Source organism: Telopea speciosissima, chromosome 6 (assembly GCF_018873765.1).
Source record: "Telopea speciosissima isolate NSW1024214 ecotype Mountain lineage chromosome 6, Tspe_v1, whole genome shotgun sequence".
Classification (NCBI taxonomy): Eukaryota; Viridiplantae; Streptophyta; class Magnoliopsida; order Proteales; family Proteaceae; genus Telopea; species Telopea speciosissima.
In genome coordinates this window covers 5,391,309-5,535,487 of record NC_057921.1, presented here as the reverse complement: position 1 = coordinate 5,535,487, position 144,179 = coordinate 5,391,309, and the positions used below count along the sequence as shown (strand labels likewise).

The 144,179-nt window shown below is 42.7% G+C and overlaps 1 protein-coding gene across 2 annotated transcripts; it reads right to left on the bottom strand.

Annotated features, from left to right (window-relative positions):
* Positions 1-34,453: 34,453 nt before the first annotated feature.
* On the bottom strand, positions 34,454-98,582 carry LOC122663585. Of its 2 annotated transcripts, none has more exons than XM_043859175.1 (3): positions 98,402-98,582; positions 96,928-97,116; positions 34,454-34,846 (listed from the first exon to the last, which is right to left on the bottom strand). In XM_043859175.1, the coding sequence occupies exons 1-3, from the start codon at positions 98,462-98,464 to the stop codon at positions 34,640-34,642; spliced, it is 459 nt and encodes a 152-aa protein (XP_043715110.1). In that variant the 5' UTR covers positions 98,465-98,582; the 3' UTR covers positions 34,454-34,639. The 2 variants fall into 2 exon arrangements, with proteins under 2 accessions (XP_043715110.1, XP_043715111.1); XM_043859176.1 differs by having other exon boundaries at positions 98,373-98,509.
* Between the last annotated feature and the right edge of the window lie 45,597 nt (positions 98,583-144,179).

The window sequence follows — 144,179 nt, the reverse complement described above, 5'->3', positions numbered from 1 at the left end:
GAGGAGGGTACGACCCTTCCTGAGGAAGGCGTGGCTCTCCCGCTTGGGGCTGACATGGCTTCTCCCCCTAAGGAGGTTGAGATTCCTCCAGAGGAGGGCGCGGTTCTTCCTTGACTCTGTACATTTTTGTTTATTGAATGTTGAACTTGGAACTTGGAAATTGGCTTTGTAATTATTGTTGCTTCCTTCGCGTTATCTACTTTCGATTTTTATGGTTGAGTCCTTGCCTCCCTTGTGTATTGTTGTTCGTCGTTTGTGTATATGGCCGGTAGGCCCTGATGGTCGTTAGACCTTGGTGGCTTTGTGCCTTGGTGATCATTAGACGTTGGTGGTCTTGCACCTCTGTGGTCCTTAGACCTTGGTGTCTTTCTGCCTTGGTGGTCATTAGACCTTGATGGTCTTACGCCCTTAGTGATCATTAGACCTCAGTGCTCTTGCACCTCGGTGGTCCTTAGACCTTGGTGGCTTTACACCTTGGTAGCTTTCTGCCTTGGTGGTCATTAGACCTTGGTGGCCTTACGCCTTGGTGGTCATTAGACCTCGGTGGCCTTGCGCCTCAGTGGTCCTTAGACCTTGGTGGCTTTATGCCTTGGTGGTCATTAGGCCATTCTTACGCCTTGGTGGTCATTCAACCTTAGTGGCCTTACTCCTTGGTGGCCATTGTTAGGAAAATGGTCCTACACTCTACTTCCTCCAAGTCATCCCTATGATGATGTTTTGATAATAACAAATAAGACTTGGACTAATGCTTGTGTTCTAAGTGTTTTAGAGTCAAAGCATAGCATCAAGTGAGGGGGAGCATATACAAGTGCTCAAAGACCACTTTCAAAGAAGATTGAAGCTTGAAAGTCAAAGACATATGTTTAGAAGCTTAAAGCATTGAAGAATTGAAGACTTTTGATTGAAGACTTTGTCTATTTACAAATATGTAATTTCTATTGTTTCTTGAGTCACATTCGATGTAATGCACACACACACGCATGCATCCATCTAGAATGACCTTAGGAGGTTATTCGAACTCCTGATCATGTGACCAATTGGGTTTGAAATACCCAAAATAACCCTGAGGAAATTAGACTAAAATTACACTATAATTGCCCAATCCGGCATACCGGATTAATGGGTGTCTCAGAGAAACACCTCCAGTAACCCCTTTACCCATGCTGGATAAGGATCCAGCATACCGGATAATCTTTTGGGTGTATTTTGCCCTGATCCGGTATACCAGATCCCAATCCAGCATACCGGATCCCAATCCAGCATACCGGATCAGTGCTTGACTAATTAATTATGACCGTTATTCTCCTATCTCTTAAGGAAAGTAGGTAATCCGACGTACCAGATTCCCATCCAGCATACCGGATCACTTATAGAATGTGGGATTCTCTTCTTAATTGGATTCCTAATTGGTTCTAAGCCTCTAGCCTATAAATACCCTCTTGATTAATGTTCTAAACACTACAACAATCATCAATCAAGAGCTCTAAGCAATCAAGCACTCCCTTGTGAGATTATTCTTTCAAGATCAAAGAAGATCGAAGAAAATTCAATCTCATTCTTGCTCCCTCATTGCATACTTGCATCCAAGCTACATTGACTAAGAGGTAGCACTCATTCTACTAAGTTATAAGGTAATCTTAAACTACTTAGTACTTTACTTAAAATTGTTGTTGAGTCCTCTTGCTCCAAATCAAGAGGAATCCTCTTGCTCATTTCTTAAGAGTAGTCATTTAAGTCCTCTTGCTCATATTTTCAAGAGTAGTTGTACGAGTTCTCTTGCTCACTCAAGATTCGTTATAGTGAATTCTCTCTAAGGTAAGAGGAGTGGACGTAGGCACATTTTGGCCGAACCACTATAAATTGTTTGTGTCTTTTTATATTGCTTGTCTTTACTCTTCTCTATCTTTATTGTTTGATTTTATTTCCGCATAGTTATTTTAATTTTCGAACCTACACCTATTCACCCCCCCTCTAGGTGAATTCACATTTGGTATCAGAGCGGGAGCTCAAGACCGTGATTATCTTTAATCCAACTAACAGTTAAAGACTATGGAAACTTCTGTTAACCGTAAGTTCGAAGGTTATAACATTACCTGACCTCCCTTCTTTGAAGGTGAAGGATTCTCCTATTGGAAGAATCGCTTCAAGAACTTCGTATGCGCCAATAACATTGATGCATGAGAAGTTATAGAGAACGGACCCAATACTATAGACAAGCCCAAAGAAGAATGGACTCCAGTTGAGAAAGCTAAGATGCAACTCAACTATATTGCTATAAGTTATCTTCAATGTGCATTAGGAGAAAAAGAATATAATAGGACATGCATGTGTGACTCCGCTAAGGAGATGTTTGATAAGCTTATAGTGACCTATGAAGGTACTTCTGAAGTTAAGCAATCTAAGATTGACATGTTAGTGAATGAATATGAATTGTTTAAAATGAAAAATGATGAAGATATATATGCCATGTTTACTCGATTTACTAACTTCGTGAACAAGTTGAAAGGATTAGGTAAGGTTTACTCCAATGGTGAGAACGTTCGAAAGATTCTGAGATCCCTCTCAAAGAAATGGAGACCCAAGACTACAGCCATAAGAGAATCAAAATACATTGATAAGCTAAGTCTAGATGAGCTATTGGGATTACTTCAAACACATGAGATGGAGCTAAAGCAAGACACCAAGGAGGACGAGCTTAAGGAACCTACGAAGAAGGTTGTCGCATTCAAAACCTATGATATCAGCGACGATGATGAAGAACTTTCAGATGATGAAATTGCCTATTTGTCAAAGAAATTTTCAAGGTTTTTGAAGAACAAAGGAAAACCTTCATTCAACAGAAGAAATTTCTCAAAAGACCAAAAAGGTAAAAATGTCTCTAAGGATAATTCTGACTCTTCTTCAAAGGAAATCTTGTGTTATGAGTGTAGAAAACCTGGACATTTTAGAGGAGATTGCCCTAAAATGAAGAAGTATAAGAAGGCCTACAAAGCCGAACACACCTTCGACTCAAGTGATGAAGACGAAGATAATGAATAATCACAAGAAGAAGAGGAACAATCCAACCTCGCTTTAATGGCTACTGAAGAAGAAGAAGAAACTCAAAATGAGGTAACTCCTATTTCTTCTTCTAAAGATAAAGATTATTTAGAATTGGACGAAGCTTTTGAAGATTTATATCAAAGTAGCATAGAATTGGCTACAACTAAGAAAGATCTCTTAAAGGAGATAAACACCCTCAAAGACCAAAACACATCTCTAACTTCTCAAGTAGAGACTTTAGAAGAAGAAAAAGAGAAACTGTGTAAAGCATTAGAGTCATTTACAAATGACAAAAAGACTCTTGATATTTTATTCGGAAATACCTCCAAAGCACCCTTTAACAAGGAAGGAGTAGGTTATGATGTGAACAAGAGTTCAAATCATACCAATGAGGCAAGTTCAAGTAAAATAACAAGTAAGAAAGTGAAGAAGAAGTTTTGCAATTATTATAAAAAAAAAAGACATTTGATTGAGGAATGTTATGTTAGAAAGAAAACTCCTCAGTTAAACAAATCAAATCCCAAAGGGAAGACCCTAAGCCCAAATATTCCTCAAACTGTTGTATGCAACAATTGCAATAAAAAGGGACACACTATTTAGGAATGTTATTATATGAAGCAACCTTTTCGACCTCCTAGAAGACCCTTCAATGGTCAACATAAGAAAAATCTACCAAAGGTGCAAAGACCACCTAACAACCAAGGGTCATATAGAATGTCTCAAAACCAAAGACCTTGAAACCCTCATCCATATACAAACTGGTATGGGAATCAAAAGGCAAGTGGCCACCAAATGGTGTGAAGACCAAGAGGAATGTATAGTACTAACAATAATGGACCCAACACCCAATGGGGACCAAAGTTTTATTAAGCATTCTTGTTTTATAGGTACGTCTAAGCAAAGATGAATGGTATATTGATAGCGGTTGCTCAAAACATATGACATCCAACCCAAAGCTTTTTTCAGAACTCAAAAAGTAAAAAGGGGGATGGGTATCTTTTGGAGACAATAGTAAAGGAAGAATCATCGGTAACGGTTCAATAAAGTTTGGAGGTACGACAATCTCTAATGTTAGTCTAGTTAAAAATTTAAAGTACAACTTGCTTAGTGTAAGTCAGCTTTGTAACAATGGCTATTTCGTTAACTTTAATGCCTCCAAGTGTGAGATTAAAGATTCTCATAATAACCTAATACTTGAAGGATCAAGAAAGAATAATGTTTATATTTGAACCTTTAACATGAACTCTCATGATGCTTGTCTCTTATCTAAGTTTGATGATGTAACCTTGTGGCATAGAAAATTGGGACATATAAATCCTAAGATTATAAAATCCCTTTATTCTAAGAATCTAGTGAGAAATCTACCTAAGCTGAATTTTGATAAGCAACACACATGTAGAGCCTGTCAAAGAAGTAAGCTTCCTAAAGCTTCTCATAAGGCTATTAATTTTGTTGCCACTTCTAGACTTTTACAATTACTTCATTTAGAATTATTTGGACCCATACAAATCACTAGCTTGGGAGGAAAGAAATACACTTTCGTTATTATAGATGACTACTCCCTGTTCACTTGGACCCTCTTTCTCAAGCATAAGAATGATGCATTCAAGGAATTGGTAGCTCTTTGCAAAAGAATACAAAATCAAAAGGGTTACATGATCACTTCCATAAAAAGTGACCATGGTGGTGAATTTGATGAGTTTTGTCGAAAGCAAGGTATAACACATAACTTCTCAACCCCTAGAACACCACAATCCAATGGTGTGGTTGAAAGAAAGAATAGAACAATCCAAGAAATGGTTAGGACAATGCTCAATGAGTATTCTTTACCTAAATATTTTTGGGTTGAAGCTGTACACACGGCTTGCTATGTGTTAAACCGAGTTTTGATAAGACCCATCTTGTTAAAAACTCCCTATGAATTGTTTCATAACAAATTGCCTAAAGTAGACTATTTTAAAGTTTTTGGATGTGCTTGTTTCATTCTTAATACTAAAGATAATCTAGGCAAATTTGAAGAAAAGGCTGATGATGGTATATTCCTAGGCTACTCCACAAACAGTAGAGCATATAGAGTGTTTAATAAGAGAACACTAGTTGTGGAAGAGTCTATGAATGTTAGATTTGATGAATCTATGGCAAAAGAAAAGTATAAAGACCTAGAAGATGATGATGAAGATGAAGTACTTGAAATTAGGAAGAGAGTTGAAAAAATCACTTTAGATGAGCCTGATGTTCAAGTACATCAACTTCCTGAAGAAGTTATAACTGTTAAAGATCATCCCCTTGACCTTGTCATTGGAGACCTAAATAAAGGAATACAAACTAGGAGTAAAATCCAAAATGTTTGTTCTAATGTAGCCTTTATATCTACCATCGAACCCAAGAATATTAAAGAAGCTATTTTGGATAGTGATTTGATAGTCACTATGCAAGAAGAACTTAACCAATTTGAAAGGAATCAAGTTTGGGACTTAGTGCCAAAACCCTCTAACACCAAGATTATTGGGACTAGATGGGTATTTAGGAATAAACTTGATGAAGATGGTAATATTACTAGAAACAAAGCTAGACTAGTTGCTCAAGGATATAACCAACATGAAGGAGTTGATTTCGATGAATCATATGCACCTATAGCTAGACTTGAGTCAATTAGAATGTTGCTTGCTTTTGCGTGTCATAAGAATTTCAGGTTATACCAAATGGACGTCAAAAGCGCTTTCTTGAATGGTTACATAAATGAAGAAGTCTACGTATCTCAACCGCCTGGCTTTGAAGACTTAAAATTTCCGGACCATATATACAAATTGAAGAAGGCCCTGTATGGTTTAAAACAGGCCCCAAGAGCATGGTACGACAGATTGAGTAAGTTTTTAGTCAATTCTGGTTTTTCAATGGATAAAATAGATACCACTTTATTTGTCAAGCATGATATAAATGATGTGATTATAGTCCAGATTTATGTAGATGACATAATCTTTGGATCTACAAATGAATCTTTTTGTTCTGACTTTGGCAAATGCATGAGTAATGAATTTGAGATGAGTCTCATGGGTGAACTAAATTTCTTTTTAGGACTGCAAATTAAATAAACTTCTAATGGGATATTCATCAGTCAAACAAAGTATCTTAAAGAATTATTAAAGAAGTTTGACATCAATGGACAAAAGTCATCTAGTACTCCAATGAGTACATCTGTAACTCTGTCCAAAGATGAAGATGGCATCCCTATTGATCCAACTAAGTATAAAGGCATGATAGGTAGCTTACTCTACCTAACGGCTAGTAGACCTGATATTATGTTTAGTGTCTGTGCTTGTGCTAGGTTCCAAGCCAAACCTATGCAATCTCATTTGAGTACTGTAAAGAGAATCTTTAAGTACTTGAAGGGAACTCCAAGCATTGGACTATGGTACCCTATGAACAATGACTTTGATCTTGTTAGCTTCTCCGACGCCGATTTTGCCGGATGTCATGTTGATCGTAAGAGTACAAGTGGAACTTGTCACTTCTTGGGATCGTGTTTAGTGTCGTGGTTTAGTAAGAAGCAAAATTCAGTTGCTCTTTCTACCACTGAGGCTGAATACATTGCAGCCGGACGGTGTTGTGCACAAGTGCTTTGGATGAGGCAAACTCTCTAAGACTATGGAGTGAAGTTTGACACCTCCTCAATCCAATGTGATAACACAAGTGCAATTAATCTTAGCAAGAATCCGATTTTACACTCTTGAGCTAAGCATATTGATATTCGTCATCACTTTCTTCGTGATACAGCTTAAAGAGGTGAAATCCGACTTGACTATATTGAAACCGAGAAGCAACTTGCGGACATCTTCACAAAACCTTTGAGTGAAGAACGTTTCTGCTCTCTTAGAAGAGATCTTGGGTTGTGTGACCCTTTTATCTAAGCTAAAAGTGTTTTCTCAAAGTTATTTCTTTCAAAATTGCTGTTTTTCCTACTGTTCCTGCTTGAAACGGTATACCGGTTTGCCAAACGGTATACCGGATTAGCTTCTCTGGCAGTTTTTTAGTCGTTATTGTTTGAAACGGTATACTGGATTGGGAAACGGTATACCGGATGTTTGAATTTCTGCCCGTTTTATAACTGTTGGACCTCTTTTCAAGCCTATTTAAACCCCATTTCTTTGTCCTTTTCTGATTCACTGTTTATCATATCATCTTCCCTCTATCTAATTTCTTTCTATTACTTTAAAAATCTTTTTCTCTTCTCAAAACCTCTCTCCACCATGAGTAGAAAAGGGAAGGACCCTATGCCGGAGAGACAACAACCCTCCAAAAGAGGAAGAGGAAGTGGATCAAGACAACCATATGCTGAAGGAGAAGATCGTTTGTTTCGGTCTAGGGAATGCCTAGCAAATTGGCATCTCTACCTTGCAAGAAAGATTGAAGAAGGATATGAAGTGGATGTTTTTTCTTTCAATAGCATTCGTCTCGAAGACCGCTTTAAGGACATCGGTTGGGAACCCATTCTCAACATGGATGACCCTTGCTATCCAAACCTTATCAAGTATTTCTACACCAACCTCTACTTCAGCGGAGCGGAACAAGACTTGAAACTTCATTCTTATGTGAAGGGAACTCACATAGACCTTTCTCTTGATGATCTTGCTCGCATCCTTCACATTCCAAATGATGGTCCTTGCATCTTTTGGACTCCAAAGAATACCAATTTCGGTGATTTGATCAACCATGAAGAGATATACTCCTCCATCCTAAAACAGTTTGATCCAAATGCCGGAACTCTTGTTGTTGGTCGCCTTCGTCTTATATCTCATGTCATCTCTTACATAGTCCAACACAACATTATTCCTAGGGGTGGTGATAGAAACAAGTGTCTTACGCTACAAGCTTATATCACTTATTGTATCTACACCAATAACCCTACCAATCTTCCTTACTTCATCATGCGATACATGGAATCTTGTACTCATCCTCATAGGAGCACTAACCTTCCCTATGGTAGGCTCCTCACTCGTGTTTTTCAGGAGTACAACTTAGATCTTGATCGTGAGGAAGTGGCCCCTGTTTCCTCCCAATACATCACTCAGAATAGTTTTCATGCAATATCTATTCCTCCTCCTTCCGATGTGTTCGTCGAAGAAGAATTGGGAGACCAAGTGCCTCCTCCTCCTATTGCTCGAGAAGGGATACCGGCATCTCTACACGATTGGGTGTCAAGCATTGATGAATACATGGATGAAGCCAACACTCGTATCATGGAACTTGAACTTGGACAACAACGGATTCAAGATGATGTCACATCTCTCCGTGATGATGTGAAGACCGGCTTTAACAACATGTATCTGCGCCAAGATAAGATTCTTAACTCTATTCAAACTCTTGCTCTCAATCGTGGACATCTTTCTCTTGATACACCAGGAGCCACTCCACACGGAGTTCCATCACCGTTCGCCAGTGCATCCAGTTCTATTTCACCCCTTCCACCCTTTGATCCTCCTGTTTGATATGTTTTGACTTTCTTTTGATAATGCCAAAGGGGGAGAAGTATATTATATTGTGTTTGAAAGCTATAATGGATAATGATTATGGTCTTATAAATAAATTTGCTTGGGTTAAAGAATTATTATTATTCTTGTCTCTTATTCCTTGCATACATTATTGCTCTCCATTATTTATATCTTTTGTGGATTATTTGTCATCATCAAAAAGGGGGAGATTGTTAGGAAAATGGTCCTACACTCTACTTCCTCTAAGTCATCCCTATGATGATGTTTTGATGATAACAAATAAGACTTGGACTAATGCTTGTGTTCTAAGTATTTTAGAGTCAAAGCATAGCATCAAGTGAGGGGGAGCATATACAAGTGCTCAAAGACCACTTTCAAAGAAGATTGAAGCTTGGAAGTCAAAGACATATGTTTAGAAGCTTAAAGCATTGAAGAATTGAAGACTTTTGATTGAAGACTTTGTCTATTTACAAATATGTAATTTCTATTGTTTCTTGAGTCACATTCGATGTAATGCACACACACACGCATGCATCCATCTAGAATGACCTTAGGAGGTTATTCAAACTCCTGATCATGTGACCAATTGGATTTGAAATACCCAAAATAACCCCTGAGAAATTAGACTAAAATTACACTGTAATTGCCCAATCCGGCATACCGGATCCCAATCCGGCATACCGGATTAATGGGTGTCTCAGAGAAACACCTCCAGTAACCCCTTTACCCATGCTGGATAAGGATCCAGCATACTGGATCCTCTCTTGGGTGTATTTTGCCCTGATCCGGCATACCGGATCCCAATCCAGCATACCGGATCAGTGCTTGACTAATTAATTATGACCATTATTCTCCTATCTCTTAAGGAAAGTAGGTAATCTGGCATACCGGATTCCCATCCAGCATACCAGATCACTTATAGAATGTGAGATTCTCTTCTTAATTGGATTCCTAATTGGTTCTAAGCCTCTAGCCTATAAATACCCTCTTGATTAGTGTTCTAAACACTACAACAATCATCAATCAAGAGCTCTAAGCAAACAAGCACTCCCTTGTGAGATTATTCTTTCAAGATCAAAGAAGATCGAAGAAAATTCAATCTCATTCTTGCTCCCTCATTGCATACTTGCATCCAAGCTACATTGACTAAGAGGTAGCACTCATTCTACTAAGTTTTAAGGTAATCCTAAACTACTTAGTACTTTACTTAAAATTGTTGTTGAGTCCTCTTGCTCCACATCAAGAGAAGGAGTCCTCTTGCTCATTTCTCAAGAGTAGTCATTTGAGTCCTCTTGCTCATATTTTTAAGAGTAGTTGTATGAGTTCTCTTGCTCACTCAAGATTCGTTATAGTGAATTCTCTCTAAGGTGAGAGGAGTGGACGTAGGCACATTTTGGTTGAACCACTATAAATTATTTGTGTCTTTTTACATTGCTTGTCTTTACTCTTCTCTATCTTTATTGTTTGATTTTATTTCCACATAGTTATTTTAATTTTTGAACCTACACCTATTCACCCCCCCTCTAGGTGAATTCATAGTCATTGGACCTCGATGGCTTTGCGCCTCGGTGGTCCTTAGACCTTGGTGGCTTTATGCCTTGGTGGTCATTAAACCTTGGTGGCCTTACGCCTTGGTGGTCATTAGACCTTGGTGGTCTTATGCCTTGGTGGTCGTTAGACCTCGGTGGCCTTACGCCTCGGTGGTCATTAGACCTCAGTGGCCTTATGCCTTGGTGGTCATTGGACCTTGGTTCTTGAAAGTGTTCAACTATCGACCGAGAGGTAGACGGATGTAGCTCAGAACAAAATATTTACTTCAAATTTTAAAAAATTTCAAATAATCCTTGAAAATGGAATACTGCTACTGTAATGCGAATTACTGTGGCTGAAAGCCTACTACTGCTACTCGACTGATAGTAGTTCTTCAATTGCTCTGAGTTCCAGGCATGATCTATCTTCTTGCCCTCTGGAGTTTTCAAGCGGTAGGTCCCTGGCCGTATCTGCTTGAAAATTATGTAGGGTCCTTCCCAGTTGGCCAATAGCTTCCCCTCCTTCCTGGGTTGTGATGCTCTAGCCCTTCTTAGAACTAGGTCTCCCTGGTGGAAAAGCCTCTCTCTAACTCTGGCATTGTAGTACTTGGCCATTCGTTGTTGGTATGTCACGTTCCTGAGCAGTGCCTTCTCGCGGACCTCATTTAGGAAATCCAAGTTTTCTCGGAGCCCATCGTCGTATGTACGTTCGTTGAAGTGCAGTACTCTGTGGGACATGGCAAGGACTTCTACTGGTGCCAAGGCCTCGGTACCATATGCCAATCGGAATGGGCTCTCTCCTGTGGGCGTCCTTACTGTTGTTCGGTACGCCCACAGGACACTCGGAAGTTCCTCGACCCATTTGCCTTTGGCTCCCTCTAACCTCTTTTAGACTCCCTCAAGTAGTGTACTGTTAGTCACCTCCACCTGACAATTGGCCTGTGGGTAGGCTGTCAAACCCTACTCCTGAATGGCTGGAATTTTGATTGAAGGACAGGAACCCCTGACCAGGCAACCAAGAACACTGTGGAGTATCACTCCAGTGATTTGGATTGATGAAGAAACCCTGTGCATGTCTTCCTACATACCTGTCAAAAGATGGACAACTGACCCCTGCAACTGCACATCTCACAGCATTATGTATGGCCTGGACTCCAGGTAATCTCTCTCCTCTCCATAACTATGGGACCCACCCCTAGAAAAGTGTGTAAAAAATTGTAATTGGCATGTGGGGACAATGCCCTAACCATGGGTCAAACCCCTGTGCAAACCCCACCGAGATTCAGCCTTGCTGAAATCTCTGGGCGATGCACTGGGCAATGCAGACAAGGCCCAGAGACATCACCCAGAGTGCATAACAACATATTAAATTGATTTTAAATTAGGGGGACCACTCATATTGGATATGGGCACCCTCTATAGGTAGAGGGGAGTCTGAAGGACCACCTCATACCCTTGGTTCACTGTGGACCCCACCAGTGTGCCCAGAATGGCTGAGAATGCAGTCCAAAATGCATTTTCAAAAGGGGCCTTAACCAACCAAACAGGCCTTAGTCAGCCTGGGTCTATAAATAGCAGTGCCATGGGTTCATTTAAACCCCTTGGCTACTGTTCAAATCATAGGAAGGGAGAAGAAAGAAAAGAGAGGAAAAGAGAGGGAGAAGAAGAAGAAAGAGAAGAAGGAAGGATTGGGAGGTAGCCTTGCATCCAAAGCTTGGATTCGAGCAACTCTACACCTATGCAGGTATATAATCACTGCCTCTACCTGCTGCTCCCTTTAATGCCTGTGTTTTGGATTATTTTCAGCTCTCTGGCAGCCCAGAACAGCTGGGAACTGCCTAGAATTGCTCCAGATCTGCCATGCAAGCATGAAGCATGGAAGATCTGGGAATTTTAAGTAATTTTACAGATCTGTTCTATTGGTCTTGGAGCCGAAATCTGGCTGTGCATGGCTGCATTGCCAGATGCACTGTTATTTGGCTGTTTGGAGGCCTGGACACAAACCCTGGCTGCATGGGACCTAGCCCTAGGTGGTAGCAGCCTTGAATCATCATTTTACATCTGTTTCCAGCCTTGCATGTGGCCAAAATCCTGATCTGTTATTGAAGAAATCCCTATGACACTATTCATTGGGCTGTCTGGGCAGCCGCTGGCAGCTAAGTGGTGGGCCCATTGGAGAATCCACATGGACCAAAATGAAGATCACCCCTGGGGGTACCTAATACCCTAACATGCATGGGGAGATGATTTGGTCACTGCCCATGGCCAGCATCATAGGAATCTTAGCCAGATCTCGTTTTGAAGACTCTGGGCAATGCACTGGGCGATGCACCCAACGCCCAGAGCCATCGCCCAGTGAATAAATTGCTGCTGTTTTGATGTTTTGTCTTGGGGGACCTCACCCGTTGGCCATGGTACTGTGTGGGAAGGAGGAAATGACCTAAATGCCCCTCCCTACATCTGTCTATATGGGGGAATGCTTGGGAACCCAAGTGGGCCCCGGAAGACTTGGAAACCCTACCTGTGCTTGGTCCTACAGCACTGTCAAGCTGGGGACAACACTGTAAGTCTATTATGACCTAGGGTCAGGTACTAATATTGTAAATGACCATTTTACCCCTAGGGCACCATCTCTGGATGATGTACCAGGACATAGACCTAAGGCCCAGTGCAAGGCCTAGAGAAGTCCAAGTGAAAACCAACTGAACATCGGGTTAACCCAGTGAGCTTAGGTTAACCCTAGGACCACCAGAGATAGATTGGAATATTAAAATGACAATTTCTGATTTATATCTAGGATTTGATCCCGCGCTCGAGGCCTACAACCAGACTACAGTTGGAACTGATATTGCAACCGAGTTCTTAGAACCAGACGCAGGTGAGTGAAGTGTTATCATATATGTATGTGTAACTGTGATGCTATGCCGGCAATTAAGAATCTTAAATTATAAATGTTGTGTTATTTAATTTTGTTCAATTACTCAAATTACTACATAATGATTGTCTGTTGATCAACACACTGTGAATTTTATCTGATGATTGTGAATGTTAGACTAGATGACGTAGTCGGCTTGAAAATGAGGCATGTGGTAGCCCTTAGTATGGGATACGGTTGACACCACCTGACTCATACGATGCCATATAGACATGGGGTTAGAGTTTCATCACCCGTGCTACGCACCCTTGCCAACAGGGGTTAAGGTGTTGGATGCCTATGAGGGTGACCATATGTGTATATGAGAAAAGAAATGAAATGAAATGAAAAGAAATGTGTTTGCACCGGAATGGTGATTATGGGCTATAAGCCAGAAAAGAAAAGAAAAGAGAAAAGGAATGGATTGCCCTACAGGTTAATCACAGAGGGCTGGTCGGGCTGACCTTGATGAACGAATGCGGGAGCTGACTGGTTCTCTCCGACAACTCAATGGGTGTATCGCAGGAAGGGGTAACCAAGCTCGCACTAGGGATACATGTATTGGGGATTGTAGTAGCACTGACCTGACTTAGTTGTATTGCTAGGTGGCTAATAATTAATCTGGACTTGCATATCATGTAGGATCATGTGAATGATGGTTGCATGTGCATGCATGATGATATGTTTTGCTCACGAGCTCAGTGGGGCTCACACTCTGTTATATATGTTTTTTTTTTAGATGATTTTGTAAATCGATGCCGCTGTGGCATGGAGGCTCATTACGAGGAGGAGACCCCTGGTTATTATGATGATATTGGTGTGGACCCCGACGGAGGTCGTGCCGATGAGGCATGCATTCTCAATGGTCATTGATGAAGACCGTTGAAGAGTGCACTTGATGCTTTTTGTCTTGGGGACTCCTTTTTGTTTTGTTAGGAGTTTATCCCCATCTTGCTTGTGGTTTTGCTGTAGTTTTCTTACTTTCTTTTTGGGGTTGAGACAGCTCACCATGTATATTTATATGTATGTATTTTCTTTGGCTCATGTTCTTGTCAGCTTTACTTCTCAGTTTGTGGGTAGTTTGGGGAATGTATCTGGACAAACATATGTATGTATATATTATCATCATTTCCCGTATCGCTACGCTTTTCTTTGTTATTGTAATTGTAGTATATCTGCAGCACTCTGATCTTACTTATGGTAAAGTGATGAATGTGGATCTGTGAATGTAATAATTGCTTCTAGATCCGTGGGATTTGGTGGATTGCCGTTACGTAATTCGGGTCACCTACCTAATCGTCCCAGGGGGTGGTTTGGGGTGTGATAGAGCTTGGTATCAGAGCGTGAGGCTCTTCTTACATTCACGGGATGCAGACTAGGACTAATCAACTACCAATATTAAAACATGTAATAATTAAAAAGCTACAGGGGAGGTGGATGTAAATAAACAAAATATGCATAATTTCCATTAAATTTAAAAGACAACTGTGGCTGAGCCACTACATAAGTTTTGGCTGATAGTACTACTTTCAGATATTTACATAAGCTAAAAAAAAAAAAAAAACTAAATACATCTCGAACAAAAGAAAAGTACATAAGCTAAGAAAAAAAATAGATAAGTCAGAACCACGTAGCATAGACACCAATGCTGGTCAGAAGAACTACTCCGGAGGAGGGAAGTCGCCCGATGGAGGTTGTGACTGGCACGAGTCAACACAATAGAACCTGTCCCAAAAGTCCAAGCACTACTCGACAGATCCCAGCCTGCTCTTCAATGATGTGAAGCCCCGATCCATCCTGGTCGCCATATCAAAAAGCTGAGTGCTAAGACCCTGAAACTATGACATCATCTGTGCCCCACTCAGAAGGCCCTGGAACCTGAGAACTGGCAGAACCCGTTGCCTCATAAGCTGGCAAGTCTGTAAACTGTGCACCAATGCCCTCAATGTCATCATGCCCATCACCTTGCTCCTCTCCATGCTCGCCCTGGATGTCACCCTGCTCATCACCACCCTGCACCTCATCATCTCCTCATCCTCTGGTGGATCACCTTCTGGTACCTTCATCTTCAGGATTGAGGTCTTGTTGATAGGTTTAGACCTATCCTTCTCCATGTACTCACCCGCCAAAGGAACCTCGAAGTGCCAGAAGACTAAAGTAAGGAACTTCCCATATGGAAGGTTCCCATCAGATGGGTTCTGTGCATGATATAGCATAACCTGGAGTAATAGGTATGGGAGGTTTATGACTGGACCCCCTCTGCCTGCTCCAAATAGGCAGTATGTGATATACACTCTCCTCATAGAAATGCTACCCCTATTACCGCCTTTGGGGTAGATGTTGTAAGTTATACACCTACTAATCACTCGAGCACTAGGCTTGTAGGAAGCCTCAGATTTAGGTTTGTCCTGTGACCCTGTCAATGCTTTGAAGACCCTCCTCTTGGTCTCCAAAGAGAACATCTCAGATATGTCAACGTGAGGCTTGTAGTAACACCTCTCTCCAGTATTGGGCAGTCCTAATATCCCTGCTAGTGAGGTAGTGGTCAATCTAATATCCCCTCCCTTCACTCTACTCACTAACCCAAACTCTTGTGCCCCAGGTGGCACCAAGTTGCAGTAGAAGTACCGAACCAAGTTGGGATAACAAGGTTCTGTAGGTGTCAACATAGGGGTCCAACCCCTAGTAAAGAGACTGTATTGGTGAAAGTCAATCCACCTAGACCACCCAACCATTGACTATCTTGAGGGACTTAAACTTGTCCCAATCCTTAAAATGCTCATACCTAGAGAAGAGGAATCGGTCAAACTCGGGCTCCTCCGAAGATGAATCGTCCCTAGGTGAAGAGGGAGGCACCGTAGATGATGATGAAGAAGAATGATCACTCTCAACCCAGAGCCTCTTCTGGGCTACTGACTTCCTAGCCATACGGTGACTAGTAGATATTTTGCTGCAAAAAGAAAAGGAAAAGAAGTAGTTAGGGCAAGGAAATTTAACAAAACCCTAGCTAAAGTAAGGAGAAACAAAGAAAAATCTAATCTAGTGAAAGTAACCAAGAAATCTTACCAAGGCTTGTGTGGTTTCGCGGAAAACCCAAGGAAATGTGAGGCCTTGGTGTGGAAATGGTCACACTATCCGCCAAAGAGCTTCTCCAGGTGTTTAGGGAAGTTTAGAAAAAATTTGAAGTGAAATGGGCCCCTCTTGGACTCATATACTTGTGCCCCGATTCTCTGGGCGATGCATCCAACGCCCAGAGACATCGCCCAATGAATGCATTTTTGCTGATTATGTGTTTTAACACATGGGCACTGTGGTGTTACCCAAAATAACCTTAATAAACTTGGGAAAAGTGAGTATTTATAAAAAAAATATAATCATATTTGGATTATAAAAGAAAATATATAAAATAATAAAATATAATTGGTTAAAACTAATTAATTAAATAAATACAAATGCATAAAATTAAGGGAATACAACTCCTACATGGGGATTATGGTAAGACTCATTGAAAGTTGAAATCTTTTGTTTTGTTGCTAAGGTAGGTACCTTATAATAGGTAAATATACATATACATACTCTTATGAGGATTGTTGTGTGTGTAAGATATTAATATTATGTGCTTGATATTGTGATGTACAAAATGAGTGGAGTGATGCTATGCAAAACCAAACATAGATATGTAGGTATGTTGTAATAACGTATTTATGACGTGTAGGGAGCATAGATCTTACCATATCCATAACCTAGGATAGCCAAGTTTAGGATCTAATAGGTTGTTTAGCCAATCAAAACTCTTTAGACGCTAAGGTACCTCGAGCCAACCCAAGTATGTTCACATTATTTATAGTCATCTGAATTTTAGTAGACATGTACTTAATTCCTTTAATTAAGTATAACTTGATGCTTAGAACCATTTTCTATGACAAGACCCATTACCTCAGCCAAGCCTGGAGACCCCAGCATCATGATTTATATTAGACAACTAAGAAGAAGACTGGTCAAAATACTTGAAATACGAGCTCGTGCTGAAAACCAACTAGTAGTCTACTTAGCTCTTGCAGACGTCAGTGAACCTGTGGAACGGGCTGTCTATTTATCCTTAGCAGACGAGGTTAGAGGCGATATAGCTTATTTATACGTGCAGAGTGTCATCACTAGTTGGAAGTTACAGAGGCTTGCCTATTAGACCAGGTAAATGATTAAAAGTCTTTTACTTAAAAATTTGAAGTCTCTCATATAGTGTCATGCATAGCATATCATTACATAAAATGTATAAGAAAGATAACATAATAAATGAAAGAAGCACTTCAAAACAAACAAAGAAGATGTATCTAACAATCCACCTTACTGGTGCGACTCATGAAGTTCACTGGAACTATGGACTAGGTTTGTACCTGCACTAACTAGGGAATAATTGTTGACCCCAAAGGGCAATATTGGAATATTGAACATGCTCCTCTTTTCAGAGAAGTAGCGATGGTCAACAAAAGAAGAGGTTCCCGTGGTGGTCGCAAAGGAAAACAACCTCGTGTTATACCAGAGGTTGAACTGCCAAATGGGATTGAGGCTTAAAATTCTGAGGCATCGACTGCTTCGTCAGAGGCACCAGCGGCTGCACAAGCCACTGCTGTAGCACCTCAGCCAAATGTGGCAGCCGGCGACGTAACTGCATTCATGACCACTATGATGCGGACCATGCAACAACAACAAGAATTGTTTGGTCAGATGTCCACACAGTTTGCAACCATGATGCATGAGCGTGCGACACCACCACCACTACTCAATCGGCCAGTACTATTTCCACCACCTGTGCCTCAACACTTAGCGAAGAACTCTACTGCCAAAGTTATGGAGAGATTTAAGAAATTCCAACCGCCTGCATTTTCCAAAATAACTTCAGAGGCAATGCAGCCGGAATGGTGGATCAGTGCCCTAGAGAAGGCATTTGAAGTACTTGAGTGCACGGATGCAAAGAAGCTGATATGTGCGAGTTATCAGTTGCAGAATGAAGCCAAAGCTTGGTGGAAAGTTACTAAGCCTAACTTGGAAGCTACCTACCCGAATCTCACGTGGGAGCAATTTAAAGAAGTTTTCTTCAAGAACTACTTCCCAGAGAGTTTCAGGGATAGGAAAGAAGCTGAATTCACCGCATTGGTGCAAGGGACCAAGTCAGTGTTGGATAACCAACAGCAGTTTGAAGACCTATTCCATTTTGCTCCAAAACACCTGAAAGGGGAAGTTAGTAAGGCAAAGAAATTCAAGAAAGGACTCAAGACTGAGATCGGATCAGTATTGTCAATCATGGACATCCGGGATTATGCTCAGATGGTCGACAAGGTGAAGATGATGGAAGATAGATTTAAAGAGAAAGAGAAAGAGAAGGCTACGACGTCACCTGGGTTGAACAAATGGCCAAATAATTTTCAAACTTTGGGATGGCCAAATAAAGCTTATTAAGGAACAAGTTCAAGCCCTAATCCGACTTCGTATCGTAGGCCGAACGTGGGTCAGAACCCTTTCCGCCCCACTTTCAATCGACCTGCTCAACCGACTACGAGTCAAGCGACAACAGCAGCTTCGCCAGCCCGGCCAGCAACAAGTTAAGTGAGCCAAGCCTCAACACCTACTGTTCCACCCTATAAGTGCTATGTGTACAATAAAGAAGGGCACATGGCTAGAGATTGCAGATCGCGTGGGTATGGCAACAACTCGCCGAATCAGCCCTACGCTAGACCTTTTCAGCCACGGGACAATCGAACGCGAGGAAAGGTGTTTGCGATGACGAATGAAGAAGCTGAGGTGAACCCCGATGTATTGACAGGTAAGTCTGCTGAATACTACTAAATTATAGGGAAGAACTGGCTTACTACATGTAACCTAAATTATGTACGAACCCTAGGTACCCTGAGTGTCTCAACCATACTTGCACGAGTATTATTCGACTCGGGAGCATCCCACTCTTTCGTTTCTACCACTTTTGCGAGTAGGATGAAAGATCAACCGAGAGACATCGGGCACGAACTAGTAGTCAGCACACCGACGGGTAGTGTCGTGAGTTTGAAGGAGGTCTACGACCCTTGCCAGATTGATAAAGTTGGATATGAAGGATTTTGACGTGATACTAGGCATGGATTGGTTATCCGCCTACGGTGCAAACGTCTTGTGTGTGGAGAAGAAGATAGTGTTTAAAATGGATGATGGGTCAATCCTCACCTATCAAAGTGAACCAAGAGGAAACCCAGGAGGATAACTTTATCAGCCCTCCAGGCGCGTAAATTGTTAGATGAAGGATGTCAAGGCTTTTTGGCCACCATGATAGACACGGAGGTAAAGATAAAACCCTTAGAAGAACTGAATGTCGTCAAAGAATTTCTTGATGTTTTTCCAGAAGATCTGACACAGCTACCGCCTGACCGCGATATAGAGTTCGCAATTGATCTAATTCCTGGTGCAGCACCGGTATCCAAGGCACCATATCGGATGGCGCCAATCAAACTGAAGGAGTTACAGGTTCAACTTCAAGACCTGCTGAAGAAGGGATTCATACGACCTAGCGTATCACCTTGGGGAGCACCCGTGCTGTTTGTTAAGAAAAAGGATGGTAGTATGTGGATGTGTATAGACTACCGCGAGCTGAATAAGCTGACTATCAAGAATCGATATCCGTTGCCGTGCATCGATGACCTGTTTGATCAGCTACAAGGAGCAAGATTTTTCTCCAAAATTGATCTTAGGTCGGGATACCATCAATTGAAGATCAAGAGCGCCGATATTCACAAAACGGCATTCCGAACTTGATACGGATATTATGAATTCCTGGTTTTATCGTTCGGATTAACCAATGCCCCGGCAGCATTCATGGACATGATGAACAGAGTATTCCATGACGTGTTGGATAAGTTCGTCATTGTGTTTATTGACGACATTTTGGTGTACTCCAAGAATGAGGAAGAACACGCTCGACACCTTACTTTTGTGTTGCAGTGATTGTGGGAGCACCAACTTTAGGCCAAGTTTAGTAAATGTGAATTCTAGCTTCACTAGATTGGATTCTTGGGACACACCGTCACTGAGGACGGCATCAAAGTGGATCCAGGAAAGGTGAAAGCGGTTCTCGAGTGGGAGACTCCGAAGAGTGCCACTAAGATTCGAAGTTTCTTAGGATTGGCCGGATATTACCGACGGTTTATTGAGAATTTCTTGCGCATCTCGGCACCCATGACAAAACTTACAAAGAAGGGAGCCAAATTTGAATGGAATGAAGCATGTGAGAAAAGTTTTTAGGAATCGAGAAACCGATTGGTGACAGCTCCAGTCTTGACCATTCCGGACGGCACTGGAGGAATGGTAGTATATACTGACGCATCCAGGATAGGATTGGGTGGCGTCCTGATGCAAAAGGGTAAAGTAGTTGCCTACGCCTCTAGACAATTAAAGGAACACGAAAAGAACTACCCCACTCATGACTTAGAGCTGCCAGCGGTAGTCTTCGCATTAAAGATATGGCGACATTACCTATATGGTGAAAAGAGTGAAATCTTCAGTGATCATAAAAGTCTGAAGTATTTCTTCACCCAGAAGGAGCTGAACATGAGACAGAGGCAGTGGTTAGAACTGGTAAAAGATTATGACTGTGAAATCCAATACCACCCTAGTAAGGGTAACGTTGTAGCTGATGCATTAAGCAGAAAATATCAGACTGCATCTCTTGCTTCCTTAGTCGTAAGCAAGCAGTTGGTAGAAGAAGCTCGAAAGTTTGATATGGAACTCGTGATTGAAGGAACGGCTAGACAATTAGCGGCCATGGATCTACAGCCGTCTATACAAGAAGAGGTAATTGCGAATCAACCATTGGACCCCGAGCTGGCCAAGATCATTTGAGAAGTACAACAAGGTGTCCATAAGGACCCATACTTTTCTTTGGCCCATAATGGCACACTGAAGTTTTGAGACAGATTGTGCGTGCCTGATGATTATGATGTCCAAGACCGAATCCTTAAAGAGGCGCACAACTCACCCTATACAATCCATCCCGGAAGTACAAAGATGTACAAGGATTTGAAGAAGTATTACTGGTGGATGGGAATGAAATAGACCATAGCAATATACGTGTCCAAGTGCCTCATCTGTCAACAAATAAAAGCAGAGAGACACCGACCGTATGGGTTATTGCAGCCACTTCCCATACCTAAATGGAAGTGGGAAAAGATCACTATGGATTTCGCGATAAATTTGCCCAACACCAGAAATGGCATGAATGCGATTTGGGTGATCGTAGACGGACTGACAAAGGCAGCTCACTTTATACCAATCAAGATAAGCTATTCTATGGAGAAGCTCGCCCAATTATATATAGAAAATATAGTCTGCTTACACGGCGTGCCTGTTAGTATTGTGTCTGACAAAGATCCTCGGTTTACCTCAAGGTTTTGGAGAAGTTTACAAAAGGCATTGGGATCTCAACTGAATCTTAATACAGCTTTCCATCCACAGACGGACGGACAGTCAACTATTTAGACTCTGGAGGATATGCTCCGGGCCTGTGTTTTGGAAATGAACAATAGTTGGGATGCTCACATACCTCTGGTGGAATTTGCATACAATAATAGTTATCACTCCACCATTGGCATGGCACCATTCGAAGCTCTTTATGGACGGAAATGTCAAACTCCGCTATATTGGGATGAAGTTGGTGAACGAAAATATCTCAGGCCTGAGATGATACAAGCGACCTATGACAAGGTGGATGTTATAAGAGAGAAAATCAAGGCAGCCCAGTCAAGACAGAAAAGTTATGCGGATAATCGAAGGAAGGACATTGAATTTGAAGTCGAAGAAAAAGTGTTCCTTCGACTGTCTCCAACTAAGGGATTGCTACGTTTCAACAAGAAGGGCAAGTTAAGCCCAAGATTCATCGGTCCATATGAAATCCTTAACAAAGTGGGACCCGTAGCATACCGATTGGCATTACCACCATCTTTGTCTGGCGTCCACAATGTTTTCCATGTGTCAATGCTGAGAAAGTACATTAACAACCCGACACATGTACTATCAACTGAACCTGAACAATTGGACGTGGACATGACCTACGAAGAGCAACCTACGGAGATATTGGACAGAAAGGAGCATAACCTCCGTAACCGCACGGTCGCTTTTGTGAAGGTTCGATGGGGAAACAACCCGATAGAAGAAGCTTCATGGGAACGTGAAGAGGAAATGAAAGAAAGGTATCCTCAACTCTTCGAATTGCAAGGTAAGCAAATTTTGAGGACAAAATTTTTGTAAGGTGGGGAGAAATGTCCAACACTGCTCCTGACTGGCTGGAATTTTGATTGAAGGACAGGAACCCCTGACCAGGCAACCAAGAACACTGTGGAGTATCACTCCAGTGATTTGGATTAATGAAGAAACCCTGTGCATGTCTTCCTACATAGCTGTCAGAAGATGGACAGCTGACCCCTGCAACTGCATAGCTCACAGCATTATGTATGGCCTGGACTCCAGGTAATCTCTCTCCTCTCCATAACTATGGGACTCACCCCTGGAAAAGTGTGTAAAAAACTCTAATTGGCATGTGGGGACAATGCCCTAACCATGGGTCAAACCCCTCTGCAAACCCCACTGAGATTCAGCCTTGCTGAAATCTCTAGGCATTGCACTGGGCGATGCAGACAAGGCCCAGAGACATCGCCCAGAGTGCAGAACAGCATATTAAACTGATTTTAAATTATGAGGACCACTCATATTGGACATGGGAACCCTCCATAGGTAGAGGGGAGTCTGAGGGACCACCTCATACCCTTGGTTCACTGTGGACCCCACCAGTGTGCCCAGAATCGCTGAGAATGTAGTCAAAAATGCATTTTCAAAAGGGCCCTTAACCAGACAAACAGGCCTTAGTCAGCCTGGGCCTATAAATAGCAGTGCCATGGGTTCATTTAAACCCCTTGGCTACTATTCAAATCGTGGGAAGGGAGAAGAAAGAAAAGAGAGGAAAAGAGAGGGAGAAGAAGAAGAAAGAGAAGAAGGAAGGATTGGGAGGCAGCCTTGCATCCAAAGCTTGGATTCGAGCAGCTCTACACCTGTGCAGGTATATAATCACTGCCCCTACCTGCTGCTCCCTTTAATGCTTGTGTTTTGGATGATTTTCAGCTCTCTAGCAGCCCAGAACAGCTGCGAACTGCCTAGAACTGCTCCAGATCTGCCACACAAGCATGAAGCATGGAAGATCTGGGAATTTTAAGTAATTTTATAGATCTGTTCTACTGGTCTTGGAGCTGAAATCTAGCTATGCATGGGTGCACTATTATTTGGTTGTTTGGAGCCCTAGATGCCAACCTTGGCTGCATGGGACCTAGCCCTAGGTGGTAGCAGCCTTGAATCATCATTTTACATCTGTTTCTCGCCTTGCATGTGGCCAAAATCCTGATCTGTTACTGAAGAAAACCCTATGATACTATTCACTGGGCTTTCTGGGCAGCCTCTGGTAGCCAAGTGGTGGGCCCAGTGGAGAATCCACATGGACCAAAATGAAGATCACCCCTGGGGGTACCTAATACCCTAACATGCATGGGGAGATGATTTGGTCACTGCCCATGGCCAGCAACATAGGAATCTCAACCAGATCTCGTTTTGAAGACTCTGGGCGATGCACCAAACGCCCAGAGCCATCGCCCAGTGAATGAATTGTTGCTGTTTTGATGTTTTGTCTTGGGGGACCTCACCCGTTGGCCATGGTACTGTGTGGGAAGGTGGAAAATGACCTAAATGCCCCTCCCTACATCTGTCCATATGGGGGAATGCTTGGGAACCCAAGTGGGCCCCACAGGACTTGGAAACCCTGCCTGTGCTTGGTCCTACAGCACTGTCAAGCTGGGGATAGCACTATAAGTCTATTATGACCTAGGGTCAGGTACTAATACTGTAAATGATCATTTTACCCCTAGGCCACCATCTCTGGATGATGCATCGGGACATAAACCTAAGGCCCAGTGCAAGGCCCAGAGAATTCCAAGTGAAAACCAACTGAACACCGGGTCAACCCAGTGAGGTTAGGTTAACCCTAGGACCACCAGAGATAGATTGGAATATTAAAATGACAATTTCTGATTTATATCTAGGATTTGATCCCACGCTCGAGGCCTACAACCAAACTGCAGTTGGAACTGAAATTGCAACCGAGTTCTTAGAACCAGACTCGGGTGAGTGAAGTGTTATCATATATGTATGTGTAACTGTGATGCTATGCTGGCAATTAAGAATCTTAAATTATAAATGTTGTGTTATTTAATTTTGTTCAATTACTCAAATTACTACATAATGATTGTCTGTTGATCAACACTGTAAATTTTATTTGATGATTGTGAATGTTAGACTAGATGTCGTAGTCGGCTTGGAAATGAGGCATGTGGTAGCCCGTAGTATGGGATACGGTTGACACCGCCTGACTCATACGATGCCATATAGACATGGGGTTAGAGTTTCATCACCCATGCTACGCACCCTTGCCAACAGGGGCTAAGGTGTTGGATGGCTGTGAGGGTGACCATATGTGTATATGAGAAAAGAAATGAAATGAAATGAAAAGAAATGTGTTTGCACTGGAATGGTGATTATGGGCTATAAGCTAGAAAAGAAAAGAAAAGAGAAAAGGAATGGATTGCCCTACAGGTTAATCATAGAGGGCTGGTCAGGTTGACCTTGGTGAACGAATGCGGGAGCTGACTGGTTCTCTCCGATAACTCAATGGGTGTATCGCGGAAAGGGGTAACCAAGCCCGCACCAGGGACACATGTATTGGGGATTGTAGTAGCACTGACCTGACTTAGTTGTAATGCTAGGTGGCTAATAATTAATCTGGACTTGCATATCATGTAGGATCATGTGAATGATGGTTGCATGTGCATGCATGATGATATGTTTTGCTCACGAGCTCAGTGGGGCTCACACTCTGTTATATATGGTTTTTTTTTAGATGATTTTGCAGATCGATGCCGCTGTGGCATGGAGGCTCATTACGAGGAGGAGAGCCCTGGTTATTATGATGATATTGGTGTGGACCCCGACGGAGGTCGTGCTGATGATGCGTGCATTCTTGGTGGTCATTGATGAAGACTGTTGAAGAGTGCACTTGATGCTTTTTGTCTTGGGGACTCCTTTTTGTTTTGTTAGGAGTTTATCCCCATCTTGCTCTTGGTTTTGCCGTAGTTTTCTTACTTTCTTTTTGGGGTTGAGACAGCTCACCCTGTATATATATATATATATGTATTTTCTTTGGCTTATGTTCTTGTCAGCTTTACTTCTCAGTTTGTGGGTAGTTTGGGGAATGTATCTGGACAAACTTATGTATGTATATATTATCATCATTTCTCGTATCGCTACGCTTCTCTTTGTTATTGTAACTGTAGTTTATCTGCAGCACTCTGATCTTGCTTATGGTAAAGTGATGAATGTGGATCCGTGAATGTAATAATTACTTCTAGATCCGTGGGATTTGGCGGATTGCCGTTACGCAATTTGGGTCACCTACCTAATCCTCCCAAGGGGTGGTTTGGGGTGTGAGATAGGCTACTGAGACAGGCCGATAGTCAATGTTGTAGGATTGGCAGAAAGCTTTGAACTTTGGGTTGTTGAATTGCTTCCTATTGTCTGAGACTAGGATTCTTGGTACCTTGAACCTGTAGATCACCTCGTTGTGAACAAACCTCTCCATCTCGTTTTCTATTATCTTTGCCAGTGGCTTAGCCTCGACCCATTTGGTGAAGTAGTCGATGGCAACTACCAGGTACTTTCTGTTCCCATACGTTGTCGTGAAGTCACCTAGGATGTCCATCCCCCACATGGTGAACGGGATGGGGTTAAGGATGGAGGTCAATTTTGTGGCGGGCAGATGGGGTACCGGGGCGAGCAATTGACATTGTTCACAAGTTTTGGCATATTGTATAGCCTCTTCCTTCATCTGTGGCCAATAGAACCCCTGGCGAAGGACTTTGTAGGCTAGTGCTCGCCCTCCCATGTGGCTTCTGCATATCCCCTCGTGGACCACTGCCAGGACATACTTGGCTCCCTTGGGTCCTAGGCACCTGAGTAATGGTGCAGTGACCGCCCTCTTGTATAGTACCCCGTCAATGACTGTGTACTTTGTTGCGTGCATTCTTATCTTTCTGGCCTCCACCTTGTCTCCTGGTAGTACGTCGTTCTGTAGGTAATTGACTATGGGGTCCATCCAGCTTGGCCCCTCCTCGATCTTATTGACTTGCTTCTCCCGATACGTTGGCTCATGCAGCTTTTAGACGTATACAACACTGGCCAAGTTTCGGAGCTCATTGTTTGCTAGCCTAGATAGGGTGTCGGCTGCGGCGTTCTTGACCCTCAGTACTCGAACCATCTCGAACTTCACGAAATCCCCGATCATCTCTCAAGCATGTGCTAGGTATGCTGCCATGCACTCATCTTTTGCCTCGTACTCCCCATTCACTAGACTTACTACGAGCTGGGAATCACTCTGGATGGCTAGGTGAGTGACTTGGATGGCTTTGGCTACTAAGAGTCTAGCTAGTAGTGTCTCGTACTCTGCTTCGTTGTTGGATGCCTGGATGGTGAATCGGAGGGCGTATTGGATTCGAAAACCCTCGGGGCTGGTGAGTATGAAGCTAGCCCCACTTCTTGCTGCGCTACTCGAACCGTCCACAAACATCTCCCACGACCCACGGTCATGCTCCTCTGGTTCCTCTGCTTCTGGCTCGACCTCTGATAGGGTGCACTTGGCGACAAAGTCCGCTAGGGCCTGACCTTTGATGGCTGTCTGAGGTTGGAATTTGATGTCATGCTCACTTACCTCTACTGCCCAGGTGATCAATCGTTTAGAGACGTCTGGTTTGTGCAGTACCTTCTTCAGTGGTAGGTCGGTGAGTACCACGACCATGTGTGCCTGGAAGTATGGCCTTAGCTTCCTTGCTGTGATCACGAGTGCATAGGCTACCTTCTCGATTTTTGTGTACCTAGTCTCTGCATCCATCAAGACATGACTGACGTAGTAGACAGGCCTCTGCAGTTTGCCTTCTTCCTTCAGCAGCACCGCGCTTACCGCAACTAGGGTGGCGGCCAAGTAGAGTTATACTTCTTCGTTGGGCTCTGGCCGTCCAAGTAGTGGTGGACTCTCTAGGTACTTCTTCAGCTCCTCGAATGCTCTTTGGCACTCCTCCGTCCATGTAAAGTCTTTAGGACTTCGGAGGTTCTTCAATGTCTTGAAAAATGGTAGGCACTTGTCTCCCGCCCGTGACACGAATCTTGATAGGGCCGCGACCCTTCCATTTAGTCTCTGTACTTCCCTGACAGTCCGAGGTGGTGCCATCTCCTGGATGGCCTTGATCTTTGATGGGTTGACCTCTATTCCGTGTACTGAGACCATGAAGCCCAGAAACTTTCCTGATTTCAGGCCAAAGGTGCATTTTGCGGGGTTTAGCCTCATCTAGTTCTTTCTCAATACTGTGAATGCTTCCTCCAGGTCGGTCAGGTGTTGTTGGGCTTGGATGCTTTTCACGAGCATGTCGTCCACGTACACCTCCATGTTGAGCCTGATCTGTTCTTTGAACATCTTATTGACCATCCTCTGGTAGGTGACTCATGCGTTCTTTAGCCCGAACAGTATGACGAGGTAGCAGTAGTTCTCCTTGTCCGTCCGGAATACTGTATAGGACTCACCATCCTCATTCATAAGGATCTGGTTGTACCCAGAGTAGGCGTCCATGAAGCTTAACATCTCATGGCCGGCGATAGCGTCGATCAACAGGTGGATCCTTGGTAGTGGGTATTCATCCTTTGGATGCCTTGTTCAGAACTGTGTAGTCGACGCACATTCTCCACTTTCCATTTGGTTTTGGTACCATGACCACGTTTGCGAGCCAGGTTGGGAACTTCTCCTCTCTGATGAACCCTGAGTGGCTCAGCTTCTCGACCTCTTCTTTGATTGCTGCATGTTGGTCAAGGGTGAAGTTTCGTCGTTTTTGTTGCACGGGCTTCCTGGTTGGACCTATGTGTAGCCTGTGCTCGGCTATGCACCGAGGTACGCCTGGCATGTCGGAGGTCGACCATGCAAAGACATCCATGTTCTCCTGGAGGATACGCCCAAGCTTGTCCTTCTGTTCCTTGCTCAACAGCGAGCCAACCTGCACTACCCTAGAGGGATCATCCTTGCTAAGGGGATATGGGACGAGGTCCTCCACTGGCCTTCCTCTTTGCTCTATCAGTTCGTCTCTCTGGTCGCTGACGAGGCTCTCTACGAACAGCGCCATCCCGCAGGTATTGCCATTATTCTTTTTGACGAACGTCGCATAGCACTCCCTGGCTTTCTTTTGGTCTCCTCGGATCTCGCCCACCCCATTCTCTGTTGGGAACTTCATCTTCAGGTGGATGGGTGACACGACTCCCTTAAGGGCCATTAGGGATGGTCGCCCCAGGAGGCCGTTGAAGGATACCACGAACTTTACAACCATGAAGTTCACCATGATTGTGATCTACTGAGGATACTCTCCAAAGGTGACGGGCAACTCTATTGTTCCTCTGATGGAGGCGGTAGCGCCCGAGAACCCGTGGAGGTAGGTGAGCTCTGTTTTGAGTTGGTCGTCGCCAAACCTAAACTGCCTGTAACCTTTTAGTGAGAGCACGTCCACGGACGCCCCAGTGTCTACCAACATCCTGTGCACGGGTCGGTTGGCTATCTCTGCCTGTACTACTAGGGCGTCCTCATGTGGAAAGCTCAGTCCTTCCAGGTCTGCGTCCGAGAAGGAGATTATATTCTCGATCTTGGCTACCTTGCTTGGGTTCTCCGCTACTCCCACAAACCTGGCATGGGCTTTGGCCTTCCTGGTAGACTCCTGCCCAGGTCCTCCCAGTATGGTGAGGATGGGGGCTCCCTTGGTGCCGCTTGGTTCTGCTCCATCTTTCCTCTCTTCCGAGCAGTCTCTCTCCCTATCTCAGTCTGTTCTTCTTTCTTCGAGCCGCGGCTCTTCTCTTTCTTGGTCACGGCCTCTGCCTCCTTGGCCCGTCACGTCCTCCCTTCACATACTTGTTCAAGCTCCCCGCCTTCACAAGTTGCTTTATCTCCCTCTTCAGTTGGATGCAGTCTTCTGTTTCATGACCAATGTCCTTGTGAAAGAGACAGTACTTGTTGGGGTTGCGCTTCTCAAGTCCTACTAGCATTGGTCGTGGCCAATGGAGTAGGTCACGTTCTTGGATCTGCATGAGGATCTGGGACCTGGTGGTATTCAGGGGGTGTGAACTCGGGGTTGCTTGCTCGGTCATTCCTCTCTGGGTAACGGTCTGTCCTTTCTGACAGACGGTCGCCTTTCTCCTGTCGACGCTTGGTCCTTGATCTCTTGCTTTCTTTACGATCATCTGGCACCGACCTCTTGTTGTCCTGAGGCTTGGCCTCGATCACTTTCTTTCGAGCATGTAGTACCTCGGCTATATTGGCGAACTCGTTGCACCGCACCGCTCCAGAAGCTCCTTCATTGTCTTGGTCTCATGTCGCGCCAGGTCTTTAATCAAGTCTAGGTCCCTGATGCCCCCAGCCAAGGCTGCATGCTGGGTCTGGTCGTCTAGGTCTCGGACCTCTAAGGACTCCTTCGTGAACCTGGTGACGTACTCCCTGAGGGACTCCCCAGGGTTCTGTACCACGTTCAACAAATTGATCGTGGTCTTCTTCTGCTTGACGCTGCTCTAGAAGCGGGTGACAAATTGCTCGCAGAGTTTCACGAACGAACCTATCGATCAAGGTCGAAGCCTAGAAAACCATGAAGTGGTTGCACCCTTAAGGGATGCAGGGAATGCTCAGCAGGAGGCCACGTCTGATCCCCCATAGAGGGTCATCATCCCATTGAAGTAATTGATATGGTCATTAGGGTCCGTGGTACCACTGTAGAGTTCAAAGGTGGGTAGCCTAAACCGGGAGGGGAGTGTGGCTGCCATGATCTCCACCGAGAATGGGTGTTGTCCCGGTACCAAATGTGTTTCACCCTTCGTCTACTTCTTTATCCCTTCCAGCTTCTCGTCCAAATCTCGGAGTCTTTTGTCTAACTCCTCTTCTCGTGACGATCCGTCACGCCTAGCGGGACGTTCGCTGCGACCTCGCTCTCGACCTCTCCTTGAAAGTTCCCTCCCGCCGTGAGTTTTGACATGATGGTGAGTGGTCACGACGCGATGAACCTTGGCGCGAATGCGAGGGACTTTCTTCTCGATAGGTCCGGCTTTAGCTTGGTGTGTGACTTCCTCCTAGTCGCCCTTGGAATACTGATCTTCTAATCGAACCATCTGGACTAGGTACCATCGACCTGTGCGTCGGTGACACCCCACGTCCCGATCGAATTGGAAGGTCCCCCGTTCTCTTGGGATGATGCGAAGGATCTCCCTACTGGTGAGTGGGACTTGCACGCCTTGCGAGTCTCTTTAATCTTTCACCCCTAGGAGGCATGGTTCAAAATCTCGCGATATTTCGGCGAAATATCGCTTAATTTCGTATATCTCGAGCTTACCGAGATGCGAAATCAGGTCGAAATGAAAACATACCATATTTCGTCGATATCTCACGAGATATAGACGAAATATGGTATTTTGGCTTAAAGTGTCACGTGAAGGGGGGCTTTAATACAATATTTTGTAGATTTCGGTCCATATTTCGACCGAGAGCTGCATTTGCTAAGGAATTTCAGTCTTTTGCCTATTCTTCCACTCTTCCAAGCTCTCATCCAACACTCTAGCCATTGTTCAAGCACATTGTTGTCGGATTTTCGCCGGTAAACTCATCGGATGGTCATCTAAGCTCATCATCCAAGCCTTTTTGAGATTGGTGCTGATGTGGAGGGAGGTAGGCCCGACCCCATGATAGCTTCTGAGATTGGTGCTGATGTGGACGAGTATATGGCTGACGAGGGTAAGATACATGCAAGGGAAGCCTCACCCATACCATTCCAGCCCACTGGTGGCAATGTTGCTGATGATGAAGACTGGTCTAAGTCCTCAAATGATGATGATGGTGATGATGGTGATGCTGATGGTGGTGATGGTGATGCTGGTGGTGGTAATGCTGGTGGTGGTGATGTTGGTGGTGGTGATGCTGGTGAAGAATTTGACGGCATGCGAGAGCGTTATGTGGTAGACCAGGAGGCCCAGGATACGAAACCTGTAGAGCAACTCCGATTCACTGGAGAGACACAGTTTGATCATGCCACACAAGATACGGACCACGGAGCACGTGCCCCCGCACCCCCACCCTCGAGAGGCCCCCTACATACATACAGCAGGAAGCGTAGGGGTCGACAAACACAGTTGCAACCTGATCACATGGACATTGATAATCTATCTAGCTCTGTTGGTGGTTTGAGTATGGGTGATAGGGAGGGAGGACCGACTGGACATTGGCATGCCCCATCTTTTGACGCACATATCACTCCATTGGCATCGGATTATGGTGCATCATAACCTTACAGTGGATATGGATATGGATCATCATCATATGGGCAGTTTAGTGGGGTAGGGGACTATGACTACCAGTCCCAGTCCCAGGGACATACTGGATCATCTTTTGTAGATAACATCTTTGCATACCCTAGCGGACCTAGCTACCAACCTCACCAGCCATACATGCAGCCAATGCCAACATCATATCACAGTGGATCATCTTCTTCACGGACTGGATCGATTGGTAACCCTAGTTTATATCCTAGGATAGGTTACCTACAGTATGTTGATGATTCCATTTATGTGACACTTGTGGATGACTACACTCGTTTCTTCTCCGATTCTATACCGTGGTCCACATATGTCCTTCAAACAGAGAGCAATGGACGTCGACTCCAGCGAGGCATGAGTGGGATTGATTTAGGGAGGCACAGCAACTGCTATTAGCAGTTTAGCACTTGTAATTTGTAACTTAAGTTGTGATTTCATTGATCTATGAACTTGTGAGTTGTGACTTGCGAGTTGCGAGTCTTGTGACTTACTAACTTTGACACTTAGTGTATTGCCTTCAAGGCTTCAAGCGAGTTATTGAATATTATGGAGTTTATGAGAATCATGGTACTCATCAATGTGTATTGGCTTTAACTTGATATGTGATGAAGTTAAATACTATTATTAAATATTAACTGCCTAATCTATGTGTATTTAACTATTTATACATTAGGGTCGGCGACCGTATGTCAATCAAGGGTGCAAGCCCAAAACACCAATTTGAATTCACATTGTTACAATTATATGGTTTAAATGTGTTTATTAAGCTTAAATAAGGCTGTCCATGAAGTTTCAGGCCTAGATATGGCCAAATACCCCCCGAGATGGACCCCCGAAATATTACGGAAAAAATGCAATATTTTGGTCATATTTCGCGATATCTCGGATATTTCGGATATCTCGGTAGGCCCGAGATACCGATATATCGCGAGATATAGTACTATGCTAGGAGGTGACCTGGCTCTTGTCGAGGTATGGGCTCGGTCCTTGTGATGAGTGGTCACGACGCGATGAACCTTGGCGCGAACGCGAGAGACTTTCTTCTCGATAGGTCCAGCTCTGGCTTGGTGTGTGACTTCCTCCTAGTCGCCCTTGGAATATTGATCTTCTAATCGAACCATCTGGACTAGGTACCATCGACCTGTGCATCGATGACACCCCACGTCCCGATCGAATTGGAAGGTCCCCCGTTCTTTTGGGATGATGCGAAGGATCTCCCTGCTGGTGAGTGGGATTTGCACGCCTTGCGAGTCTCTTTAATCTTTCACCCCTAGGAGGTGACCTGGCTCTTGTCGAGGTATGGGCTCGGTCCTTGGTGGTGGCAATGCCCTACGGCGGTGGGACGTCGCCCACTGCCTCAAATAGTCTCGAAAGAGTTTTTGGTCATTGAGGATCTGTCGCTGCAAGTCATTGAGGTCGACTACCTCAACATGGTGGTTCTCAAGGTTCTCCCTCTCCTGGGAGTCATGGTCATTGGCTCTGCGACGAGAGCTCTCTTGGTGGAGGTGACCCATTCCTCTCCCTCGCAGCATTGGTGGAGGGAGCTGCCTTCTTACCCTGTGGTGCCATTGAGTAGTTAAGGAATCGAGCTAGTAGGTACGTTGGTTAGCGTCGTTCCCACAAATGACACCAATCTGTTGCATCAAGAAATCGCTTGGTGGTCCCTTCGAGTGCCGTAACTAGTAAAAGGACCTGCGTGACAAGGGAGAACTGGTGAGGTTCCGGCCTAGGACTCTCCGATGCCTAAGTTAGATTTCTTTGAGCAAACAGATGAATAGTTAGAATTCAAAATGGGTTAATGGGGGTAGAGTACCTTGGAATTTATAGTGGAGTGAGGAGGCGGTGTGGAGAGTCCCGGTTGGTAACAAGTAGTCCTTATAGTAGATAGACGTTCCTAGTTGGTAGGATTCATCTCTTGGTTGGTAGCTCTCCCATGGGAGGTAGAGTCTCAGTAGAGAGGATGTTCTTGGTAGATAGACATGCATGCACCCTTGTATATTGGATAAGGTCCTTGGTGCATGAGGCTGTCTGGAATTGTACCTCTGGTAGGTGGTACCCTCAACTGATGAGGTAATGCACATCTTGTAGGTGACGGTAGTAGCTTGAGTGTAGTACTTGGTCTTGGTTCTTGGACGTCCTTGTTGGTTCTTTGCCTTCCGGGCTAATCAAGTGAGACGTATGGTGGCTGGGCTTAGGATGGTCTTCCCACTTGGGCTAGGACACATGGCGGCTCCCAATTGGCCGGTATAATTTTGGTTTATCAGCTTTACTTTCCTATCTTGAGTTTTGTTAGTTTAGGAAATAAGAAAGTCACAAGAGTATTCTACTTTGAATTGCAAGTGTATGTGTGAAGGATCCCTCCCCCCCTCCCCCCCCCCCCCTTCTCCCAAAACAGATCTCTCTCTATCTGGTTTCTTGATCCCCTCCTATTTCTTCCCCTCTTCTCTCTACCTCCCCCATTGCTTGTCACTCTGTTCACTTTTGGACAGCTTTGTACTCTCCTCTCCCTATCAGCCAACCATTCTTCCGTCTCTCCTCTTTCTTTTCCCCATCAGCCATTACAGGCTGCTGGAATATCAAAACCAGTAAGTTCTTTAACCCCTGGCTTGTCAGGAAAATAACCTAGACCTGGAGCCATGATGTAATCAATCAAATCCTTGGTTCCTAATCTTGGATTAGGGTTCACTAGTTGCATCAATGACGGATTCCCTAACCCAGTTTCACAGTATCGTCACTGCACTCAAAGAGTCAAAAACAGATGAGTGCAAAAGATTCCAGTTTAACTATTTCCATCCTAGTATAATTGAAAAAGAATCAATTAAGCAATAGCTTGCGTATAGAATCAAATCTCTTTACAAAATATAATAAAGCAACCTTAAAGATGAAAACATTCTCTAAGACATAAGTTGCTACTTCCTGTCATTCAATCATTAAATACAAATACATAAATTGTGACTATTCCAATGAGTTAAGATTACAAATGCTCTTCTTTCTCTTTCAATAACATTTTACAAATCTACTTACTAATCCCAAACAAGAATATGAAACAAAAGCGAAAGGGAACGAAGGGTGAGGAAAGAAAAATATATAGAAAGCATTTCTATTACGATATTAAAGTGAAAACAAATGTCAAGGATGACCAGCTGTTAACAGTCATTTTAGACCACTGATGCATTACATTCTTCCAGCAGATTGATGATATTGTGCTCTGGGGCACTAAGGGAAGGAAGAATCAAGCGATTGGATGAAGCTGGACGTGGCTTTGTTCCACAAACTTCAGATTCAAGGTTGGCCCCTTCCTTCATAACCGGCAAGTTACCCCTCCGTGCATTTGCTGACATCCGCTCCTTCCATATTCTCCCATCCTGAATGATCAAAGCACTTAAGATCAGAACTTCAAGAAGACTTTGCTTCCTTATGGCAAAAGTTTCTTAGCACTGATTTCCTAGCATTTCCATGCATTTATACCACAGATGTCAACATATAAAGAATCCGTTAAGATCTTAACCAACCTGGTAAATATATAGATAGAACCTCCTAATGAACCCTGTGAAAATGGATCAATGACCTCTAGTAGATAAAAAATAGACAGAACTTCATAGACACATTACAAATAATGAAAAATGAAATGCCCTAGCAGAGAAACACCCTAACCAATGTGCAAAGATTCTCTTGGATAGAGGGCCCATCAAGAAATCTGGATTAACCGATAACATTTAGCAGGCATCTATCACTACAGGCAAAGCCAAAATGTCTCCCCAATGAATTAAGAAAAAATCTTTTCCTATTCACCTTTCATTCAAATACTGTCATAGCATTGTTTGGTTGTGTAAAGTGTAAACATAAAGAAGTACAGGTCGGCAACTTAATATAGAATTTTCACTCAGGGTAGGCTGAGCAAGTCTTCATAAAGAGAAATTTTCTCAGAAATGTTACTATGATTTGTAAAGCTTTTCTAAAACAAGGTGATTGATAAAGCAAATGGACTAAACAGTCCTATAACATATCATGCAAGTGGAACACATGAAACATGACAACCAAAATTAAAGAAATAAAACCAAGGTATGTCCAACGTATCGTATGCAGCTTCACTTGTTTTTATTTTTCCAATTGAGCAACACCACATGTTCCATTTGGATTGCCATGTGAGTGTTGGCCCCCAAGTGTTTTGCAATAGCTTTGAACTTGCAGAGCTTACAACAGTAATTACATTTAATTACCATAGAGATGACACTAGATGGAAGGAAAGAAGGTAAAAGATTTTCTTCTCTCTAAGAGGGAGGAGGGAGGGGAGAATGAACCCTTGAGTCCCTGATGCAGTAGCACTCAACTGGTTGGACCAGCATGACCGGGAAAACCCAAGCACAGACGGAACCGGCCCAATCCATCTTTTCGGTCTAATAAGGGCTGGTAGAAGTTAAGTTAGTCTTTATGTCTATTATTTTATGTTTTACTTTGGCTAGGCTACTAGTAGTAGAGTTTTATTTTTTATTTTAAGGATATGATTAGGATTCTTTGTTTTTTCGCTTGATATAATTACATGTACCCAACGGAAGAAACAGATTTGGAAAAAGAGGAAGTGCTGAGTTGTTGGATACCGTGTGCTTGTGCATGGTGAGTTGCAGACCTGGTCGACAGGTCTCTTTCCCCTTCTCTCATTGGGCTCTCAACCAATTTGGCATCAGAGCCGAAACTCATAGCCATCCTCCTCCCCCATCAATCTCTCTCTTCCCTCTCACCAAAACTAGGGTGATCCTAAGTCCTAGGTTTCCAACCCCAAAACCCCTCCTTGCTGTGACATTGATCGATTTCCCTTCTAGTGTTACTGCCATTAAAAAAATAGAGTTTCATAGGTAGGAAGTCGATGCGATCGTACCTAGTTTTTGTTGTCGTAGTTCGAATCCTTGCACTCCGGCATACTAGATTTCTGGAGTTGGAAGTTCTTTGTCGACCTCCAATGCTGTCCCCGTCCACCGTTGTTTCTACCTTTAGAGGTCGAAGACGAACCAATTTATCGATTCATGATTCTTCTAATTGGTCCAAGGACCAATTCCCCCCCCCCCCTTACTATTTATCGTACACACAGTGCAGGTGGTGCATGTGTGTTGGTTGTCATTGTTGTCAATACAATGTCTGTGTTGGTTGTTGTCAACAATGTGCATCTTGGTGTAGTAAGGTCAACAGAGTAGTAGCACACATGGCAGATTTGAGTACACAAGCATGTACAGTAGTGTACTGGTGTAGCAGGACATCTACAGTGATAGAAGCAGTGTACTAGTGTAACAGGATATCTCTACAGTGATAAGAGGTAGTGTACTGAGTGGCAGTAAACTGTACAGTGGCAGTTACAGTGGTCAGTATAGTACAGGCAACATTCTAGATGAGTTGGCAGACATCTGGTAGTGTAGAAAGCGACTGGACAGTGTCCCCAGCATCCCCAGTCGTGATTACAGTGGTCACAGTGGCAATGACAACATTACAGGGGTTTGGCAATGTACACAAAGGTCCCACAGTGATTGGGAGTCACCCAGGGGCAATTCTGTCATGTACAGACATGACAGTGCGTGTACAGGGCATAGTATGACATGACAGTGACATGGTAGTGTTCACAGGCTCTAATGATGGTGTACATGGACATGTATGGAGATGATGATTTCATGCATGGGTGCATGTGAGTTGATTTGTGTATGTGAAATGCTATGCAGGGCCCACATATTGATGGTAATAATATGCACATTTTAATGTCATGAGGATCTATATACTTTCATCAACTGATATGGTGATGCACATTTGTAGGTGCTGAGAAAGCACGGTGATGACTTGGCAAACCAGGTGTCAACGTACAAGGGTGGCATGGCAAGTCAGTAGGGTCAAGAGGCAAAAAATGGCCAAGGCATGAAGAACCCGACATGTGCTCGACATATTGCCTGGAAAAAGAGGATAGAGAAAATTGGTGGGCCCCACAGGTGACACATGTCAGTTGAGCTGTCACACCTGTTACAGACGTGACATTGGTCTAAGTGGAGGTCTGATGTGGCAGCCAAATGGGAAGATGGAGCTGATATGGCAGGGTGTTGCAACGACACCCACAACAGATGTAGCCATGCCCGCAGTTGATGTGGCCACAGCTACAAGCCATGTGGATGCGCCTACAACAGGTGAGCGCGCAAGGGGCAGCAAGGGCCCAAGATGGGCTTGGGCCCCCAGCCAAGGCATTAGGCCTCAGGCCTTTGGTCGAACAGATGGTTGGCATATAAGGAGTAAGCCGATTTTTTTTAAAAAAAAGTAGAACACTGCCCTCTGTGAGCATTTTTGAGTTTCAGGGGTTGCGAATGCAATTTCGAATTGTCGGCGGGGCGGGGTAAGGTAGAAAATGGAAGAGTGGCGCGAGGGGGTGGGGGGCTCGATGTAATAAACGAAAGTTCATTTGATAAACGTGTCTGGGTATTGCGCTGGTGCACGGTACATGAGTCAAAGATTCCGTTTCGAGATTGCTTGTTGGTGGCGCAGGTAAGTCAAACTGCATGGTGCTGCACTAAAGATAGTGTGTGAGCCCGTGCACTATGAACGATCAACTCAGATTCCGTTGCGTCATCTGTCATTCTGCGGTTCTCGTCATCCATCGTGGGATTCAAATCTGAAGGCCGAGATCAGTTCTGGCCTAGAGCTATCAATCAGACAGTCATCTGTAAGTCGCGCCATACAAACCAATAGGTGGTTGATACGAAGCCTGGCATATTGACCTGTGACGAGCTGGTCTTCACGAGGCAGATATTACCTGCAGCGTGGTCTTCATACTCCTCTTAATTCCAGATGTCCCGTCCAGATTTTATCATCTGTGCCAAGCAACAGACCTGATCCGAAAAAATGCGCTGATGCATCAGAAGCCGATCTGACATACAGTAAATTCCTCGTCAATCGCGATCCAAATCCAAAGGTTAGCAGCTCTTCTAATCTCGACACCCTGTAGTCCGCAGACTACGGTATATCACACATATGGTGTGGCATCCTCCGAGATACCAAGTGCCTTACTCTCAATCGCCGCATGCCTAATGACGGACAGAAGCCGATCCAGAATTTATGGCTTCGTTGAAGACTCATTGAAGGGTAGGAAAGCTATATTGAAGAAATTATGAGGTGTATGCCATATAAGAAGAAGAAAGAGGAAGGAAGGAGAAGGAACGAGAGAAGGAAGAAGAAGGAAAGAAAAACGGCGAAAATATTACAAAGAAAAGAGAAGAAAGAGGAAGAAGAAGAGGAGATATCACTACCAGGGCATCTCCAACAAAGCTCCACAACCTCTTAGGAGCTTCTCTAAATACCAGGAACAGTAACATACATGTGAGCATTTCTATCACTCACCCTTGTCATTTGTTTTTCTGTATCCATTTATAGGTTGAACTACTGCAAAAGACCTAGGGTAGAAGGGGTTTTATTGTAGGGCATTGTTATAAGCCGAAACTTTGTATTTGGATAACTAGTGCATACTGGGTAGCATTGGGGGTAACACACTTGCTCTTGTGTCACCAAGGGTTGAAGCAGGCTAGGTATCCTATAATATTGCATGATAGAATCATTGTTGGGTAGCTTGCCCTTGCCTTTGATTACCAAGGGTTGAAGCAGGTGTAGGACATGAATTGTTGATTGCAGTTGAAGTCCAGTGTTGAGTAGATGCTAAAGTTAGTGTGACCATGTTGGATTACATAGGCTAGAATACCCCTGGGGGGTATTCTGGACTTTTTTACTGTTTTATTCTTGTTTCTATTATGTGGGTTTAGTCCCACATTGCTTACTAGTAATTCTATTATCTATTCTCAATAATATAAATTAGGAGCTTGGGGTGATCATTAATCATCCAAGCCTTATTCTCAAATTCAGATCTGTTAACATGGTATCAGAGCAGGTTTTGAATTAGGGTAACTTTTCTTTCTTCCATTCTCGATTTCTTCTTCTTCTCTCTTTCTTTCTCAAGTTTTTCTTCCACCCTTCTCCTCTTATTCTTCATTCTCCCATTAGGGCAGCACTGATGAGGTGATCTACAGATCCAGTTGCTGCCCTCCATCACCTCATTCATGTTCTAAAAAATTTCAGAATCGATAAAAGCTTGTGTAACCTGCCTGCGAAATTTGAAGCCTTCAGATTTTGGGACTGATTCAACTTTATCTACCAAGGGATCTCTCCACATTATTGAAGCTCGGGAACTATAGTAGATTTATTGGACAAGGTTCTATCTCCAGCCGTACTGAAGACTCTCTTTCCCCATTGATTTTTGCTTTCATCAGGGTTTTTTTCTAAAACCCTGCAAATATCGATCTTAGGGTTACTGTTCTCTGTTGATGCTGATTTTTGGAAGGATGATTCAGCACTACTAGAAGGCCACTCGATCGAAGTTTCAGCCCATTCCAGTGTGTTTTTGCCCCCATTCTATCCTACATCGATCTCACCATATTCAGAGTTTTTTTCAAAACCCTAAAAAAGTCGATCTAGGGGATTGCACTAGCTGTTATTGCTGATTTTTGGAGACAAGTATTACTATATTTCCAGCAGTCTCTCCTCCAATTTTCAGCCTTTATCTTGGAGTATTTGTTGGAGTTCTCTGCACAACAGCCCCTCTTTGCGATTTGGGTTTCTCTGCTACAAGTATGGGTGACTCAATCACTTCCACTGCTACTTCTGATCAAAGTAGCCAAGGCAAATCAGAATTTCATACCTTTCCTACTAATCCAATCAAACTGGATGGTTCTAATTATTTGCTTTGGTCTCGGTCTGCTTCCTTTGCCATTGCTGGCCGTGGCCTTACTGGTCACATTAATGGCACCACTGTTATGCCAACTGAGACTGGTCCTGCTTAAGAAAGATGGCTTGCCAACAATGGTGTTCTCATGTCCTACCTGATTGGTTCTATGATTTCAGATCTGCAACATAATTTTCTTCTCCTTGATACAGCCTCTTAAATTTGAGCTGCTTGCAAGGAAACTTACGGGGGTTTGGCAATGATGCCCAAGTATATGAACTCAGGCAGAAGGTCCTCCACACTACTTAGGGAGAATTTTCAGTTTCGAAATACCATGCTACTCTATGCAGTTTGTGGCAACAATTGGACCACTTCTCTGATTTCCACCCTACTACAGTTACTAACATTGTTGCTTCATATAAGAAGCGTGTGGACAATAACAGGATATATAGTTTTTGGCTGGTTTAAATATGGAGTATGACCAGATTCGTGTTCAAGTATTGGGCCATAAGTCTTTTCCCACACTTAAACAATCCTATGCCTTGGTGTCCTCTGAGAAAAACCGTAGGACTACTATGCTACACCCACCTATTACTGACAGATCAGCCCTCAAGGCTGCTGCCCCGGCTACTCTTCCACCTGTTGGCACTGCTTCTCTTGGTGATTCTACTACAGGGACTGTTGTTTATGAGCACTGTCACAAACCCTACATCCCAAGCCAGAAATCTGACTTCCATAGTTTCCCCCAACCGGATTCCCGCTTATGTCATATGACATCACCCTTATGGCTTAAGTATAGTTAATTAAATACTTATCCTATATTAAATTAGTTTAAAGAAATACATTTATAAAACTGATTTTAATTCAAGCCATACCAAACATGCCTTAGTAGGGCATTACTATATAAAGTATACTTAGCATTTCATTTCATTTCCTACCAACCTAAACTAAGAAACGATTTCAGCAAGGGAGAAAAGAAGGCTAGGGCTTAGGATTTGGAGTCCATTTGGAGCTTAGCATTTGGGGATTCTACTACAAACTTGGAAATCTGGGGCTGCCTTACCATCTCTATTCTAAATTCAAGTAGGAACCCAACCCCAACTTCTGAATTGCTTAAATTTTCTCCTTCTCCTTCATTCTTTTGAGTGTACAACTTAATTCAGCCCAGAGCCTAGGAAATCCAAGTAGTTGTTGGGTAAACCTCTAAATTTCAACATGCAATTGGGTTAAAATAACCTAATTTGTTGTTTCCTACTTCCTTTAGCCTAGTTTCTTCAAATTGAGACTTTGCATGGCAAGATCCATGTAATCCCAGCCAAAACCCCCTTTCTGGTTCATCCACCGGATGGAGTTACAGGTGACCCTACGGTCGACCGGTTCAGGGACAAGTCTGAATCCGGTCCCTCCTTGCTGTCCATGCTTTGTTTTGGTTTGTTAGGGCTTTAACCTAAGGTTTCTTCTATACTTAATATATGTTATTTAATTGATTATTAGGACTGCAAGACCATTATTGCTAGGGTAGTTTGTGTATGTTGGAGTTTCATTTGGCTAGGATAGTTCTCCAATACCGGTAAGGAAAATTTGACTTAATTTAAGTGTGTTTATTGTTTTAATTTCTATTTATTATTGGCTGCCATGTCATACATCATAATAGCAAGTTATTACATATAGTTTTATAGCTTTCTTTTTTTTATGCATTAGATGTTTGCATGATACTAGGGTGCATTCCATCTTGCATATGCATAAAATTATCTTGATACTCATTGAAATTGATTGGAATGTGTTGCTGGAAATTCTCTCTTATTATCTAATACTGGAACATATGCCATCATAATAGTATGCATTGGGCTAGGGATATCATGAACCCAATGCTACGGCCCTTACCAACAGGGAAGAGGTGTTGGATAACCCGTGGTAGGTTCGAAGGGATGATTCGGGATGCCATTCACTATCCCATATCCGAAGAACACTACAGGAATGGGAACAAACAGTAGGGTTAACATTTGGGGGGTTCGTTGGTGTCAGATGTGTAATACCTGAGCTGGCGGGTCCCCACCGTGGTAGAGTGGTATCGCTCGGGTGACTGACGTCTGGTTTGTGTCTCCGGGACCGAGGATATCATACCTACTATAGTAGCATTTATACCCCATGAGACCTAGTATCAATGTTAGGAGCATACTTAACTTCAGATCATTCATCATGGACTATCTGCATTTGATTGTGTGTTTCTTTGAGAGCTGCCTCCGCTTTGGATTCTCCTACTGGTGTTGGAGTTGAGGCTCCGCTGTATGAGGTGCACAATGCCTTGTGTAATGACTGCGCCTTCTCTTGACTGTGGCCTGACAGCTAGACTATGTCTTCTTCTTTTTTGTGTTATATACTCCACTTTTGTATAAAGATGATATGTTAGTTTGTAAACTTGTCTAGAGTTACTTCTGGGAATGTACAGTTGTAGCTCAAGCTTCAGATATTATATATATATAAATGAATTATCACATAGTTCTCTTTATTATTGATCATATTCTTACTATTTAAACTCTTCCACTGCGTTTAAATTACTGTATTGTGATAATTGTTGTGAATAGAGTATTGCTCTTGTGATCCTTAGGATTGGTTAGATGTCGGATGGCATCCAGTCACACTAGGCCCTTATTAACTAGGTCAAGGTGTGACACCAAGACCACTATCAACAACCAAATCTATATTCACATCCACATCCACAGCTCTATGCTTTCCAATGTCAAGCATAAAGGGAGAGATAGGTAGAGGATAATGAAGGAAATCAATAGCCTATTCACTTCCACAATTCTCCCCCTAAAGAGGATGCTGAGATGGTGTAAAGAAAGGGACAAACTCAAGGAAAGTCACATCTTTGGAGGTGAGGCACCTGCAAGAGGATGGGTGATAGCACTTGTAACCTCGGAAGTAAAAGAGTACCCAAGAAAGAGACACTTGAGAGCTTTAGGATCAAGTTTAGTACGATGTGATTTGTTAACATGCACATAACAAACATAGCCAAAGACTTTAGGAGGAAGAGAAAAAGCAGAAACCTGTGGAGATAAGATTTATAAGGGAGATTTGAAATCAAGAAGTTTGGTAGGTATGCGATTAATGAGAAAGGAAGTAGTGAGAAGTGCTGCAGACCAGAAGGTCTTAGGAACATGCATACTAAACAGAGAGACTACGGGTGACCTCCAATAAATGACGATTTTTCCTCTCAGCAACCCCATTTTGTTGGGGTGTGTCAACACACGCGAGCTGATGGATAATGCCATTATTAGTGAAGAAGGTTTGGAGGCCACCAAACATGTATTTTCCTCCTTTATCAGACCGAACAATTTTGATACGAGTATCAAATTGAGTAAGAATCATCTGATAAAAATTCTGAAATGCATCACAAACCTCACTTTTATGTTTCCTAAGAACAGTCCAAGTAGCACGGGAAAAATCATCAATAAATGACACGAGTAACGATAGCCAGATAAAGAGGTAGTAGGGGAAGGTCCCCAAACATCAGTATGCACAATATGGAAAAGAGCAGCAGTTCTATTACAATGATATGGATAATGCTATTATTAGTGAAGAAGGTTTGGAGGCCACCAAGCATGTATTTTCCTCCTTTATCAGACCGAACAATTTTGATACGAGTATCAAATTGAGTAAGAATCATCTGATAAAAATTCTGAAATGCATCACAAACCTCACTTTTATGTTTCCTAAGAACAGTCCAAGTAGCACGAGAAAAATCATCAATAAATGACACAAGTAACGATAGCCAGATAAAGAGGTAGTAGGGGAAGGTCCCCAAACATCAGTATGCACAATATGGAAAAGAGCAGCAGTTCTATTACCATGATATGGATAAGAAGAACAACATTGTTTGGCAAACATACATGGTTCACATTGAAAAACATAAGAAGAAGCAATAGAAGAAAATAAGTGAGGCAAATGTTTCCTCATTACAACAAAAGAAGGATGGCTAAGACAACGATGCCATAACATAACAGACTCCACAGAACTACAACCATTACGTCCACAGACATAGTATTGAGCTGTGGGCAAAAAAGGGTAAAAAAGGTAAAGGCCTTGCTCCTCACGTCCACTGCCAATAATCCTCTTTATCACCAAATCCTGAAAAAGACAGTGAGAAGGAAAAAATGTGACACAACAGTTAAGAGATTTAGTCAAGTGACTCACAGATAAAAGATTAAGTGTAAGGTTAGGGACATAATGAACGGAAGTAAGGGAAATAGATGATGTAACAGGGATACTACCCTTACCAGATATAGAGGAAAGGGAGCCGTCAGCTACCCTAACCTTATCCTTACCAAAGCAAATGGTATAGGAATCATAATAATGGTACGTACTAGTCATGTGGTCAGTGGCACCAGAGTCAATGACTCAAGACTGGGCTACAGTAGAAGCGGAGGTGGAGACCTGTAAAGCTGAGGATGAAGAAGAGCTGGGCATTGTGGGTGTAGGAGATATGCTCAGCTGTGACATGACCCTGCGAAACACTGCATCTGCCCAAGTGGAGTCATCCTGTGTAGCATCTGCCTCAGTCATCACAGAGTGTGCTTTAGCTCCCCCTCTACAGCTACCACGACCTCGTGTGCCAGGAGGACGACCATGAAGAGACCAACACCTATCCTTGGTGTGTCCAGTTATCACATTTAAACCTATCTCTCCCAACTCCACTGGCACCAACTGTCTCCACAGCTCTGTCTTCCTCACGGTTAGGCCCTTAGCCTCTACCACCTCCACGGGTGTCTAGGAAAAAACTAGAATTGAGAGCTGACCTCTCAAGAGATGATGTTGGTGTTGGTTCCATAGCAATACGCCGAGTCTCCTCACTCTGTAAGTAACTACAGACCTCACTAAGAGATGGAAGGGGAGACCGACCTAAAATCTGGAGCCTGATTAGCTCATCGTCAGGGTTCAGACCACCAAGTAAAGTGAAGACACGCTCCTTTTCAAGAGTCTGATATACCTTTGCTTCATCCTCTGGGTTGGTCAAGTGAAGGTCCATGAGTTAGCTTTTAGGTTAGAAGAGTAAGTTAGAATAGGAGAATAAGATGAGGGAGAAAGTAGAAGATAAGATAGGAAGGAGACAAGGAGAAAGAAGGGAGAATATTTCAATTGTAGAATATTTCAATTGTAATGTTTGTGTTGGAGAGTATTCTCTCAACACCTATATTACTCAAATAACAACTTACATATTACATCCAACCTCCCTAGGGAGGTAAAAGGTAAAAAGAAGAAATTACATAATAAGGGAACTAGATAAGATCCAGTTCCTAAAGTACCCCTAGGACATAAACTCTAATAACTTTAACACTCCCCCTCAAGCTGGAGAATAAATGCCATGCATTCCCAGCTTGCATAGGGGAGGACTAAATTGAAGAGAGGCAAGAGCCTTGGTGAAGATGTCTGCCAGTTGACCACCAATCCTTACAAAAGGAGTACAAATGCAGCCAGAGTCTATCTTCTCCTTGATGAAGTGTCGATCAACTTCAATGTGTTTGGTTCTGTCATGTTGTACTGGATTGTGGGAAATACTAATGGCAGCCTTGTTGTCACAGTAGAGTCTTATAGGGCCTTCAGTGTCAAACCCCAGTTCCTGAACTAGTCTTTTCAACCATATGAGTTCACACACTCCATGAGCCATAGCTCTAAATTTTGCCTTGGCACTAGATCTAGCTACAAGCGGTTTTTTTTGTTTCTCCATGTGACTAAGTTACCTCCCAAAAAGGTACAATAGCCGAAGGTAGACCTCCTATCTGTGATGGATCCAGCCCAATCAGCATTAGTAAAACCTTCCACTCTTAAGTGGTTGTGCCTAACATACAACAGTTCTTTCCATGGGCACGATTTCAAATATCTAAGGATACGATACACAGCATCTAAATGGCCACTCTTGGTTCCACTGCATAGGAAATATTTGGGCGTGTCATAAAAAGGTATATAAGCTTCCCAACTAGACTCTGGTACTTTCCCGCATCAACAAGAGAAGGGCCACAATCTTCTCCTAGTTTGTGATTCTGCTCAATAGGAGAACTTGCTAGTCTATATGTATATACATCCCTCTCTCTGTCAGCAAATCAAGCAAAAACTTTCGTTGACATATGTTGATTCCTCTCTTGGTCCTTGATACTTCAATGCCTAAGAAATACTTCAAGAGACCTAGATCTTTGATTTCAAACTGTTTAGCCAAGTAGATTTTCAGTTTATCTATCTCAGCCATATCATCTCCAGTGACTACAATATCATCAACATAGACAATGAGGGCTGTGATGGTACCATTGCCCCTCTTAGTAAAGAGAGTGTGGTCAGCTTGACTCTGGGAATATCCATTCTTTAGAATAGCCTGTCGGAAGCACTCAAACCATGCATTTGTTGACTGTTTGAGTCCATATAGTGCCTTCTTGAGAAGACACACCTTCCCTTCAGCTGAAGGTATTTTGAAGCCTAGTGGGGGTTGCATGTACACTTCCTCTTCCAAGTCACCATGAAGAAAGGCATTCTTTACATCTAACTGATATAATGGCCAATCTTTACTGGTAGCCAATGATAAAAGAACTCTTATACCCAGGTGGCCTGAGTTTTGAAGGAATGGTCTTCCATGGTGGCCTGAGTTGGAAGAGATTTATTAGGAACATCGTGCCCGGGGAGATAGAGGAATGAGTTAAATTATAGTCGACATTCCTCCTAGGGTCATCAATGAGCCTGAGGATGAGTTACCTCATACCCAGGGATCCCCCCATTATGTAGGTTTGGATGATATAGAAGAAACTGATGGAGATGAAGTGACTCCTACTGCAGACAAATGGAGGAGGCTAGATAGAACACCTCAAGCTCGTAGGAAGAAGGGTACTGGAAAAGCATTGGCTGCTTCAGCGTCAGAATTAAGCAGGTATTTAATTGGAAAATGGACCGAGCGGGCAGTATCACTCCCACTTCGTCCAACCAACCAGTAGCATGTACTAGTACTGTCATTCCTACTGACCCTCTAGTAGATGGACCCTACAATAAGAAGAATTGTCAAGCTATGTTGGACTCACTACCAGACATTACAGAAGAGATGTATGTGAAGGCTCAGAAGAAAATTCACACTGACCCTGGTTGGAGATTGTCATTTGTAGAAGTGATTCCTGAACGAAGGACATGGATGTAGCGGGCGTTGCTTAGGGAGTAACAAAACTTGTAGTCTTTTCAACTGTTTGTGTGTGATTTTATGAACTATTTTGGAAGTGTGTGATTTTAAGAACTATTTTGGATGTTTGAATGAACCATTACAATATGTGGGATACTTTTGGAAATATGTGATTTTATGAACTATTTTAATTGGTGTAATATTTGGTTGAAATTGCTTTTTTAACCTTATATTATGCATGTGACAACTTCTACTTTGATTAAATAGTCTTTTGCTAAATGGATTTTTATGAATATTGATATCTATATGTATATACAGATATGTCAATGAACAATGATAACTATGATGATTCATCAACTGATGAGGATATAATGATGATACTAGAACTTCAAAGTCAAATAGATCATTACCGAATTAGAGAACCATTAATGGATGGTAGTTACACAGGAGCTGTTAGGGTAGCAGAGATATTGAATGGTCATTCAAATCACTGCTACACTCATTTCAGGATGGAAAGATAGGTTTTTCTCAACATACGTGATAAGATGGTACGTAATGGTTGGTTGGCAGATAGTTGAAGTCATTTCTTCCAACATTGCTGCCTTCCACTTTCCATCTGTAGATGCTTCCTGCCAATCTTTAGGAATGGAAACAGAAGAAAGAGAAGATACAAATGCACGAAAAGAAGGAGAAAGAGAACTATAAGAAACAAAACGAGATATGGGATGCAGAGTGCAAGTCCTAGTACCTTTGCGATGAGTAATAGGTAGGTCGGAGGAAGAGGGCCACCAGGAGAGGAAGAATCTGGATCTTGAGCCGGCAAACTGGATGGGTATTGGTGCTACAGTGGATTGAAGCTGTCCCCTTTTGGTGCTTCCCTTTTTATAGGTGATCATATAAGAGTAGTCAATCTTCTTCTGAAACTCACCAATAGTTCTCTAGACAGGAGTCCGCTCCCCCTGAATAAGAACATCAACAATACTCTTTCCCATGGTCTCCCCCTGTAAAGGACTCCCTTCGGATGAGGGGGGAACAGCCAGAGGGGGTTGGGCAGCAGTCAAAGGAGGCTGGGCAGCAGCCGTAGGTGGCTGGACGGCAGTCGTAGGAGTTAGAAAAGGAGGAACCTCAAAGGACAGCACATCTTCACTAGAACTCTCCCCCTGAAGAGGTGGTGAAGAATAATAGGAAACGGTCTCATGAAAAATAACATCCATAATGATCAAAGTACGGCGGGAAGGGGAGTGGTAGCACTTGTAACCCTTCTAGGTTGGAGAATAACCTAAGAAAATACAACGTAACCCCCTAGGTTTCTAGCAAACACACACAACCAAACACCTTGGGAGTAACAATAAAGGAGGAATTCCCCATTAAAACCACAGCTGGAGTACGGGAGTCAAGGACCCGAGAAGGTAGCCTATTGATGAGATAGGCAGCAGTGAGGACAACATCTCCCCAATACTGAGATGGGACATGTCTAACAAACATCAAATCCCTGGCCACCTCTAACAAGTGGCGGTTTTTCCTTTCTGCCACACCATTCTGGGTAGAGGTATCAACACAACTAATCCAGTGAACAATACCATGGTCAGCTAGATAGTTTTGAAATTGAGATTCATTATACTCGGTTTCATTATCACTTCTCAATATTTTGAGAGTAGCCTAGAACTGAGTTTGGACCATTTTATGAAAATGTTGAAAACACTCAAAAACATGATTTTTTGTGTGTAAAAGATACACCCATGTGTGCCTAGAGTGACAGTCAATAAAAGAAACAAACCATCGGTGACCAGAAAGAGATGTTTTACGATTAGGACCCCAAACATCAGAATCCACCAATTGAAAATAAGAGAACTCCATTTATTTGATAAAGAATAAGCTGAGCGTGTCTGTTTGGCTAGAACATAGGCCTCACAAAAAAAGTCATCCCTAGTACAAGGGGTGACCAAACTAGGAAATAAATGTGCTAAAATTCCTAATGGAGGGTGACCTAATCTAGAGTGCCATTGGTAAAGTTCAAAAGAGACTAAGGAATTCTGAGGTAGCGGAGAAGGTAATGGTGGTAGAGAGGGGCGACCATCTTCAGCCAGGTACAATCCACCATGTACTTTACCTAATCCAATCGTCTTCCCAGAGCCCAGATCCTGAAAAACACAATGGGAAGGAAAAAATGTTATTTTACAATTAAGATCACGAGTAATACTACTAATAGAAAGAAGGTTAGTAGTAAAATTAGGAATATGTAAAACTGAGGACAAAAGAAGAGAAGAATTACAATTGATGATTCCTTTTCCAGATATGGAGGAAAGGAACCATCAGCTACTTTGACCTTGTCTTTCCCAGAAGTGGGAGAATAACGATGGAACATGCTAGAGGAACCGGTCATGTGATCTGTAGCTCCAGAATTTATGATCCAAGGATGGGAAGCTACAGAAGCACAGTGACCACCAAATGGAATACCTGACCGGGCAAAGTGTGAACATGAAGGAGCAGCAGAGTTGGCAATATCAACAGATGTAGTAGAGGCAGCAGCAGTGGAAGTCCTTAACACACGCACGAATGCCTGTAGATCATCCTGGGATAGACCAATGTCAGTAGTAGGGGTTGTAGACTGTAGTAACAGTCTTAGTGTGATGAGCCTTGTTTTTTGGCTTTGTCTTTATCTTGGCAGCCCTTTTTGCTTCAAAGTCAACCGATTTCCCATGAACCTTCCAGCACTTCTCTTTGGTGTGGTAGGGTTTGTGACAGTGCTCACAAACAACAGTCCCTGTAGTTGAACCACCAAGAGAAGCAGTGCCAACAAGTGCAAGAGTATCCGAGGCAGCCGCCTTGAGGGCTGATCTGTCAGTAATAGGTGGGCGCAGAATAGCAGCCCTACTGTTTTCCTCAGAGGACACCAAGGCATAGGATTGTTCAAGTGTGGGAAAAGGCTTATGGCCCAATACTTGAACCCGAATCTGGTCATACTCCACATTTAAACCAGCCAAAAAATCATACACCCTGATCTTGTCCACATGCTTCTTATATGAAGCAATGTCAGCAATAGTAGTAGGGTGGAAATCAAAGAAGTGGTCCAGTTGTTGCCACAGACTACGTAGAGTAGCATAGTATTTGGAGACCGAAAATTCTCCTTGAGCAGTGTGAAGGACCTTCTACCTGAGTTCATATACTTGGGCATCATTGCCAAACTGCCCATAAGTTTCCTTTCAAGTAGCCCAAATCTAAGAGGCTGTATCAAGGTGAAGAAAATTATGTTGCAAATCTGAAGTCATAGAACCAATCAGGTAGGACATAAGAACACCATTGTTGGCAAGCCATCTTTTTTTAGCATGACCAGTCTCAGTTGGCATAACAGTGGTGCCATTAATGTGACCAGTAAGGCCACGGCCAGCAATGGCAAAGGAAGTAGACCTAGACCAAAGCAAATAATTAGAACCATCCAGTTTGATTGGATTAGTAGGAAAGGTATAAAATTCTGATTTGCCTTGGCCATCACCACAGAAGTTGCAGTAGAATTAGCTGAGTCACCCATGATCACAGAGAAGTTGGAGTGATGAGAAACCCAAGAATCCCTTCAAGATAAAGGCTGAAATTTGGTGGAGAACCCTCTTTTAATGTAGGGAGAGGTGTCTCAAAAAACCAGCAGCATCTGACAGAGAAATCCTTGAGATCGACTTTTTCAAGGTTTTGAAAAAAACCTTGATTTTGCTGAAATCGAAGGAGGGCTGATTGTTGACAAAGAAACACCAAATAGAGCTGAAACTTGGATCGAGTATGCTTCTAATAGGACTGAAGTACTCCTCCAAAAACCAGCCCCAATGGAAACCTGAAACTCCTAGATCGATATTTGTCAGGGTTTTGGAGAAAACCCTAATTTGATGAAAAGAAATCGATCTAGGTCTACAGTATTGTTGGAGTAGGAACTAAGCCAAAGAAATAAATACTGCCGCAGTTCTTGTGTCTTCAATGATGTAGATTGGTCCCTTGGCAAGGTGTGGAAGCAATCCAAAAAAAAGCTGAAGAAGCAAATATCGCAGGCAGCAAGAGCTCTTCCCTATCGATCCAAAACCTGAATCATAGGATGAGGTAAAAAGGGGGGCAGCAACTGGATCTGTCGATCACCTCATTAGTGCTGCCCTAGTGGGAGCATGATGCAGAGAGAAGATCAAAACAGAAGAGGGGGGTGGGAAGAAGAGATTGAGATTGAAAGGGAGGAGGGGTGGAAATCGAGAATGGAATGAAATTCCCTAATTCAAACCTGCTCTGATGCCATGTTGAGAGATTTATAATTAAGAGTGAATGTTTGGATAATTAATGATTACCCCAAGCTTCTAATTTATATTATTGAGAATAGAGAATAGACTTACAAGTAAGCAATGTGGGACTAAACCCACATAATAGAAACAAGAATAAAACAGTAAAAAGGTCCAGAATACCCCCCACGGTATTCTGGCCATATAATCCAACACCAATAAAAGTTTGAAGTCTTCAAATTTCGCAACAAAGATCAAGCCCCTATCGATCAGAATTTGATATCATGTAATGAGGTAAGAGAGAGGGCAGCAACTGGATCTATAGATCACCTCATTAGTGCTGCCCTATGGAAGAAGAGAGAACAAAGCAAAGGAGAGGAGAGTGAGATCGAGAAAGGAGAGAAGAGAAGAGAAAGAGGAGACCGAGAATGGGAGAGGAGGAGCCCTAATTCACAACCTGCTCTGATACCATGTTGAGAGGATCAAAATTAGGACTTAATGCTTGTATAGTCTAAGGCAGACCCCAAGCCATATATTTATAATCAATAGAAACTATTACATGGACAGAACTGTCCCTTACAAAGCTGACATGGCTGTACATATCATAAAATAGGTAAAAAATCCAGAATACCCCCACAGTATTTTGGCCCATACAATCCAACAATATGAGTACAAGACATAAATACCCTTGTACCCCATTTTACAACACTCCCCCTCAAGTTGGTGCATAAATGTCACATATGCCCAACTGGCCAAGAATAAGGTTAAAGACCTTAGTACTAAGACCTTTCGTAAAGACATCAGCTAGTTGTTCGTTGCTAGGAACAAAAGGCACACAAATGAGACCCAAACCTAGCTTTTCCTTGATGAAGTGGCAATCAATTTCCACGTGTTTTGTTCTGTCATGCAGAAATGGGTTGTGAGCAATGCTGATAGCAGATATGCTGTCACAGTAAAGCCGCATAGGAGGAATGACAGGCACAGCCAAATCATTGAAAAGACGTTGAAGCCAAAGAAGCTCGCAAATACCATGTGCCATTGCCCTGAACTCTGCTTCAGCACTAGACCTTACAACAACCGATTACTTCTTGCTCCTCCAAGTGACAAGGTTACCAATGGAGGATGTCCTAATTTGCGATGCCAATGAAGAAATTCAGAAGCTAGAGGAGATGGAGAGGAAGTCTGAAGTGTCTAACCAGAGACTGATGACGACTCAATATCAAGCAGGTATAGACCACGATGCACTCTACCAGAACCAATCGTTGCCCCTGTGACCAAATCCTGAAAAACACAATGAGAGGGAAAAAAAAGTGACTGTGCAATCCAGTTTGGAGGTAGGTCTACTTATAGACAATAGATTATTAGGAAAAGAAGGGACATGCAACACAGATGAAAGGGAAAAATTGAACGAACAAGAAACGGAACCAATACTAGATACAGAGGAAAAAGTGCCATTAGCTAAACGAACCCTGCCTTTACCAGAGCAAGGAGAGTACTGAGAAAAAAAGTTATAGGAACCTGTCATGTGATCCGTAGCCCCAGAGTCGATGATCCATGGGGAGGAGAGAACAGATGTACTAAGGCCACAAAATGGAATACTTGAATTACCAAGAAGGGGTTCAGTAATGGCAGAGGCCGATGAGGCAGATGTAGAGGGCTGGTCCATTTTAGACAGAAGACGTCGGAAGGCCATGAGTTCATCTGAAGATAGGGCTAAACCGGGGGAGGCGGTGTTAGAAAACTCAGTATGGTTGGCCTGGCTAGAAGGAGCCTGGTTGGAATAGCCACGGCCACGACCACGACCAGACGAACCAGAGGCATCAGCAGGACGACCATGCAGCTTCCATCAATAATCTTTGGTGTGACACTCCTTACACAGTAATCACATTTGATAGGTGCTTTGGTTTAGGAGCTACCAGACCGAGCAGTATCATTACTGGACTGCGAGCTAGACACAAGAGCGGATCTCTCAGGAGGTGCAGGAACAGGTGTGGGCAACATAGTACTACAATGCCTATCCTGAAGCTGAATCATGGCATATGATTGCTCCAAGGTAGGGAAAGGATCACGGCTTAACACGTGCCTGAAGCTGATCATATTCGACATTCAGCCCGGCTAAAAAATCATAGACACGGATCTTATCTTCCCGCTTCTTGAACTTGGTACCATCTGCAGCAGTAGTTGGAACAAACTCCTCATAAAAATCAAGCTCCTGCCATATAGAGTAGAGCTCATTATAGTTGTTGGAATATGTAATCCAGAATACTGTGGGCGTATTCTGATCCTTTTGGGGTAGTTTAATTCCTATGTTACTTGGTTTAAGTCACTGCTCTTATACAGACGGTTAGTTAGGGGTAATTATGTCTATAGTCGGCTATGTGGGTTTTGGTCCCACATCGCCTATTTCAGTCCCTTTGTATTTTCCCCTCTATTATAAATAGAGGGGCTTACCTATCAATGAATATAAGATATAATTTTCTCTCATTGTCTCTTTTCTAACCCACGGTTCTTCCAACATGGTATCAGAGCTGGTCTGATCTAGGTTAGAAAGAAAGAACAAGACCACCTTCAATCAATCGACTTCTCCCTTCTTCTCTCTTTCTCGGCTTCTCCTTCCTCTAGTTTTCTTCTTCTTATCCTTGTAAGGGGGCAGCACTAATGAGGTAAAAACTTTAACCAATGATTTAGTTGCTGCCCTCCTCCATTCTATCGATTTTTTTCATTAAAAATCTGCTGGAACCATCTTTGTGATTTGGGGCTTTCCAGAATTTTTTGGAGATCTGATTTCTATCACTAAAGATGGCTGATTCTCCCTTGTTGGAGACTCCTATGCACCCTTTTCCAGCCCCTTTCTACCCTATTCCATTGTCCTCCTTCCCTTTTTTCTTTTTCTCCATCTTTCATTAACCTATCCAGCCTCCATACCCAAATTGATCCCAACTTGTCAGGGTTTTGAAAAAAACCCCAACTCCAATCGATTTTGGGGTTTTCCTTTTCAGATGCATCTGATTTTTTAGGGGTGATTCCTTACTACTATATGCCCCACTCGACCTAAGTTTGTACCTTTTCTGATGGCTGGATTAGTTTTTATAGCAAAGCCTCCTTAACCTTCTAATTTGGTTGCCTGCCAAAAAATCCTGCCAAAACCCTAAATCCAATCGAATTGAAGGTTACAGGTTTCAGCTTTTGCTGATTTTTGGAGGGCTGATTACTTCCACTTCAAGGACAAATCAACCTCAATATTGCACCTATCCAACTTTTTGAAGACCCCTACCCCAATCGATCTCAGCTTTTCAGGATTTTCCAAAACCCTGATAAAAATAGACTTGGGATAAGGATATTTGCTGCTGTTGAAGTGCTTTAGAGATGGTTCTAACATTAAAAGAGAACTCTTCTACATCCATATAAGGCTTGAAGGTGGTCTATTTTTGTTAACAAAACAGGTTTGTGGAATAATGCTTGAATGATCAATGAGATCAGTCAAGCTCTCTATTTATAATAATAAAAGAGATTACAAGGGGACAATCCTATTCACGATACTGTTCACGTGAACAGTGTCACAGCCCTAATTACATTTCTACCCTTGCTCATAAATACATAAATACAGAATAAATAAAACACCCGAAGACCAGAATACCCCCATGGTATTCTGGTGTACATAATTTAACATCCCCCTCAAGTTGGTGCAAATATATCAATCATGCCCAACTTGACTAGAATGGGATGGAACAATTTCCCAGATAATCCCTTAGTGAAGATATCAGCAACCTTATCAGCAGACTTCACAAAGGGAACACAAATCAACCCTTCTTCCAACTTTTCCTTGATGAAATGTCTATCCACTTCAACATGTTTAGTGCGATCATGCTGTACCGGGTTGTGTGCAATGCTGATTGCAGTTTTGTTATCACAGTACAACATCATGGGAAGATGAATAGGAACACCAAGATCTTGTAGCAAGCCTTTCAACCAAAGTAACTCACAAATGCCCTGTACCATAGCCCGAAACTCGGCTTCAGCACTAGAACGAGCCACCACATTCTGCTTCTTGGCTACGCCAAGTGACCAAATTGCCTCCTACAAAAGAACAGTACCCAGAGATAGACTTCCGATCTGCAGAACCAGCCCAGTCAGCATCGGTATATGCCTCTACCCGTAGGTTACCATTAGGAGATAGAAGAATGCCTTTTCTAGGAGTTGACTTTTAAGTAGTGGAGAATCCGAAGAACAGCCTCCATGTGAGAAGAATAGGGATCAGGCATAAACTGACTCACAGTACTCACAGCAACAGCAATATCTGGACGAGTGTGTGAGAGATAAATCAGCTTTCCCACTAGGCGTTGGTACCGGCCATTATCAACAGGTTCACCCTCCTTTTCTTTGAGACGAACAGTAGCCTCCATAGGAGTATCTAAAGGGTGACATCCTAACAGACCAGTTTCAGCCAACAAGTCTAGGACATATTTCCTTTGGGAGAGAAAGATGCCTTTAGAAGATCTGGCAACCTCAATCCCAAGAAAGTACCTGATGCAGGACAATTTCGATGGATTGACCCGAACCTGTTTGTGCATCCAGACCAAGATGAACCAGACCAGATTTGGGTCTTTTAGATTTAGTAGTATTTTAAGAATTTATTTTTTTTAGCAAGATAATAACTTTTATTTTATTTTATCTTATTTTAGGAGATTGGGTGGATCACGTATTATCTTTTTTGGGTAATTTTAGATTTGATATATTTCCTAGGATATTTAGTTTTCCATTTTTAGTTGGGTTGCTATTTTCATGTAAGGAGTTTTCTTCTTTATAAGCATGTAATACAAGAGAGATTTGAATTAATGAATGCAAGAATGAACAAGGTTCGAAAACTCGCGAGATCTCGGGGGCCGAGTTTCTCGGTTTTGGGCAATACCAAGTCGAGTTACTAGTCGGTTCCTAAGAGTGCAATTTCTCGGCCGAGATCTCGGCGACTCGAAGCTCAAAATCAAGATCTTTTCAATACAAAAAAACCAATATCTCGCCGAGATCTCGGCGATATCTCGATTGGGCCCAAAAGTGCTATTTACTTGTATTCAGCCCAATTTTCACCCAAAAACCCATTTCCAACATAAGAGAGAGCAGGGACAGAACTCGATAGGCTCTAAACCAAGGGGAAAAACACCTCTCCTTCAAATTTCTTCTTCTTTCTTTCGATTGTTGGCTGGAATGCACTGTTTGGAGTTAGATTGAAGTGCCAAAGTGAAGATTCAAGTGCCAATTTGGAGCATCATCACCTATTTGCAAGATTTCAAAGGTGTTTTCTATTTCTTCCCCAAATCTATTTTTTCCAAAAAAATTTACTATGTTTTCCTTGTTAGATTCATGTGGTTTTAATATATGTTGAACATCTTTGCCCGATCTATCACTTGATGGAGTCGGATTTTTTTTTCAGTTAATAAATTATTTATTATAATTTCTGAAAAAATAAATGATTTATTTGAAAAATGAAAATGAAAAAAATAGGATGAATAGTCATTGTTTGAAAATGATTTTGATATATGTTAAAACTACTTGGGATGCTCTACAGCCCCATGGATTAATTTTTTATTTTCACCCATTAAAAAAATTATTTTATTTTTCAGATTTAATAAATATATTATAAAAATTAAAAATATATATATAATATTAAGGAAAAATACTTATTGCTTATGGAAAATTATGTACAACATATGTACATAATATTCAACTTCAAATGGTGTCAAATTCATCATTACATTATATTTTTCTTATACTTTAAGGTATAAATAGTTTTTAAAAAAATTCAAAATATTATTTTTAATTAACAAATAAATACTAGGGTTGGGGGATAAATAAGAGATAGTTATTTCATAGTTCTAGTAGCTTGACATTACGTTTAAGAGTTATGAATAGCATACTTCAAGTCTTGAATACCTTACTTTAAGTGATCCATGGTTATTAATACATGCTTTTTTATGTAACAGTGTAAAATATAAGACATTTTGTATACAATGTCTGATATAGCATGGCAACATGGAGTTCCCATGTCCGCAGACAAAAAGAAGTCCAAATGCAATTATTGTGGGAAGTTGCTATCTGGAGGAGCCATCAGGTTAAAGCAACACTTGTCTGGTACAGGCAAGGATGTTTCATCATGCCCAAATGTTCCTATCCAAGTGAAAGTGGCAATGGCACAACATTTGAAAGGAGGAAGATTAAAAAAATCTGAGAGGGAAAGAATGCAACAAGAGTTTAATGAGGCAATACTAGAGAGGGCTGGTGCAGAGGTCCGTGGCGGATATGATACTGACATTGGGCCTCCACCTGGTGAGTTTCAATCAAAGGCTGAATGGAGAATTTACCAGCAGACTTTGGCTGAGAGTAGACAAAGTTTTCATTTTGATAATATAAGAGCATATGAGCAAGCAAGAGGAGCTGGTGGATCTGGCTCAGCTGCACCAATGCAAGAAGATGAGAGGAGGAGAAGCACTGGGACAAGAAATATACCACGACCCCAAACCCGACCACGAGTACAAGGTCCAGAACCCATTTTTGAGCAGGATCCCACCACTTTTAGGCAACAAGATGCCTACCAGCCAACCATCCCACAAGTATTTGGTGGTAAACAAGAGGAAACACGAAAAGCCTTCAGCAAGTTCATGCTTTACCATGGCATTCCAGCCAATATAGCACAGGGAACATACTATAATGCATTCCTTGATGCTGCAGGGAGGGCTGGTGCAGGATGGAAGGGACCTTCACCATTTGAATTATACAATGTATATTTGCCTCAAGAGGTAGAGGAGCTAAAAGAATACATTGATGGCTTGAAACCAATGTGGGAGACATATGGGGTTACTCTTATGGCTGATGGTTGGACTGGACCTACTAGGCTGTCCATCATAAATTTCATGGTAAGTTGCAATGGAAAGACTATATTCTTGAAGTCTATCGATGCATCAAAGCATATAAAGGATGCATCATACTTGTATAAGGAGTTGAAGCAAGTGGTGGAGGAGGTAGAACCAAGGAACGTTATCCAAATTGTGACGGATAACGGTTCCAACTATAAAAAGGCTGGAGAGAAGTTGATGAATAAGAAGAGTAAGAGGATCCGGCTCTTTTGGACCCCATGTGCAGCCCATTCTATTGATTTAATGCTGAAGGACATGGGGAAAAAGACTTTGGTGGCGGGTGTGGTAAATAGGGCAAGACAAGTGACAACTTTTGTGTACAACCACTCTTATGCTTTAGCCTTGATGAGGGAGAAATGCAATGGAGATTTAGTGAGGCCTGGTGTCACTTGATTTGCCACCAATTACATTGCATTGAAGAGCTTTCAGAGTAAGGCGATAGGTCTAAGGTGTATGTTTGCAAGTCATGAATGGTTTGGTTGGCAAGGTTCTAAGTCAGAAGAAGCAAAGGTAGCACAACAGACCATTGCAAATGATGGATTTTGGAAGGACTTGGGGAAAGTAGTTGGCATATTAGAGCCAGTGGTGGCAGTACTGAGGATGGTTGATACAAAGAAGAAGCCTACTTTGGGTCACATTTATGCTGCCACCCAAAAAATAAAGGAAATGGTTAGAGCTGCTATACCTCGAAGTGCAAAGTCCTACACTAACATCATTGATGAGCGGTGGGAGAAGCACTTGAGTCATCCATTGCATAAGGCTGGTGAGTTCAACATACTTTATACTTTAAATGTTATAACTTTTTTACATTTACATATTCAAAACCCTAAAGCCATTAAAGCGATTAAGTCACTAACAAATCATATTTGTGGTGTTTACTTTACCAGCATACTATTTGAATCCAAAGTATCACTACTCCCATGATCTTGGGCTAGACATAGAATTGTTAGAGGCGTTCAAGTCATTACTCGTGAGTTGGAGCCCCATCCAAAGACACAAGCTGCTTGCAATGATGAGGTGAGAGTATGGGACTTTGGCACTTTGGTAGTTAGTTTATGAATGTAATTACTAAATAGGAAATACTAATGCCTCAAATTGAAAATAGATCAAATACTTCAGAGAGGCCTCAGCAAGTTTCGGTCGACTAGCTGCAGTGGAGGGTAGACAAAAGTCAGACCCTGGTAGGTGGCATGATATTACATTTATGAATTATAATTTTATCCCTTTAGAATGTACATATTCTTACTATTCTATATTTGTAATGCAGCCGACTGGTTTATGGTACAAGTTCACCCAACCTGAGGAAGGTAGCAGTGAGAGTGCTCTCACAAACTTGAACATCCTCCGGATGTGAGCGCAACTGGAGTACATTCTCATTGATACATTCAAAGAGGCGGAACAGGTTGGGTAGCGAACGAATGGAGCAGCTTGTGTATTTGCACTACAATATGAGATTAAGGATGAGGCACATAGATGAAGGAATTAAGGCCAATGATAAAGAACCCATTGAACTGTCCAACATTTTTCAAGAGGACTCTGATGACGATGAGGATCCCCTATTCCAGTGGGTGAGGGATCGTGGTACACCGATATAGATCGATCTGGGGTAGGCCCGACCCCACCATTGCGTCCTCAGAATCGCAATCGATGTTGATGAATATATATCGACGCAAGAGGGGCGTGCACATGCAGAGTCACCGAAACCTTTTGAGCCTACTTAGGAAGTCCTGCTGATGATGATGATGGTGGTGGTGATGACACTGGTGATGCTAGTGATGGTGATGGTGGTGGTGGTGGTGAAGCTGCTGCTGCTAGTGGCATGCGGAGTGACAGTTATTATGATGATCGTCATGAGGGGATGCGCGAGCAGTACGAGCAAGAAGTTGGAACGCAGGAGGACCCTGTGCGTTTCACCGGTGAGTCTCACTTTACGCATGCCACTCAAGATCAAGACCATGGTGGCCACCCTAAAACATACAACAGAAAGAAGGGTCGCAAACACTCACATCAGTCATATGCTCAGGAGGAGGACAACAGCAGTATGAACACCATGCTTACAAGTTTCGGAAGCATGAGTATAGAAACTACTAGTGAGCATCAGTCATGGCAATCATCTCAGCATCATCATGGCTATGACTATGGCCAGCAGAGCACCGGTTCTGATTATAGTGCCTATGGTCAGTATGGGCCGTCAGCAGCTGAGTATGACAGTCAAAGCTCTGCATTAGGTGTTGGGTACACATTCCTAGTCCCAAACCAGCCATATATGCCTCAAACTCAATATGACAGTAGCAGTGGATCTTACACCTCATACCAACAGCCTCCCATGTACCCTAAGATAGGGAAATTGGTATATATTGATCAGAAGACTTATATGGAAACTGTCACACTATTTGCAACACTATAGCAATTCCATGATATGGGAATTCTATGTGGATCGATATGGGGATGAATTTCTTGTTCAATCTCATTTTATGTAACAAATTAAGTGAACATTGATGTAATGTACATTGTATTTCAATGTTTTGATTGATGTGTACTAATTAGAATGTTTTGATTGCTAATTTGCTATGTTTTACTAAATTATATGCAGATTAGGTTGTTTTAGTACGACTCGTCGCCTACCAACTTATGGTCCAAAGTGAAACTCATATTTGGACTTATTTTTTGGCAAATCTGGGCATGCCATTGTGTACAACCCACCGAGTTGGGGGTCCGAGTCCAAAAAAAAAAAATTGCAGCAACTCGGCGAGATCTCGGCTCGACTCGGTTTCTGGCTTGGCCGAGATGCCACCGAGACCCGAGTTCTCGAACCTTGAGAATGAATTGAAAACAAAGTGAGTTTGTGCGTGTGTACACCCCCCCTTTTCTTCTTCTTCTCACGGCTCCTTCTTCCCCTTTCTTCTGTGTGATTTCTCCCCTCCCCCTCTGGTTTCTTCTTCTACCTCCTTCAATCTTCTTCTCAATTTCTGTCCCGCATTAGTACCGTAGCGGCCCTAGATCTTTAATCTCGAATTCCTGCCCAAGAAACCTCTTCAACCGGCTGATCTCATCCCCATCATTGCCTGTAACCACAATGTCATCCACACACACTATAAGAACAGTGAGCTTCTCACCAGCCCTCTTTATAAAGAGAGTATGATCAGCATTACTTTGCTTGTAGCCAACAGATGTCATTGCCTTATGGAACCGACCAAACCATGCTCAAGGTAACTGCTTCAGCCCATACAGTGCTCGCTTCAATTTGCACACCTTGCCTTTATTGTTTTCAGAAGAAAAACTTGGTAGAATATCCATGTATACCTCCTCACAAAGTTCCCCATTTAGGGAGGCATTCTTTACATCCAACTGTTAGAGATCCCATCCAAGATTAACTGCACACGATAGTAAAACCCGAACTGTATTCAATTTTGCAACAGGGGCAAAAGTCTCCTGATAGCCAATCCCATATGTTTGGGTGAAGCCCTTTGCAACTAAACGTGCCTTATACCGATCCACAGACCCATCAATCTTTTGTTTGACCACAAACACCCACTTACATCCCACTGGTTTTTGTCCTGGAGGGAAGGTTACAAGATCCCAAGATCCCAAGTGTTGTTTTTTTCTAAAGCTCTCATTTCTTCCAACATAGCTGCCTTCCACTTTCCATCTGTATATGCTTCCTGCTAGGTTTTAGGAATAGAAACAGAAGAAAGAGAGGACACAAATGCACGAAAAGATGGAGAAAGAGAACTATAAGAAACAAAGCGAGAAATGGGATGCATCGTGCAAGTCCTAGTACCTTTTCGATGAGCAATAGGTAGATCGGAAGGAGAGGTCTCACCACAAGGAGGAGGAGGATCTGACTCTTGGGTCGACAATTGGATAGGTATTGGTGCCACAGTGGATTGATGTGCCCTCTGTCGGAGTGTCTCTTGTAGGTGATGATATTAGAGTTGTCAATTCTCTTATGAAATTCACTAACGGTTCTCTAGACTGGAGTCAACTCCCCCTGACAATGATCATTACCACCATTATTTCCTACATACTCCCCCTGTAAAGGAGTCCCTACAAATGAAGGGACAGCAGCCAAAGGAGGTTGGGCAGCAGCCATAGGAGGCTAGATAGCAGCGGTAGGAGGCTGAGCAACAGCGGTAGGAGGCTGGGCAGCAGCCAAAGGAGGAATTTCAAAGGGAGGAAACACAAGCACATCTTCAATGGAACCAGAATTCTCCCCCTGAAGATGTGTAGACTGATAATAGGCAAGACTTTCATGAAAGACCACATCCATACTGACCATAGTACAACGAGGAGGGTGGTAACACTTATAACCTTTCTGGGTTAGAGAGTAACCCAAAAAAATATACCTTAACCCACGAGGATCAAATTTGCCATGAGGTTTAGTGTCTCTCGCATAACACACACAACCGAAAACTTTGGGAGGAACCACAAAGGTGGAATTCCCATGTAAAATATCGGCCGGACTGCGGGAGTCAAGAACACGGGAAGGCAACCGATTAATAAGATAGGTTGCAGTAAGAATAGCATCCCCCCAATATTGGGAGGGAACATGGCGCGAAAACATCAACGCCTTGGCCACTTCCAACAAGTATCTGTTCTTCCTTTCAGCCACACCATTTTGGGCTGGGGTATCAACACAACTTGTCTGATAAACAATCCCATTATTAGCAAGGTATTTCTGAAATTGAGTCTCTGTATACTCAGTCTCATTATCACTTCTCAAGACTTTGAGAGTAGCATTGAACTGAGTTTTGACCATGTTATGGAAATGTTGAAAACAAGAAAAAACTTGACCTTTGGTGTGTAAAAGATAAACCCATGTGTGTCTAGAATGACAATCAATAAAAGAGACAAACCAACGATGACCAGAAACCGAAGTCTTACGACTGGGGCCCCAAACATCAAAATGTACTAATTGAAAAAGTGAATAACTCCTTTTATTAGAAATAGAATAAGTTGAATGTGTCTGTTTGGCCAGAACACAAGCCTCACAAAAGAAATCGGTCTTATCACAATGTTTGACCAAAGTAGGAAATAAAGATGCTAAGATGCCTAAGGGGGGGTGACCTAATCTAGAGTGCCACTGATAAATTTCATAAGATACTAAGGAATTCTGCTGTAGTGGTAGTAATGGAGCTGGAGTGAGACGTCCATCGTTAAGCAAGTACAGGCCACCATGCACTTTACCCAATCCAATCGTCTTCCCAGAGTCCAGATCCTGAAAAACACAATGAGAAGGAAAAAAGATTACTTTGCAGTTAAGATCACGACTTATACTACTAATAGAAAGAAGATTAGTAGTAAAATTTGGAATATGTAAAACATTGGACAAAGGAAGGGAAGGAGTGCAGTTAATGATTCCTGTTAAAAGCCTTAGGAATGGGTGCTTGAATGATCAAAACCGATCACCCAGGCCCTTTATTTATATTGAATTGAATTACAACTGATCAAAGTACAAATAGGAATGCTGCTTCAGTCCTAATCCTATTAGGAATTCCTAATACAACTAGGAATACCAAAATAGGACTCGGCTGAGGGAAAAACAATAAAAAAGAGAAAAATAAAAGAAAGAGAATCACAATCTGACTAGGACTAATCCTAATCTGACTAGGACTAATTACCCCAATCGGGTAAGTAGCCTATTTCAACACTCCCCCTCAAGTTGGAGCAAACATGTCGATCATGCCTAACTTGACTAGATTGGGATGAAACAATTTCCCAGACAATCCCTTGGAGAAGATATCAGCAAGTTGATCAGTAGATTTCACAAAGGGAATACAAATCAGCCCATCTTCTAACTTTTCTTTGATGAAATGCCTATCCATCTCAACATGCTTGGTACGATCATGCTGTACTGGGTTGTGCGCTATGCTGATCGCAGCCTTATTGTCGCAGTACAACATCATAGGAAGACGAATAGGAACACCAAGATCTTGTTGCAAACCTTTAAGCCAGAGTAACTCACAAATACCTTGTGCCATAGCCCGAAACTCAGTCTCAGCACTAGAACGAGCAACCACATTTTGCTTCTTGCTACGCCATGTAACAAGATTTCCACCTACAAAGGAGCAATACCCAGAAATAGACTTGCGATCCGCAGAACCAGCCCAATCAGCATCAGTGTATGCTTCTATCCGTAGGTGACCATGTACAGACAGAAGAATTCCTTTTCCAGGAGCGGACTTCAAATAGTGCGAGATACGAAGGACAGCCCCCATATGAGAAGAGTAGGGATCATGCATAAACTGGCTCACAGTACTCACGGCAATAGCAATGTCAGGATGAGCGTGTGAGAGATAAATCAGCTTCCCTACAAATCTTTGGTACCGGCCTTTATCAACAGGCTCACCCTCTTTTTCCTTGAGTCGAACAGTAGGGTCCATAGGAGTATCTGAAGGATGGCAGCCTAACAACCCGGTTTCAGCCAATAAGTCTAGGACATACTTCCATTGGGAGAGAAAAATGCCTTTAGCAGATCTGACCACTTCAATCCCAAGAAAGTACCGTAGTTTCCCTAGGTCTTTAATCTCAAATTCTTGTCCAAGGAAGGTCTTCAACCTTCTGATCTCATCACCATCACTGCCAGTAACCACTATGTCATCAACGTAGACTATAAGAATAGTGAGTTTTTCACCAGTCCTCTTTATAAAGAGTGTGTGATCAGCATTACTCTGCTTATAGCACACATAAATCATGGCCTTGTGGAACCGGCCAAACCATGCTTGCGGTGACTGCTTCAGCCCATATAGTGCATGCCTCAGCCTATACACTTTTCCTTGGTTTTTGTCGCAAGAGAACCCTGGTGGAATGTCCATATACACCTTCTCATCTAGTGCTCCATTTAGGAAGGCATTTTTTAGATCTAGCTGCTGCAAATCTCATCCAAGGTTGACTGCACAAGATAATAACACACGAACAGTATTTAACTTCGCAACAGGTGCAAAAGTTTCCTGATAATCAATGTCGTATGTCTGAGTGAACCCCTTGGCCACGAGTCGTGCCTTATACCTATCCACAGTGCCATCCACCTTCTGTTTTACCACAAACACCCATTTACATCCAACGGTTTTCTTCCCAGGTGGAAGAACCACAAGCTCCCATGTGTTATTTTTCTTCAAGGCTTCCATTTCTTCCATCATAGCTGCCTTCCACTTTGCATCTGATAAAGCTTCCTGCCAATTGTTAGGAATACGAATAGAGGAAAGGGAGGAAATAAACGCATGAAAGGATGGGGAAAGGGAATCATAAGAAACAACATGAGAAATGGGATGCTGAGTGCAAGTTCTGACACCTTTGCGAAGAGCAATAGGTAATTCAGGAGAAGAACCATTACCAGGTGTAGAGGCAGGTTCTGGATCCGGGTTCGGCAATTGGATGGGTATTGGAGCAACAATTGATTGAACCTGCTTATGTTTCCTTGCATAGGTCTTCACAGTACTGTCATCAATCCTCCTCTGAAATTCACTAATTGTCCTCTGGATAGGGGTCTGGACAGGGTTAGATTGCTCCCCCTGAATAGAAATAGCCTCCCCCTGTATAAGAACCTCTCCCCCTGACTCAGGGGGAGTACTAGGGGCAGGCCGAACAGGTTCAGACTCGTGGTAAACAGACTGAAGTGGAGGTGGAGAGTCAATAGTCAGCACATCTTCACTAACACTCTCCCCCTGAAGAGGTGGGGATATATAATATGGAACATTTTCATGAAAGACAACATCCATGCTGACAAAAGTCCTGCGGGATGGAGGGTAATAACATTTGTACCCCTTCTGTGTAGCAGAGTAACCCAAGAAAATGCAGCAGAGACTACGTGGGTCAAGTTTACCAGGGGACCTTGTATCCCTGGCATAACAAACGCAGCCAAACACCTTAGGTGGGACTATAAAGGAAGAAGAGCCAAGTAATAGCTCAATAGGGGCTTTGGAAAGAAGAACCCGACTGGGCAGCCTATTAATTAAATAGGCTGCAGTAAGGACAGCATCCCCCCCAATAAAGGGAAGGGACATTGCGAGCAAACATAAGAGCCCTAGCCACCTCCAAGAGGTGGCGGTTTTTCTCTCAGCCACACCATTTTGGGTTGGAGTGTCGACATAGCTGGTCTGATGGAGGATTCCATGGGCAGTAAGGTATTTTTGGAACTGACCTTCCATATACTCTTTCCCATTGTCACTCCTCAAAATTTTAAGAGTGGCATTAAATTGGGTCTTAACCAATTGATGAAAGTGCTCAAAACATGAAAAAACTTCATTTTATGTGTGCATAAGGTATACCCAAGTGAACCTAGAATAGCAGTCAATGAAAGTGACATACCACCGATGGCCAGTCAGGGAAGTTTTCCTACTAGGTCCCCACACATCAGTATGAACAATATGAAATAAGGAAGAGGATCTTGTATTAGAAATAGGATAAGTTGAGCGTGTCGGTTTAGCCAAGACATAAGGCTCACAAAAAAAGTCTTCCTTATTACAATCTTTAACTAATGCTGGAAATAAATTTGATAAAGTACCTAAGGGGGGATGGCCTAGTCTAGAGTGCCATTTATGTAATTCAGAAGAGAAAGATGCCGAAGGTAAAGCCTGAGCAGGTGTAGGATCGCCATCAAGCAGGTACAATCTGCCATGCACTTTACCCGATCCAATCGTCTTCCCCGAGTCCAGTTCCTGAAAAACACAGTGAGTGGGAAAAAATGTCACTTTACAATTCAGGGATTTAGTGATACTACTAATGGAAAGAAGGCTAGTTGTAAATTTGGGGATATGCAGCACAGATGACAGTGTAAGGGAAGGAGAACAACCAATGGATCCTTTCCCTGAGATGGAGGAGAGGGACCCATCAGCAATTTTGACTTTATCCTTACCAGAAGCAGGATAATATGTATTAAAAAGGCTGGAAGAACCTATCATGTGATCAGTAGCACCGGAGTCTATGATCCTTGGAGTGGACACTACTGATGCACAATGACCAGCAAAGGAAATACCTGTACGGGCAAAGAAGGAACCTGAATTGGCAGCAGACGTAGTAGAGGTAGCAGATGTGTTCAACATACGATGTAGAGCCTGGAGTTCTTCCTAGGAGAAACCGATGTCAACAGTGGGAGTTGGAGCTACATTTTCAGTGTGATTGGCTTTGTTTTTAGACTTAGCACGACCACGTTCGGACTCAAAATCAGCTGGCTTCCCATGTAATTTCCAACACTGAGCCATAGTGTGATATGGTTTGTGACAATGCTCACACTTAACAGGCTCTTTGGTAGTAATAGTAGAAGCAACAACACTGTCAGAAGAAGCAACAGGAGTGGAGCCAGCAGTCTGTAAGGCTGATCTCTCAACTTTGGGAGTAATCATTATGGCAGCCCTTCGTGTCTCTTCACTGTGAACATAAAAAAAGGTCTCCTCTAGAGTGGGGAAAGGAACCAGACCAAGGACTTGCACCCGAATAGGGTCATAGTCATCATTGAGGCCAGCCAAGAAATCATAGACCCGGAACTGATCTACATAAGTGTGGTAGGTAGTAATATCAACAGTAATAGTAGGCTGAAACCAAGCATAGTGATCCAATTGCTGCCATAAACACTTGAGGGCAGCATAGTATTTGGTGACAGACATCTCCTTCTGAGTAGTGTTTTGGAGTGTCTTCCTGATTTCATAAACCTGAGCACCACTACCTGAACCAAGGTACTAAAACTCGGGTCTCGGTGCCAACTCGACTCTTGAAAAAACCGAGACGAGTCGAGATCTCAGCGAGATCTCGCCGAGTTGGTGCATTTTTTTTTTTTCAACTCGAAGCCTCACCTTTGGGTCAACCCAAGATCCGAGATCTCGCAGAGATATGTCGAGTTTTGTCCAATTAGGTAAGGTATTTAAGTAGTAGGTGGATTAAAATAATGGGTCGAAACCGAGATCCGAGATATTGCACTTTTGAGACTCGCAAGCAATCTCGTCTCGAGATTTCGAAAATCCGAGAAACTCGGCGAGATCTCGCGAGTTCTCGAACCTTGACCTGAACGACCATAAGTGCCCTTGACAGCTGTCCGTATCTGTGTAGCAGTGTCAAGGAGAACATACTGACTAGAGAGGTTAGTGGTCATAGAGTTCAGAACAAAGGACATCACCATTGCATCATTGGCAGCCCATTTAGTACGAGCAACACCTTCTTCAATAGGCTGTTTGGTGGTGCCAATAAGATGGCCAGTGAGTCCCCTTCCAGCCACTGTTAGGGATAATGATCTGGCCCAAATTAAGTAGTTTGTACCATCAAGCTTAATGGCAGCAGCATAGGGAAGAAAATCCGACCTAGTTTGATCTCCTCCAGAAGTAGCAGTAGTCATCTCTGAGTCACCCATGATTCTGCCAGGCAGAAAAATCAGATCTTCAAAAAAACCTGAATTGAGTGTGAATGATGGGTTTTGAAATTGCAGAATTTTCAACCGTCAGAATGGGCTGAAACTTAGGTCGAGTTTCCCTCTAATAGTAGGGAAGATATCTTCCAAAAATTAGCTCCTTCTGATGAGCCAATAATAAGCCCTTAATTTTGACAAATTTAGGAAGAAAACTTGATTGTAGAAAAATTGCAGAACTGGATCTAAACTAATTCTGCAGTCTTCAAACAAGGACTGGTGTAGACCAATAGGAGCAGGAACCAATCTCCATAAAAGCAGAAATCAAACTTCAGTTGAAAGAATAGTTCGATCTCCAAGGATGGAAAAAATCCTGCCGGTAGATTTAGGTCACACCACTGTTCTTCGATCTTCAATGAGGTGACATTGAGGGCAGCAGCTAAATTTGCATTAGATCACCTCATAGTTGCTGCCCTGATGGAGAGAAAGAGGCCGAGAGTGGTGGAGAGAAAAGAAAAAAGAAAAAAACAGAAACCGAGAGGGGGAAGAACCAAAAAAACCAGAAAAACTGAGAAAGGAGAGAGGGGAAAGAACCAGAAACTGAGAAAAGCTGCTCTTAGATCAGAGTTGGCTCTGATACCATGTTAACAACCTTAGGAATGGGTGCTTGAATGATCAAAACCGATCACCCAGGCCCTTTATTTATATTGAATTGAATTACAACTGATCAAAGTACAAATAGGAATGCTGCCTCAGTCCTAATCCTATTAGGAATTCTTAATACAACTAGGAATACCAAAATAGGACTCGGCTCAGGGAAAAACAATAAAAAAGAGAAAAATAAAAGAAAGAGAATCACAATCTGACTAGGACTAATCCTAATCTGACTAGGACTAATTACCCCAATCGGGTAAGTAGCCTATTTCAACAATTCCTTTTCCAGAAATGGAGGAAAGGGAACCATCAGCCACCTTGACTTTATCTTTCCCAAAGGTAGGAGAATAACGATGGAAGAGGCTAGAGGACCAGGTCATGTGATCTGTAGCTCCAGAATCAATGATCCAAGGATGGGAAGCTACAAAAGCACAATGACCACCAAACAAAATACCTGACCGAGCAAAGTGTGAACCTGAGGGAGTAGACGAAGTGGCAGTAGCTGGTATAGTAGAGGCCGCAACTTTAGCACACGTAGGAATGCCTGTAAATCCTCCTGAGATAGGCCAGTGTCAGTAGTAGGGGCTGCGATGACGAGACTCGAGTGATTGGCCTTGGTTTTTGGTTTTCGCTTGGCAACCCGTTTAGCCTCAAAGTCAGCGGGCTTCCCATGAAGTTTCCAACATTTGTCCTTGGTGTGATAAGGCTTATGACAATGCTCACAAGTAATGGTGCCGATAGTAGTACCACCCACAGAGAGAGTGCCAACTGGTGTAGAAGGAGCCAGTGCAGTAATCTGGAGGGCTGGTCTGTCAGGGACAACAGGGTGCAACATAGCAGCTCGGCGATTTTCTTCAGAGGAGACCAAGGCATAAGACTACTCAAGTGTGGGAAAAGGGGAATGGCCCAACACTTGAACACGAATTGGGTCATACTCAACATTCAACCCAGCCAAGAAGTCATAGACCCTGATGTTATCCACATGTTTCTTATAGGCAGCCAGATTAGTAGCATTATCAGGTTGGTAATCAGAGAAGTGGTCCAACTGTTGCCAAAGGTTGCACAGAGTAGCATAATATTTAGAGACTGTTAAGTCCCCCTGAGTAGTATGAAGAACCTTCTTCCTGAGTTCATAGACCTGTGCATCATTACCAAGTTGTCCGTACGTTTCATTACAAGCTGACCAAACCTGAGAAGCTGCATCAAAAAGGAGGAATCCATGTGCAATGTCCGAAGTCATAGAACCAATCAAATAAGAAATGAGAACACCATTGTTGGCAAGCCAGCGAGTCAGGGCAGCAGGCATGGGAACAGTGCCATCAATGTGGCCAGTGAGACCACAGCCAGCAATAGCAAAAGAGGCTGACCGAGACCATAATAGGTAGTTGCTGCCATCAAGTTTGATGGGATTGGACTGAAAAGTATGATAATCTGATTTTTCATGTCCAGGTTGATTAGAAGTTGCAGTGGAATCAACAGAGTCACCCATAGTTGCAACAAGGCTGTGGAGAATGAAAAATCAGCAATTACACCAAACCAAGAGCTGAAATCAAGGTTGAGGGGGCCAATATGAAGGGCAAAACAGCTCCCAAAAAATCAGCAGCAGCAGAGATCCCTTCCACAGAGATCGACAATGTCAGGGTTTTGGAAGAGAACCCGAAATTGGAGATCGATGTGGTAATGGGGATCCAAAAAGAATTGATAAAGAAGCTTGATCGAATCTATCCAGGAACCTGTAGAGGATGTCTTTGATGAAGAGAAGAAGCTCCAATAAAAAAACAGTAGCAAACAGCCCAATTCCTAAAAATCGATAATGAGCAGGGTTTTAGAAAACCCTGAAAAAAGAGGAATCGATTGGGAGGAGGGGTCTTCAACAACCAAAAGAGGCTTGAGGGCAGCTGGTCCAGATTGCAGATGAGTGTCTAATATGCAAAAAACCAGCCTTGATCAATGGTAGTGGCTAGGGCTTCAAAATTCTGGAAACTCCAAAAATCACAGACAGGAACCAGCAACAATCGAACCAAATAAATTATCTCATAAAGGGGAAAAACAGAGGTGGGAATAGGGCAGCAACTAAATCATATGATCACCTTTGTAGTGCTGCCCTTAGGAAAGGAGAAGCAAAGGAAAAAAAGGAGAGAAAAGAAATAAATAGAAGGGGAGGAAAGAAAAAACGATAGGAAGGGGGTGGGTTTTGAAAACTTAGATCAGAGAAATTTTGGCTCTGATACTATGTTAACAAAACAGGTTTGTGGAATAATGCTTGAATGATCAATGAGATCAGTCAAGCTCTCTATTTATAATAATAAAAGAGATTACAAGGGAAAACACTATTCACATTGAAGTCAAAACACACCAATTTTGGATTTTTTTCAGGTCACTAATCTAGTGCGTAGGTTTAGCTCCGTTGGCGTAGGTTAGGGGTTCCATCGTTTTCTGCAATGGCGCCCCCCCCTCTCGGGAGGTGCGCCCCCCTGACCCCTCTCCACCTCCAGGGTTTCCTGTAGGTGGGACAGCGCCGTTTGTTGCTGCCGTTTCTCGGTCAACCATGCTGCCACATGTCCAGGTTGAAGTTAAAAAACCATCTTCGCATTTTGGAGAACCCGCGGTCTTCTTCTCCAAGGAGGAGCTTGCAATCTCGGAGAGGAATTTTGCGACTTCGCTGGTGGCCAAGTGTAGTTATGGGAAACCGTCGTTGTTCAAGATTAAGGAGCATCTGCAGAAGACGCTTTTCCTGAAGGGCGATGTGTTCGTCTCGTCCCTGGACCCTCGCCATATTCTACTGCGGTTCGCGAACCAGGAAGATTTCGTGAAGGTTTGGCTTAAAGCCCAGCTGCATATCCAGGGATTCTTATTTCGCTTCATGCGATGGTCTTCGGGCTTTGTATCTAGATGGGAGTCTCCAATGGCGCCGTTGTGGGTCTCTTTGCCGGGGCTGCCGGTAAACCTTTACCAGGGGAATTTTCTCGTCTCCATTGCAGGGGCTATTGGCAGAGTTTTGCGTGTTGACGGAGCTACGGCGAACTGCTCGAGAACTGTGGCTGCTAGGGTGTGTGTGGAGGTCGACCTGCGTGCCTCCCTCCCTTCGAGAATCTGGATTGGTTGTGGGTCGTCGGGGTTTTATCAGAAGGTTTTCTATGAGAGCAGGCCAGCTTATTGCGATGTTTGTTCTATGTTGGGGCACAAGAATGAAGAGTGCAGGAAATCTGTGCGCAGGAAAGAGGATGCTAGAGCAGGGGAAAGTGGTGCCACCGCTATTGGAGGGGAAGCTGACAGGGACGACGCTGGGATTTTTATTCTTAGGGGAGAAGGAACCTCTCGGGGAGGTGCTACGGCTGCAGGGGAGGCTTCATCTGGGTTGGCGAGGCCTCACCGTCGCAGGGGAGGACGGTGGCGAGCTGCAGGTTTGAGCGAAGGGGTGGCCGGTGACGGTCAACTTGTTGCTGGTGCTACAGTAGGCAGAGAACAGGCAACTGCGATGGTGCTGCTGGTGTGACGGTGTGCCCAGCGATGGTGGATATTCAGCCTGCGGTGGATAATTTGCAGGCCAGCCTTGTCTCCGAAAGTGTCAGGGTGAAGGAGGAGACCCAGCTGGTGCAGCCAGTATTGGAGGAGAGTGCGTAGGCCGTGGAGGAAGGTGAGTTTAGCGTTGGCGAGGGTCAAGGCAGGATTGGGGGTGACAGTTTGGGTAACCAAGGCTTAACGATGGTGGATCCAACAACCTTTGGCCTTTCAGTGGGCAGTGACAGTGGTACGCTCAGCTTTATTTCACAACCTGCAGGGGTCAGTTCGCAAGTCTATTTTGCAAATGGAGCTTTGCCGTTGGGTTCCAAAGATGATGGTTATGTCTCGGCCATTCCTGAACCTGAGGTGGGGCGACAACAAATGGTGGAGAGTTTGAGAGCCTTCAGCTCCACTCTGGAGGAGAGGGTTCGGGTAACACTTGGGAGGTTAGAATAAGGGAGCAGTGCTTCCGCGCCAGCAAGTCGCCGGCTCCGCAGTCGTGTGCATCCCAAAACTGCTTTCCTTGGAGCAGCTTTTATGTATGGCAGGAAGAAAATTAAGAAGGCCAGGCAGGGAGGACATAACAGGGATTCGGCCCAAAGACGTGTTACGAGATCGATGCGATCGATAGCAGCCCCTCGCAATGTGTTCTTATGAGTTGCATCTTTTAGAATGCTCGAGGTGTTGGAAATAAGCCGACTATTAGGCGTCTGAAATCTTTGGTGAGTTTACACAAGGTGGACATTGTAGCTATTGCTGAACCCAAGGCACAGCTTGCGAAGGCGAGATTGGTAATGAGGAGGATTGGGCTGGAGTCTTATCATGTGCTGGACAGGCTCTGGATATTTTGGAAGGCCTCTCTGACTGTCCGTGTGGTGAAGGAGCATGATCAGTTTATTACCCTTGAATGTAAGGAGGCCAATAGGGGGACTTTTCTTTTTTCCTTTGTCCATGGTCGTTGTTCAAATGTGGAAAGAAGGGTCTTGTGGGAGAGGCTTGAGGTGTTCTCGGGGGAGGTGTCGCACCCTTGGGCAGTGGGAGGTGATTTTAATGTGGTTGTGTCCCCTTTGAGAAGCTAGATGGTCGTCCAGTTTGCTCTCTCTGTGTGGAGGAGTTTGGGTCATTTGTGAGTAAGGCTACCCTAGTTGATGCAGGCTATGCTGGTAACATGTTCACATGGACAAATAATCAAGTGGGGGCAGGTAGGGTGATGGCTAGGCTGGACAGATTTCTGGTTAACACTGCTTGGCTGACTACCTTCCCAAGCAGCTTTGTCACCCACCTTAACAGAGCATGTTCAGATCATGCGCCCATCGGGCTTTCTTTTATGATGGCTGGGCAGCAGGCTTTCTCTTCCTTTAAGTTTCAACAGATGTGGCTCAGGCATCCAGGCTTTCATGATTTCATCAAGGACCAGTGGGCTCGGCCAGTCTCTGGCTCCCCTCTCTATGTGTTGTTTTTTAAGTTAAAATTCCTTCGTAGTGCACTACGAAAATGGAATAAGGAGGTCTTTGGCAATATACACCAGAAGGTGAGGGACGTTGAGGACTCGGTGTGCAAAGCGGAGGTGGTTTTTGACCAACAAACCTCCGATGAGTCCAGAGAGGCATTGGTGGCAGCTAAGGAAATTTTGAAGGAAATTCTCCTATAGGAGGAAATATTCTGGAGGCAGAAATCCAGGGTAACTTAGTTAAAGGAGGGGGATCGAAACACGAAATTCTTTCACGCTATGGTGAATGTTTAAAGGAGGCAGGCTTGTATCCAGAAAATCAAGGGGGGGAATGGAGAGTGGATAATGGACCTTGAGGGGACCTAGGCCGAGGCGGTGCGGCATTTCTCTGACATCTTTTCGTCTCAAGGTTGTGTGGTGGATGTTGAACTGCTCTCTGTGGTTCCAAAGGTTGTCTCTGAGGTTGATAACGCTAGTCTCCTTGTGTGGCCCACGAAGGAAGAGGTCAAGGGGGCTGTTTTCTCTCTGTCTTGCGAGAGCGCACCAGGTCCGGATGGCTTTACTGGCTATTTCTTTACCTCGTGCTGCGATATCGTAGGTGAGGAGGTTTGGGCTGCGGTCCAAGATTTCTTTGCGGGAGGGGAGCTTCCCAGGAGCTTCACCTCTGCAAACCTGGTCCTCATCCCTAAGAAGGACAACCCAGAGGTAATGTCTGATCTCCGTCCTATTAGCCTCTGTAATTTTGCTTACAAGATTATTGCCAAGATCTTTGCTTCCAGGCTGGCAGGTATCCTCCCTTCATTAATTGCGAGAGGAGCAAGGAGCGTTTGTGCAAGGCGTATATTCATGACTCCATATCCATTGTGCAAGAAATGGCCCAGGACATTAACCGGAAAACCAAGGGGGGCAATGTTATTCTTAAGCTGGACATGGCGAAGGCTTATGATCGCCTGGAGTGGGACTTTCTCTGGCCGGTCCTCGCCAAATTTGGTTTTAGTGATGCCTGGATCAGTTTGATTAAGAAGATGGTTGACAACTGTTGGTTCTCTACAGTGCTAGGGGGCAAACAATCGGGCTTCTTCAAATCTTCTAGAGGGGTGCGGCAAGGTGACCCCCTCTCGCCAGCTCTTTTTATCATCGCTGAGGAGGTGCTGAGCAGGGGAATTAAAAACTTGTTTGTGGAAGGGCATGCTTCCTTTTACAAGCTTCCAAGAGGGTGTCCGGGGATTTCTCATTGCCTGTTTGCAGATGACACTATTATCTTCTCTAGGGCGCTCAAGGGTTCACTTAAACAGATCATGGGTCTCCTCAGCAGGCACACCGGCTAGAGGCACCCGCTCAAGGGTCAGCTGGTTAATAGACAGAAGAGCTGCTTTGTGTTGAGTGGTTTGGCCACACCGGCTAGAGGCCGCTTGGTTGGAGAGATAACTGGTTTTCCTAGGAAATCTCTCCCTATTACTTACCTAGGAGCACCCCTCCATTCAGGGAGGATGAAGATTTGCTTGTTTGATGGGTTGATTGAGAAGATTAGATGCAAGGTGGCAGGTTGGCAAGGGAGGCTGCTTACTGCAGGAGGCAGGATTACTCTTATAAAGCATATCCTTTCCTCAATTCCAATTCATGTTCTTGCGACACTGGCACCACCCAAGGCGGTGTCTAGGCGGGTCTATGGGATTTTTGCTGACTTTCTATGGGGCTGCTCAGAGTGGGGGAAGCGAAAACACTGGGTTGGATGGCATAAAGTTTCTAGGCCAATTGGGGAGGGAGGGCTAGGGATCAGACTACTGGAGGATGTTGGACTCTCGCTTAGGCTCAAAGGCCGGTGGAGGGCACTAGGGGAGCGCTCCATTTGGAGTGATTTTTTCAAAGCTAAGTTCTTTCAAAATCAGCATGTTGTTCTATCAGAGGCAAACAGAACAGGCTCAAAGTCTTGGAGGCACACTTTGGAGCACAAGGAGGTCCTGTTATCGAATTCCAGATGGCTGCTGGGGGTAGGTAATATTCTCTTCTGGCTGGACAATTTGGACAGGTTTTGGTCCCCTAATGGACATTGTAGACAATGGTCTTGGGGTTGATGTGGGGCTGAGGGTGAAGGATGCCTTTTGCGAGGATGGCACTTGGAAGCAAGAAGTGTTGGACAGCATTGATTCAGAGGCCATAAGAGAGTATATTTCGTCAGGTTTTTTTTTCTTGTCGGGAGGTAAAGATGTGCTGGTTTGGACTCTCTCTAGTAATGGCTTGTTCTCTACCAAGGCGATGTGGGATGTGGTGCGGGGTCAGTCGCCAACAGTCTCCTATGCGAAGTGGATATGGAATAGCACGCTCCAGGTGAAGATGGGCTTCTTTTCTTGGCCGCTGCTGAATGGAAGGATACCCACAGATGACTCTTTGATGGCAATAGGTATTCCACTTGCCTCGAAATGTTGTTGCTGTGGTAGGCCTCAGAGGGAGACTACGGACCACTGTCTTATTTCCGGAGGCACGGCGACTAGAGTGTGGGACCACTTCTCCAGTTTGTTTGACATCACCCTTCTTCCCACTCAGGATGCGAGGAGCAGGGTCTTACTCCGCGAGTTTAGCAGTGGACATGGTCTTAGTGTTTTATTGGGATTCTGCCATCCCCGATCATTTGGGAGCTATGGAGGGAGAGAAACTTCAAAAGACATGATGACAGGAGGCGGACAGCCAACTCCATTATTGCTTGCATCAAAGCCTGGGTGAGGGAGTTGCCCTACCCGACCAAGGTAGGCACCCACGGATCTGCTAGGGAAACCTTGATCTTACAGTGTCTGGGTCTTGCAGCTCCCATCGTAAAGTGCAAACGGCCCATCCCAGTATACTGGAGACCCCCCTTCTACTCGGTAAAGTTGAACATTGACGGAGCTTGTTCTGGTAACCCTAGCCTAGGTGGAGGAGGTGGGATCATTAGAGACCGGAATGGGAAAGCGCTGGCAGCCTTCTCTAATTTTTATGGGCCGAGTACCAGCTCACTGGCGGAACTCAAGGCGCTGAGGGATGGCTTAAGGTTGTGTAAGGATTTGGGGTTCACGGATGTTGTGATTAATCGTGACTCGAGAGGCAACGGTTAGAGCAATCAATCGAGGAGGGGTAACTTATGGGAAGGATGGTATCACTACAAGGAGATTCATGAATTATTAGCTTGTACTCGGGCCAACATCACTTTTGCCTACCGGGAGAGCAACAGAGCGGCTGATTGGTTGGCCAAGCACTCTTGTCTTGCGATGACTTCTATTGTTTATCAACCGGAGAGCTTGCCGGGTGGTCCTTTTCAGGCCATTCTCCGTGAGGACAAGGCTGGCCTTCCTGTCCTACAAAGCTAATGGCTTGGTTGGTTTTACTCTTGTATGGGGTGGCTGTTCATTAAGAGGTGTGATTTTGTCTTGGGAAGGGGTTAGGTGGAATGTCCCCCCTGTATTCTTTATTATTTGCTCATTGATTTTAATAAAGGTTTAGGGGCCAACCCGGGTCCCAGGTAATATTCGGGTTTTAAAAAAAAAAAGGGGAAACACTATTCACGACACTGTTCATATGAACAGTGTCACAGCCCTAATTACATTTCTACCCTTGCTCATAAATACATAAATAAAGAATAAATAAAACACCCAAAGACAAGAATACCATGGCTGGTGTACATAATTTAACAATTTTACTGCAATGGTTGCTGCCCTATTCTTCTGCGATTTTTTAGAAGCTCTCCCCTTTGAAGATCAAGTCTCACTCTTACTAGAGATTGATTGTTCACCTTGGAGGTTCCATTCTAGTAGTCTTGATCAGCATCTATTGCAAGTCCACATCAGCAATTGAAGTCCCCTTTCCCTAAATCAATCTCAATTTCAAGGTTTTCTAAAACCTTGACAATAATCGATTTTAGGGTTTGGGCTGTCCTATCAAACTAATTTTTTGAGAGTCCTATACATATCAGAGGAGTATTCAACCCAAGTTTCAGCATCATTCATCGAATTATTTTGAACAAATTCAGGTTTACACTTATGGCTCGATTTCATTATTTATCAACCTATTCTTTTACTTGTTCCTATGTGGCTGGCTGCTTCAACTAGCTATGGATCTGTTGAGTTATTTATCTTATACTTGCTGGTTCTATTGAGCTTTACTACATACCTTGCTGGTTCTATTGATTGGCTTCTGTAAACATGACTGGTTGACGTGTTACTGCTACCTTTATGATGACTACTACTACCCTATTATTGAGACTGAGTATCCTACTATTGGAGATCGAATTTCTTTCATTATTGAAGACTCGTATCTACTACCCTGGAGATCAGCTTATTTGGGATTACAACAGTGTGTTCCATGGTTATTGGTTGCAACTACAAACCTATTCAGTTGTGTGAAGCTTTTCTACTGGTTCATGTCCAGCTTATTTTGGGAGCTTGATCCTAGCATTGGTCACTAATTCAGATCTGATCCAAGTTTTTTGTTGAAGCTTATTACATCAATTCTGCCCGGATATCTTCATTAGTTCTATTTAGCATATGGGAGTTTATAGTTTGGAATTTTGCACACTGGTTCTTCCTTGTGTGAAGCTCGATCAAGTTTTGAAGAATGGTGCCTTCTTCTAAAAATCAGACCTGCTTTTTATAATTCAGATATGATCATTGGAGATTGGTGTTTTTTAGAATTAGTTTGATCGATTAAAGAAGGTTGATGATTACTGTGTTGCATTGTTTTTTGTCCATGGTTCTTTATCCCACAGTTTTTTTTCACTTCACCACCTCTCATACAATACCTTTGGCATATACCCATAACCACTTTGGAACTTTATGGTATTCTCTACATAGCCATTTCTTCCTTTTCCATTACCCTTAGCACCTTTTGGAAAATTCTGGAATATTATACTTTTGCACTATTTCTTACAACATCTCCATTATCTGTCCATGTGTACTGCTACACTTGACGGGGGATTATGTACACTACACCTGCAGCCATTGCAGAAAGTAGAACTTGCAGGATGTTTGGTGCAAAATATAGAAGATCAGTCTTCTCCATCATTGCTATTGGGTATCCTTCATTATTGGGTTGAGTTTGCCATAAGGGGGAGATGAAGAATATTGAAGATGTTTGGTTATTGCCTGCCTATATGAGGTTCTACAGTTTGGTTGATCATTTCTGCTGCCTAATTAATTTGTTTCCGCTGCTTGCTGCCCTAGTTGCTTATCTTCAAGATTATCAATCAGAGATTCATCACTGGACAGCTGTTAAAGATTGGTGAAAGTTTACTGATCAAGTCTGCCCAGGTTTTGAAGATTTATTTTTCAAGTTCTTGAAGGTTTATTTGGGAGCTTCATTCATCTGTCAAGTTGGACTTTGCTGTAACTTAGTTTCTTCCCATTTTGTTCAAGTTGGGCATTAGTACCTTATATGCACCAACTTGAGGGGGAGTGTTAGCATTATTATGGAGTTTTTTTCTTATTAGTTCAAGCTGGAGCTTCTCTTTACTTATTTGTATAGTCCAGCTTGAGGGAGTGTTGGAATATGTAATCCAGAATACTGTGGGGGTATTCTGGTCCTTTTGGGGTAGTTTAATTCCTATGTTATTAGGTTTAAGTCACTGCTCTTATGGAGGCAGTTAGTTAAGGGTAATTATGTCTACAGTCGGCTATGTGGGTTTTAGTCCCACATCGCCTATTGCAGTCCCTTTGTATTTTCCCCTCTATTATAAATAGAGGGGCTTACCTATCAATGAATATAAGATATAATTTTTTTTCATTGTCTCTTTTCTAACCCACGGTTCTCCCAACAATAGTACTGAGAGAGAGGCATTTCTTTTTGCTGCAGCCCATGAATTTATTTTCCGGAGTTCAAAGACCTATGCATCATTCCCTACCTGGGAATAAGTGTCCTAGCCAGCCTTCCATATTTTTGCAACGGAATCCAGAAGAAGATAACAGAGAGAGATGGAGGGCTGCATAGAATGCACAAGGAATGCCATAACCAAGGAATTTTCACACTCCCATTTTTCATTCTCTGTAGTCCCAGTAAGTGGCCGACCTGTAGTACCAGTAAGATAGCCATAATAAACTCTGGATTTGATGGACAGGAGGCAAGACCATGACCACATCAAATAATTGGTGCCATCAAACTTGATAGCACATGGTGGAAAAGCAGAAAATTTATGGGTAGAATTGCCATTGCCACCATGTGATTCACTAGTAGTAACATCAGAGTCTAGCATGGTTGATCAATCAAGAAAGAAATAGCACCAAATCAAGAGGTAACCAAAAAACTTAGTGAAGAACCTGTGAAAACCGAAACCCGCAGGGAGTAGTTCCTGTAACAATCAAATAACAAAGGGTCAAATAACAAAGGGATGGCCTTGGAAATTTTGCCAATAATACTCAGCTCCAGAAACACCAATAAGAATGAAGAAGTCACGATCAGAGGAAGAACCAGCAAAAGTCGATTTCAAGGTAGTCCTAAAAAAACCATATCAGGGAAAACCTGAAAACTGATCGAGCTTGAGTCTGGAGTAGCAAGAGACAGGGATTGGCCCTGTGAATCACCAACAAACAAGTAGGGATTGGCCTTGATAAATAGCCATACAAGGTTGGCCTTGTAGATTGAAAAAAATTCACAGAAAAAAAAAATATCGCAGACCTCTCAGAGCATGGGATAAAATCCCGTGATTGATTATATCATGAAAGGCATATCAAAAGAGAGAAAAGGCTCTCAGTGGATTAGAAGGAGCCCACTGAGAGCAATGAAAAAGGATGGCGGTGGTGGAGATGCAAAACCGAGAGAAGAGGAGAGAGAGAGGTCTCGGTTTTGGTGATGGTGCTAAAAACGAGAAAGAGAGAGAAGAAGGAGATTGACCAAGATTAGGTTTTTTTAGTAACCTGCTCTGATACCATGTTGGAATAATAGAATGACTTGTGTCTAATGGAACACAGGCCAGCTTTATTTATAATATGGAGAACATTCCAGAATATGAGTACAAGACAAAAAATTTTATACCCGCACCCAAAATACATCCTAAATTTCCGTGCAAAATTGATTTTCCATTTGTAGGTATCGCAACGCTGCCAACGGTCAACACCTGTGACCTTGGGCCGTGGCAGTCAAGGGGATAGCTGGAATAAAAGGGTGGAATTTCGGTTTGATGGGAAATGAGACCACTCAAAGGTAAGCTTTTGACCCAAAAAGTTATGTATACATACCCCCCTTGAAGTCCTTGAAGTGCGGGCCAAGGCCCGGTGGCCTTACCCTTATGTTTTGCCTTTTAAACTGGAATGGACCCACGACCGGACCCACTGCTGGTGAGTCCATTCGAGAATCCGTTTGTGCTGTTTGGCCCTTTTGTGAAGAGAACCTTGTGGGGGCCACTTGCCCCGTATCCCAGACATTACATTGGTGTTCCCAAACATGGTAGACCCCATCCCCAACTTTCCTTACCATGTTAGGTCAAGAGGTGGGCCCACGATGCCTAATTTTAGTTTAAATGGGTTTTAAGACTTAAAACTACCAACCAAACAGGCCTTTAGGTCCTTTTAAGTTATAAAAAGGGGACTTGAGCTCTTAAACTCATTTCTTTCTCTTCAAACCAAAAACCGTGGGAGAAGAGTGGAGAGAAAGAAGAAGGAGAAGAAGAAGGTGTGAAGGGAAGGGGAAAAGGGAGAAAACTCGCCATCTCCATCTCAGTACACCACCTCTCACTCCCCTCTTGCTGTCTAGACAAGGAAAGAGGAAGTCGTGGAAGCCAAAGGAAGAAAGGAAGAGAAGGAAAAGAAGAGAAAGAAAGAGATCAAGGGGGCTCACTTAGCCTTGGCTCCTAATCCCTCCATTGGTAAGCACCTCCCCAACTCTCCCTCTCCATTTCTCTAATTGTTAGTTTAGGGTTTTGCATGTTGGGGTTGGGAAAGACTTTGGGTTCCACTTGGGACCCAATGCTCTTATGTGGGACTTGATTTTGGTCCCTTGGGGTGCCATTGCATAGCCTTGCATCTCCTTTTAAGGTGCCCTTCAACCAATCTACGAAAATCTAGGGTTTACACCCAAAACCCAAGTTTGGGTTGGATAATCGGGTATGGACCATAGATGCCTTGATTCATTGTGCCACTGGGGTTAATAGGACCCCAATGAACCTTAGAGACCTTCCCTACAAGTCCTTGGGGCCATTAATGGTCTTGGAAAACCCGTGTTAAGTCTGCGAACGGACTGACGACCGGACCCACTTAAGTGGATCCGTTCGTTACTGACTGCTTGACCTCTGCTCACTATATTGGCCATAACTTAGTCTATACACATCATATTGACGCGATTGAAATTGCATTGTAAACTAGATTTTACATTTCATATGAAGAAACCCCTGACCAACTTGGAGTGGAAGGTCCTCTAAAGTGGACCCAAACCTGGCTGATGTGTTTTGACAGCAAAGGTTAGAATTGAATCTGTTTACCTCGGTGACCTCAAACCTAGTGTTCCACTTGGAACCCAAGGATTGGTTGCATGTCCCTTGGTAAGTCTATGATGAGTCAATACTTATCCTTGGAAATCCCATGGACCTCCCTCCCTAACCCAATTTGGAAGGCCTAAGTGTTAAAGACCTCAAACCCTAGGATCGATTATTGGTGATCCAATTCATTGGGTTTACAAATCTCTTAACTAATATGTTGATTAGACCTAAATGACCAATGGCACTAATGCTTTATAACCTCAAGACCTCCTTGTGATTGAATCCTAGAACTAGGGTTCTTATCTTCCAAACCCTAGGTTTGGGTATTAGTACTTTAAATCCCTTAGACCTTGATCCATTGTTTTGGATATGGTACTATGACTTTAGGAAACCCTAGGGCTAATGGGAAGATTATGACATGGAGACCTTACATTGCGTTTGGTTGCGTAAATCTGTAGGTGTTACATCTGTGGATGCATGAATCTCAACTTTTTTAACCGTTAGGTCGGAAAAACGGATTTACATCCTAAGATTCACCAAATCTTAAGATTCAATATTTTAGCCTAAAAGGCTGAATCTCAAGATTTTACCTTATGAGGTAAAATCCAGAGATTCATGTTTTTCGTTTCTTGAGATTCACATATTATTGAGAGAAGGGAGACCAAATTGCCGAGCTCCATCGAAAAACCACCATTGCCGCTTCAAGTACCTGCAAAATCTACCGGCGCTCCTCTGCAAATCGCAAAGCTCCATCCTCACTGGATCTGCCGGCGCTCCTTTGCAAATCGCGGAGCTCCATCCTCGCCAGCGCTCCTCTGCAAATCACGGAGTGAGATTTGGGGTTTTGGTTCTGATTTTTTGGAGACTTCTCAGAAGAGAAAAGAGAGAAACTTCGTCAAGATTAGAAGGAATGGGAGAGAAATCAGGGAGGTTTTTTCTTTTGATTTGATCGGTAATCCCGATCCACGGTTTGGGAAATGGGAAAGGGGAGAGAGAATTAAAAAAAGAGGGGAAAAGAGCAAGACCAAAAATGATTTTTCTTTTGATTTGATCGGTAATCCCGATCCTTTTTTCGGGGGTTTTCTTAAAGATTGAAAGGAATCCAGCAAGCAAGAGGAGAAGGATCTTCAAGACTTCTCATTGTGTATTCGAATGAGTCGGATTCAGAGAAAATAAAACTTAGTTCCTTGCTCCTATAATCCCGATTGGTTATCATCGCAGATTTAATGGTAAGCATCTCCAAGTATTTTTTTTTTATCTCCATAATCAATTTTAGGAATCGTGGGGACCTATAAATATTTTTACAATTTTCTTTTCCTGATGTCATGAGATTTTCTATTTTATTTTTAGATTCTTGAATTTGATTCATGATTATTTGTCTGAACAAGCTATAAACAGCTTCTGGGAATATCATTTAGATGTATTATTTCTCTTTTAATGTTAGATTCATCTTGCTACTGAAATGGAATATTGATACAACACCATTCCTGTACCTGCTTTCATTGCAATATGGTTCATTTCATAGCCTTATTCGAAGGCTGTCTTCACTGGAAACTATATCCCTATACCCACTCTTGCAAACCGCCATTGCCGCTTCAGTTTTTTAGGTAGATTCAGGTTTCAGAATCAAGGTAACCAAACAGTTATTCTGGTAGATTCAGGTCTCAGAATCAGGGTAACCAAACAGTTATTCTGTCAGAATTTCAAATCCACAGATACCCTGATCTATGGATGTAACGTCTGAATCAATGCAAGCATCCAGAAATTTACGCAACCAAACGCAATGTAAGGGAACTTTAGACACTCTTCCCTAACCTCTAAGACTATAGGATTCCTAAGGAGAAAGGTTGGGAAAGTAAAGACTTAATGAATCTCTGTTTTGTCTTGAACGGATCCACGACCAGACCCAAGAATCGGGAGTCCGTTCGAGCATCCGTTCAGTTTAAAAGGTTAAATTCTGAAAGTTTTCCCTGAATGGATCCTCGACTAGACCCACTGATCTGCCTACCATTCGAGGATCCGTTCAACACTATTTTGTTTTACTGCAAACAGATCCTTGACTGGACTCACCAGTCTGCCTACCGTTCGAGGATCCGTTCGAACTTTGTTTGTTGTTCTAACAAGTAAACATTGGGGACCCTATATGGGGCCCTCCTACACTTACTAACACTTACGTTCGCACACTCCTAGGCTACCAACCTACTATGGGGAAGCGTGTATCACATCGATCGGTAGCAAACACTACGAACAATACGCGAACTTTTGTGAGTGGGGGTTGGACTTTGTTTTATCTTGAGTGATTCTACGCTTAAATGATATGTTTGGTTCATTCATGTTACTTGTCACATTTAATGCATAATGCATGTTTGCATTATTTAACTATGAATGTGTTCATGTGTATGTTAGTTGATGGCTATGCGTTGTACATGTGGTTGGAAATTGATGAAATGATAGTGGTTTGTTGAATGCCTCTTATCATGTATTATATTTGGTCTGTTATGCATTGTGTTGTGCTGGTACCCGGGTACTAGATGGTATGGGACGTTGATGCACCCGGAGTACCTCTCGATACGATAGTTTCATATAGCATTTTGCATATTAGGTTCGTATAATGTGATTAAAGAAATACGGGTGGTAGATGTGTTAATTCCTACACCGTGATCGCCTAATGGTGATTAAAGGGATACGGGTGGTAGATGGGTTAATTCCTACACCATGATTGCCTTATTGATAATCCAGCTCAGGGATTGAGGGTATGTTCTGGTACCGTGGCTTAGGATTATCGGGGGTTTGCTAGGAGACCGATGATGTGTTCCGGGACCGGCAGGCTTCCACTGACATAGTTCGGGTTATATCGTGGGGATCGAGGGTCTGTTCCGGCACCAAGGATATGGCTCCACTATGTCGTAGACTAATGGCGTTATATCATTGGGGATCGAGGGTACGTTCCGGTACCAAGGATACAGTTCCATTACTCTACACAGCATAGCATTCATGCATACGTTGCATCTCATCATCACCATCAACACCATACATCATGATTTATATTGCATTTTGAACTGTTGCATATGATGCATGACTGTAAATTGGATTTGACGTACAAGTCATCATTGGTGGTATGGGACGTCAATGATGTACGTTTATCAGGTTCGGCTTGTAGTCAAACAATTGTTGTTGTGTGTATGGTTCAACTTTCTGCTCGCTGGGCTTAATGGAGCTCATCCCTCGTGGAATCCTTCTTTTTTGAATGTGATGCAGGTTGTACGGTACCAGTGGATGATGGAGGACACGGTAAAGGATGTGGATGCGAAAGTTGGTCTATGATCGTTGATGGTTTTTTTACTTCTTGTTGCTTTTGATATATTATTTTCTTGATGTAATTTTTCCTTTCTTTCTCTGTACTTATGAAACGACTTCTGTTGTATTAACTTTTAAATTCAAGGATAATCTACCTTACGTATTTATTATCACTCTAGTTTCCCTTTTTGAGAACCTGTGGCCTTATTTCAAAAAATCTTCCACTACTATGACGTTGTTTATGATTCTCGATTGTGTGACTGTGAGGTAAGCCACTGCGTCCGTGATCTGGGAGGCGGTTTGGGATGTTGGGAAACATCCCCATCATACCGAAACCCTAGGGTGGGGGTTGGGGTGTGACATAAATACCCTTGTACCCCATTTTACAACATCCTCCTATCCTGCTCAATCTTCGTTGGTGATTGCTGCTGTGCTGTGACTCTTGCTGCCTCTGGAGAAGATGCGGCTGAAGGCTCTCATCCATTCAACTATGGCTGCTAATGATTGTTCTTGGCTGAAGCTGCTGCTGTTTTTCTCTCAATCGAGTGCAGCCTGCAGTATCCCTGTGCTTGGAAACATACTGCAACATCTGGGTGTGATAACACCTTATCCCTCCACCAAACCCTGCTGGGTTTTTGAACACCATCCCCTCCACTCGATCCCATTTTCACTCTATTCCACTGGCTGGATCTGGCCTGCACCTTAACCTTCTATTTTTAGATCAACCTATAGATCTCTCAACACACCATCAAAATTGGCTGGGATTTTCTGCAGAGCTTCTTCCCTATACAAGCACTACTCGAACTGAATTTGGCTCTGTACTGGCTGATTTGAGTACTACACATAAGTTCCTATTACTTTCTAATTTGGTGTCCTGCTGGTAATTTGTGATCTAGCCACCCTATTTCAATCCTGTTTGTAGGGTTTACTGGTTATCCTAAAACTCACACTCGACTGTGATATTAGCCCCATTGAGTGGCTGGATTTGGTTATTTAGCCTAGGCCTTATTTCTGAATTTCGGCCTTTGTGCTACCCTGCTGTTGAGGGTTGTTTTAAGTTGACTGCTGAGTATTCCTGGGTTATTTGGAACTAAATCTAACCTAGATTATTTCTACATTGTATAATCTTGACTATCAGGAGACCTTTGCCCCGGTTGCAAAGATGAACACCATCCGAGTAATCTTGTCATGTGCAGTCAATCTTGGTTGGGAGCTGCAACAGTTAGATGTGAAGAACGCATTTCTTCACGAGGAGTTAGAAGAAGAAGTTTACCGAGATGTTCCTCCTGGATTTGCTACTAGGGAAACCCATGGGAAGGTATGCAAGCTCAAAAGTGCTCTCTATGGTTTTGAGCAGCCTCCTAGAGCATGGTTTGGCTTTTCCACAGTGCTATGGTGAAGTTTGCTTATACCCATAGTAATGCTGATCACACCCTCTTCATCAAGAAGTCAGGAACCAAAATTGCCATCCTCATTGTTTATGTGGATGATATACTTGTCACTTGCAGCGATACCAAAGAAATTGAAAGCTTGAAACTGCTTCTTGGGAAGGAATTTAAGATGAAAGATCTGGGGCCCCTATGATATTTTCTGGGCATTGAGGTTGCCTGTTCTACCAAAGGGGTCTTCTCTCTCAGCAGCAATACACCCTGGACTTACTATCAGACACTGGTATGTTAGGGTGCAAGCCAGCCGATACACATCTTGAAGCTAATGTTGGTCTCTCTAGTAAAATAGGTGACCTCGTAGACAAAGGGAGATATCAGAGATTGGTTGGGAAGCTGATTTACCTTTTTCCCATACCAGGCGGGATATTCCATTTGTTGTCAACATGGTGAGCCAGTACATGCATGATCCTTATTCTACCCATTAGGATGTTGTGATCCGTATCCTCAGGTATTTAAAGTCTGCTCCAGGCAAAGAGATTTTATTCTCTCCTAATGATCATTTGCACGTGGAAGCTTTCACACTGATTGGGCTAGTTCTTCTGATGACTGCCAGTCCACTTCTACCTATTGTACTCTTGTTGGAGGAAATTTGGTGACCTAGAGAAGTAAAAAACAGACTGTCGTAGCCCGTTCTAGTGTTGAGGCTGAATTTCGTGCCATATTCCATGCCATATGTGAATTGATGTGGCTGCAGGGACTATTGAAAGACTTGGCACTTCCTACTTCACTGCCCATGTTATTGTATTGTGACGAGAAGTCTGCTATTAGTATTGTCCATAAACCTGTTCGACATGATCGCACTAAGCATTTGGAGATCGATCATTACTTCATCAAAGAGAAACTCGAGCAAGGACTTACCTGTATTCCCTTTGTCAAGTCTGGCGATCAGTTGGCTGATATCTTCACTACGGAGCAAGGTTTAAAATCACGTTTCGTTTCGGTGTTTCGGTCTGACCGAAATTTCCGAGATACCGAAATTTCAACGAAATTTCCGAGATATATGGTATTTTTTCTGTGGATGTAAAATGCCAAAATGACCGAAATTTTCGAAATATTGCATTTTTTCAATTCGATGTTGCATTTTGTTTCGACTCGACCGAGATACTCAAAATCTCGACCGAGACGAAACGAGTTTTTGTACTATGCTAAGGAGTTGAATAGTAAAATTTTTTGTCCTCTTGTATGCAAGTTGGGCATGTGTGATATCCATCTCCAACTTGAGGGGGAGTGTTGTAATATGGGATATAAGGGTAGAACTGTCCTATGTGTTTTATATTATGTTGCCCTAGGGGCATTTCTGTCCTTGTATTCTCATTGCATTTATTATAAATAGAAACGTGATTGTGTCTCATTGACAGAAGTCACAATTCCCAAAGTTATCAAGTAGGAATTTTCATGTACCAAAAGGAAAGTCAATTAGCAGAGAAAATATTTCTACTAGTTTTCCAGGAATACTCTTGTCATAATGAGTAGGACAGTATAATATTGTTCTTCACAGGGGAAGATTGTCTCTATCAAGTTGAAGTGCCAATATTTTCTGTAAGGGAAATTAATGAATAAATGGAGCAAGTGAGGCACAGAAGTTTTTTGCATGATTATAACTTGGACTCCATCAAACTTAGTCATGACATTCATAATATGCATATAATTTTGCTTCAACAACAGATATTTAAAATGTACCGCATAGGTAAAAAATTTTAAAAAAAAGAGCAACCCAGTGCACAAGGCTCCAGCTACTGTAGGGTCTGGGAGTGGCAAATGTACGCAGCCTTACCCTTGCTTCGTAGGAGAGGTTGTTTCCAACCCGCAACCAACAGGTTGCAATAGTGCAACTTAACTGTTGCACCAAGGCTCGCCCACTACATAGGTCGACATAGAAAATCAATTCAAATTGCCATGCATACATAAAACTGTATATTCAAATCATGTAACTTGGTGTAATCACTCATGTGCTCTCTCTCGTAAAGCTGATGAAGATCGATGCATGAAGAAGAAAAGGACCAAACTTGAATTCAATATAATTTACTGTTCACGAGTTACTGTTCGCACACAAGGTACTAAAACTCGGGTCTCAGTACCAACTCGGCCCTTGGAAAAACCGAGTCGAGTCGAGTCGAGATCTCGCTGAGTTGGTGCATTTTTTTTTTCGACTCGAAGCCTCAACTCGGTGGGTTTTAGACCTAGTTTGGGTCTGAAACTTGGTATTCAGCCTATTTTAGGCCATTTAAACACAATGGCACTATCAGATTTTGCAAAATATGAGTTTGAATTTGGACAATAGGTTGGTAGGCGATGACGTACTAAAATACCCTACTCTACACATAATTTAGTAATAGAAAGCAAGCAAAACATTCAATTAATAGCTAAACAACTTACATAAGAATTAGAAATGTTAAAGTGATACATCAAACTGTTTAACAGTGTTACAACTATCATTACATAAAGTGACTTTAAATCAAGCATTCAATCCCCGCTAGTGTCACATAATCTTCCCATGACATAGTGTTGCGGTAATGTTGCATATAGTGCTCCACAGCATGCATATAAGAGTTCTGTCGAGTTAGGAAAGTAAATACATAGTAGATGGGTCATTCCATGGGTCAACCCGAGATCCGAGATCTCGCAGAGATATGTCGAGTTCTGTCGAGTTAGGTAAGTAAATACATAGTAGATGGGTCATTTCCATAGGCCAACCCGAGATCACGACCAGAGATCCAAGATTTTGCCGAGATCTTGCATTATTTTGTATTGTATCCCATCTTGTCTCGGTTTCTCAAAAAACCGAGAACTCGCCGAGATCTCGAGAGTTCTCGAACTATGTTCGCACATGAACAGTACCCGAGTTAATGTTCATGTGGTACTGTTCACATGAACATTGTTGTAGGCCCACCTTAGATTATGTGTGGAGATTTTGTTACATGCGGAAGAAGAGTTCTAGAAGCCAAGGGACTGACAGCTGGCATGCAAAGGAGAATAGAAACTGATTTACTTTCTATTTCATGAAATAGCTAGTTAGCTAGATATAGTTTCTAACTTCAGTTTTCCAGATTTAGAAAGTAGGATTGTCTTTTATTTTTAGAAGTTTCCAGTTTTCCCATACAAGGGAAGCTTTGATGCTGATTTTTATTATAAATAAAAAGGGCTGTATTCAGTCTAACGAATTGAAGAAAAGAAATTAAGCTTTATGCTTGGCTGTGAGATACAGTTTGCTGAGAGAGTCAGTTTCTCTGCGAGAGAGCTATCGTGAGAGACCATGGGTGAGAAACCCCTCCTATCCTTCTCCCGCCCCTTTCTTCTCCAATCGATCTCCCTTCTCCCTCTTGTTTCTATTTTGTTTTTCAAACCTGCAACCAAGCTACCGAGATGTGTCTCTGGGTTTTTGATTCCCTTTTGAGATCTAAGAGCTCCACAATAACCCTGATTGATTACTGAACTGAAAGAAGGCAAACCAGAACCTGCGGCTGCATCAACCTTCTATTTCTGTTGCTTATTCTAAGTCCCTGATCTCAGCACCTCCTCAACCAACAGGGGTGAGATTTGGACGATTGTTTTTTAACCATACAAGCTGCACTCAACCAGCCTTTGAAGGCCCTCTGAGTACAGGTTTAGGAGACAAAAAATCTTGCGAAAACTGATATCAGCTGGCTGACTCCAGGTCAACTCTGCTGCTGCTTCAGGTGGTTGTATTACTGCAGACATCCATCTGATCTGAACCATGGAAAGGTTATTCTTTCACCTGGAGAACTCCATTTGATCCAAATTTGAAGCATACCTGCTAGCTGGATTGAGTCCTATTCCTTAACCATCTAATTCTTAACCTAGTTTCTAATTTCATTAGTCTGCAATATCTCAGCAATTTGTAATCCCTTTGGTCTGAGAATTCCAGGGTTTACCAGCCCTTAGAGACCTACTCTCAGTTGGTGATTAAGCCCCATCTGGTGATCCCTATTAGGGTTTGTATACCTACTGTTTTCCTGAGTTAAACCTAGTGTTTACAAATCTGATTTGGGTTTCTATATTATTGACTGTAAGTCTGAACTTAGAACCTGATTGGGTATAATTATTGAAATCCTGCTTGGGACTAGGTCACTGTGACTTGGTCTTACTAATGCGGGACAGAAATCGAGAAGAAGACTGAAGGAGGTAGAAGAAGAAGCCAGAGGGGGAGGGGAGAAATCACACAGAAGAAAGGGGAAGAAGGAGCCATGAGAAGAAGAAGAAAAGGGGGGGTGTGCACACGCACAAACTCACTTTGTTTTCAATTCATTCTTTCATTCATTAATTCAAATCTCTCCTGTATTACATGCTTATAAAGAAGAAAACTCCTTACATGAAAATAGAAACCCAACTAAAAATGGAAAACTAAATATCCTAGGAAATATATCAAATCTAAAATTACCCAAAAAAGATAATACGTGATCCACCCAATCTCCTAAAATAAGATAAAATAAAATAAAAGATATTATCTTGCTAAAATAAATAAATTCTTAAAATACTACTAAATCTAAAAGACCCAAATCTGGTCCAGTTCATCTTGGTCTGGATGCACAAACAGGTTCGGGTCAATCCATCGAAATTGTCCTGCATCAACTCTCCCGATGTTGAGAAAAACTCGTCCACGAGTTTTAAAAAAGGAGAGGATCAACACCACACGATCATCAGCTTGGATTGGGTGAACGTACGGATGTAATCGTAAAGACAAGAACGACACTCCTCAAAGTACTTCAAGGGGATGATGAATTCCATGTGCCCACCCTTAACGTCGTCGAACGTATCGATAGGGCCATATGTGTCGCCTTCCATTGTGTTCTTGACCTCCATAGTTTCAATCTCAAGCTCCTTAGGATCCTCTTGGCTGGTCATGATCATTGCAGTTTTTAAAGGGCTAAGTTCCTTGGTCTTGACCTCATTGTCCACTAATGCAACCATATGGCTTTCTACATCTTCCATATGAGTCTCGGTAGCAGGAACTTCACAGGCTGGGTCTTCCTTGAAGACAGAAATTACTGAAACTTCTTCATTCTCAATCAGCGTTGCTTCAACGTCAGGCTCTTCAGGGACTGTCCTATTAGGAGTTGGGGCAGCCATTTGCATTTCATGGATAACTGGAAGGTTTTTCAAGACCTCTCCAATCTGTTGAAACAAACGATCCAACCGTTCAAGTCTTGACAGTTCTTCATCCTGTGTTGATTTGTTCACGAAATCCCATGACCATTCAGTATTGTAGTTCACTTGTAACTCACTTAGACATGAAAATCGAATACCCATCGTACAACATTCATCATAAATATTACGGCCTTGAAGAGTATTCCTTGCTGAAACGGCACTCAGGAGTGACTGATACTGGATAAAGGCTTGAGAACAACTAGCAGACCGATGAAATATCTCGATCTTTTCAACAAATCCATGAGGAGAAAACACTTGATGCAATACTTCCACCATTATAGGATATAGTGGGTGACGGGTTGTAACTACAAGAATTCGGTTGGGTTGTGGTTTAGAGAACATTGATAGCACAATTGTACATACCAATTTAATGCAGACCCGGGTTGGAATAACCCTTATTGGGTTGCTTAAGGGTCCACCCAAGAAAAGGAACACTCAAACTCACGGTTGAATGGCAAACTAGTAAATAAATCAAGATTTATAAAGAACAATGGCAGAATGGTAATTATGGAGATTCAACTAAAATTCTAAATGACACGTGAGAGAATGGGGGGGCAAACTTGAAAGAGCAGGGGCAATATGAGAAATAATGAAAAGAACCCAAAAATAAGACACGGCTTAAATGGTGGGAGTGGGGGGCAGAATGGGAAGGGGAATTAAATCGATCGAACAAAGAGAAAGGGGAGGGTGTTACCGTTTTCTACTGGGTTGTAACTGAACACCGAAAGAAGCTATGCTGTGAGCTGTGCAAGGGAGGAAGGGGGAGGAAATCCAGGAGCAACCAGGTACGTCTTCCACCACCTTTTTTTTTTTTTCTTGGCTTCTCGATTTCTCTCTGCTATTCATCTTTCTCTGCCTCGCACTCTCTTTCTCTTCTGCACTTCTTTTGTTTTTTTTTTTTTTTGTCTCTGGCGGAACCCTGGGCGAGAGGAATGATGTTGATCGAAGTTACAGAAAAAGAAAAAGAAAGGAGAGCAGTGGGAAGAATTAGCACTAGGGAATCAGATAGAGGGGACTTGTGGGGATCAAAGGGATGGGGTTTGCTGCTTCTTCTTTTTTTTTTAATAATTTTTCTCGGTCTCAGATGGGAAAAACAAAGGGGAAGGGTTACAATGAGCTGTTGGGGAGATGAGTTGTCGTACATTACTGCAGCTTTGACGAAACCTCTATTAACCTCTTGTTGCCAGAACAGAAACTGGGAAACATATGAACCGTAATACCAGGGGAGATAATAACGTAACAGGGTAGAACCAGAAACGAAGAAGAAGAGAATAGGGAAAAGAAATCACAAGCGAAGGAAGAAGATGGGATCCTTCGGCTCTGATACCAGATAATGCGGGACAGAAATCGAGAAGAAGACTGAAGGAGGTAGAAGAAGAAACCAGAGGGGGAGGGGAGAAATCACACAGAAGAAAGGGGAAGAAGGAGCCGTGAGAAGAAGAAGAAAAGGGGGGGTGTGCACACACACAAACTCACTTTGTTTTCAATTCATTCTTACATTCATTAATTCAAATCTCTCTTGTATTGCATGCTCATAAAGAAGAAAACTCCTTGCATGAAAATAGAAACCCAACTAAAAATGGAAAACTAAATATCCTAGGAAATATATCAAATCTAAAATTACCCAAAAAATATAATACATGATCCACCCAATCTCCTAAAATAAGATAAAATAAAATAAAAGATATTATCTTGCTAAAAAAAAAAATTCTTAAAATACTTCTAAATCTAAAAGACCCAAATCTGGTCCGGTTCATCTTGGTCTGGATGCACAAACAGGTTCAGGTCAATCCATCGAAATTGTCCTGCATCACTTACATTTAAAGCCTTTACATAGCAAATGAGAATAACAAACAGAAATCTGAGACAAAATTTCAGAACAACGAGGCATAACTCCTCAACACAGACTGGAATCTGGATCAAACAATCTCATTTGTTCGACAATAAATGGATGAGGATGTGGTTCTGATATTTCATGCAAATCCACCAAATGAATAAATAAACTCAAGAGTTTCCTCATCTCCTTGGAGTTGGAAATCACAACCTGATGATGCAATCATATCAAAATTGAATAACAAAATGATTCAATACAGGAACTCAACCACAGAACTGTTTCTTACAGAAGAAATCCCTTCACTATAAACTAGAGTTGAACCACAAAATATTTTATCATGCCAAATAACTTGCTAGAAACCCAAACTAGTCAACAGAACGTTAAAGCTTGTGGATATTTACCACAAAAATAAAGTACTGAAGTCTCAAATTCAGACAGGGACATAGGCAGGTAGGACAAGTATGTATGAAGTCACACACACAGTCTACTGTATTTCAGTCTGTGTACTAAATGAGAGAAAAAAAAACAACAACAATAAAATATTCAAACAGTTACCTCCATTCTTTTTAAGTTTTACAGTATACTAGGTCAAAATCCTAGAATGTCAATAAGAGCAACTTACTAAACATCAAAAGTGTAGCCAAAGCCTAATAAATCAAAATGTATGCAGAGAAAGGAACCAATCAAGTAGTCAAGGTCAATAACCGTGCATTTCTTAATATTTTTAGATACACTTCCTCAACGATGGAACTAATAAAAAGAAGGGAAAATTACTTGTACACCCCATGTACTATGGCCCGATTGCTTGATCACCCCAACTTTTCAAACAATTACTTGAACACCCCCTGCATTTTAAGATTTCTTACAATTAGCCACTGTCTGTTAGTCAGTCACCGTTTAATGATGACATCATGGGTTAGAAAAATCATAAATGTTCAAACTACCCTTTAACTTCTTCTTCTTCTTCTTCTTCTTCCTCTTCCTGCTGCAACCCACCCTTACCCCTGAACTTCACGCCACCCCTGCCATCATCCTCATTAAAGAGCAGGGACCTCTATGTTTTGATTGTCCGTTTTCAAGAGCTGGCCATCCACTGCGGCTACTCTGCAATGCCCATTAGAATCGAGGCAAAACCCACTCCCATTTGAACAGGGCATCATCGGGGAACGCATGGCGAATTCTTGGGAAGATGGTCTTGGAAGCTTCAAGCAGCATTTGTTTCTTGGCTGGTACAGCAGCAAGACTTACCACAACCATTAACGGATGCTGCGGTAGCTGATGAAATCGAGACTCGAGCATCATTGACGTAGAAGAATTTCTGACAGGGTTCATCAACGATAAAGATGGAATTCGATCCAGGGACAGCAAAACCCTGAGGCACGGAGGGAGTAGCACGAGCATGCATAATCGCAGCCATCTGCCCTGCGATGGCTTCCTGGAGCCTTAATCACTGCAACGAGATAACTGTTTCTTGCAACTGCTGATAAAATAAAGATAGAAAGCCCTGACCGTGACCGATCAAGGTATCGGTTACACCTCCTGGTGGGTTCTGCAACCCACCCCTACCCTTCCCCCCCCCCCCCCCGAACTTCACTTTTAGTTTACGTTTTTGCTTAAATTACAAGAATGACATCTCATTTCCACTTCCCAACTCTCATCTCCAGTGCAGTGCTTTCTATGAGGTCTTAGATTTGATTAAATTAGACCATCAGAACTGTAATTGGTTAATTAAAAATCGTTTAAGTCTGAATCTGCACTCATCTTCTTCGCTACGTAACAGTCGCCGGAGCCCGGGGTAGGGGCGGAGGCACACAGGGGCAAGGGGTGCAAGGGCTTGGGCGATGGCATGCGGGTGGGCTGGGGCCTGCGGTGGATTTGGTGATGGTCGCTGGGAGTGCAGGGCAAGGATGGCAGGGATGGCAAGGGCAGGGGTGGAGAAGAGGATGGCTGTAGGGGTGGCGTGAAGTTCAGGGGGTAGGGATGGGTTGCAGCAGGAGGTGTGGTTGCATGAAGAAGAAGAAGAAGAAGTAGTTAAAGGGTAAGCTGGTCATTTTAACTTCATAAGTTTCAGTTGAATAACTCATAAGGGTAAAATAGACTTTTCCATTCAACCACTAACACCGTCAAGTTTCATGGGGCTTCAAGTAATTGTTTGAGAAGTTGGGGTGATCAAGCAATCAGGCCATAGTACATGGGGTGTTCAAGTAATTTTCCCTTAAGAGTTAGACTCATCCAAACAAGAAATAGCTAATCATATTCGTGTAAACAAAACAGTTCAACTTACATTGAGAATGGAAGGTTCTGGTAAGGGGCATTTTACTGGACGATCATTGTCAAGGGGCTCAATTGGGTGTTCAACTGGCTTAAACTCTATGGCCACTTCAATCCCATGAGAGGCAACAGCTACAGCTGCAGCAGCAGTGGTAGTGGCACCAGCTACCTCAGAATTTGGTGGTAACATTTGCCTCTCATCCTGCACCATAAATTCATTCAATTCAATACAAATTAATCCTTACATTTTTAACTCCAAACGGAGGCTTGTAGAAGAAATAGGCCTCATTAGTTGTATGAGAAGAAGAAACGATGGATTGCACATATACCACAAGCGAAAACAACCAGAGTGGAAACTCTTAAATTGGGATAAATCAATGGAAAATATAAGGTCAGTGGTTACACAGTCTCTCTGAAAAGCTAAGAACAAGCACTTATTTATTGAAAGGAATCTATATAAACTGCCAATAATGTCGAGACTGGATAAGTAACAACCAAAATTATTTTGAAGACTGGAATAACTCCTTCAATAACGTAACACAGTACACAGTGAAGTAACTGGATCAGAAAATCAAGGCCAAGAAACTAAAAAACAGACACATCTCTCTCTTTGTTGGTCAATCTGTTGCAAATTATTCAATCTCTTGTAAATTACTAGGGGAGCAACTTTGGGGTGGAGACCTAGTAAACTACAAGAACAGGGAAACATAGATTAAATCAAGCAAGGAGAAACCACTATAGCAGTCTAGCAACCTAGGCAGAAGACAATTAAAAATCCACGGACACTGTTAAATCATTCTATCATACACATTGAATGGAAACTAAGTGCCCAGTAATCCAGGAATAATTGAAATGTCAAATAACATTCCCTAAAGAAGAGGAAATTGAAGTACAATAAAACAAACTTAAGAGATAAGAGGGGAAGGTACGGAAGAAGAAGAGGGCAGGAAGTCCAAATCAATCTGGGCAAATACAAGTAAGTCAAATCCATTCAATAAAAAGGACTGAAAGGTGAGGCTAAATAAACAAACTTCAGAAAATCTAAGAACAAGCAGACAGGTCAGATCAAATAAAGTGCAGAATAGTCTAGGAACAAAACCCAGTGAAATCGACATAAGAGAAACTCTGAAGCTCAAGATAAATCAAGCACAATTCATAAAAACCAAGGCCAATTAAGAGTGTCAGAGCCGGATAGAGAACTTTCAAATTCTGAGAAGGAATCGAATAACTGGCTCAAACAAACCATTATCAGAAAAACAAACTCACAGAGGATTAAGAAAAAGGGTTTGAAACCGAAAACAAGTAAGAAGTCCACAATTTCCAAGATAAAGCAGTGGATACAAAAAAATTAAATAGGCCATCCATTTGAACAGAAAACACCCAATGCGCAGATACTGAAACCCAATTAATAAAGTTCAATAAGAATAAATAAAAAAAAAAGATGGAACGTCTTCCTACCGAAGAACATCAAGAAGTTGGATGCTTACAAGTGCGCTTTGAGCCCGTCTATGGCCAGTTCTCCCAGAGAATCGCGAGAAGATACTCACCATTCTCCTCCCTCTCTTCACAGATGATCAACTACACCAAAATGGTCTCTTCCAATCTTTGCCAGTCTCCTTCTCTTCCAAGTTCCAATTTTTGCCTGTCTTCTTCTCACAATATATAAATAAATAATATCTCACTCTCTCTCTCTCTACAATATATATTATATATTATTGATTTGAACAAAGAATAAGACAGATTTTTCTTTTTTTCGTTTTTTTTATCTTCTGGGTTCCGATGGAATGGACACTGAGGAGATTAGATTGCTTGGTGCGACAGTTTTTGTTCGAGTTCTCTCCCTCTCTCGTCTCGAGTTTCGATCAGAGTACAGCGATAAGAGTCATGCACATATTATGTATTTTTGGGGAACGTCAGAAAAGCTGCGACTGTGAGAAAGTACAGTTGGGACTTGAGCTCTTGAGAGAATCCATGATAACTTCTGAAAACACCAACAATGGGTTAACGTAAAGCTAGGCAAAGATGAGTGTCGTGAGAGACACACGGAAGAGAGTTGATAGACACACTGTATGTAATACAGCACTGTCGCTAGTTCGCTACCAAATGACCCCACCAACCAACGGAACCTCTTCTCCATTGATTGCTACGCGATGTAGTCATTGAGAGGGGGAGGGTGTGGAAGTAGGCGTGGGAGGATAGGATGAGCGGGCCGTCCTTTTGTTCCATGCCATACACGTGTCACGCTTTTGCTCACTATCCAGTTTTATTGCTTGATATTAAGCTGAATTATCTTCACCCTCACGGCCCGATTTGAACCAAGTCTTGCTTACGCAAGCGATTAGAATTTATTGGCATTAAATGGAAATAACTCAGGTCTAGAATTACATTCGTTGTTGATTTCCACACAGCAGAAAGGATTTGATTGCCCTACGCATTGATTCGCACGAATTCTAATGTCACAAGTTTCACAACAATCTACGAACTCATTAGATTTCTCCAATGGAGATTCACACTCCAAATCCAAGGGAACAAGATGAAATCACTAAGCAATACAAGCGTGATCAAAACACAAAGAGAGAGTCAGACGAGAGTTAGAGAGTGAGGGAGAAAGAACGTGAGACAAAGGAAAGAAAGGGGCTGCGGCAATCTCTTATGCGCAGCCTCCCTCTTACTCATTATATTTAGGGAAAATTTCACGGACGCTCCCTATAAGTTAGTCGAATGGCATAGACATACCAAACCTGATCAAAATATCAACCTGCCCCCTAATGTTAAGCACAGTTTGCACCCAAAGTTGAAATGTCCATTTTAACCTCTTAGTTATTTAAATAAAAACGATCTTCTTCCATCTTCACAACTACTGTTCATCTTCTCCGTTGGAAAAACCTGCAAGTCATCTCCTCCTTGCGGTAAGCTTCTCTCCCGCACTACACACCTTTCCCCCACATCGCCACCCTCCCGCTCCTCCCTTTTCTCTCTCTCATACTGCCTCATCCCTCCTATACAGCCCCATCCTCCCACATATCCCTGCCCTTTTTTTCTTCCGCTCTTTGCCAATCCTCTCACTCATTACTTCAGATGCATATGCTTGCTAAGTACTTCCTAAACCATTTACTACCAAGTTCCCTTCACAGACTTGGATACAGACAAAAAATATAAACCAGACAAAACAAGAAAGAAATCAGAGTGAAATTGCAAACCTGAGGAAAACTACGGCACGGCAAAATCCCGAACAAAAAAAAAAACAGAAGCAAAAAACTTGACTGGAATTTTAAACGAAAAACGAAAAAAGCTGGCGCCATTCTCTGGTCCTCTCTCATCTTGTCGCTCTTCGGTCTCTTGAAGCATTAAATTATTATACTTAGAAGATGATCATGCTACTGCGTTCCTTTTGGGTGCTGCTATCGCAATTGGGGTAGAATTGAATCAGATCTCTTTAGCATAGAGAAGAAAAATTCTCCCTTAGGGTTTTCCCATTTGTTTTTATAATACATATACATGCATGGATTGTTTCTGATATTAGAATCATTATAATTGATTTTATTTATTTACAATTCTTATATTTGGATCTAAATTACTTGTCTTGATTTTCTTTCATTCAAATTTTTTCCCCTGTTGATGATTATGTTTTCATATTAGCGTTCTTCACATTCTATTTGGATCGAATCCTGAAGCAAAGTATTGAGGCAGGATTCCAATTATGAATCTAATTTGTATGGTCCCTTCTAATTTCTTTAAAATTTAAAGGGGCTCAAGAAGTTAAGAACAATTTTGGCTTTGCTGAGTACTTCCTAACCATTGCTTTCTTTTCTTAAATAGACAAATGAGACGGTTCCAGTGGCGGTGAGTTGGGAGGAAGAAGAGGGACTGGGAATAAGGTATGGGGCCTATGGAGATGGTTGCAGCAGCGGGATTGAAGGGTAGGGTGGGGGCGGGATTTCAAGGGATGGGAGAGTAAGAGCGAGTGGTGTGGTGGCGGCAGGAGGCAAATGTGGTTCAGTTTATGCATTTAGATGTAAGGGTATTTTGGGGAGTTCACCCTATGGTAAGGGTACTTTCGCCATTTAAAAAGAATTAACAGCAATTTAAGTGCACAGACCTAACAGAGTGGACTAAGTTGAAATAAAATCATAAAGTAGGGGGTGTCTATGATATTTTGACAATGTTTGGGGTGTTCGTGATATATTGTATATTTACAGGGGTGTCTGTGAAATTTTCCCCTATATTTATGTACGGTCCTCTTCTAACCCTAGTGGGTATGTGGGTCCCACGGCTGCCCTAAATGGGCGCCTGTAGACACCTCATTTTGTCTTTCCCCCGGAGGTTTTCCATAATGATAATGAGCACCCTCCAAGGCCTAGAGCCGGTGTATCTGTGGATGTAGCGTCAGTGTGCACTACCCGAATCCATTCATCGATCGCCTATTCCCCTTGTCGAAGCCCAAATCAGAGCCTCCAAGCCCTCCAAAAACCTCTGGAAAGGTTAGCCCTGACCCAGACCCCTTGGAATCAGCCTGGCCCAGCCCAAGACCTAGCCCAAACAGCCCAAACCATCCCTGTCGACATTGGAACCCAGATCGACACTCAAAGGCCCTTAGTTGACATTGAACCCACCTACCATCGTCATCGAGTCATTCCCTTTCACTGTTGAACAGTCCTTTTCTACTGTCTATACTACTGCGACATTCAGACAATGACAATCGACAGTAGATCCATTACCCTCGATGTCGAGTGTTGTTCATCGACAGCCACTTGATGTCGACCATACCCACTTCGATGTCGACTCAGACAATTTCAATGTCAAATCTCTACAAATCCGAGAAGCCAAAACTTGCCATGTTTAGCTCCAATTTCGATTCCTTTCGTGACCAGCTTATTTTTGCCACCTTGGATCCCAATCTTGGCTCCATTAGGCCCCAAGAAACACCTCCAAAGGTAACTAAACACATGCCCAACTCCTATTGACCATAACTTTGACACCTACCGTCGATGCAAAGACCCCACTTTGGACGATCTAGATTAACCCAAGGATCCCTACATGAATTTGGGAGTGCACACCCTTCTACATCTATAAATACATCCTCTCACACGTTGAGGAGGGTTACATGAAGATACCCCCAAGGTCCCTAGTTCAATTGTCCATTGATTGGAGCTTACTCACCCCAAGCCTAACTCCCTTCAAAGAGCTTTGAAACTAGCCTTTAGCCCTTCACTTGGCCTTAGACCTTTGCCTCTCCCATCACTTGAACATCACAATCCTCCACTAAAACCCCAATACCAAAGCCTAGAAAACATCAACTTGGTGATTTCGGTGCTTGGCCAATGAAGCATTGAAGTACAAGAGATAAGAGAAGCCTTACATGCAGTGATACTTGTTCAACGTACGAATCTCTTGAGTTACGAAAGGGAAACCTCCACACCCTTGTTTCGATTTTCTTCTCCTAGGTAGGATCTTTGTCTACAAACCTTATTTAATTTATGTTGTTCACATTTTTATTCTATTTTGCATCTTCGGAGGAAGGTGATCCCATCTCTCTAGATGTTGATCATCCACACTCCTTATCTTTCTCTTTCTTTTCTTTCATTTTTGTTGTATCTTACATACACGCATGCATATCTACATGATCGCCATCCCCTGTAGTTTAAGACTCCCCAATGATATGTTCATATTGACCTTTCCACATACCATGCATGTGTTTTCATGCTCTACCTCTAATTAATGTGCTTCACCATGCACATGCATCAAACTGCTATCTCAGGCTTTACATGTTCATCCCCTTATCATGCTTAAATTAGAGTCAATCATGCTTAGGTCCCATAGGCCTTTAAGTCCTTTCTTTACTTTCCCGTATACTAACCCTTGTCTTACAGTCGAACCTCCGGGTATGTGTTTCTCTATCTCCCCTATATTTCACTTTCTTGCATTCTTTCTTTCATTTTACATTCCCCCAAAGCATGTTATATCATTACCCATGCTTAGCAATAGAAAGACTGGCAAGTCCGAGCAGACTGGGGTGCCTAATACCTTCCCCAGACATAACTTTACCCATACCCAGATCAATGGACCAATTGTCCCCAAAAGGATGTAGCATGAGAGTCATTACATTTACATTATGGGTCCTAAAGCCTCCTCTAGGTGGCGACTCCCTACATTCAATTCACCTCTCTCTTCTCCCCTAAAGAGGGATGAGGTGGAGGGCCACGTGGTGATCCCCCGCCATGTCGTTTGTCCTCACAGCGCCCATGGGCCTAACCCATTCGTGAGAGGATAGGATGAGCCATCCTTTTGTTCCATGCCATACACGTGTCACGCTTTTGCTCACTACCCAGTTTTATTGCTTGTTATTAGGCTAGAATTCTCTTCACCCTCACGGCCTGATTTGCACTAAGTCTTGCCTATGCAAGCGATTAGAATTAGTTGGTATTAAATGAAAATAACTCGGGTCTAGAATTACATCGTTGTTTATTTCCACGCAGGGGAAAGGATCCGATTACCCTACACGGTTGATCCGCACGAACTCTGATGTCATAAGCTTCACAACGATCCACGAACTAGTTAGATTTCTCCAATGGAGATTCACACTCCAAATTCAAAGGAACAAGATGGAATCACTAAGCAATACACATGCGCACAAAGGCGTGATCAAAACACAAAGAGACAGCCAGACGAGAGCTAGAGAGTGAGGGATAGAGAACGTGAGACAAAGGAAAGAGAGGGGCTGCAGCAATCTCTTATGCGCAGCCTTCCTCTTACTCATAGTACTAAAACTCATCTCGACTCGGCGAGTTCTCAGCAAGTTTCTCGGTTTTCTGAGAAACCGAGACGAGATGGCATACGGTACATAAAAGTGCAATATCTCGTCGAGTTCTCAGCGAGATCTTGGATCTCGGGTTGACCCATGGAAATGATCCTTCTACTATGTATTTACTTACCTAACTCAACAAAACTCGACATATCTCGGTGAGATCTCAGATCTCGAGTCCAGATCTCGGGTTGACCCATGGAAATGACCCATCTACTATGTATTTACTTACCTAACTCGATAGAACTCTTATATGCTTATTGTGGAGCACTATATATAACATTACAACAACACTATGTCATGGGCATGGTTCAAGAACTCGCGAGATCTTGCCGAGTTTCTCGGTAATTCCAAAAACTGAGTCGATATGGCCTACGGTTTATAAAGCTACAATTTCTCGCCAAGATCTCAGTGAGATCTCGGTCTCGGGTCTCGGCATATATTTGGCCCATTTTTTTTATCCATCATGACCCATCTACCACAATTATTACCACCTAACCATGGACAGAACTTGCATATCTCGGCGAGTTTTGTCCTAAAAGGCTAAAAGTTTGAAAAAACTGCTCCAAACTCGATTTTCTTGTTCTTAACTTCAAATTTTTGATGGATTGCAAGCTTTGAAGTGTGATTCAACTACAAATTTGAAGATTCAACTCCAATATTGCAAGAATCATCACATATTTGAAGGTTTTTCAAAGGTATTCCCTCTTTTCCTCAAATCTATTTTTTTCAACAAAAATTGTGCAATCCTTGATAGATTCATGTGATTTTGAGATATGTTAAACAACTTTGGCCGATCTATCACTTGATGGAGTACGAATTATTTTTTTATTATAATTTCTGCAAAAATAAATGATTTATTTAAAAAAAAATTGAAAAAAATATGATGAATAATGATTATTTGGAAGTGATTTTCATATATGTTGAACAACTTTGGCAATCAATCACTTGATGGAGTTCGAATTATTTTTTTATTATAATTTTTGTAAAAATAAATAATTTATTCAAAAAAAATTTGAAAAAATAGGATGAATAGTGATTGTTTGGAAGTGATTTTCATATATGTTAAACACCTTTGGATGCTCTACAGCCTCATGAATCAGTTTTTTATTTTCACCCATTAAAAAAATTATTTTATTTTTTAGAATTAATAAAAATATTATTAAGATTAAAAAAATATATATAATATTAAGGAAAAATACTTGTTGTTTATGAAAGATTATGTACAACATATGTGCATAATGTTCAACTTCAATTGGTGCCAAATACATCATTACATTATATTTTTCTTATACTTTAAGGTATAAATATTTTTAATAAAAATTCTAAATATTATTTTTAATTAAGAAATAAATACTAGGGTTAGGGGATAAATAAGAGATAGTTATTTGATTGTTCTAGTAGTTTGACATTATGTTTAACAGTTATGAATAGAATACTTTAAGTCTTGAATACATTACTTTAAGTCTTTAATACAATACTTTAACTCTTTAATACATTACTTTAACTCTTTAATAGTTACTAATACATGTTTTTTATGTAACAATGTAAAATATAAGACATTTTGTACACAATGTCTGATATAGCATGGCAACATGAAGTTCCGATGTCCAAAGACAAAAAGAAGTCCAAATGCAATTATTGTGAAAAATTGCTATCTGGAGGAGCCACCAGGTTAAAGCAACATTTGTCTGGTATAGGCAAGGATGTTGCCTCATGCCCAAATGTTCTAACCTAAGTGAAACTGGCTATGGCACAACACTTGAGAGGAAGAAGAATGAAGAAAGCTGAGAGGAAAAGAATAAAACAACAGTTTGATGAGGCAGTACTAGAGAAGCCTGGTGTAAAGGTCCGTGGAGGAGATGATACTGAATTTAGGCCTCCACCTAGTGAGTTTCAATCAGAGGCTGAATGGAGAATTTACAAGCAGACTTTGGTAGAGAGTAGATAAAGTTTATATTTTGAGAATATGAGAAGATATGAGCAGGCAAGAGGAGCTAGTGGATCTAACTCAGCTGCACCAGTGCAACAAGATGAGAGGAGGAAAAGCACTGGGATAAGAAATATACCACGACCCCCAACTCGACCACGAGCATATTCTCCAGATCCCATTTTTGAGCAGGATCCAACAATTTTTAGACAACAAGATGCCTAGCAGCCAACCATCCCTCAAATGTTTGGTGGTAAATAAGAGGAAGCACGGAAAGCCTTAAGTAAGTTCATGCTATACAATGGCATTCCAGCTAATGTAGCACAAAGAACATACTATAATGCATTCCTTGATGCTGCAGGGAGGGCTGGCCTAAGATGGAAGGGGCCTTCACCACATGAATTATATAATGTATATTTGCCTCAGGAGTATAGGAGCTGAAAGAGTACATTGATGGTTTGAATCCAATGTGGGAGACGTATGGGATTACCCTTATGGCTGATAGTTGGACTGGACCTACTAGACTGTCCATTACAAATTTAATGATGAGTTGTAATGGGAAGACAATATTCTTGAAGTCTGTCGATGCATCAAAACATGTAAAGGATGCATCATACTTATATAAAGAGTTGAAGCTAGTGGTGGACAAGGTACATTATCCAAATTGTGACGGATAACGGTTCTAACTTTAAAAAGGCTGAAGAGAAGTTGATGAATAAGAAGAGCAAGAGGATCCAACTCTTTTGGACTCCATGTGCAGCACATTCCATTGATTTAATGCTGAAAGACATGGGGAAAAAAACTTTGGTGACGGATGTGGTAAATAGGGCAAGACAAGTGACAATTTTGTATATAACCATGGTTATGCTTTTGCCATGTTGAGGGAAAAATGCAATGGAGATTTAGTGAGGCCTGGGGTCACTCGATTTGCCACTAATTACATTGCATTAAAGAGCTTTCAGACGAAGGTGATAGGTCTAAGGTCTATGTTTGTAAGTGAACAATGGTTTGGTTGGCAAGGTTCTAAGTCAGAAGAAGGGAGAGCAGCACAGCAGACCATTGCAAGTGACGGATTTTGGAAGGACTTGCATAAAGTGGTTGCCATATTAGAGCCAGTGGTGGCAATACTGAAGATGGTTGATACAGAGAAGAAGCCTACCTTGGCCCACATTTATGCTGCCATTCAAAAAATGAAGAAAATGGTTAGAGCTGCTATACCTCGAAGTGCAAGTCCTACATTAACATCATTGATGAGTGGTGGGAGAAACACTTGAGTCATCCATTGCATGAAGCTGGTGAGTTCAATATACTTTACACTTTAAATGTTAAAACTTTTTTACATTTACATATTCAAAACCCAATGGCATTAAAGTCACTAACAAATTATATTTGTGGTGTCTACTTTACCAGCACACTATTTGAATCAAAAGTATCAGTACTCCCATGATCTTGGGCTACACACAGATTTGTTAGTGGGAGTTCAAGCTGTTATTGAGAAGATGGAGTCCAATTCAAAGATACAAGCTACCTGCAATGATGAGGTGAGAGTATGGGATTTTGGTACTTTGGTAGTTAGTTTATGAATGTAATCACTAAATAGCAAATACTAATGCCTCTAACAATGTTTAAAATTTTTTCACCAAAAAAAAAAAACAATGTTTAAAATTTAAAATGAAAATAGATCAAATACTTTAAAGAGGCCTCAGTAAATTTCGGTTGACAAGCTGCAGTGGAGGGTAGACAAAAGTCTGACCCTGATAGGTGGCATGACATTACATTTATGAATTATAATTTTATCCCTTTAGAATGTACATATTCTTAATATTCTATATTTGTAATGCAGCCGACTAGTGGGTGCTTTATGGTATAAGTTCACCCAACCTGAGGAAGGGAGCAGTGAGAGCGCTCTCACAAACTTGTTCATCCTCCAGATGCGAGTGCAACTGGAGTACATTCTCATTGATACATTCAAAGAGGCAGAACAGGTTGGGTAGCGAACGACTGGAGCAGCTTGTGTATGTGCACTATAATATGAGATTAAGGATGATGCATATACGTGAAGGAATTGAAGCCAATGACAAAGAACCCCTCAAACTGTCCAACATTTTCTAGGAGGACTCTATGATGATGAGGATCCCCTATTCCACAGGGTAAGGGATCATGGTACACCCGATATGGATCAGCCTAGGGGTAGGCCCCACCCCACCATTGCGTCTGTAACCGGCACTAATGTTGAGGACTATATGTCGTAAGAGGGACGTGCACATTCAAAGTCACCGTGACCTTTTGAGGCTGTAGTAGGAAGTCCTGGTGATGATGATGATGATGATGATATTATGGTGATGATGATGGTGGTGATGGTGATGGTGGTGGTGGTGATGGCGGCATGCAGGGTGGTGGTTATTATGATGATCGTCATGAGGGGATGCGCGACCAGTACCAATATGATGTGGAAACGCAAGAAGACCCTGTGCGTTTCACAGGTGAGTCTCAGTTTACGCATGCCACTCAAGATCAAGACCATGGTGGCCACACTAAAACGTACAACAGAAAGAACGGTCGCAAACACTCACATGCTAAAGATGATGACAATAGTATGAACACCATGTTTGCAAGTTTCGAAAGCATGAGTATAGATACTACTAGTGAGCATCAGTCATGGCATTCATCTCAGCATCATCATGGCTATGAATATGACAAGGAGAGCACCAGTTCTGAATATAGTGGCTATGGTCAGTTTGGGCAGTCAGTAGTTGAGTTTGACAATCAAAGCACTAGGTCAGGTTTTGGGCACATATTCCCGGTCCTAAACCAGCCATACACGCCTCAAACTTATTGTGACAGTAGAAGTGGATCTCACACCTCATACCAACAACCTCCCATGTACCCTAGGATAGGGGCTTTGGTATATGTTGATGACCACACTTATATGGAGGCTGTGTCACACTATTTGCAACACTTCAGCAATTCTATAACATGGGAATTCTATGTGGATCAATATGGGGAAGAATTCATTACTTGATCACATTTTATGTGATAAATTCAAAGAAGATTGATGTAATGTACTCTTTATTTGAATGTTTTGATTTCTATGCACTAAATTAAATGTTTTGATTGCTAATTTGCTCTGTATTACTAAATAATGTGTAGAGTAGGGTGTTTTAGTATGACAGACTTATTTTTTGGGAAATCTAGGCATGCCATCGTGTTTAAATGGCTTGAAATAGGCTGAATACCAAGTTTCAGACCCAAACTAGGTTTAAAACCCACCGAGTTGAGGCTTCGAGCCGGAAAAAAAAATGCACCAACTCGGTGAGATCTCGACTCGACTCGGTTTTTCCAAGGGCCAAGTTGGTTTCGGGACCCGAGTTTTAGTGCCTTGCTCTTACTCATTATATTTATGTACGGTCCTCCTCTAACCCTAGTGGGTCTATGGGTCCCACGACTACCCCAAGTGGGCGCCCATAGGCCTAACCCATTCATGGGAGGATAGGATGAGCTGTCCTTTTATTCCATGCCATACATGTGTCACACTTTTGCTCACTACCCAGTTTTATTGCTTGCTATTGGGCTAGAATTCTCTTCACCCTCACAGCCCGATTTGAACTAAGTCTTGCCTACGCAAGCAATTAGAATTTGATGGTATTAAACAGAAATAACTCAGGTCTAGAATTACATCGTTGTTGATTTCCATGCAGCAGAAAGGATCCGGTTGCCCTACACATAGATCTACACGAACTCTGATGTCAAAAGCTTTGTAACGATCCATGAACTTGTTAGGTTTCTTCAATGGAGATTCACACTCCAAATCCAAGGGAACAGGATGGAATCACTAAATGATACACACACGCACAGAGGCGTGATCAAAACATAAAGATAGAGCCAGACAAAAGCTAGAGAGTGAGGGAGAGAGAATGTGAGACAAAGGAAAGAGAGGGGCTGCGGATATCTCTTATGTGCAGCCTCCCTCTTACTCATTATATTTATGTACGGTCCTCCTCTAACCCTAGTGGGTTTGTGGGTCCCATGGCTACCCCAAGTGGGCGCCTGTTGGCCTAGCCCATTTTGTTTAACATCTGCCACTCGCCCACACAGGGCAGATCATCTCTATCGTCCAATCAAATCTCTACTCTAGTATGTATCTCCTCATATAAAAAATGGAGTGTGCGACCTAACGAGATATAAACAAAGGTAGGAGTGCTATATCAAGCTTCCATCTAACCAACATAGCACATCACTCATAAACTATCTGAGGTACCCTAAACCATCCAACTACACCGGATCTAGCACTCTCAATCCCTCATTATGAGCAGTGCTGAACCCAAAACATGTAATGTGCGCATGACTACGTCGAAACACAAATACGACAAGTTGCCAGGGCAATAAGCCACGCAACAAGGGTGCAATTCTGAATAGTTTTCCCTGAACCCCACATGTCAATCCGACTATTCCCAATAGCTTTCCCAATCGTGTCCCCCTGGACCGCATCATCCATGATCCTAGGGAGCACGTCAAAGTAGCGTAATTGGTTGTCCTCTTCATGACATATGTAGAGGGTATCTGTAGGATCAACTTAGTTTGATCCATGTGGCTCACACAATGATGAAGTAGGGATCCATTCAGTTACTCTCACAAATGGTCGTAACAAAGCACATACAGTATGAAATGTATGCAATGGTGCTTCTCCCATTAAGGTAGGCATGTTACTCAAAAAATATAAAAGAACTCCATACGAGTCTGGGTCCAATCGCACTGTCAAGCGCCTAACCTGAGTCTTGCAGTTCAGTCACCTCCACGACACCTACTTGAAGTCTCACACTCGGCTATAAGTAGGCTACACTGAGATGTGGAATCTCTGTGTTCGACCATATAAAGGTCTCATCTTAGCTCTAACTAAGGTGCCACTTAGCTTAAAAGCTATCTGTTCATCTTGCTCACTATTTCTAAACGCCAAGGTGAATTTGGGTCATCTTACTCGCTATCTCAAAGCGCCAAGGTGAATCACCCGTGTGATTGGATCGATTCAAGCTTGGTGACATATTTACAAAAGAATGTGTACACACGCATATCACCCAAAATATATATATATATATAAATCAAGGGACGATACAAATAATGTCTAAAAGAAATGTCCAAACTCAAAAATACAAATCATCCACATCGAAGGCCCATATTCCTAACATGAGTAAGGAAGACGTCCCAAGCAATAGGATTTGTTAAAGGATCAACCACCATGCCACTCGTGGAGATATGCTTTGGGACAACCTCCCCTTGCACATCCATGTCTTGTATGTAGTGATATCTAATGTCTATAAGTTTGGCTTTCCCATGGAACTTGGGGTCCTTAGTGAATGCCAAGGCTGTCGCCTATCACAGTGTACTAGCATCGAATCTCCTAAATGAGCAGTAATGCCAAGGCGCTGTTGGAACCTCCTCAGCCAAACGACCACTGAGTACGTGACGTACTCAAACTCCATCATGGGTAAGGCAAAGCAGGTCTACTTCTTGTTGCTCCAAGATACAACCCTGCCTCTTAGCATAAATGCATATCCCGAAGTGGATTTGCACTCGTCTCTGTCACTAGCCCAATTAGCATCACTGTAGCCTCTTAGTCTCAAATCCAAACTTGTAGGTGAGGATGAGATTAGTGATCCCATGAAGGATCCCTTCACTGCTTGCTAGTGGCATGGTCCTGGGTTACTCTGGTAACGACTAACCATGCCAACTGTAAAACATATGTCTGGACGCATGCACATCATCACGTACATCAGACTGCCAATCGCTCTGGCGTAGGGTACTCTGGACATTTGATTCTTCTCCTCATCTGTCTTAGGGCCATTGGTCAAGGCTTAAAGTACATGCTTTGCCCATGGGAGTGTCATCGGGTTTTGAGTTTGTTCATATAGAATCATATCAGGATCTTCTTCATATAAGTCTCTTGAGACAAACCAAGAAATCCCTTAGAGTGATCCCTCACAATCTTGATACCTAACACAAAGTCGGCTTCACCCATGTCCTTCATCTAAAAAAGTAGAGGACAACCACTCTTTAATGGCAACAATTATTTTCAAGTCATTCCTAGCCAACAAAATGTCATCCACATATAAAGATAGAAAAAAGAAACCTCCCTTGGATCGTTTCACATACACATAGTGGTCCACTTCAATCATTTCAAAATCCACAGTGGTAATGGCATGATGAAATCTAAAATACCATTGCCTAGACGATTGTTTGAGGCCATATATAGAACTTTTGAGACGACAGACTTTGCGCTCTCATCCTTTGGCCTTAAAACTCACTGATTGATCCATAAAGATCCCTTCTTCTAGTTCTTTATTGAGAAACGTTTGAAATTCATTTTAGCGACAATGGCTAGGATGAGGCAAATGGAGGCAAATCTCTCCAAAGGGGAGAATGTCTCATCATAGTCTACACCCTCTCTTTGGGTATAGCCCTTTGCCACAAGATGTGCCTTGTACTTGTCAATTGACCCATATGCCTTACATTTGACCTTTAGAACCCATTTGTTCCCAATGGCCTTACATCTAAGAGGCAGGTCAACTAACTCCCATACCTGGTTCTTACTCATAGAACTCAGTTCATCCTCCATAGCAGCTTGCCACATATCCTTAGCAGGTGAAGAGAGCGCCTCCCACACAGATTCAGGCTCATTCTCATCCATTGGAACACAAATGAGAGCTTCCCATTCAATCTCAAAATGACGACACCCATGAGTGCTCCGTCGCATTAGGGATTCTTGATCATCTAGTGGTACACTCCCACTAGGCTGATGATTAATCTCACTATCTCTAGCGATTACATAATGAGTAGGTGAGAAGCTAACGTCGTCATCCAACTCAAAGAGGTTGAGATCCCTACTCGCATCACTAATGGTATAAAAGTCTATCTCAATGAAGTCAACATCGTGAGACTCTATCTCGCTCATTCCTCCATCAGGGTGTTCATCGTACATTACATAGCCCTTTGAGCTATCAGAATAACTTATAAAGATGTGTTTCCTTGCTCTGGGGTGTAGCTTCCCAAACTTATGAGAGGCATTATGAACATAGCCAGTACATCCCCATGGTTACATATGCCCCAGGGTGGGCTTTATGCATTTCCATAATTCATAGGGAGTGGAAGGAACTGACTATAAAGGCACTTGGTTAAGGATGTGGGCTGTAGTCAGTAAAGTATCCCCCCAGAAAGTTATTGGGAGGTTGGCCTACGCCATTATCGACCTAACCATTTCTAAAAGTGTACTGTTTCTTCTCTCCACTATGCCATTTTGTTGTGAAGTGTAAGGAATAGTCAATTGTCTGCCTATGCCCTTTTCCTCATGCAGTTCTTTAAACTAGTCAGAGAGATACTTGCATCCCCAGTCAATGCGCAAAGTCTTTAAACTCTTGCTTAATTGATTCTCAACCTCTGCCACGAAGCATTTGAAGCAATCTAATGCCTCATAGTGGTGAGCAATCAGATACATGTAACTGTATCGCGATTAATCATCAATGAATGTGAGAAATATGAGACGCATTGGCGTGCCTTTACATTTATAGGTCCGTATATGTCCGAGTGGACAAGCTCAAGAGGTTGGGTTGATCGGATTACCTTTTTAAAAGGTTTCTAATGGGCCTTACTTACTAGGCAGGGTTTGCACGTTAGGAGGTTGACTTTAGCGAGTGGGCCTAGAAGGCCCTCTCTAGCTAGCCTAGTCATCCTATCTTGCCCTATATGTCCCAGTTTAGCATGCCAAGTAATAGATTCGGAATTATCACATTCATCAACCACAAAAAAAGAAGATGAGGGAGAATATATTAAATCTAATTTAGAAAATCCATCAAAAAAGAATTCCATGTCCAATTGCACTACCACTCAAATAAAACTCAAAGTATCACCGTCGATATGAAATGAATATGCTAAAGACAACAATGATGTAATAAAATGGTACTTGCTGCGACTCAGTGCAATCACGAGCGAAGTGCCCAATCTTTTGACGATTGTAGTACTTAGACCTTCGATATGTCTTTCTTCCTGTCATGCTTATCCCTTGAGTGCTTGGCAGACTTGCCTTCCTTGGGCGCTTAGTTCTTAGCCCCACACTGCCTTCCTGGATTGCCTTGTCTCTTGCACTTAGTCCTAGAAGTCTTGCGCTTACCTCCTTGGGTGACAAGGGCAGTTATGCAGTTCACCTCTTGGCGCTCCACCTCAAGCTCGACATGCTGAGCAATATCAACAAAAGTTTATATCTCACTGTGGGTGAGAATGATCTTCATAGAAGCCTAGGAATTAGGGAGTGTCCTAATGACAGCATGAACTTGCTACTCGTTAGTTAGGTCGGTCCCAACATCTTTTAACTTTCGAATCATTCTTTAACCTCCCTACGGTGTTCAGAAATAGTGTGTTTGGGATCCATCCTGTATATCTCAAACTTTAAGGTCATGCTCCTTAACCTTGTAGTAGATGTACCTGCGAAGGCAATTTTCAGCTGGTCCCACATGGACTAAGCTGTAGTGCATTATTCAAAATCACCAATTTGGTCGTTATGCATTGCGCTCAATATAATAAAGCACGCACATCGATCCTTTTTCAACCACTCATTGTAGGCTTCCATATCACAACGATGTGCAACGGTAGTACCCTTTGCAGGCTAGGTCATTTCAATGGTCAAGTATTCTTAGTATTCTTGCTCATTAAGCAAATACTGGATCCTTTGTTGCCACATATCATAGTTGGGTCCAATCAGTTTTTCACCCTTGGTGAGGTCTGCAATGACATGTTTAATAGCCATATCACTATACAATGATGCCCAAGGTAAAAATTCAGTACACATAAAAAATTTGCTTTAGAAACCTTAATTAAAATTAATGGCTCCTTACTCCACACGGTGAGACCAAACATTTCGCTAGGCTCATAATCAAATCTCATATGTGTGTGGCTCAGGGGCATATAATTTTAACTAGTTTCGAACAAATATGAGGAATGAACATCTTCTATCCACAAAATTGTGCCATACACACGTGTGTGCATGGGTCCCACAAAGGAACCCGATTGGTACTTAAAGTGGCATGTCGAGGTAGTGTAAGTATATGATATGCAGTGCGGGGCACTAACCCTTTACAAGGCTTCTCAAAAATATAATTACATTTTTCCAATAATTACATGTCTTTCAAAAGTCCTACTACATTAATCTACTTAGTAGGGAGTGCCGCACTTTACATCATACACGAAGACTAACTCTAACGCACATACATAGGAACATGCCTACTTATGTAAAATACCAATCATGATCTCCAACCTTAAACATGCATAAACATACATAGGCCGATGGATGGAGATTGACTACGCATCCTAACAAGTAGAGCGAGTCAAAAAAGTCAACAACTGCCACAGGTGGGTACGATGGCATAGGCAACATACATAGATACATGCTAAACACATTAAAGCAATAATAATATGTGCAAGATGAACCAAGATTAGTTTGTACACCATGGTTAACTGAGAAATGAAACGACTGATGTATTGGGTTCTTCCGAGAAAACCCTTGATTTCCTTTTGGGTTTTGGGTGGTGGCATGTCCATAATTGCCTTAATCTTGGTAGGGTCGACCTCAATGGTCCTGTGACTGACTATGAAGCCTAAGAGTTTTCCAGCCATGGTTCCAAATATGCACTTCTGGGGGTTTAGCCTTAGCTTGTATGTCCTAATTCTTTCAAAGAATTTTCTTAAGGCTTCAACATGCCCTTCGCATTCTTTTGACTTGACAATCATGTCGTCAACATAGACTTTGACCTCTTTATGCATTAGGTCATGTAAAATGGTGGTTGCCACCCTTTGATAGGTTGTCCCAAAATTCTTAAGTCCAAATGGCATTACCTTGTAATAGTATGGTCCCCATGGAGTTATGAAGGATGTCTTTTGCATGTCTTCAGGTGTCATCTTGATTTGGTTGTACCCTGAGAACCCATCCATGAAGGATAGAAAGGCGTGCTAGGCCATGTTATCTACGAGTATGTCAATGTGAGGTAAAGGGAAGTCATCCTTTGGACTTGCTTTGTTTAAGTCCCTGAAGTCTACACATATTCAAACTCGTCCATCTTTCTTGGGTACTAGCACAATGTTGGCAAACCATTCAGGGTAGTCAGTCACCTCTAGAAATCCTGCCTCAAGTTGTTTTGTGACTTCCTCTTTGATCTTTAAGATCCATTATGGTCTCATCCGTCTGAGTTTTTGCTTTACTAGTTTCATCCCAGGATATAAAGGTAGACAGTGCGTGACAATATTGGTATCAATTTTGGGCATGTCATCATATGACCATGTGAAGACTTCCAAGTATTCCTTTAAGAGTTCAATCAGAGGTCATACTTCATGTTCATTCAAGGTTGAGCCGATTTTTATTTCTCTTGGCAATTCTGGTGATCCTAAATTGATGATTTTAAAGTTCTCATGAGTTGGTAGAGCTCTTTGTTCTTCATTTTGAATTGTTTTTAGTAGATCAGGTGGAGGATCATTGAACATTTCATGCTCATTGATGTATGCAAGAAGAGGCAAAATGTAACCAGAAGAAAGTAATTCACTGAAATCAAACTCAATGCCTACATCGGACTTAGAAGAACTAGAAGAAGTACTAGACTTGGATTCGGACTCAGAACTAGAACTAGAAGAACTAAAATGTGAACTAGGACTAAAACTAGAACTAGAAGAACTAAAATGTGAACTAGGACTAAAACTAGAACTTTCGACGTCTTCGTAGAGGCGATATTCTGAAAATTGGGTCTAATTGGGTATAGCTCCTTCAGCTGGGTAGATCAAGGCTTGCAGGTTTGGAATCCAATCTTCAAGGCCTTCTAGTGCTATGATCACTCCTTCGGACAGATCTTTAAGGTAGAAAGAAACTGCCTCATCTTACCAGTCTTTGTTGGGGTCCACACGATCTTCTTAAAGGATCTCCAGCCAACCCATTTGATCTATAAAGAAGATTTCAAGACCTGGCATTACTTGCTTAGAAATTTCATCATATCATGGTTTATTAAATCCATAATAAGGGAGGGTATCCCCTTCTTTGATGAAATATCCATTGAGAGTCCTAGGGTAAGATGTAGTAACATTTACGTCAGCTTTGGTGCTCTTTAACTTCTTTACTCTCTTGTACTTCTCAGGGTCCACTTTGTAGAGTTTCTTCATCTTTTTTCTTTTATTTCTCTTTCTGGACCCATTTGAAATGATCCTCTTTGGTTGGGGATTAGCCTAGACTGTAGTACTCCCTATTGTGAGAGGGTAAGATGAGCTCTGGCATTCCCTGATGAGAGCTTCCAAGGCCCATACCCAAAAAATACTCCATTTTCTTGAGCATGTTCAGTATTGTAAGTTTATGGTTGTTCAAGTAGGTAAGAGGGAGCTTCTCCGTCAGGGATCGTGCTGGGTATGTGGCACACACAGTGTTGAATTGGAAACTAACTAACTGGGAGTCTAGTTCTTTGCTAATCTCTACGTTGGCAAGCATGCTTATCACTTCAGGGTCGGCCATGATAGTGATGACCTTAATGTCAACTATGAATTTGAGCTTTTGGTGGAGAGAGGGTGGTACGGCCCCGGCTACATGAAGCCAAGGTCTTTCGAGGAGAATATTGAAAGAACAAGGGATGTCAATGACTTGGAACTTGACATAGAACTTGGTTGGACCCATGGTAATCTCGATGCTTAGGATCCTGATGACATTCCTTCAATGTTATCATAGGCTCTCACTCCTTATGTAGAGGATCAGAACTTGGCTGGGTCGACCCCTATGTGCTAGATGGTTCGTAGTAGGCAGACATTCAGGGCTGAGTCATTGTCCACTAAGACTTGAGGGATTCGACTTCCATTATAGTTGACTGTAATGTAGAGTGCTTTTGTATGATTTGATCCTTCAGGTGGGAGATCCTTGTCGAAAAATATGACAACTTTGACCGCATAAAGGGCTCCTACTATGTTGGCTAGCTGAGCTGGTTCAGTTTCAATTGGCACATGTACACTAGCCAAAGCTTTTAGGACTGCCTATCTATGGGTTTGAGAACCGTTAACAATCCCTAGATTGAGATGTTGGCTTGAGTCCTCTTGAGTTGCTTTAAAACCTCATTTTTTGGCTTAATGGTGGCATGACTCTTATTCTGGCTCTAATTCTGAATTCTCACCCATTCAGCCGGGTGGTCAACATTGAGTCAGGCTGGTTTAAAATTCTTTCCGCTCCTCGTATTGGCATTGTTGCATTCTTCATCAAAGGGGAAGCAAAGCTTGGAATCAAACTGGGCTAGCAGGTGGTCAACGTCTTGATCGGACTTGTTCGATTCCCCATCACTTATGATGATCATGTTGATTTTGGGTTCATCGGTGGTCGTAGTAAGTTCTTGAAGCTTGTTGCACAATGCCCATATTATGGATTAAATGGTTCGAGTTTCCTCATCTAGTTCTTAGAGGTGGTTAAAGATCTCATCCTCATGGTAAGGGAAGGGCAAGCTAGTCAGTCACCTTGAACTGAGGTCAAGCTCTTCAGGCACCTTCCCTTGAGCATACGTAATCGACCCTTAAATTAGCTCAGTGATGATGTTGATTTGATCTTGGACACTATTCCAAAGGCCAGTGTGCCAGTCCTAGAATCTCCAATACCGTTCATCTATTCTCTGGTTTGCTTCGCAGAGTTCTTCCATTTATTCTTTTTGGGTCGCAATAATGTTTCAGCCTTCTTGAATTAGTTCTTCATTTTGCTCCCAACGTTCTCTAAGGAATGTCTGCTTGCCTTGTCGGTGATTATCCATGTCTCTAGTATGTCCTCGAATGAATTGGGCCAAAATTTTGAGCTCTCAAGCTATCCCAGGTAAGGACCTTATGTCTTCAACTCGCTCATATTATCAATACACTCTTCAATTATGAAATCTAAATGGGTGGGGTCCCCTAGTAACATGGGATCAGAGAGACGAGTCAGCCTCCTTCATGATATGGTAGACTTGCTCTAGGATGTCGTATAGGTTTCCATCTTGTTCCTGATGATCATGCTGAAGTGTTGTGATTACATATCTCAATTGCTGGATGGTTGCGGAAAGCTCGTCCCTTTTTTGGGTCTGATTAGGCGAATGACTGTCCTGAACAGGGCTATTAGGTAGACCACAAGGTGGATCATAGTACTGCTCATCTATGGTTACATCAACATAGTAACCCTCTTGGCCTTCTTCATCCAGGCATCTCTCTGGTATTGACTCATCAGAGATCTCCTCTTCATGATCAGGATGCTCTTCTCCAAAGTCTTGAGAATCTTCATCACTATTATCATGATTCATGCAGGGCTTCTGCTAAGACAATTGCAGTTAGAGCTTGGACCAATTGTTCAATCCATTCCATAACAGCGGGTTCAGGTTGATTCTCGACTAGTGTGATCAAGGCTTGTAAATTAATGGGCCGGTCCTCTTCTTCAAGATTGTTAATGGACTTGGAATTTCCATCATCTGGAGGGAGTGGATTTGTCTGAATATTGGGCTAGTTCGATTGAACTGCAAACTTCTCCTCATCTAGTAGATCCTGGACAGCATGCTTTAACTGGTAACACTCATCAGTCGAATTCCCATTTTGTTGATGGTACTCACAGTAAAGGTTAGGTTTGTACCATTTGGACAATGGATTTGGCAAGTTAGCCGGCTGGATCTTAGTAAGGAGCCCCTTTTGGATCAACTTCTTGTGGACTAAGCTCAATGGCATGTCTACATTAGTGAATTGTCTTCTCTGGCAATTCGCCTCGGCCCTTAGAGCATTGTTGTTGATCATAAGTGGAGCCTCTTTGGTTGGTGCTACCATATTAACCTCATTATTCTTGCTTGGAAGAGTCTTCTTACCAACCCCGATTCGCTGGTTGTTCAAAGTTATACCTTGTTTGGGATTCCCTTGAATAAATTTGGGAGGGTTCAAGGCATCTTCGACTTGTTGAGCTGCTTCGAATAAAGTCTCAAAAGTGGTCAAGGGTTGAGCGAACAGGTGAATCTTGTAGGATATTTGGAGGCTCTTGATGATCATCTTGATTTATTCTTTCTCGATGGGCCGATCCCACATCAAAGCGGCCTTGGACCTGAACCTCATCAAGTACTGAGTGAACCCTTCATTAGCCTCTTGCTTAGTAGTTTCCAAATCTTGACGGGTTAGCTCCATCTCAGTATTGTATGAGTATTGGTTCTTAAAGGCTTTCACTATGTCATCCCATGTATGGGTTTGGGAGGAGTCTAAGGACATGAGCCATCTTAAAGTGGGCCAGGTCAAGGACATCTGAAATGCTTGGCCCATTTGCTACTCAAAAAAGTTATGGATCCTCATCTGGCCTATATATACCCTTCCATGGGCTCGCAGGTCACCAGTTCCATCAAATTTCTTAGATTTCCATTTAAAACCCTCAGGTAAACGTGCTTTAGGGAAGAAACAAAGTCCCTCAAAATCGATCAGTTGATCCTCTACCCCTTTGACATTCTTTATAGCATGTTCTAACTTCTCAACCTTTTATCTCAAGAGTCGAGTTTCAATTATTTCAACTGATGGTTGAGGTCTAGAAGTGATGATTCCTTCCTCTAGGGATAAGTCAGGGTTCATAGAGGATCCTCCAAAGAAACGTGGTCGATTCTGGTCATCACTATCTTATGGCGCCGATGTAGTCAGAGTCGGGGTAAGCTTAGCCATTGCTGCTACTAGTTGTTGCATCTGGGCCTTTAGCTCGTCTAGATTAGTGTGAATAGCATCCATCTCAGCCATTGGTAGTTTAGGGGGACTTGAATATACGAACTAATCTCCCTCAAATCCTAGTATGGTATGTTGGGGAAATAAGAACTAATCTCCCTTTGATCTCAATATGTCACACTAGGGGAAAAGTGATATGCTAAACTCAAACAATGGTTAGTGAGTGTGGGTGCTAAGTTGATCGAGTTCTAAGTTGGCCCAAATGTTAATGGTGGCATTGGCGTAGCATGCCCCAGACAAGATCGAGGAAAGTGCTAGTTCGGTTCTCAAACAATACTACCGTTAGCATGTCGTGACCTATGTGTTGGGCTTTAGATCCCTACATGATGCATGCTAGTTTAGAGGCTAATAGGACTAAAAAATGGTTCCCTTAGCAAGGTGCTCCTATAAACCTCTCACCACTGCTATGAGTAAGATGATCAAGTGGTATGGCAGTGCAGGCCTGTTTGATATACTTGAAGGTATGGTGCTAAGAGTTGTAGTTTCACCAAGGGTAAGCTGCGTGCCTACGCACCAGGCCCAAGGTTATGCTACGAGGTGTAAATAATGGGATAAAACTTTACAGTAGTTGGATGACCAATGGTGTATTATAGTGGTGCAATATGATGCAAAGTTAGTGCATAGAAGTTAGCATCCGAAAGCACTTATTAAAAAAAATGCATGTTATGATAGTGCAACATATATGCCAAGCCCATCAAAGTCTGACCTATTTTACACAAGTAAAAGAGGTCTCCAGTGGAGTCACTACTATGAGGACAATGGCATGGCAGGGGATCACCATGTGTCCTCCACCTCATCCCTCTTTGGAGAGAAGATAGGTGAATTGGATGTTGGAGTCGCCATTTAGAGGAGGTTCTAGGACCCAAGATTGTAATATAATGACTCTCATAAATGCCCTTTTGGGGATGAATTATCTGTTAGTCTGGGTATGGGTCAAGTTACAATCCATGGAAGGTCTTAGGCACCCCAGTCTGCCCGGACTTGCTGGTCTTCTATTGCTAGGCACTGTGGAATGATATAACATGCTTTGAAGGTGGTGTAAAATGATAGAAGATGCGAAGAAGTAAAATATAAGGAAAGGTGAGGTGCACATAATCGGAGGTTTGGCTACAAAATAAAAATTAGTATGCTTGAATGTAAAATGGACACACAACCTAATAAACCTGAGCATGATTGAGTCTAGACTAGGCATGGAGAAGATGATAGAAAGGAAGGAGTCAAAAATGACGGCTAAACCTATTCACATGGTATAGCATGAAAACCGATAGTGAAGCATGGAAATGTATGTGTACATGGCATGCGAGAAGACTAGTAAAATAAATGCATAAAGGGATCCTGAATTACCAAGGATGGGGATCATGTAAGAATGTATGCATTAATGACATAAAAAAAAGGGAATATGCTCAAACCTATGGAGAAGGGGGGAGAAAAGAGAGGGAAGGTGTGATCACCATCTAGAGATATGGAAACACACCCTTTCAAGAGATGTAAAATGAAAGTATAAATAGAAGCCACGTAAAGTACAAGTAAGAGAAAATAAAGAAAGGAGGCCTACCTAGCGGAAGAGATCAAACAAAGATGTGGAGGTTTCCCTTTCATAACTTAAGGGATTTGTACGGGGAGCAAGTATTGCCGCTTGTAGGGCTTCTCTTGTCTCTTGCACTTAAGCGCAAGCAAGCCTAGATTTTCGTATTGGTGTCTCCAAGTAACGAACTTGAAGCATCAAATGGAGTTGTGTGTATTCAGGGATGCAAAGGAATAGTGGTAGGAGCTCTTGTGTGAAGGCTAAGTAAGGATGGAGGGGTATCTCAATAATATGATGTGGGCAAGGAATCACCAAGGGGAGGCTGTGCCAAGTTTATGCAATGGTTGTCTAACCCCCCTTAATGTGAGAGAGGGTGTAGTTATAGAAGTAGAGGGGTGTATACACTCCCAAATTCGTGTAGGGTTGGTGGAGTTAATCCAGATCATCCAGATGAGTGGTCTTTGTATTGACAGTGGGCGTAAAGTCAAGATAAGGACCAATGAGGCTTGGGCAAGTGTTTAGATGCCTTTGGGGGTGTTTCTTGGGGCCTAAGGGAGCCAAGATTGGGATCCAAAGTTTCAAGAACAGGCTAGGATGCGAAATGTATCACAATCAGAGCAAAACATGGAAGGTTTAGGCTTCTTGGATCTATTGTTATTCGATAATGAAAGTGCCCGATTCGACATCGAATGGGGGTACAGTCGACATAGAGTGGCTGTCAAAGAACTAGACTTGACATCGAGAAAAATGAATCGGACATCGAATGCGATTGGCTGAATATCGAAGTGAGACAGACAGTAGACCCAAATTGCGCAACGGCAATCCACCAAATCCCACGGATCTAGAAGCAGTGCTTACATTCATGAAACCATATCCACATCTTAACCATAAGTAAGATCAGAGTAATGCAGGACGTCTACAATTCAAAAGTAAATGGAAGCATAGCGATACAGGAAATGGTGATAATATATACATATAAAGTCTTGTTTGATACATCTCCTGAGCACACACAACCCACAACAAAGAAACAAAAGCTGATAAGTACAGTACTACATACATGTTAATGTACAGGGTTAGGATACCCAACCCCAAAAGAAAGAAAGAAAAAAAGAAAACAACAACAACCGGTCTACGGTCAAAACGGGAAACCTCCTAACAAAACAAAAAGGAGTTCCCAAAGCAAAACATCAGAAACACACCTCAACAGTCTTCATCCATGACCACAGAGAAAGCACACAGAATCGATATGACCTCTGCCGGGGTCCATACCAACATCATCGTAACAACCAGGACTCTCCTCCTTGAGATAGCCCTCCATACCACAACGGCATCTACTTGCAGAATCATCTATGGAAAACAACATATAACAGAGTGTGAGCCCCACCGAGCTCGTGAGCAAATAACATCAATCATGCATGCACATGTAGTTACAATCCACAGTTCACATGATCTACATGATATGCAAGTCCAGATTCTTTATTATTAGCTACCTAGCATTACAACTAAGTAAGGTCTGGGCTACTACAATCTCCAATACATGTATCTCTGGTGCGGGCTTCTAACCCCTTCCCGCGATACACCCATTGAGTTGTCGAAGAAGATTGGTCAGCCCCCGTATTCGTTCACCAAGGTCGGCCCGACCAGCCCTCTATGATTAACCTGGGGAAACAACCATTTCTTCCCTCATTTTCTTTTCTGGCTTATAGCCCATATGCACCATTCCGGTGTTCTTTCATTGATGCACCATTCCAGTGTTCTTTTATTCTTTTTCTCTCTCCCAGATAATTGCTCCCACAGGAATCCAACACCTTAACCCCTACTGGCAAGGGTGCGTAGCATGGGTGATGAAATTCTAGCCCCATGTCATATGGCATCGTATGAGTCAAGCAGTGTCAATCGCATCCATATTACGGGCTACCACAGGCCTCATTTGTAAGCCAAGTACGGCATTTAGTCTAACAATCACAATCTTTATATAGAATTCACTGTGTCGATCAACAACAGTTATTATGCAGTGATTTGAGTAACTTGAATTATAAGTAAATAACATAGCATTCATGATTCAATTATTAATAGCCGGCATCAGATCCTAATTACATTTGCGCATACGATAGTATCATTAACTCACCAGCACTTGGTTCTAGGTACTCGGTCACAAATTCAGTTCCAGCAGTTGCCTGGTTGTTGACCTGGAGCATGGGATCAGGTCCTAGACACAAATCAAGCATTGTCTTGTTTAGTTATTAACCCTACACTGGTGGTCCTAGGGTTACCCTAACTTACTGAGTTGACCTAGGGTTTAGTTAGTTTCATTTGGAATCACCAGGCCTTGCACTAGGCCTTAGGTCATGTCCCAGTGCATGGGCCACTGTCAGGGCATAGGGGTAAATTGATCATTTATAATGCCAATACCTGTTTCTGGGTTAGAACATGTTCTCCGTGTTGTCCATAGCATGTCCGAGCTGTAGGACCAAGCACAGCAGTGCACAGTCACATACGGGGCCCACTAGGATTCCAAAACACTTCTTAATCAGGGACATATGTGGGGGAAGGGTATTTCTATCATTTCCCACATCCCATACTGTCCAGGGACCAGTGAAGATGTGAAATCCCAAGTCTGCCCCTCAAAGCAGCAAGGTTCCACTCACTAGGCGATGGCTCTGGGCTTTGTTGCATCGCCTAGTGCCTGCAGAATCGACCTTGGGCTGAGTTTCCAAGGTGGGACCTATAGGGCTGGGCCCACACTTGATCCTCTGGATGTTTTGGGGATCCAGTAGTCCCAGTGGTGGTCTACATCATAGTCCAAAGGATTTTTCCATCAGGGTCACTGTCAGGCTAACTGTGGCTGCCCAAGCAGCCTTGATGAATAGTATTTAGGGTTTTGGCTAGGCTTGGATTTCAGTTCCAGCCTTGTATAGAGCTGAAATCACCAGCAAAAATAGGGTTTCATGGCTATAACCACTTAGGGTTAGGGTTGTGCACCCTTGGCCAGCACCCAGGGTTCCAAACCACATATCAATAGGGCCATTTGGCAGTACAGGTGGGCACAGCCAGATTTCGGCCATAGGAACATCATAAGTAAATGCTGAAAATGTTTAAAGATCTCAGATCTCCCATGCACAAGGTCTGAATGGCAGATCTGGACCAATACTGGGCAAACCCTAGCTAGTCTGGGCTGCCTTGAGAGCAAAACACAGTGAAAACAAGAGAGGAATAGAGAGCAACATCATACAGGGGTATATTTAAACCTGCACAAGGCTGGGAGAACTCGGATCCAGGCTGGTTGCAGGGCTGTAGCAGGTCCTCCCGTCCTCTCCTTCCTTCCTCCTTCTCCTTCTCCTTCTTTTCCTCTCTTCTTTCTCTTTCTCTCCTTCTCTCCCACGGATTCTCAACAGAGCAAGAGCTCTAAATGAGCTCAGGTTATGCCTATTTATAGGCCCAAGACCAACTAAGGTCTATTTGGCCAAAAGTCCTTTTTTTAAAAAAAATCAGTTTTGAGCTTATTCAGACTGATTCTGGACCAGAGATTGACCAAAAGTCCTTTTTAAAAAAAAATCTGTTTTTGAACTGACTCAGACTGATTCTTGACCCTCTGGTGGGGTCCACACTGAACCAGGGGTATGAGGTAGTCCCCTTAGACTCCCCTCTATCAGTGGAGGGTGACCATGCTCATGTTGGGTAGTCCCCATAATTATAATAATTAAAAATACCCAAAAACAGCCACTGGGCGATGTCACTGGGCCTTGCTGCATCGCCCAGTGCCATGACGCAGTGAATTCCAGCAACTGAATTCAGAGGGGGAAAGCACAGGGGTTTGACCCTGGGTCAGGGTACTGTCCCCACATGCCCATTTTGGGTTTTCGATACACTTTATATAGGTGGGTCCCACCAACTTAAGGAGGAGAGAGATTACCTAGAATCCAAGCCATACATCAGGCTGTGAGCTGCACAGTTGCAGGGGTCTACTGTCCATCTTCTAACAGGTATATAGGAGGACATGCACTAAGTTTCTTCATTGATCCATGTCACTGGAGTGATGCTCCACAGTGATCCTGGTTGCATGTTCAGGGGTTCCTGTTCTTCAGCAGAAAATCTAGCCAGTCAGGGGCAGGGTTTGACATTTCTCCCCACCTTACAAAAATTTTGTCCTCAAAATTTGCTTACCTAGTAATCCAAAAAGTTGAGGATATTTCTCCCTCATTTCTTCCTCACGTTCCCACGAAGCTTCTTCCACAGGGTTATTTCCCCATCGAACCTTCACGAAAGCAACGGTGCAGTTACGGAGGTTATGCTCCTTCCTGTCCAATATCTCCGTGGGGTGTTCTTCATAGGTCATATCCACATCCAACTGTTTAGGTTCAGTTGATAACACATGTTTCAGATTATTTATGTATTTCCTCAACATTGACACATGAAAGACATCGTGGACGCTCAACAAGGATGGTGGTAGAGCCAGCCTATATGCTACGGGTCCTACTCTGTGAAGAATTTCATAGGGACCAATGAATCTTGTTGAAATGTAGCAATCCTTTGGTTGGAGACACTCGAAGGAATACTTTTTCTCCGACCTCAAATTCAATATCTTTCCTTCGGTTATCCACAAAACTTTTCTGTCTCGACTAGGTTACCTTGATCTTCTCTCTTATGACATCCACCTTATCGCATGTCGCTTGAATCATTTCGGGTCCGAGGTACTTCTGCTCACCAACTGCATCCCAATAGAGCGGAGTTTGGCACTTTCTACCATAGAGTGCTTCAAACGGTGCCATGCCAATGGTGGAGTGATAGCTGTTATTATATGTAAATTCCACCAATGGTATGTGGGCATCCCAACTATCATTCATTTCTAAAACACAGGCCCAGAGCATGTCTTCTAGAGTCTAGATGGTTCTTTCTAATTGTCCGTCTGTCTGCGGATGAAAATGTGTACTAAGATTTAGTTGCGACCCAATGCCTTTTGTAAACTTCTCCAAAACCTTGAAGTAAATCGAGGATCTCTGTCAGACAGAATACTGACAGGCATGCCATGTAAGCGGATTATGTTGTCAATGTATATCTGGGCAAGCTTCTCCATTGGATAACTTATCTTAATCGGTATGAAGTGAGCTGCCTTTGTCAGTCCGTCTACTATCACCCAAATCGCGTTCATGCCCTTTCTAGTATTAGGCAAGCTGGTCACGAAATCCATAGTGATTCTTTCCCACTTCCACTCAGGTCTGGGAAGTGGCTGTAATAAACCATATTGTCAGTGTCTCTTCACTTTTATCTATTGGCAGGTGAGGCACTTAGACATGTAGATTGCTATGGTCTGCTTCATTTAAATCCACCTTGTACATCTTTGTACTTCCGGGGTGGATAGTATAGGGTGAGCTGTGCGCCTCTTTGAGAATTTGGTTTTGGACATCATAGTCATCTGGCATGCACAATCATGAAACTTCAATGCACCATCTTGGGCCAATGTAAAATCCAGGTCCTTGTGGACGCCTTGTTGGACTTCCAATATAATTTGGCTAGCTCGGGGTCCAATGGTTGCTTTGCAATTATTTCCTCTCATATCGACGGCTATAGGTCTAATGCTGCTAATTGCATAGTCGCTTCCTCAATCATGAGCTCCAAATCAAACTTCCGAGCTTCCTCTACTAATTGTTCACTTACGACCAAAGATGCGAGGGATGCAGTCTGAGACTTTCTACTTAGGGCGTCGACCACCACATTGGCCTTACCGGGGTAGTACTGAATCTCACAATCATAGTCTTTTACCAATTCTAACCACTGCCTCTATCTCATGTTAAGCTCCTTTTGTGTGAAGAAATACTTCAGGCTCTTGTGATCGCTGAAGATTTCGCTCTTTTCACTGTATAGGTAGTGTCGCCAAATTTTCAACGCGAAGACTACTGCTGCTAATTCTAGGTCATGAGTGGGGTAATTCTTCTCATGTTCCTTTAATTTCTTAGAGGCGTATGCAACTACCTTACCTCTCTGCATTAGGATGCCACCCAATCCTGTCCTGGATGCGTCGGTATACACTACCATTCCTCCGGTTCCATCTGGAATGGTCAGAACTGGAGCTGACACCAAACGGTTCTTCAATTCCTAGAAGCTTTTCTCGCACTCTTCATTCCATTTAAACTTGGCGCCTTTCTTGGTGAGTTTCGTCATTGGTGCCGAGATGCGCAAAAAGTTTTTGATAAATCGATGATAATAACCGGCTAATCCTAAGAAACTTCGGATCTCTGTGGCACTCTTTGGAGTCTCTCATTTGAGAACTGCTTCCACCTTGCCTGGGTCTACCTTGATGCCATATTTGGTGACAATATGCCCTAGGAATCCAATTTGGTTGAGCCAAAATTCACATTTACTGAGCTTGGCATAGAGTTGGTGTTCCCACTGCCGCTGCAACACGAATGTAAGGTGTTGCACATGCTCTTCCTCACTCTTAGAGTATACCAGAATATCATCAATAAACACTATGACAAACTTATCCAACACGTCATGAAATACCCTATTCATCATATCCATGAATGCTGCCGGGGCATTGGTCAATCCGAACGATAGAACTAAGAATTCATAATGTCCGTATCGAGTTCTAAACGCCATTTTATGAATGTCACCGCTTTTAATCTTCAATTGATGCTATCCCGATGTAAGATCGATCTTGGAGAAAACTCTCGCTCCTTGAATTTGATCAAATAGGTCATCGATACGCGACAACGGATATCGATTCTTAATTGTCAGTTTATTTAACTCGCGGTAGTCAATACACAGCCGCATGCTACCATCTTTCTTCTTTACGAATAGCACAGGTGCTCCCAAAGGTGATACACTGGGTCGAATGAATCCCTTCTTCAGCAGGTCTTGAAGTTGTGTCTGCAACTCTTTCAATTCAATGAGTGCCATTCGATATGAGACCTTAGATACCGGTGCTGCACCAGGGATCAGATCAATCGTAAACTCTATATCGCGGTCCAGCGGCAGCTGAGTCAGATCTTCTGGAAATACATCAGGAAAATCTCTGATGACAGGGAGTTCCTCCAAAGGTTTTATCTTCGCCTCTGTGTCTACCACAGTGGCCAAAAAGCCTTGGCATCCTTCTTCTAATAACTTCCGTGTCTAGAGTGCGGATAATGTTATCCTTCTGGATTTCCTTCTTGGTTCACTTTGATAAGTGAGCTCTAACCCATCTTCCAACTTAAACCTTATCTTTCTCTCTGCACATACGATGTTTGCTCCATAGGCAAACAACCAATCCATGCCTAATATTATGTCAAAATCATTTATATCCATCTTTATCAATTGTACGGTTAGTTTCTTCCCACAAATTTCAATCTGACAGGGGTCGTAGACCTCCTTCAAACTTACGCCGCTCCTTGTCGGTGTGTTGACTACTAACTCATGCCCAATATCTCTTGGTGGATCTTTCATCTTACTCGTAAAGGTTGAGGAGATGAAAGAGTGGGTTGTGCCCGAGTCAAATAATACTCACGCGGGTATGGTTGAGACATTCAGGGTACCTAGGGTTTATAGGTAATTTAGGTTACATGAAGTAAACCAATTATTCCCTATAGTCAAGTAGTGTTTAGTAACATACCTGTCATTATGTTGGGGTTTGCTTCTGCTTCTTCATTCGCCAGAGCGTACACCTTTCCTTGCACCCAACTGTCCCATGGCTGAAATGGCCTGGTGTAGGGTTGATTTGGCAAATTGTTACCATACCCTCGCGTTCTGCAATATCTAGCCATATGCCCTTCTTTGTTGTATAGGTAGCATTTGAAGGGTGGAGCTCTAGGTGTCGAGGCTTTGCTCCCTTGGCTTACTGTTGGTTGGGCTAGCGAAGCTGCTGTTGTTGCTTGACTCGTAGCAGGTTGAGTGGGTCGAGTAGTTATAGGACGGAAAGGATTTTGACCTACACTCGGCCTACAATACAGAGTTGTGTTGGAGTACGAATTTGGTCCACAGTAAGCTTTGTTTGGCCATCCATAGGTTTGGAATGTATTTGGCCTCTTGTTCAAACTAGGCGACACCACAGTCTTTTCTTTCTCTTTTTCCTTGAATCTATCCTCCATTGTATTCGCCTTATCTACCATTTGAGCATAATCCCGAATATCCATGATTGACAGTACTAACCCAATTTCAATCTTGAGTCCCTTCTCAAATTTCTTGGCCTTACTAACTTCCCCTTTCAGGTGATCTGGGGCAAAATGGAACAAGTCCTCAAATCATTGTTGATAGTCTAGTACCGACTTAGTTCCTTGCACCAGTGCGATGAATTTTGCTTCCTTTCTATCCTTGAAACTTTCGGGAAAGTCGTTCTTAAAGAAAACTTCCTTAAACTGTTCTCACGTGGGGTTTGGGTGAGTAGCCTCCAAATTAGGCTTCGTGGCTTTCCACCAAGCTTCGGCTTCATTTTGCAACTGATAACCCGCACAAATAATCTTTTGTGCATCCATGCACTCGAGTACTTCAAATGCCTTCTCTAGGGCACTAATCCATCGTTTCGGCTGCATTTCCTCAGATGTTATCTTTGAAAATGCCAGCGGTTGGAGTTTCTTGAACCTCTCCATAACCCTAGCGGTGGAATTCTCAAATAAGTGTTGAGGCATAGGTGGTGGACATAATCCTGGTCGATTGGGTGGTGGCGGTGCGGTGTGCTCATGCATCAGGGTTGCAAACTACGTAGACATTTGACCAAGCAATTCTTGTGGTTGTGGCATGGTCTGCATCATTGTGGTCATGACTGCAGTTACGTCACCAGCTGCCACATTTGGCTGAGATGCTACAGCAGTCACTTGTGCAGCCGCTGGAGCTTTTGAGGAAGAAGCCGATGCTTTAGCTTATTGAGCCTCAGTTCTATTAGGCAGGTTGTTTACCTTTATGACCTCCACGAGAACTTCTAGTGTTGACCATTATAGCTTCCCTAAAAGGAGGAGCATGTTCAATATTCCAATTTCATCTATATGGATCAACAATTTATTTCCTAGTTAAGCAAGTACAAATCCAATCCATGGTTCCAATGAGTATCAAGAGTCAAACCAGTAAGGTGGATTATTAAATTCACTGTCTTGGTTCATTAGGTGATGTGTCTTATTGAATACCTTGTGTTTCCTCTTTCTTACATGTTTTATGTGTCAATATGGTATGCATGGTGCTATATGAAAATTTTCAAACTTTTAATTAAAGACTTTTAATTATTTACCTGGTCTAGCAAGCCAGCAACTCCAGGTTCTTCCCAGTCACAAACACCAGGGCTAACATATACTCTATGATAGCTCTCACTTCTCCAGCTAAGGTCATAAAATACTCTCGGTCTTCGGGTCCACTAATGGCAGCAATGGCCAAGTAAAAGTCCAATCGATTCTCAGCCTGGGGTAGAATCAATCGTATCCATCTCAGCCTCTCCCATAAATGTCTAAGATAGATCATAGGGCTGGGGTCTCCAGCCTCGGGCAAGGTAATAGGTCCTATCAAGTGCGATGGTTCTAAGCATTAGGACATACTTAATTAAAAGAATTAAGTACATTTTTGTGGAAATTTAAATAACTATGAACCAGTGATGCAAACTCTTGGGTTGGCTCGAGGTACCTTAGCGTCTAGGTGTTCGATTTACTTCAAACCCTATTAGGTCCTATTCTCTTCAGTCCTAGGCCTTGGTTAGAATGAGACCTACACTCTCCGTACTTACTAATCCCTTATTACAACCTACCTACATATTTAAGTTCTGTTTGCATAGCAACACTCCAAGCAGTTTGTACAGTACAATAAGATAGTATAGAGTATTTTTGTAATATACACCATATACTATAACCAGATATATACATATATTCATAAGCATATAAATACACTAGATACTTATTCTAACTTAGCCATATAAGTTTCACTTAGTCCCTATGTGTTGCATTTGTAAAATTTTCACTTGTTTGAACCCACGAAATCAATTATTTATTATTATATTTTATTAATATAATATTATTATTATTTAATATTGATAATAAATTTTTTTAAAGTCATTTTTTTAAGTCCTACGGGGTTATTATGGTGAAAACCCAAGTTCTCATGCATAAATTCTGAAATTCTGCAAAATTACAATCACTGGGCGATGTCTCTAGGCGTTGCCACATCCCCTAGTCCCATCACCCAGCGAATTGAGGGGCAGGGTTATAAGTCCGAGAGGGTCCCATTTGCTCCCTATTTCACTTTAAACTTCTCTAAACCTTAGGGAGAAGCTCTTGGAGGGTGAGGGGACCACTTCTGCACCAAATCTCATCGATTTCTTGAGCTACTTGTGACCTTACACGTGCTTTGGTAAGCTTTCTAGGTCTACTTTATCTTTTTCTTATCCCTTTCACTTCCCTTTTACTTTGGTTAGGTTTTTACCAAATTGCTAGCCCTAAACAAGGGGTTTCTTTCTCTTTTTGTAGAAAATGTCTACTAGTAGGCGTACTACACAAAAATCAGTGGCCCAGAAAAGACTACGGGCCGAATCCGAAGACTCATCCTATTCTGAGGTTCCTCCACCATCTCCTAGAAATGATTCTTCTTCAGAGGAGTCAGATTTTGATCATCAACTCTTCTCCAGGTATGGGCACGCCAAGGAATGGAGACACTTTGCATCAGCTAAGATAGTAAATGGTCGAGTGGTTCGAGAAGAGGACTTCCACCAATATGGCCTTTTTGCCAAATTCAATACCCTAGGCTGGGCATCGATGCTATCCCCTACCGAGCCTTGTTATCCTAACTTGGTTCAATATTTCTATTGTAATTTGATGCCATTTCGGGCACATGACTTCTCACTATTGAGTAGGGTCAAGGGGGTGGATATCAGGCTGTCCACTGCCCTCTTGGCAGAGATCCTAGGTTTGCCTAACACAGGTGATAGGGTTTATTACCAACCCCGCATGGACATATCCGAGATGTTCTCCCTCAAAACTAGGAGGATAGTGTTCACTGCTTTGACCGATTCAGGGAACACTCCCAAGTCAGAGACTACCTACAAGCCTAGTGCTAGGGTCATTAGTAGATGTGTGACTTATAACATCTACCCCAAGGGAGGAAACAAGGGCAGCATATCTATGATGCGAGCATACATCACCTACTGCCTGTTGGGTGCTGGTCAGGGGGGTCCAGTCATCAACCTCCCATATCTGTTGCTTCAGGTCATGCTTTACCACGTGCGAAATCTAGTCGATGGAAACCTTCCTTATGGGAAGTTCCTTATATTGGTCTTTCGATACTTCGGGGTTCCGTTGGAGGGGGAGTACATCGACATGGGTTCGATCCAGGCCTATAGACAAGACTTCTATTTTGATGATGAAAGTGCCTAGAGAGGATCCAGTAGAGGGTGAGGAGCAGATGGGAGTGCCAGAGGGTGAGCTCCAGGGTGATGATGCACATAATGAGGGTCAGATTGGAGAGGGGCAGGGCGACGTTGGAGGTGGTGCTCAGGGTCTTCATGCGGAGGAGCAGGGGATAGGTCCAGAGGACTTTCAGACTCAGTTCAGAGACTTACCTGCCTGGGATGACCGGGGCCACCAGTTCACAGGTTCCAGGGCCTCCAAATTGGGCTCAGATGATGGCATAGCTTTAGAGCCTCAGTACACAGATGTCAGACCTGGGATCCAGGGTGGACTAGGGCTTCACTTCCTTGGGCAGTAGAGTGGGTGCTGTCGAGCAGAGATTGGATTTCTGGGACCGCTACTTCTGAGTTGATTCGCACCTGCCTCAGTCTTCTACAGATGGGTTGCCTCCTACAGAGTAGCTCTCAGCATCCAGATACTTTTGGCTACGTGGTCATGATCATTTCTTTCTATCAGCTTATGTATTTGTGTTTTTACTTGATGTATTTAGTTTAGGGTTTTTCTCTTCTTTTGTCAGCTTATGTACTTGTTGAATTGTAGTTTATGCAATCAAACTTATGTAAATATTGTTAAATTAATGCAAATCTTGTGTCCTTGTTTATTTCATCTACCTCCCCTATTGCTTTTAATTGTTACATGTCTTATTGCTTATATCTTGTTAACCTTACTCCGCACGTCATGAATGTAAGAAGAGCCTCACGCTCTGATACCAAGCTCTGTCACACCCGAAACCACCCCCTAGGAGGATTGGGTAGGTGACCCAAATTGCATAATGACAATCCGCCAAATCCCACGAATCTAGAAGCAGTGCTTACATTCATGAAACCATATCCACATCTTAACCATAAGTAAGATCAGAGTAATGCAGGACGTCTACAATTCAAAAGTAAATGGAAGCATAGCGATACAGGAAATGGTGATAATATATATATATATAAAGTCATGTTTGATACATCTCCCAAGCACACACAACCCACAACAAAGAAACAAAAGCAGATAAGTACAGCACTACATTTATCTTAATGTATAGGGTTAGGATACCCAACCCCAAAAGAAAGAAAGAAAAGAAGACAACAACCGCTCTACGGTCAAAATGGGAAACCTCCTAACAAAACAAAAAGGAGTTCAGAGCAAAACATCAAAAACACTCCTCAACAGTCTTCATCCACGACCATTGAGAAAGTACGCAGAATCGGTATGACCTCCATCGGGATCCATACCAACATCATCGTAACAACCAGGACTCTCCTCCTCGAGATAGCCCTCCATGCCACAGCGGCATCCACCTACTGGATCATCTATGGAAAACAACATATAACAGAGTGTGAGCCCCACCAAGCTCGTGAGCAAATAACATCAATCATGCATGCACATGCAGTTATAATCCATAGTTCACATGATCTACATGATATGCAAGTCCAAATTCTTTATTATTAGCTACCTAACATTACAACTAAGTCAGGTCTGTGCTACTACAATCCTCAATACATGTATCCCTGGTGCGGGCTTCTAACCCCTTCCCGCGATACACCCATTGTGTTGTCGGAGAAGATTGGTCAGCCCCCGCATTCGTTCACCAAGGTCGGCCTAACCAGCCCTCTGTGATTAACTTGGGGAAACAACTGTTTCTTCCCTCATTTTCTTTTCTGGCTTATAGCCCATATGCACCATTCCGGTGTTCTTTCATTCATGCACCATTCCAGTGTTCTTTTATTCTTTTTCTTTCTCCCTGATAATTGCCCCCACAGGTATCCAACACCTTAACCCCTACTGTTAAGGGTGCATAGCACGGGTGATGAAACTCTAGCCCCATGTCTATATGGCATCATATGAGTCAAGCAGTGTCAACCGCATCCATATTACGGGCTACCGCAGGCCTCATTTCCATGCCGAGTACGACATCTAGTCTAACGATCACAATCATCATATAGAATTCACAATATTGATCAACAACAATTATTATGCAGTGATTTGAGTAACTTGAATTATAATTAAATAACACAGCATTCATGATTCAATTATTAATAGCGAACATCAGATCATAATTACATTTGTACATACGATAGCACCATTCACTCACCAGCACTTGGTTCTAAGTACTCAGTCACAAATTCAATTCCAGCAGTTGCCTGGTTATTGACCTCGAGCACGGGATCAGGTCCTAGTCACAAATCAAGCATTGTCTTATTCAGTTATTAACCCTACACTGGTGGTCCTAGGGTTACCCTAACTTACTGAGTTGACCTGGGGTTTAGTTGGTCTCATTTGGAATCACCGGGCCTTGCACTAGTCCTTAGGTCATGTCCCAGTGCATGGGCCAGTGTCAGTGCATAGGGGCAAATTGGTCATTTATAATGCCAGTACCTCTTTCTAGGTCAGAACATATTCTCAGTGCTGTCTATAGCATGTCTGACCTGTAGGACCAAGCACAGTAGTGCACAGTCACATGCGGGGCCCACTAGGGTCCCAAAACACTTCTTAATCAAGGACATATGTGGGGGAAGGGTATTTCTATCATTTCCCACATCCCACAATGTCCAGGGACCAGTGAAGATGTGAAATCCCAAGTCTGCCCCTCAAAGCAATAAGGTCCACTCACTGGGCGATGGCTCTGGGCCTTGTTACATCGCCCAGTGCATCGCCCAGTGCCTGCAGAATCGACCTTGGGCTGAGTTTCCAAGGTGGGACCTGCTAGGCTGGGCCCACACTTGATCCTCTGCATGTTTTGGGGATCCAGTAGTCCCAGTGGTGGTCTACATCATAGTCCAGAGGATTTTTCCATCAGGGTCACTGTCACTGACTGTGGCTGCCCAAGCAGCCCTGATGAATAGTATTCAGGGTTTTGGCTAGGCTTGGATTTCAGTTCCAGCCTTGTACAGAGCTGAAATCACCAACAAAAATAGGGTTTCATGGCTGCAACCACTTAGGGTTAGGGCTGTGCACCCTTGGCCAGCACCCAGGGTTCCAAACCACAGATCAATAGGGCCATCTGGCAGTGCAGGTGGGCACAGCCAGATTTCGGCCATAGGAACAGCATAAGTAAATGCTGAAAATGTTTAAAGATCTTAGATCTCCCATGCACAAGGTGTGCATGGTAGATCTGGACCAATACTGGGCAAACCCTAGCTAGTCTGGGCTGCCCAGAGAGCAAAACACAGTGAAAACAAGAGAGAAATAGAGAGCAGCAGCATATAGGGGTATTTTTATACCTACACAAGGCTGGGAGAACTCGAATCTAGGCTGGTTGCAGGGCTGCAGTAGGTCCTCCCTTCCTCTCCTTCCTTCCTCCTTCTCCTTCTCCTTCTTTTTCTCTCTTCTTTCTCTCCTTTCTCTCCCATGGATTCTCAATAGAGCAAGAGCTCTAAATGAGCTCAGGTTATGTCCAAGACCAACTAAGGTCTGTTTGGCCAAAAGTCCTTTTTTAAAAAAAATCAGTTTTTGAACTGATTCAGACTGATTTTGGACCCTCTGGTGGGGTCCACACTGAACTAGGGGTATGAGGTGGTCCGTCAGACTCCCCTCTATCAGTGGAGGGTGCTCATGCTTATGTTGGGTGGTCCCCATAATTATAATAATTAAAAATACCCAAAAACAGCCACTGGGCGATGTCTTTGGGCCTTGCTGCATCGCCCAGTGCCATGGCCAAATGAATTCTAGCAACTGAATTCAGAGGGGGAAAGCACAGGGGTTTGACCCTGGGTTAGGGTACTGTCCCCACATGCCCATTTTGGGTTTTGGTATAGTTTACATAGGTGGGTCCCACCAACTTAAGGACGAGAGAGATTACCTGGAATCCAAGCCATACATCAGGCTGTGAGCTGCACAGTTGCAGGGGTCTGCTGTCCATCCTCTAACAGGTATATAGGAGGACATGCACTGAGTTTCTTCATTGATCCATGTCACTTGAGTGATGCTCCACACTGATCCTAGTTGTATGTTCAGGGGTTCCTGTTCTTCAGCAAAAAATCCAGCCAGTCAAGGGTAGGGTTTGACACTCAATGTCGAGACTGGGTTGTCTCGATGTCGACTCAGGACCTTTGAGTGCCAAGATAAACTTAGATGTCGATGGCCATGGTTTGGATTAATTGGGCCAGGTTCTAAATTGGGCCAGGCTGATTTCAAGGGGTCTGGGTTAGGGCTAGCCTTTCCAGAGGTACGTTGAGAGCATGGAGGCTCTGGTTCAGGCTCCGGCAAAGGGGTAAGGAAGGATGGGCATGGATTCAAGCAGTGCACACTGACTCTACATCCATAGATACACTGGCTCTAGGCCTTGGAGGGTGCTCATCATCATTATGGAAAACCTCCGGGGGAAAGACAAAATGGGGTGTCTACAGTTAGATAGTTGGTTTCATGTTAAACCATGTATATAATACGTAGATGATAGGATAGAGCTAAGGTCCTATACATGCATGAGGTATTATTAACTAATAGCCTAGGGTTACTACTATAAAGCATCATCATGGCTAATTCATGTACTATATATGAATTTATGTTGTCGTGAGCTAGTTATTGCTCTACAGAGAAAGAACTTGGGATGCATGAACTCAATCCACCACCCATCTTAGCAAGCCATGATTAAGATCCCATGAACCCATTACGTTTACCTAATTTTATGTATTACTATCCCCTAGAAGTCATCCCAAGTAGAGGTTGGGGTGAAATCAGTAGGAAAATCCTGATTTGGATTAAAAAATCTCGTGTTAAACAGGGACTGGGTGATGCACTGAGCGTTACACCCAAATGCCCAGTGAAATGCCCAGAGTTGTTGTTTGGGGTCAGATTTGATCTTGACCTTTTGGAACTTCACCCATAGCCCCAAAGTAGTGTTTAGAGCATGGCAACCTTCATGGAACTTTACCCTATCCAACCTTCTTGTCATCCATACCTTGGGCGCACCAATGAGCCCAAGTGGCCAAGGACCAATGAAGCACCATAAGCCTAAAACATGAGCCAACCATGGGGAGGACCTTCTCCATCACTCCCTAAGAATGATGAGACTTAGAATAGGTGAAACCAAAAAGGAAATCCCCACTGTTGCTGTATTTTATTCTCTGGGTGATGCACTGGACGTTTCACCCTAAGGCCTAGTGCAAGTCCCACAGATTTCTACCTTTATTGTTTGGCATCCAAATCTGAACCCAACCTCCCTTAGGCCAACCCTAGGACTGTAACCCCTTCTAAACAGCATTTAACATATTCTAATGATCCCATTAACATAGGTTATAGCCCCAGGTGCGAAGACCAATACCAGATCCCAACTGGGACCCGACAAATAGAAGAACAATCAAGAACTTGTCAAGGTGAGTGGAATTACACCATACGTGTAGATGTAACATGACTGATGAGTCATGACAACAACAATAATTTACTTTACATTTTTACTTATTTAATTTACTTCACTATGTGTGTTTGTGAGTGATATTAACTGCTCTTGGATCCTGGGGATTTGGCAGATTGTCATCACACATTCCAGGTTACTAGTCCAATCCTCCTAGGGGGTGGATTGGGGTGTGACAGAGCTTGGTATCAGAGCGAGAAGCTCTTTCTATCCTCAATTTGTACATTAGAATCCACGTTGACACACCTCTGAACACCTACATCTCTATTTTCCTCCTCTTCCTCTACCCCCTCTTCCTCTACCTCCTCTGTATCACTTTCGGGCTCACTAGTCATCTTCATCTTCTTAATGGAAGTTTTACTAATAGGCTTCTTCACCCCCCTCAAACTCTCTGGTAAGGGTAACCCCGAAGTGTGCAAAAACCTGGGTAAGAGGCCTCCCATAAGGCAGATTCTGATCCGCTAGATTCTTGACATGATAAAACATAACCTTCATAAGCAGATGTGAAAGGTTAATTTTAAGTCCTCCCTTACCCACCACTAGCAAACAATAGGTAATGTATGTACATAACATCGAGATACTACCTCGATTACTACCCTTAGGATAAATGTTGTAGGAGATGCACCTATTCAAGATATTATCTATGAGCTTGTAGCTCCCCTCAGACTTTGGAGCCCTTTCCAAACCAGTGAGGGCCTTGAACACTAGACTCCTCATTTCCATAGAAAACTGATTTGAGGCATCAACCCTTGGCTTGTGATAACACTTCTTTCCTCTATTGGGGATCTGAAGAATTTCAGCCAAAAAAGTTGGGGCAAGTACTATGTCAACCCCCTTCACCCTACTCTGGAGCCCAAAGCCCCGCGTCCCAACCGCTGGGATGAGATTTTCATAAAAATGCCGAATGAGGTTTGGGTAGCATGGGAGGTTTGACGACAGCATTGGTGCCCAACCTAGGTCATTGAACCTCGCATAAAGCCAAAAATTGAACTCCAATGGAATACTCCCTAAGGCCAATTTTGGACTATCACTATAATGAGGACAACATACAGGAGCTGAACCAAAAACTTGAGATTATGATAAATGACCGTAAGTATCTGCAGGACCAAATGTACCACAATAAGGATCTGATGGCTAAGAATTTCAATATCATCGAGCGGAGGGTAGACTACCTCCAATACCACACACTCATATTAAAAGTATATTTTGCCGGTGGTCAGACCTAATCCAATGCTTAATATAGGGAATGTTGGTAAAGGTATTAGTTGGCTTTGTCTTTAAGTTCCAAATATGTAATTACCTGACTGCTATATTTAAATTTTATGAGATATTGTTGGTTGCATACACCTCTGAACCATTCCATCTTATGATTCTCCATGTGCATGTTGCCAGAGTTCATACAACTATAAGTATGTCTACCCTAGGCTAAAGCAACCTTAGAAGACTAATGCCTGAATTTTCTATGACAGGGAATGGTTGTGTTGTTTGGGCTTGGCAACCCCCCAACGATATGTGTTACATTAGACAACTAAGAAAGAGACTAGCTCAAACCTAGAGGATTAAAAACTAAGCAGTTAAGTACCTACTAGTATACCAGCACATGCTGACACCTATAGCGCTAAGGACCGCTTTATTTATCTTACATTAGCCAATGAGGTTAGGAGTGACCTAGCTTACCTGGACATGCATGCTTATTTAATGAGAAAAATATTGGAACAACTTACCTTCTAGACACAGGTATTAACCAAAATGTTTTCCTATCATAGGTCTTATTTCAGTTTGTCTTGTAAAATCTTCCATGTTGATGCATTTTCCCTTGATGTATGATGTTGCTGCTATACTATAATTTAGAGAATGACAACCTGTATGCTTAAGATCAAAACTAGAACTTTCCTTAGCTAAGAAATGTAGAGTTATTCATACACAAGGTCCCTTTCAATGAGTCAATCATGGTTAACACAAGATCCAACCGGGGTGGTTAGCATGAAAGAGGCCCTCGATTTGCTCTAGAATTTGGACTACCAGATGGAGCTGAAACTCAAAACTTTAAAGTGTCGGTTACTTCAGCAAGAATGCCTGGAGTCATCCCAAATCCAGTGCCTACAGCCCCTCCAGCTACTGTAATCATACCACCTCCAGCTATGGGCGCCAATGAAGTGAATACAATCATGACAACCATGATGCAGACCATGCAGCAACAATAGGAATTGTCGGGCCAAATAACTGCCCAGTTTGCGACCTTGATACATCAGTGAGCAGTACCACCACCACTAAATCGGCCCCCACAATTCCCACCACCGGTGCCCCAATATGCGATTAATAACTCTACGGCTAAAGTAATAGAGAGATTCAATAAACTTCAACCGCTTGTGTTTTCCAAGATCAGTTCAGAGGCGATACAATCAGAGAGATGGATTAGTGCCTTGGAGAAAGTGTTCGACATGTTGGAATGTATCGATGCTCAAAAGCTGATATGCATTGGTACCAGTTGCAGAATGAGGCCGAAGCATGGTGGAAAGCAATGTAACCAAATCTAGAGGCGGTTCATCCCAACCCTACTTGGGATCAATTCAAAGAACTCTTCTATCAGAATTACTTTCTAGAAAGCTTCGGGGATCGGAAGGAAGTTGAGTTCTCTACCCTCGTGCAAGGGCCTAAGATGGTGTTGGATTACCAATAACTATTTAAGGTCTTACTCCATTTTGCACCAAAACACATGAAGGGGGGAGGCTAGCAAGTCTAAGAAGTTTGAGAAGGGGTTCAAGCCTGAGATCGGATCCATACTGTAGATCTTAAACACACAAGACCATGCAAAAATGGTCAACAAGGCTAAGACCATGGAAGATAGACTGAAGGAGAAGACCACTGTGTCATTAGGACTAGGCAAATGGCCAAGCAACTACCAAAATTTTGGTTGCCAAACAAGGCATTCCAAGGATCTAGCTCGAGTCACAGCCCAAGAGTATCGGCAGCTAGAAGTGGGCCAAACTTCTCAATCTTTCTATCCTACTTTTAATCGGATTGCTCAATATGTCCAACCCACTCGAAGTTAAGTGACAACAGCTGCTCCACCACCCCGACCAACAATGAGCCAAGCGAGCCAAGTCTCTCCTTCACCAGCTTCATCCAATAATAGATGCTTCATGTTCAACAAGTCCGGGCACATAGCAAGAGAGTGTGCCAGTAGGGGATACAATTCCTACCCATTGTTTTAGTCTACCACCCGACCTTTCTAGCCCCAGGATAATAGAACGCAAGGGAAAGTGTTTGCACTAAGCAATGAAGAAGCCAAGGAAAACCCAAAAGTAATGACAGGTACTCACCTACAACCCTATTAGTTAGTGAACCGAATGCAAGAGAATTGATTGCATCATTATCTTTCATTCAAACCCTAGGTACATTAATCATATCATCTGCTCCTGCACGAGTATTATTTGACTCTGGTGCATCCCACTCCTTCATTTCAATCACGTTTGTGGATAAAATGAATATTTAGCTGAAAGATATAGGCCATAAATTAGTAGTTAGCACTTCGATTGGAAGTGTTGTAAGCTTGAGGGAGGTCTATGAGTCCTTTCCAGTAGGAATCTATAGGCGAAACTTGACGGCTCGCTTGATAAAGTTTAACATGAAGGATTTTGACGTAATATTGGTCATGGATTGGCTATCTTCTTATGGGGCAAACGTCATGTGTACAGAGAAGAAAATTTTGTTTAAAATGAAAGATGGGGTAGAATTCACCTACCAGAGTGAGCGGGCCAAGAAACTCAAGAAGATAACCTTGTATGCCCTCCAGGCACAAAAGTTACTAGATGGGATGCCAGGGCTATTTGGCCATGATAGTAGATACCAAGGTGATGGTTAGACCATTGGAAGAACTTGATGTCGTTAGGGGGTTTCTCAATGTTTTTTCAGATGACATGACTCAGCTACTGCCAAATCGAGAGACTAAGTTCATGATCGACCTAGTTCCTAGAGCAACACCTGTGTCCAACGCACCGTACATGATGGCGCTCGTGGAGTTAAAGGGGCTGCAGGTTTAGGTGCAAGACTTATTAAAGAAAGGATTTATCCGATCGAGTGTATCTCCCTGGGGAGCGCCAGTATTATTCGTGAGGAAGAAGGATGGGAGCGTGCATTTATGCAACGACTATCGGGAACTAAATAAGCTTACCATCAAGAACCGATACCCGTTGCCATGCATTGACGACCTGTTCGACCAATTACAAGGTGCAATGGTATTCTCCAAGATTGATCTGAGGTCTGGATATCATCAACTGAGAATCAAGGGTAGCGACATTCATAAGACGGTGTTCAGAACCCGATACAAGGATTATGAATTCTTAGTGTTGTCATTTGGGTTAGCCAACGCTCCAGCAGCATTTATGGACTTGATGAAAAGAGTGTTCCACGATGTACTGGACAATTGTGCCATCGTATTTGTTGACAACATTCTAGTCTACTCCAAAAGTGAAGAAGAACATGCCTAACACCTAAGATTCGTGTTGCAGCGGTTGAAAGAACATTAACTGTTCACCAAATTCAGCAAGTGTGAATTTTGGCTCCACTAGATTGGGTTCCTGGGACATATTGTCACCGAGGTGGGCATTAAAGTGGACCTAGCGAAGATAAAGGCAATTCTCGAATGGGAGACTCCAAAGAATGCCACGAGAATCCATAGTTTTCTAGGACTGGCCAGGTATTACCAGTGATTCATCAAAGACTTCTCTCGCATATCGGCATCGATAACAAAGCTAATGAAGAAGGGGGTAAATTTTGAATGGAATGACATGCGCGAGAAAAGTCTCCAAGAATTGAGGGACCGATTAGTGTCAGCACCGATATTAACTATTCCAGATGGTACCAGTGGCATGGTAGTATATGCGGATGCATCCCGAGTAGGGCTAGGTGTCGTACTAATGCAAAAAGGGAAGGTGGTTGCCTACGCCTCCAGATAGCTGAAGAAACATGAAAAGAACTACCCTACCCATGACTTAGAGTTAGCTATGGTGGTCTTTGCCTTAAAAATCTGGTGGAATTATCTATATGGAGAAAAGAGTGAAATCTTCAGTGATCATAAAAGCCTAAAGTATTTCATCACCCAAAAGGAGCTAAATATGAGACAAAGGAGGCGGCTAGAATTTGTAAAGGATTACGATTGTGATATCCAATACCATCTGGGCAAGGTCAATGTTATTGCTGACAGGCTTAGTAGGAAGTCTCAAACCGTGTCCCTTACATCATTGGTCATTAGCGAGCGGCTAATAGAAGAAGCTAGGAAGTCTGATTTGGAACCTATAATTGAAGGAATGGCCGCTTTGTTGGCAGCAATAGACGTACGTGCAACCATCGATCAAGGAGCAAATTATTGAAAAATAGCCTAGAGACCCCGAGCTGGCAAAGATTATCTGGGAGATTGGACAAGGAACTCATGGGGATCTAGACTTCTCAATTTCCAACGATGGAGCACTAAAGTTCAGAGATAAATTATGCATACCAACTGATTATGATGTGCGAAATTGAATCCTTAGGGAAGCGCACAATTCACCTTACTCGATACATCCTAGCACC

What these genes read in the sequence shown, in the direction of transcription:
- LOC122663585 (XM_043859175.1), bottom strand. Translation starts at nt 98,464, where the DNA reads ATGGTGAGTATCTTCTCGCGATTCTCTGGGAGAACTGGCCATAGACGG. An exon ending in GACGGGCTCAAAGCGCACTT is followed by an intron (nt 97,117 to 98,401) that starts GTAAGCATCCAA and finishes TTTATGGTGCAG; the next exon opens with GATGAGAGGCAAATGTTACC. An exon ending in CAGAACCTTCCATTCTCAAT is followed by an intron (nt 34,847 to 96,927) that starts GTAAGTTGAACT and finishes TTGATCATTCAG; the next exon opens with GATGGGAGAATATGGAAGGA.